The sequence below is a fragment of the Rhincodon typus genome, chromosome 4 (assembly GCF_021869965.1).
Source record: "Rhincodon typus isolate 14 chromosome 4, sRhiTyp1.1, whole genome shotgun sequence".
NCBI lineage: Eukaryota > Metazoa > Chordata > Chondrichthyes > Orectolobiformes > Rhincodontidae > Rhincodon > Rhincodon typus.
The window spans coordinates 61,150,949-61,283,226 of record NC_063335.1 but is presented as its reverse complement, the minus strand read 5'-3'; the positions used below and the strand labels follow the sequence as shown (position 1 = coordinate 61,283,226).

Genomic DNA, 132,278 nt, shown 5'->3' with positions numbered 1-132,278 from the left:
TTTCTGAAGAAGGGTCAAGGCCCGAAATGTCAGCTTTCCTGCTCCTCTGATGATGCTTGGCCTGCTGTGTTCATCCAGCTCTACACCTTGTTATCTCAGATTCTCCAGCATCTGCAGTTCCTACTATCTCTGAAACTCATTCAATGAGGCTGTACTCACAGGCAAAAAGTTTGTGCACCTTTAAACAGCTTTGCAGTGTTCCCAGGAATGTCAAATCTGCATCTCTCCTTCACAGTCACCATGTTCAAAGGAAAACCTGTGCCAGGAGGTGAACCAAATTTTGGACAAACAGAAAACATAACTTATAGGACAACAAGTACATTGAACATTTTTTATTCTCTCATTGAATGTGGGCATGGACATTAACCTGAGGTACCAGACAAGTTAACTGAGCATCCACAACTGCTGTATAATTCCAAATTCTTTGTCATCTGAGTGAAGAAATTTTTCTTCAATTCAATCCTAAAATATTAACCCCTTATCCTTAAATTCGGTCTCATGTTATAGATTCTCCAACCAAGGACAACAGCCAAATAAAAGCAAGGTACCGAAGTAAAAACAAAGTGCTAGAGAAAGTCAGCAGGCATGGCAGAGAGAAAAAGCAAGAATATTAAGTCTGATCTGACTGTTTTTCTTCAGGGAAAGAACAGATATTAGTCTCAAATCAGACTGAAACATTAACTTTCCATAGATGCTGCCAGATCTGCTGAGTTTCTCCAGGACATCTGTTGTTATTTCGGGGAGCACAACCTCTTGGTATCTACTGTGTCGTGCCTCTCAGACCTTTATGTACGGCAATGAAATTACCTTATGTACCTCTAATCTCCAGAGATCGTAGTCCCATTCTACTCACTTCCTCCTCAGTGAACAACCCTCCTTGTACAGGAGTCTAATGAACCTTCATTGCAAATCCTAAAGCAAATATATCTTTCCTTAGGCATGGAGATCAAACTGTACACAGAACTCTAGTTGTGATATCACCAAAGCACTGTACAATTGCAGTAAGATTCCCTTACTCTTTGTTCTAAACCCCCTGCAATAAAGGTTACTATAGCACTTGCCTTCCTAATTGCTTGCTGTACCTGCATGGAACTTTAAGTTCATGTACAAGGACACATGAATCTGTCAGAATACTATCAAAACCTTTCTAGAAATCAATAATCCACTATTTCCTCACTTTTTCCCACACTATATTCCATCTGCTACCTTCTTGCCTACTCACTTAACCTGTCTTCTGCTGCATACTGTATGTGTCCTCATAACTTACTTTTCCATCTAACTTAGTATTAATAATAAACTGGATACATCAATGTCGATAATCTAAGGAGAGGTAATCACAGTCTGATTGTCATTCTGCTCCTTTTTTTTCTGATTTAGTACCGAATTCCACATTTCTAGCAAAGCGTACTTGATATCTACTCAGTTCCCCCAAAGTGCAGACTAGTCAGGGCAGTGAATCCACTTAATGTTTGGAGCAGTCAGTGTGCTGTGTCCGAGATTTAAATATCCAACAAGACAATCAGAAGTTTGACAGCTGCTGTGAAAGAAGGTAAGTACATAAGGTAAATGTGAGGTTAAACTGTCAGTTGCTTAGGTGGTTAGGGTGCTAGATGTGTAGTGTACAAAGTGAGTAGGGTGCCAGCTAAGTGATGGAGTGGCTAAGGTGGAACAGGGGTGGGGAGGGACAGGACATATGAATGTTGAGGGTTTGTTGTCAGGGTCATCAATGACCATGTGTGAGGAATGTTGATACCGACAGTTCAGACCAGAGAAGGTTGGATCAGGTGGGAGAGGTGTGATGCGGTGTTGCAGGATGAGGTGTATTCGTGTTAGTTTCCTCTTTGGTGCGACAGAGATGGATGTCAAGGGTCAGGTAGGGTGTAGTTGGGGGTTGTGGGATCAGTTTAATCGTTATCTAAGAGTTAGACTATGTTTTAATCATCTAACTTTTCCTGGGTATGTAGTAACCTGACAGAAGCTGACCCCTCCAAGTTCTCTGTGTTTAATGGATTCTTTTAGTGGGATCCTGATACAAAAAAATTGCTAATTGAAGACTTCAAATTCTATGAAGCCTGCTGCATCTGGGATTCCACAGGGTCCTGACTTGTAACTCTAATCTATGCTATTCCAACAATCTGGTCATCAGTCTGAGTCCCTTTGTCTAAGACAACATAGATAATCTTTTCCTTCAAGGCCCCAGCACTGTTCCTACCAGTAACAGCCTGCCAAACTTAAAATTATCAGTTTACTTCTACTCTGACTTCTGTCCTTTAACCAATCATCTATTTGTGTTAACATATTTTCCACAACTCCATGAGCAATACTGTTATCAAATCTTGGAGAAATCTAATAATATTACTTCCAACAATTCCTCTGTGTACCTTGTTAGTTACAACATTAAAAAATACATTTTAGACCAATTTCCCCTTCTAAATTAGAGCCAGTTATCTTACAATCACATATTACAATTTAGTTATCAATCAAGTAGAACATGTAGCTTGATCAAGGGGATTCACTTCTGTGCCTTGAGTCCTAAATATTTTCAAAATAGTTAGATGATTTGGTCAGATTTTTGAATGAGCTAAATGAATTCTTCTATGTAAACCAAACTAAGAGACCAGAATAATTATAATTATAAAGTTCAGGAAACGTTGGCTCTCATCTCTTCACAAAACAACAAAGCCCTGTGGTTCACCATAGGTTAATGTTTAGTGGAGAATGAATCTTTGCTCTCAATTGAACCTGCAACTTTTGTGGAAAAATGACTGGATTCAAAGAATGTGATCAAACCTTAGGCAATACTGATTATTCCTAGACCTCATTGCAAAATTAATTGCAGTCTCTGGTATAAGAATAGAAGCAAAACAAAAATATCTATTCATGTTTAACACAGTTAGAAGGAAGTGCACAAAGGCTAAAATATAAAATATTGTTAAACTGGTTGTTAGTCCAACAAAATAAAGGCAAAGCTGGTTGTAAGAAAACCTTTCCATTATACCATATAATGAAAATGAAATCTTATTTATTCGTGACTCAAATTTTAAATGGATGGAAATGGAACTTCTTCCACACCAAGTATAATCCTTTCTAATGAGAATAGATTTTAACTTATTTATTCTCCTTAAATCAGTGGCCCTGAGACATTGTCATAACAATACTTCATGTAAAGAAGTTTGAGCAGAAGTATTATTTTATTGTCTTGGCCTTTACTTCTGTTCCCTTTCAGGGTTCACATCACTGCAGTTTGGAGTTTAGTAACCACAATGGAAAATCTAATAGCCTGATACACATCAGATTAAGATACCATAATCAGTCTAGTAGTCAATTACTATTGAAGAACCTGGGAACTTCTATAATACAAACTGGCCCCAACATTTTTTAAATAAGTGATTGTATAAGTTTTCTACAAAAAAGATGAGAATTAGTAATTTTGTCATTAGATTTAAATAACTTTAGTGTATTTTACCAGGTGATTGTTGACAAATTATCAAATTCTAGTTCTCCACCCATTTAAATTGATTAAAGGTGTCAGAGATCCCATCAGTTGCAAGTGAAGGATGCCTATAATGATACCCGGTCTCACATGGCAGAAATTTTAAATTAAGTTCATGAGTAGTTGCACAGGGTGAGAGATGGGAGGGCTAAGTTTTTAAATATTCTCCCTGATGATGTTCCAGGCCATTATCTGATTGAGATATATTATTTCTATTTCAATTGTAGCTTAGTGAGCCATCCCTACTTTAGCTGTGACTTTTTCTCTAATACTAAATCATCATAACATTAATTCCTTTCTGAAGTGATATAAAAAAGTGATTCAAGAAATTAGTAAGGTTGTAAAGTACAAGCAAAGTCTGATTCAACAAATGCTGTTTTGAAATCTACCAACTGTATGTCTATCAGAAGGTGTGTTTTTGTAAGTACAGTTTAGAAACAATAAATTTTTCCTAACAATTTACCTGTACTTAATAACTATTAGGTTATTTTGTTGTTGTTTCTGAGCCCTAGCAACATCAGAACAGAAGGAGGCACTTGAGTTCCTCCACTTTGTTTGTCACTAATGTGATTTGGCTGATCTGATTCATACCTGCATTTATTCACCTTTGTCCCATATTCCCTAACAATTTTGATTAACAAAATATCAATACCAGGTTTACAATTAACAATTTCCTCAACATTACAGAGAGGTTTGAAACTGCTACCACCTCTTGTGTATAGAAATGTTTCCCCACTTGTCTCCAGAAAGGCCTGGCTCTAATTTTTAAGCTGTCTTCTTGGTGAACCAGTAAAAGTAGTCTCTATTTGCATGCTCATTTGCCTACAACATCTTAAACTTTAATCAAATCACCCTTGACCTGTCTAATTTTAAGTATTAGAACCCTGATTTATGTCATTTCTGTAAACCTTTGGAGCTTCTGTATCATTCTAGTAAGTTTATGTTGTACTCCCTACAAGGCTAGTATATCCTTCATAAAACATGGTTTAACTAGCCCTTTCTTATTTGTATATGCCAGCTGATGAGAATTTTGACGAGAATAAATAATGTGAGTCATTAAATTAACCAATTATTTCCATTTTGATTTGTAGAACTTTGCAATTTTTATGACACTTATAAAGTAAAAGATTTAATGTAGGTTAAAGCTGTGGAAAACTTAATATCCTGAGTTAGTGTAGATACTTAGTAGCAAATCCCTCTTACTTGTAACTCTATAAAAGGTGATCATTTTCATAGCGTAACAAATAACAACAAACAAGGTGCTTATAAGGCATTAAAGATATAGCAAATAGATGTGATGTCAAAAAAGAAGTGTAGTAAAAAATTTAGTCAAAATGATAACATTTGAGAGAAACCTAGAGATGTGGTGGACTTGCAAGAAAGGCAGTGAGTTATCCAATGCTCCAGACACACCTTCCAGGTGAAGCAGCAATTTATCTGCATTTCACTCAATCTTAGGCTACTGTATTTGCTGCTCGCAATGTGCTTTCCTCAACATTGTAGAGATGAAATGTAGACTGGACGAATGTTTCGTGGAACACCTATGTTCCATCTGCAAAAATGACTTCAAGATTCTAGTTGCCTACCACTTCAACACACCACTGTGTTCCCTGGCCAACATTTCCATCTCAAGCTTGCTGCAGTGCTCCAATGAGATTCAATGTAAGCTGAAAGAACAGCATCTCATTTTGCTGTTGGTGACCATGCAGATTTAATTTTAGAACTTGAACACCTTCTTTCGTGTTCTTTACCCACCTCTGGCCCTGTCATGACCTGGGTTGCTTTCACCACCGCCAATCCATTTTCACATATTTATGGTGCCAATTCCCAACTTTTTTTCTCCCTGATTTACCATTATCCTTCTCTTTGTCTGCCTAATTGTTGTTCTGTCTCCACCCATTTGCTCACTCCAACACTCCAATCCCACCGCCCTCCCAACCAATATCTTCAATATACATGGCACAGTTTCCTTGCTACTAATAGTTTAAAGAAGGGTCACTGGACCTAAAACGTTAACTCTGCCTTCTCTCTACAGATGCTGCCAGACCTGTTGAACTTCTCACGCAATTTTTATTTTTGGTTCAGATTTTCAGCATGCGCAGTTCTTTGTTTTATGACAGCAGTAAAGCATCCCGCTTTCAACAGAAAAGCCTCCATACATCAGTATAATGTTCCAAACATTAATATTTTTATGTGTGAATGAAAGAAAAGCACAGCTTAAAAGTCTCTTATAATTTGTTTTATTTTCAAAGCATTTACAGTATTTCTTGGGCGATTAAAATATCGTGCCCTCCATCTCTTGGATTTGATATCATTCTATGATAAGTTAACATGTTGTACTGACCATGTTTGTTGCTCCTAACATTATTGGAATTATGATCGTTGCTGTGGACATTGTGTCACATGTTAACGATCTTAGTGTTGTCTTGTTTGTTAGTGATGTTGTTGATAACCTTTTCTGTTTAACCAACTTGTTTGTAGAAGTAACTCTGTTACTTCTCATGTGCTTATTAGTTTTACACCCAATAATGGAAACTTTGAAGTATCTACTCTAGTTTTCAGTATTGGAGGTTCCAGTTTTCAGTATTGGAGGTGGTACCTGTACAGTTTATTCTCAACAAATTGGCATGGCACGCTTAATGAACTATTGACTTTCTTCTACTTGTACATCACTGAATTATTGCTTTATTTCCTTCTGATGATTGTAGATTTTTTTTTGACAAAGTGGTCTTCTATTTTCTGCTATTGAGTAGCTTTGCAGGTGATTTTATGTTCATCTTGAGAATGGTTGAGAGTTATAATATGGCAAGATTTGGGGCTATCTTTGTCTCTTGGTGTTTTGTAAGAGTTCTCTTAACTGTCCAAATATGTCCTGTAAAATTGTGTCAAAACATTTAAAAATGGTGTTTTTCAGCAAAATCCTTCCTTCTAGAGCTGAATTGAGTCCATTATCCATTATTCTATTGAAAAAGAGTCAAATCAGTTTTGGAATGTTTCTCACCACAGTATAAGATGCTGCCAGACCTGCTGAGCTTCTTCAGCATTCTTTTTGTTTCAGCTCATGCTCTGCCTTTCTGAGAGAACGCTTAGAGAACACTGAGTCCAGCGTGGTAACTGAACTACTGCTCCAACTGTTCCCCTGAAAAAGTCTCTAAATTATTGATTCTTTGAACAAACTACATATTGAAGATTCCAATGACAACTACTATGTTTAATAACACCTGCCTGTGTGCATCAGAAAGCTGGACATTTTCATGCCTATACTTTTTTCTCCCTTGAGGAACTAACTGTTATTTGGCTATTGTTCCTTTTATCTAAAAAAAAACCTCCGCAGAGAAAATTCATTATTTTTAATTGGGGTGGGGTGGGGGGAAGAGGCGCGCGCGCGTGTGTGTGTGTGTGTGTGTGTGTGTGTGTGTGTGTCTGTGTGTGTGTGTGTGTATTTATACTTTCCTACTTCAAATTGTGCTCTTATCATCTTTACATCTTTGCTGAATAAGTCATGTTTTCACAAATCAATTTTGCTGTTAAAGAAACAAGGCTGATGGATCTTTATTCTAAACACAATGTAAAGAAATACTTTGACCATATGAGTAACTAGGCAAAATGTGTAAATTTATTTTGTGAGTAGTGCAAATAGACGGTACACTCCTCCAGCCTATCTCGTCACACTATGATCTCATGTGGTCATCCACAAGCCTTTAACATCTTTCTCTCACTCTGTTGTGCATCTTTCTGTTGCTGTTCCACTGTAACAACCCTGCTGACTCTCTTCAACTTAAACAAAGACTAATCATTTCAGTAATTAGTGTCCTAATCCATCTACTCATACTTTCATAAGCTCTGGCAGTGTCTTCGGCCTATAATATCATAAGCTTGAATTTTTTTCACTCACTTCATTTTTGCATCAGAGTGAGCAGAGTCTAAAATGTCTTCTACCAGACTTTCATCAGTTTCTTTTAAATTTACATTTCCTGACTACATATCTCAATCTTGCTTTTTCCTAGGGTGGAGGAAGCTGTTACAAGGAGGCATAGTTTTAAAGTGAGTGGAGGTAGATATAGGGGAAACGTCAGAGGTAGGTTCTTTACTCAGAGAGTGGCAGGGGGGTGGAATGCATTGCCAGAGAGGGTAGTAGAGTCAGCCTCATTAGAGGCATTTAAGCGGCTATTAGATAGGCATATGGATGATAGTATAAGGTAGGGGTGGAGGTTAGATAGACCTTAGGTTTAGGGTAAAAGTTTGGCACAACATCGTGGGCTGGAGGGCCTGTACTGTGCTGTACTTTTCTATGTTCTATCTTCTAAATTTTCAACAGGCTGGTTTCTGCCTCAGGCTCTGAAATTCCAACAGGTGGATCTGATAGTTTGGCTTGGGTGGTGAGTCTCTTTTCGAAAGTTTTTTTTTGTCTGTATATTTACTATCCTCTTAATTCTTCTTCTAGCTTTTAAAAATATTTCAGCCTTTCTCTCTTGCTCTCTACAAGATACAGCTGACCTTTTCCTCTTCGCTGATGCCTTTTTTTAGAAAACTACTGAATTATTGATCTGCATCTTTGTTGAAACTTTTCAAACATCTCTATGGCATCATCAATCTCCCAATTCATCCCGAGCTGCAGCTGTGTATTCATGCTGAGGTGGTGTTTTTGCATGATTTACTCTGGTTGTCTGTTTTACACTAATCCAGGTTAATTTTTCTCAAACTAATTCATTTTGTTTTGTTTGTCTCAAGTCTGAGCATTTATTTTGTTTTCAATGCTCAGACTTTACTCGCAGACACCTGCTGATATGATGTTCTATTGTTGGCAGAAATTTGAAACTGCAGTTTTAGATACAAATGCTGGAGTAGACATTAAACGTATTTCTCAGATCTCACCATAGACGCGGAATGATACATTGTTGGGTCGATACACATACTGTGGTGCAATTGTGCTCAATGTGGCATTTTTGATAATTGTGTGCACAGATATTTAACGACATAATAAAAAGGGAAGAAAATAGGTTATCCTTAACTGTTCTGGCCTACATGTGACTCCAGATCCACAGCAATGTGGTTGACTCTTAACTGCCTTCTGAGCAATTAGGGTGGGCAATCAATGCTGCATAAACCAGTGATACACATGTCCTCTGAACAAATTAAAAATATATTATTTGAAGAATTATTAATATTATGTAGCAATTTAACACTCCCATTCCACACATCTGTTGTGAGTGGGACCAAACCCAAGTGAGCTTGTGATTTTGGGTCTGCCCACCATCTCCTGTTACACCCATCTGTGGCTTGGAATCCAGTCATTGTGTTGCAAGTGATATTGCTATTCAATACAACCAAATAACTCAAAGTCATGGCTATCCAAAGTACTGTAGCGAGGTTTTGGGCATTTGAATCTAGCATTAAACAGGTACAGCACAGATTTAACAGGTTGATGATAAGCATTAAGTTCTGATGCCATAATTATATGTTGATGGCAGAAGTTTGAGAAGTGATTTAAAATGTTAGGGATTCAATAGAGTTTAAAAAAAATCTTGCATTTATACTATGCCTTTCATGACCTCAGGATGTCCCTAAACAGTATACAGCTAATTATCTATATTCACTTTGCAATGTAGAAATAGCAAAGTTGGATACTTTCCCCTTATTATTTTGAAATGTGGTACTTGTTCTGATGGCATGTAAAGTTGCAAGTAGAGCTATAATTGCAAAGCTGAAAACTCCCTTAAGGAGACCTCATACTATAGTGATTAGTTAAGTTTATTCATTTTAACAATGAGCTCCAATCTTTGCTGTCCATGCAGGAGCTAATGGAACAACTGATTTTGGCTCAGCTCTTTTTTGCAGGCCTTAAAGGACTGAACATAAATGGAAGCCATGTTTCTTCTTTAGAGTACTAGCATATATGGCAATCACATTTTTTTAAAAATTTGTGGAAAATTTTGTTTTACTGTTCCTGCCTTATAACAGTGACTGCAATTCGAAAGTAGTTCATTGGCTGTAATGTGGTTTGTAAAGTCTTGAGAGTACATCAAAGTATGAAGTGATCTGGGTGCAGCATGCAGGTCTAAGATCCTGACTGCTAGACTCCAAACCTGGGTGGTTTTCAAACGTTTCACATTTTCTTTCTTTATGTGACATTTCAGTAATGTTGGAAGTTCAAGAACTGTTCCAAACAACATAGGCATTTCTCACAAAACTTTAAATGCAGTCTTAGGGTTTTCTCCACTTAATTTCTCCAACAAACTTCCGGCTGTCATTGAAAATTAATGACTTCTGGAATTGACTCAATGATTTAAGAGTCATTGCTTCTCGTTCTTTCATCAAGGTGTATGAAAAAGAGAAAACATTTGCTCCAGTAATTTGACAAAAACACTTATTGCTCCAAAAATGTAATTAAATTAATGACCCATTTTTGTTAACATGGGGTCCTGAGTTTTCCTGTTAAAACTAGTCTGATTATCAAGTCATTAAACACTCTTTTGAGAAATAGTGTATAAATGGCATTACAGTATTCTGCACGTGAGAAAGTACATTCATCTTGACTGCTTTATCAATTTCATTTTGACATTAAGTTGTCATTATATACTTTGTACCAAATGTTCTACCACAACAGTTATAACTCAGTAAAATGAGATTGGAATATAAAGAACCACAATTGGAAATCCACAAGAAATCCCACAAAGAAATACTTGACTTACACTGATTTTGACATTATTATTGTTTCTTCTCATTTTGAAGGCAATGTATTGCTAATAATACTGGTTTATTGGTGCATGGAAGAAAAAAAAAATACATTTTGAATATATTTTACTCAGTCTTTCCCAAAAAATGTCAAAATATTAAAAATGTAAAATTCTTCATTGCATAGTTAGAACTATTTGACTATATTGAATCATTCAGAAGCTGTTTTTTCTTGCTTTCTGCTTATTCTTTTGTACAACAAATGTAGCTTTATCTACGAAACCTTTGTCTTTTTTTTGCTGTTTCATACATTTAGCCTTCAGGTTTTCACATTGCTACATGTTATTGAACAAAGCTGAAGTTAGTTTCTCTTTTCAATTGAATTTTAAGTTAATGAAAAGAAGTTAAAGCTAAATACACTATATACTAGACTATGAAGCAACAGGAACAGAATACTTAAATTAATAGAACATTTAGGGGCAGCATGGTGGCACAGTGGTTAGCACTGCTGCCTCACAGCACCAAGGACCTGGGCTTGATTCCAGCCTTGGGTTGCTGTCCGTGTGGAGTTTGCATCAGTTGCTCTGGTTTCTTCCATTGGCCACGATAAATTGGCCCAGAATTGTAGGATAGATGGATTAGCCATGATAAAGTTTGGTATGGGCAATGCTTTTCGGAGGGTTGATGCAGATTCAATGGGCCGAATGACCTCTATCTGCACAATAGGGATTCCACAGTTCTAAAGTTTGAGCTAGTACCCATTGTAAAGATAAGTTGCAGAATAACCAGTTCAGAATTAAATATCCCAAAACACCTGACTTTTAAAGGAGGTAGGCAAAATGGTGAAGGAGGATGGGATAAAGATAGTGAAAAGAAAGGAACTTAGCTCAGGAAATTGAAGTTAAGCTAATTTGGTTAGTGCCCAGAAACAGGGAGCAGGAAATACTGCTGGGAATAGTTTATAAACCCTCTAATAGTTGTAATGTCAGGTAAAGTTTAAATCAAGAAATTAGAAGCAAATGTGACATGGAGAATTTAAACCTTCATATTGCCTGAGCAAGCCATGTTTTTGATACTTTAGTATATATTTCCAAGACTACATGGAGATAAATATTGGGAATACTGAAGCCATTGTTATTGATTCCCACTCCAAACTTCATTTCTTACTTGCTGACTCCATTCATCTCCATAACAACAGTCAGAGATTAAGCCAGTCTGTTTTGAACTGTGGTGATGCTGAAGTGAGCTTTGTTTCTCATTTATGCCGCCATTAAGACTACTATTTCTACCTCCATAATATTGTTTGGTTTCTCCCCATCTTAGCTCATCTGCTGAAATTTTCATTCACATTTTTTTTGTTACCTTGAGGCTTAACAATTGCAGTGATGATTTTCCCACATTATATCCTGCATAAATATGATCATCCAAAACTCTGCTGACGTATTTGTACTCAATCTACATTGGCTCCCAGTGAAGCAACAACTTGATTTTAAAATTCTCCCCTATTTTTAAATACCTCTATAACTTTGTGCCCTCTTATCTCTGTAATCTCCTCCAGCCTATGACCTTTGAGAGATCTGTGCTTCTCTAATTCTGGAATCTTGTGCATCACCAATTATCATTGCTCCGCCATTGACAGCTGTGCCTTCAGTTGCCTAAGCCTCAATCTCTGGCCTACCATCCCTACCCCTGTCCACCTTTCTAACTCACTTTTCTTATGACAAATTGTAAATCTTCTTCGATATGGCTCCATGTAATTCTTTGTTTTATAATGCTATTGTGACACTTGAGTTTTCATTATCAAAGGCACTATGTATATATAAGTTGTTCTAATGGTGAGAAGGGTGAATTCATGTATCATATTGTAGTTTTTTTTTTAAGTATTTCTGGGAATCAACTTTGTCTCAGTGTATAATACCAATTCTAAAGAGTTGCTTAAAAACTGTGTAGTAAAGGAGCAACTGCTCCCCCTTGGTCCAGGAACTCCCTACCTACATCCGTGACACCACCCACGCCCTCCACCTCCTCCAGAACTTCCAATTCCCCGGTCCCCAACACCTCATCTTTACCATGGACGTCCAGTCCCTATACACCTGCATTCCCCATACAGATGGCCTAAATGCCCTCCGCTTCTTCCTGTCCCGCAGGCCCGACCATTTCCCCTCCACTGACACCCTCATCTGCTTAGCCGAACTCGTCCTCACCCTCAACAACTTCTCTTTCAATTCCTCCCACTTCCTACAGACAAAGGGGGTGGCCATGGGTACCCGCATGGGCCCAAGCTATGCCTGCCTCTTTGTAGGTTACGTGGAACAATCCCTCTTCCGTACCTACACTGGCCCTAAACCCCACCTCTTCCTCCATTACATTGATGACTATATCGGCGCCGCCTCGTGCTCCCACGAGGAGCTCGAACAGTTCATCCACTTCACCAACACCTTCCACCCCAACCTTAAGTTCACCTGGACCATCTCGAATACCTCTATCTCCTTCCTGGACCTCTCTGTCTCCATCTCGGGCAACCACCTAGAAACCAATATCCATTTCAAGCCCACCGACTCCCACAGCTACCTAGAATACACCTCCTCCCATCCACCTTCCTGCAAAAATGCCATCCCCTATTCCCAATTCCTTTGCCTCTGCCGCATCTGCTCCCAGGATGAGGCATTCCACTCCCGTACATGTCAGATATCTTCGTTTTTCAAGGACTGCAACATCTCCCCCTCAGTGGTCGAGAACGCCCTCCACTGTGTCTCCCACATTTCCCGCAACTCATCCCTCACACCCCGTCCCCGCAATAACAACCAAAAAAGAATCCCCCTCGTCCTCACGTACCACCCCACAAACCTCCAGATCCAACGCATCATCCTCCGACACTTCCGCCATCTGCAATCCGACCCCACCACCAAAGACATTTTTCCCTCCCCACCCTTATCTGCTTTCCGGAGGGACCACTCTCTCCGTGACTCCCTTGTCCGCTCCAGACTCCCCTCCAGCCCCACCACACCCAGCACTTTTCCCTGCAACCTGCCCCCATACCTCCTCCCTCACCCCCATCCCAGGCCCCAAGAAGACTTTCCACATCAAGCAGATGTTCACCTGCACATCTGCTAATGTGGTATACTGCATCCGCTGTACCCATTGTGGCCTCCTCTACATCGGGGAAACCAAACGGAGGCTCGGGGACCACTTTGCAGAACACATACGCTCGGTTCGCAATAAACAACTGCACCTCCCAGCCGCGAACCATTTCAACTCCCCCTCCCATTCCTCAGATGACATGTCCATCCTGGGCCTCCTGCTGTGCCACAACGATGCCACCCGAAGGTTGCAGGAACAGCAACTCATATTCCGCTTGGGAACCCTGCAGCCCAACGGTATCAATGTGGACTTCACAAGCTTCAAAATCTCCCCTCCCCCTACCGCATCCCAAAACCAGCCCAGCTCGTCCCCGCCTCCCTAACCTGTTCTTCCTCCCACCTATCCCCTCCTCCCACCTCAAGCCGCACCCCCATCTCCTACCTACTAACCTCATCCCGCCCCCTTGACCTGTCCGTCCTCTCTGGACTGACCTATCCCATCCCTAACTCCCCACCTACACTCACCTTTACTGGCTCTATCCCCGCCTCTTTGACCTGTCTGTCTCCTCTCCACCTATCTTCTCCTCTATCCATCTTCTATCCGCCTCCCCCTCTCTCCCTATTTCTTTCAGAACCCCCTTCCCCTCCCCCATTTCTGAAGAAGGGTCTAGGCCCGAAACGTCAGCCTTCCTGCTGCTATGATGCTGCTTGGCCTGCTGTGTTCATCCAGCTCTGTACCTTGTTGTCTCGGATTCTCCAGCATTTGCAGTTTCTACTATCTCTGATGCTATGATAGTTTATTTTATTGGTTTTAAAGTCATGGAGATCTACAGCAAAGAAAAGGCCCTTCAGCTCATTGCATCCATGCCAGTCAATAACAACCACCAAACTATTCTAATTCCATTTTCCAACACTTGGTGACCATAGCCTTGTGTCCCTTGGTGTTGCAAGTGCACGTCTAAATACTACTTAAAGCTTATGGAGTTTTCTGCCCCTATTACCTTTTGAGTTGATTTTGGTCAGTTAGGTACAAAACTAGAGTTTTAAATCTAAATAAAGCAGATGACATAAGTAGCCTATTTAGTGTCTCTGCATTGCTGAAATTCTCTGGCCTCAGCAACGTCATGGTAAATCTCATCTGCACCGATTCTAGTGCAAAGAAGTACGCTAGGAACTGCAGAACATAAGAGGGACCTTGATGTGCATGCCCATTTCTGCACAGTCTTTGCGCATGATCAACAAGAAATTGTTGGAATTTGGCATATCCTGCAGTTACAAAATCATTTAAAAAATACCCAAGACATTTTTTTCTTACATAAGACTATATTTACTTACATTTTAGGAACTGAGAGGGTCTGATAACTGAATGGACCCCCATTGTTCTTTGGCAGAAAGACCTTAAATAATAGGTTTTTTTCCCTGCTGTGCCTTGGCTACAGCTGCCCCAAGCTTTGGCGTATCTCTCAGCACATAGTCCTAGACCTTGGAGTGTGTCAGTCTGCAACGCTCAGTGGTGGAGTTTTTGCATCAATATTTTACACTGGAAGACCAACAAGTTTCAGGCAGACCAAAGAGTGACTTTCACTGAGTTGATGGTCTTCCAGGCACATTTGTTATATGTCTCAGTGTGCACCCAGGAGCAGACCGTAGAAGCGCAGAGTTCTACCTCAGAGTTGCTCAGGATGAACCTCAACAAGAACCATTGCATTTCTCTCCACACCTTTGCAAAAGCACATTCCCGAGGAGATGTGTGACTGTCTCTTCCACCTACCACCGCTTTGGGGGCAGCTTTTGCTGATGGTGAGAGTCCAGGCATACTTGAAGGATCTGCATACTGGACAAGTGATGTATTGATGCTTGTTGGAAAGCTCTGGCAATGAGACACTGTGCCAAAATTATTTTGACTTATTGCTCAGGGAACCCCCAACAGGATCAACCCTGTCCTTTTCCCACAGGGTTTCTAGGACTACATGTTGATCACTGCCTAGTAGACTTGTGGTCAGACGTGTTTTACTTTACAAATTATTCCACAAGGGACAGGTGATATGGAACAGTCCAACTATTCGTGCGTTCTACAGCAGTGAGGCCAGGCTTATCCTTTACAACACCAGGAACAGGTAGAACCTCAGTATGTAGCTTGTGTACCGAGTGTCTATGCACAGCTTGATGCAGTCGGACACAATCAGCCACCAGGATGAGGGTGGCATTGGGTATGTTTCCCCACAACCACCCCCCGCAACCTTATCCAGAGCATTGCACACGGTGTGCCTGTGGACATGGCCCATATTTGACCTCCAGCTAAAGTGGAAGATGGCTCGGGTGACTGTAGTTGCACAGGCTCGGGAATAGGCCAATTCTGCATCACATACAGCAATACCGACAGTACCTCACACCTGATGACCAAGTGTTTACCTGCAATGGAGAGGGAGAGCTCTGTGATCAGCAGCCTGAAGGAAGAAGATGTATTGACATTTCAGCCTGACATCCTGAGGATCAGCCAATCCTTTTATGTCAGACTGTATGACACGAAGCCCACAGATAACAGTCGCCAGGCCATTCCTGTCCTCTAACACTGAAGTCTTAGATGACAGTGAGCAAGATAGGCTGGACCAGTTGTTATCTCCGGATGAGCTGACCAAGACCCTCGAGTATTTTGAAAAGAATTATACACCTGGAAAGCTCTGGCAATGAGACATTGTGCCAAAATTATTTTGACTTAGTGCTCAGGGAACCCAGTTGTATTCGGCTCCATGATTAGTCAGATCTACTGGAGGTTTATGACGGTATGATCTTGGCAAATAGCATGTGCAAAGTTACCTCCTTGCAGCAGAATACCCAGGATAGAGGAACAGCAATCATTGTGCTCCATCCAGCCAATTTAGGGCCCCCTGGGCTCACAGGTTCAACTGTTTCCTGTGGCTGATGAGGTGGCGTATCCCATCCTTCTGCAGAAACAGGAGGTCCACTTTGACGCTGGCTAGGTAAGCCAACATAGTAACACATCACCTGGTAGCTTTAACACTATGCATATTAATGCTTCTGATTTTAAACCCCATTTCAGAAGTACTATAGGCTCCTCATTGTCCAATGTCCATTCACCAATGGTCTTGTTACTTGTCGAGCTCCTGTACCTCCTGTTGCGGGCAAACTGTTGCACCCACACAGACTGAAGGTAGCTGTCCTGTTCCTGTCTGGAGGGGGTGTTGCTCTAATCTGGGGGTGAGTATGAAGCTCTGGTTCTGAGTCAGACAGAGTTGCTGTCATGCTCTGCTCCTTGTTTGGAGTGTTGCTGCTCCCAGTTGCTTGGAGCTATGGTGTGGTGGCTACCTCGTGGTTCCTGACAGCTGGAGCTTTGGGTTTCACTGGGTCTGTCATGACATTTGGCATTTCTGGGCTGGGGCGTGAACCTCTCCTTCTCTCCCGTGGTGCTATGTTTCTTTTTTTTTTGGTTGGTGGCCATGCCTCTGCATGTCCTCATCGTCAGAGGAGCTGCTGGTCTTTCCTTCATGTAGCTGCCTCTTCTTGTTTTTGTGAGGACCTATGAAGCTCAATGTATTGTCCTTTGTGGTTGTTCTTCATGATTCTCACTCCTTGACTCCTTCATTTCCTCCTCCTGCATTGCCCCTGGCTTCTCAGGTGGAGTTTGAGTTGGTTGTAGTGTCACTGCACTGGCTCTCTTTTTCTCCTCACCAGCACTTTTCTCCTTCTGGGTGACCCTTGTTTCAGTGGTCTTGTTGGAGGCTGGCACCTTACTGTCCTTTAATGGCCACAGCCCACGTTACCACTTCTGGCCATCTGAGCATATGTGCTGTCCCAGGCTAAGTAGAGGTAGCCTGCTTCCCCACACAAGTTATAGCTATTGGACACTTTACAGCCCTTAGTTAGGTCCCCACCTGTTTACAGTTCCTGCAGAGGATCACCTTGCAATCTGCTGCTACGTACCCCGACCTCCTGCAAATTTCACACTCTCTCGGCTGCCCGGCATATATCAGGTAGCCTCTGCTCCCTACACTTCTGAAGCTGGATGGTGGGTGGAGGATGTTCCTGTTGATATTCATCCTCAGGGTCCACCGTGACCTGTTGCCTGCTAGTCCAGATCCCAAATGTGTCCATCACATCAGCGCTGATGCCTTCCAGCTGCATGTACTTTCACCACTGGATGAAAAAATTCTTTATTTATCTCCTCTAAATTACTTGCTTCCCACCTTAAGCTTATGCCCTCTGGTCTTAGGTATGTCTGCCATGGGGAAGAGATTGCCACAATCTACTTTGTCTATATCCCCCATAATTTTGAATACTTCAATCAGGTCTCCCTCAGCGTCCTCTGCTCCAAGGAAAACAAACCCAACCTATCCAGTCCATCCACATAACAGACTTCTCATCCCAGTCAACAGAGTGCCAGCATATGGGGATTATACATATGGATGGTTGCTACCCAGCTCTTCTGTGCAGGTAGCATGAATAATGGTGTTGTAGACAGCATGCAGAGGGGACCCTCACCACCTTTTTTCCTAGAATACCTTCAGGACATGGTCACATTGCTTCACACTCTGGAAGGTCACATCAATTTCCTGAGGGGAAATCCTGCAGACAGCAGACATCTGCCACTTGGAAACTGCAACAATCAAGGAGGATCTTCTTCATGAAGAAGGTCTGGATAACCCTGACTGTATTCCGACGCCCAGGCCTGGGGCATGTGTGCTTGCTGAGCTCTGGTTAGCTGTACACTATATTGGCGTTAGGCCAAAGTCTGCATAAAGGTCCAACCGACAATCCTCCAACATCCAGCCACAGTCCAACGATGATCTCAAAATCCTTTGATGACTCACAACTCAGAGCTTACACTTGATCCTTGTCAAAAGGCCAAGAAGGATACTTGTTTATTTGTAGAGCAGGGAGGTTATAATGGAACAGTATGAAACATTAATTATACCAAAGCTGGAGTGCTGTGTGCAATTCTGGTTACCACACAATAGGAAGGATATGACTGCATCCTCCTTTCTGAGATTCAATATAAAAAGCTCCTTAGGACGACAGTGATGACAGCATGGGGCACTTCAGGAAGAGGCAAAGTCTAATAAGCACAGTTCAACATGACAAGTCAAGGCATAGGTGGTGTGAACATGCAAATGAGTGCAGAATGAGTGAGCTCCGAGGGAGCAAAGAAGCAGCCTGGTCCATTCCATGAACTGAGTGTCTGTGCTCCACAGTTCCCTCCTGCAGTCTTAAAATGTTAGTTGTTACTGCATCCTGCTATCACATCTGTGCCCTGTGAGCAGCCTGCCAGTTATCAAAGAGATGCCATGGTTGTTGTGATGGGTTGACAGATGCTGGATGCCACTGTCTGTAGACAATGGGTGTTTACATATTGCGCCCTGAATTGTTGCTCCCAGTGTTCAAGATGGAGGTCATTTGTAGCAAGTGGTGAGCTGAATCTATTCTTGTCTCCTTGTCAAGGTTTTCCAATACCTAGTTTATTTTGTGCGTTTGGTAACAGCATAGTGAATATTATTCAGGTGAGTTGTGTTGTTTAAAAGGTGTTTAACAAGCATTAATTCTTGTCAACAAAAAACAGAAATTGCTGGAAAAACTCAGCAAGTCTGGCAGCATCTGTGGAGGGAAAGCAGAGTTAATGTTTCGAGCCCAATTAACCGTAACTCTGCTTTCTTACCACAGATGCAACCAGACCTGCAGAATTTCTGTTTTTGTTTCACATTTCCAGCATCCACAGTCCTTTGGGTTTTATTTGCTTATTCCCTATCAATTAGCATCTCGTCGTTGCCTATAGAGGATTTTGCCACACTGCTTGCCTAATTTCATAAAAGATGAAGCAGGTGATATTGATGTTGAGATGGGCCATGCTGCACTTGTCATCTAATTCAGTCCCACATATTGCCAAAATCTAAGTCGCGCAGCCCTCTAAGATTCTACCTTATGATTCTTCTATCTGCCATGATCCTTGTTGCCTGGATAGACGTGGCCCGAACAGTTTATCATTGGCTTTGAAATGACTCCTTTCTTTTCCTCCTCCTCATTTGGCTATAACAGACTTTTTAATAGATATGCTCACCAATTCAGTGAGTGTTTAGTTGATTACATGCTGCTACTTCCAAAGATACATAGATACGTTTTCTTGTGTGTTTTTAAAAAAGACAATCATCTTTTTGTTCTTAACCCACTCTAATAAAAGTAATAAAACTGAATTCTACACACCCACGCACTTACATCCACAAATCAAGGTGGCAGCTCACCACCATCTCTTCAAAGGCATGCAGGGTTGGGCAACAAATAGTGGCTCAGCCAGTGACACCCACATCTCACAAGTGAATAACAAGATTAATAAAATTAAAAATAATAAAAAATAGTGAACTAACTGCTGTATATCACAAAATAATTTGATTCTTCCGAATTGTTTAAGTTCTTTTTACTTAAAATCAAGTGACTGATACACAGTGGACTTGACGCTAATTGAAAATGCTTCTTTTTTGTAATAAATCCATTTTAACACATTTAAAAACCTAGAATGATTTAAAAATAAGAGAAAAAAAAATCTTCCTTAAAAGTTGCCTGATTCCACTTATACATGGAGATTTTACTCTGTTGACTGAGATGAGAAGTCTGTTATTTGGAGGGACTGGATAGGTTGGGTTTGTTTTCCTTGGAGCAGAGGAGGCTGAGGGAAACCTGATTGAAGTATTCAAAATTATGGGGGATATTGACAAAGTAGATTGTGAGAATCTCTTCCCCATGGCAGACATACCTAAGACCAGAGGACATAAGCTTAAGGTGAGAAGCAAATAGTTTAGAGGAGATAAATAAAGAATTTTTTTCACCCAGTGGTTGGTAGAAATGTGGAACATGCTGCCTGAGAGAGTGTTAGAGGCAGATACTCTTGCAATATTTATGAAGCATCTGGATATGTACTTAAAATGCCAGGGTATAGTAAGCTATGGACCAAGTGCAGGTAAATGGGAATAGTTAGTTTAGTGTTTGTTGGTTGGCACAGATGTGGTGGACCAAAGGGCCTGTTTCTATGCTGTAGTACTCTAATGCAAATAGGTCTGAGCAGAAACTGGAACAATAAAGTAACATAATTTTAAGAACAATTTACACCCAAAATACTAATTGCGCTCAAAACAGAAACTTTCCTAAGTATATTTTAAGAATACTATAAACTTGCATTTCCTCCTTTTGTCACTGTTTCCATGGTGGTAATGTCATCCAAATGATTTCAGAATGTTTCTCACGTATATTTTGAATCTAGAATTCCTTCATGCCCCTGACAAGGATGTGATTTTTGAATTTTGAGTTTTGGAATGACTTGATCAAAAATGTCAACATCGGCTTTTTCTTCACATACTTGGATAATCCCTGAAGGCCAAGGTTGTTGTTTTTAATGCCCTTATTCATTTCTCAAGAAGCTCTTGTTAATTTTTTTTTGTTTATCTTGTATCACAAGGGAGTGAATCTTAGCTTTAGTTCCAGACATAAAGTTTGACATTTGAACCATGTGATGACTACTATAAACAATTGCCCTTTTGTATCGTTTAATAGTGTGTTGCGACTTCACATGTGCAAGGAAAATGTATTTTTAAATTGAATGAATTCACTCTCCTTCATTGCTTTATTAGTTTCATAGCCAAGTAACAATTCAGTTGCAATCCTTTTGTTGCATCTTAGCCAATATTGTTAGTATTTGTATCACAGTAAACAGTGGGCTGGTAAATTATTGTAGATCATGCAAATTGCATGCTAGCCGGGGCTGGGAGGTTATTTGATTTTATATAAACACCAGGAAGTAACACAAAAAAAAAACTCCGAGCTAGTTCCTCAATTTTGGTAGTGCTGGTGGGGAGTGGATAAGGCAGCTGTAAATTTTTTCTGAACTGTTTACCGTTCAATGTTGCAAAAACTTCTCTGTTTGTCTTAAACATTAAGGAATCTACATGTAGAAAACTTTCTTTAGAGTTGATACAACGAAAAGACCAATTTGATCTCATTTGAACGCGGTTGAAAGGTAAGTAGTTTTCTGTCCTTGAGCTGTTTTTTGAGTGAATGAAATAGACAAACTGTTGAACTTCGAACTTTGTAAGTTGCTCCTTGTTTTTAGTTCAAAACTTTAACAGCAGCCTTTTTCATTTACCAATACCAGAGGCAAAAAAATTCTTTGGTATTTAACTGATGTGGATAAATAGTGATGGATACTAAAATCTTTAAGGTTACATGGTGTTCCCTCTGAGAGTGACCAAATTCTGTTTTCTTTAAACTGATGGGTTTTCCTTTTAAAAGGTGGAACAGTATGTAAATATTTGCCAGTCTCAAATGATCCAAACATTTTATGGAGAATGAACAAAGGTACAGAAGCTAAATTAGGCTTACAGTAAGCAACGAAAAGCCTTGCTGAACTGCTAATGAAATCCAATTTCCCTTTTCACAAGTATCTGCTTGATAGGTAATTTGAGATTGTTGAATATATTCTTGAAAAACATATGTGTACCTGTCAATCAAAACTGGATCTCCAAGTTGAGAGGTTCTGCACTAAATGTACAAGACAGCCTTTGAAACTGCTCAAATGTAGGAAGGTTGAAATAAGCAAGTTTGAGGTCCAACCTAATCAGAAGTATGAACACGTTAATTGAATTCATGCACCAACAAATTTATCTCAACTTTTACTTATAAATTTACATGCACTATTGCACCATTGAACATTTTAAATGAAAATGATTTTAAATAGGATAAATTCTACTTTTTTTTTTACAGCAAAAATTAGATTATTACTCTCATGAAAGCTGTAGTCGGCGATCTTTTGTTCAGGTCCTAAATCTAACTGTTCAGTGGATCTAATGAGTTTCTAACAGTTATTTTAGATGTTGATTCTTAGAAACTAGTAAACATTTATGTTCAGAAGTATTTTGGTGTCTTTATGTATGAAATACAATGTTAACATACAGGTACAGCAAGAAAGTAGGAAGGCAAATAATATGTTGGCAATTATTGTAAGATCATGAGAATCAAAAGCAGCTGTAGGCCTTTTGACACTTCAAATCTGCTATACCATTCAGTAAGATCAGATTGTGACTTTCCCTCAACTTCCCTGCCAGCCTTTCCAACCCACGCACAGAAAAAATCTGCTTTGACTATCTTTGAGAAATCCAAGGACATTTTTGCAGTTTACAATGGGCTGAGACTTTTGGTTTAAAAAAGTTTGTTACAGGATCGCAATGACGCAATATTGATGTGAGAAATGTGATGGTAATAGCAGTCAAAATAATCTAAATGTCAGTTACAGGAACTGAACTTCAGCCATTAAGAAAAGTTAACTATAAATATCCTAGGCAAAATGTCTCTAATGCAGTTTTATTAGTCAAGTTTAGAAGCATAGTGATAGAGATTTGCTAATATGCCAATGTTATTTGCCAGCAATTTATCCTTGTTGATGATCTTTCATCAATTTATCCTTTGAGTTGTACCTGGAAGATAAATGTAGCCATTTCCAAAGAAATGTGCAAGCCTCTTTACTTCAAACGTTACAATGGTTGTGCCTGTGATATAGGTTCATTGTAACACTGAAGAAGTGCCTCATTGTCAATGATGGATGTTTAAATGAGATGCCAAATTGAGTGCTGACCACCCTAATGAAATGTTCTTATTTGCAAAGCTGTTCCCATATCCTGACCTCGCTATTTCTGGAATATTGTGGTATACAAGTTGGCTGTTACATTTGCCTACAAACAATTTTTAACAACATAATATGACGCAGTATACAAGGAGGTTACTTGACCCATTTAATCTATGCTGTATCATTTATCACTAAGGAGCTATGTCCTGTCTTCTGCTCTCCAAGCCTTTGCGAAATATTGAATTGAACATATTTCTACAATTAAAACTGAACTAATTTTTTTATAGAGGCTTAATTTTGCATTTCTGACTTTGTATTCTGAGCTTTTAGTAATGAAGCAAAGGATCCCATAACTTATCTGCCATACTCAAGATTTGTGTATATATGTCCCGAGGTCTCTTTGCTGCTGTTCTTTGTTTCTTTATCTGCCTCTCCTCATTCTTCACACCAAAATGCATCATTTCTATTATGTTCAACCTGTCATGTGACCAAGTGTTAGAATGTAAGACTTTGGAGCATAGTAGGTTATTAGGCTCTTGGAGCTTCATCCACCAGGCACAAGGACCATAGCTGTTTTGCTTGTGGTCTAAACTCCACGTTCTTGTCTATCCTCAACCCCTCCCAATAACTCTCTTCTACCAAAATTCTACCTATCTCTGCCTTGAAAAAATTCAATAACCAAGCCTGCACTTTTTGCTGGGAAAGAGAATTCCACATACTAATATATATCAGATAAAAAAGAGTTCTCTTCATCTCCAACACGAAAGGGAGACCTCTTTATTTTTAACCTACAAGAGGAATCATCCTCTCAACATCCATCCTATTAAGTTCCATTAGGATCATGTATTTCTCAATTAGAACACATCTCATTCTTATCAATTCCAATGAGTATCTACCCAATCTGCTCAATGATTCTTTCTAAATACTTTTCCAGCAATTTCTGTTTTTGTTTCTAATTTCCAGATTTTGCAGTTCTTTTGATTTTTTTCCCCTTTATCTACTTTGCTTGTTATTAGTTTAATATATGTGCCTCTGAGTTCTGTTATTATTCTTCTTTGAGACAACTTTTGATTTCAGTTGGAGTCATTCTTAATAAGAACAACTGGACTAAGTCAATTGGTTGGTTTGCTTAACCAGAAGAAGGACCTCAATTTTAGATACAACCCAGTGAGCTATCTCCATGTTGCTGTGAACACACTTCAGTTCCGCTTAGATTTTCATTTCCTCATCTTAGCACTATTTAAAGATTGAATGCAGTGTACTTTGCTTCTCTGGAGATTAAGCTATATTATCGATTAGACAACCTTTTTATTCCATTTGATAAAACAAGTGACTCATTCTCTTAGATCTGTATGTTGTTAACAGTGAAACTCCATATCTTTAAATTGTAGTACATTTCCATGTTTTTATATTGAGCTACAAGTGGCTCTTTTAGTTTTTTTTTTGAAGAAAATCTCTTTTTCCTATATTGTAAAAGATTTCTTTCAGTATCATACAAGTTATGTTGGGCGAGGACTCATGAGCAAACTGCTCTCATGGGGGTTATATTGGGGTGGGGGTGTGATTTGATATAGATATTGGCTTTGCCTACTTCTGTCATATTGCTTTGATATTGGCTGCTATGTAGCATGAAAGATCAGCAAGGGCTAAATTATTTAATTCTCCCTAGCCTTTTCATGTAATGTAAATAGTTTGAATTGTAGAGTTATATTAGCCTTCCACCACTTTTAGAAAAGCATCCCTTAAAGGCTGGATTATTTCAGTTTCTCAATGGACGAAAGGAAATACACTTTTACTTTGAAATAAACACACAGGCCAGGAATTTCCTTGGAGTTACACTGACTCAATCATGGTAACTCCATTGACAAATTTATGGGGGTGGAGCAGGAACAACTGTTGAAATTCTGAGCCATACAATTTTGCTAAATATTGTGTGAAGAAGGCTGTTCACATCATTTGATCTCCATTATGGAATCCAATCTGACTGCCTTCCCATAGCAGTATTCCATTATTATTTAATAGATAGTGTTCTCATTAAAGCTATGAATAATACTTGTCAATGCCGAGCATAAATTAAACTGTTACAACTCTTCGACCTCATCCTGTTTTGATACAAAAAGTAAAAATAAATATACTCAGGAATAAATGTATAGCATAGATATTAAACAAACATTTTGCATTATTTCCGTATGAATACGATTGTGAATGTAAGAGGTGTACTGCAGGAGAACATAGAAAAGGCATTTTCCTAAATACACTGAACACAAAGTGGTTAAGTCTAATGGCATACATTTTGAGCAGTTGGAACAAAACAAGAGGCTCTGGTGACAATTATTGGATTTGCCTAAAATGTGCAGATTATGTAGTTGGAGGAGAACATCCATTTTAGCTCTAATGCTCTAGAAGAGACAGGAATTAAACAGACTTGCCCAAATCAATGTAAGCTATTTACCTGTCAGAAAGTTTCTGTAATTCCACCATTGTGATTTGACATCCTTTTTACATAAGCATGATGATACGTCAAAGTTATGATATACCATCAATGTCAGTACCAGTTTAACTGACACTCTGAGTGAACAAAGCACTGAAGTTTTCCTTCAAGATGCGGATTTTGCCAAGAATGTCAAGACAAAGAGAACACCAAGTAAATGCTTTAGTTAAAATTATTTTCTGTGGGGTCTGCAGCAGCTCATCTCCACTTTGAGCCCCAAAATGAAAACTTAGAATGTTCACAGATCATAGATCACAGAATCCCAACAGTGTGGAAACAGGACCTTCAGCCCAACAAGTCCACACCGACACTCAGAGCATCCCACCCAGACCATCCTCCTAATCCACACATCCCTGAACACTACGGGCAATTTAGCATGGCCAATCCACCGAGCCTGCACATCTTTGGAATGTGGGAGGAAACCGGAGCACCCAGACGAAACCCGCACAGACAAAGGGAGAATGTAGAAACTCCACACAAACAGTCACCCGAGGGTGGAATCAATCCGGGGTCACTGGCGCTGTGAGGCAGCAGTGCTAACCACTGAGCCACCGTGCTGCCCTTCCCACTACATCTCGCAAGCAAAGTGAATTTTGTGTTGATGGGTGCCCTCAATATTGGGTGATCTTGCAGCTGCTCTCCATTCATCACAGAACAGAAGTCAATTGATGGGATTTAAATGAAGCCAAGGAGTTAAAATGATATGGAGGTGCCAGTCTTGGATTGGGGTGGACAAAGTCAGAAGTCATATGACACCAGGTTATAGTCCAGGTGCACCTGATGAAGAGGCTGCTCTCCAAAAGCTTGTGTGATTCCAAATTAACCAGTTGGGCTATAACCTGGTGTCATGTGAATTCTGAAAGAGTTAAAATAGCCCAGGTGTCGTCTCTTAAGTAGTAGATGAGTTTCTAATTTGTTTTGCTACTGACCTACCTACAGTTGAGATGCTGAAATTTGAGGAAGAATGGCCTCACTGCTTGTTGGCAGGATATCTGGCTACGAATGAAAAGCCTATGTGCTGAGGACTACAAAGAATTTGACTCCTTAGCATTTTTCTTGTACTTCAGCTTGGATGTTTACCTGAGAACGAACTGGAACCATTGTTTGGGCCAACAGGCTAGAACTGAAATTAGGATGGCATGAAAACACAGGCTGATTTTTGCGGGACATATGCCTACCAATTGAGAAGTCAAAAAATTGGTGGAGGCGGTTTGAAAGGAAGGCTTTTTTTGCGTGTAATGGGTGCCAGATATCCAGAGGTGATTACAATTGAAGGAAACGTTGTCCAGGAGAAAGGTGCCCAAAGATTAGCTTGTGGCACTCAAAGGAACACTCTTTCTCTCCCTGGTCTATAAGGAAGCTTATACAGAATTAAAATTTACATTTCTGGGTCTCTTTTGAGTGGGCAGGCCACCACTGTCTCTGCTTTAGCCTCCAATTAAAATGGCAGATGGTATTATTGAAGCTCAACCTGTATATTTAAAGAGTTCACAATAAAGTTAAGGTGGCTGTGCTTGGAAAGGAGCTTCTCTTTTATTTCCTTTTATCAAGTTTCCACTCAGACAGAGTTACAATCAAGACCAGTAGTGAACATTTAGAAATACATCTACTAATCTAGATAGCTGGCATGGATTTATTGACTATTGGTTGCTATTTGCAAAGATAAGTTTTATGCAGTAGATGTTGTGTGTATTTTTTTCTGAATGAATTCAATAAAATATCTTGCCAGACTTTTATTGAAAAAATTCTAATGTCACAGTCCAAAACATGCAAATGGTTGAACAGGAAGTGAAGAGTGATGACAAGTAAATGTAGCTTGATGATTCGGACTTAGTACAAAGAAATATGTGAAAACTTTCTGATGAAATAAAAAAGTAGTTAACAGGATTATGAAAGTCTTCAGAAAAACATAAGCAGATTTGTCTTTTCTATTTAAATGCTGTGAATACGTGAGTAAGTAATGATGTTTGTAGTAAACTTTGGTTTATTGTTCTATGCGCAATTTTGGCTGCTCTAAAGGCCATTAAGGCATAGGTGTTGGAAATTGAGGCCCCCCCTAAAACTATATAAACTCACCATTCCATATCTGGTATTTCCTGTGTAGCATGAGGCCCCCTGTAACTGTGTTGTAGTAGTAATGAGCCTTCTACTGGTGAAAAGAAAAGATTTGTTGAGTGCCGCACTAACCTACTATTAGCACATGTTTTCAAAACTAAAATAAAGTTTTGTTCTTTAGAAGCAATGAAAACTAACATTCAAATGGAGGTGGGAAAGGGGACAGTGGGTTGTCACAGGCTTTCTTTGCAAAAGTAGTAGACTTGCCAACTTTAAGGGCATTTAAATGGTCATTGGATAAACATATGGATGATAATGGAATAGTGTAGGTTAGATGGGCTTCAGATTGGTTTCACAGGTCGGCGCAACATCGAGGGCCGAAGGGCCTGTACTGCACTGTAATGTTCTATGTTCTATGTTCTAACTGATGTATAATATTATCGTATCTAAACTGCTATTTAACAAACTCTATAAACTTTTGAAAAATTTCTACAAATCATTGACTGCCTACATTAGGAAACTGTGATCTCAAAGGCCCCAAGATCAAAATAGGGCAGCAACAGGTGAAAGCCAATTTGGGCACTGTACAAGCAAGCTTTAAAGGCTCAATAAAATCTGAATCAGAACATTGAATAATCACTCCTATGACTGGGTGGGTTTGCAGGTGAGTAGAGATTTACTGAGCATTTCACTCTGACCTTTGACTTGGGAAAAAAAGAGTGCAGAGCAATTTGGAATTCACCAGATGAGAGTGAAGCAGGAAGTGTTTTCAGTGAAACTGATAAGCTGAGATGCCTTCAAACAGCGAACTGAAAAGCTGCAGCCATGCCTAGGTGAAATGCTACTGCTAACAACACTTTCGCTGAGTATTTCTTGTTGCTTGGTACATGTTTAATAAATCCTTGGAAATCTGTTCACTTTTCTTATACTTCTGTCACCTTGCACTGCTTGCTTGTCAACCTTCACGGCACATGGCACGGTGGCCCAGTGGTTAGCACTGCTGTCTCACAGCACCAGGGACCCAGGTTCAATTCCAGTCTCAGGCGACTGTCTGTGTGGAGTTTGCACATTCTCTCATGTCTGCGTAGGTTTCCTCCAGGTACTCCAGTTTCCTCCCACAGTCCCAAGATGTGCAGGTTAAGTGGATTGGCCATGCTAAATCGCCCATAGTGTTCAGGGATGTGTAGATTAGGTGGGTTATAGCGGGGTTGGATCTGGGTGGGATGCTCTGAGGGTCGCTGTGGACTCGTTGGGCCGAAGGGCCTGTTTCCACACTGTTGGGATTCTATGATCTATTCTATGAATATGGGATCAGCTTATGCAAGTCTACATCAGACCTCTGATATGGAAAAAGATGAGCAATAGCAAGAACAACATCAGCTTCCTTCTCCTTAGCCACTTCTTGTTTTACATTATAGAGGATTTGAACATGGAGCTCCAACTCCAAAGAAATGAGACCCCTTAAACAGTCTACAGGTTTAGAATGTGTTTTTTTTCACTTTGTATAACACCAGTTACTCAAGAGAATCAAGCATTCATAAGCAAATCATTGCTGCCATCAGCCTCTTCAGAGTAAGTACTCAAGAATCTAAAACCATTTCTGCTGAATGAGATTTAATACGCTGTCACAACTGGGGCATTTACACCCATTCTCACTCAGAATTGCCTAGTGGGTGATCCATTTTGGCTTCTTCCTGAGGTCCTCAGCATCACAAACATAAGTCTTTAATTTGATTCACTCCACGTAAGCTCAAGAAATGGCTGAAGCTACTGGATACTGCAAAGGATATAGTCTTTAACAGTATTCTGGCAAAATACTAAAGAATTGTACTCCTGAGTTTACTGGACCCTAGCTATTTCAGTGCGGCTACAGCACTGGTATCTACCCATCAGAATGGAAAATAATCCAAATATATCCTGTCCACAAAAAGCAGGACAAATCCAACATAGCCAATTACCACCCTATCAAAGTGTTGGAAGGGAGTGTCGACAATGTTGTCAAGCAGTATTGGCTCTGCAATGATCTGCTTACTGCCATTCAGTTTGGGTTCCACCAAGCCCTTTCAGCTCCTGATCTCATTACAGTCCCATTTTAAGTGACAAATAATGACCATCTCTCTTGAAGTTCAATAGCATTAGCATTACCATCAATGAATCTGCATTTATGTGTTGATATCCACATACCTTAATTGCTAACAGAGTCTTTTGTATCATTTCCAGAAGGCCTTTTGAAGGTTTACCGTTACTATCATGTGGCACTATTATGTCATAAGACCTATTCAGGTTTAACTGAAATTTTGTTTCCTCAAAAAAAAAATCCAAGGTTAGTCAAACAACCCTTGATGTTTTATTTTACACAAAATATTAATCGGATACATTACTAAAATGCTATAGAGTCAGACCCTGTAGCTAGAAATTTTTAAAAAGCTAAATAGTCCGACCGCTGGCACCAAGAATGGGTCCCTAACCCTTTAGGCAAGAGGCAGGGATCCTGTGTGGCATTTTACCAGTGGTCAATTATGAGGCCACTGCTAGGGCAACAATCCAAATGAGGATGGCCGCCCATCTCTCAAGGCTGCCAGAGCAATCAGAGATCAATATATCTTAGATAGATATATACTATCGCTGATAGATGTAGCCACTGCTGATACTACAGGCAGAAGAGAGATTTCCACATTGAACTGCCCTCAAAGGCAAGCTGAATTTTTTTTTAAACGATTAACGTGCCGGGGTGGGACTAGTTGGGATACACTCCCTAGTAGCAGTCACATAGTCACCGGGTGTGGTCAACACATCAGGGACCTTCCATCCCTTTCATAAACCCATTAGGAGGCTCCAAAGTTTACCTGGTGGTTTTCCTATGTGCTGGTGACCCCTCCCAGTGCTGGTGAGGCAAGATGTAGCTCTCAGTTGGGGATAATAATTGTTTGCGCACCTCCAGTCACTGAGTGACTAACTGGCTGATACTCCCCCTCCTGAGAATATCCGGGTGACAGCATGATGCCCAGATGTCCTCCTAAAACCTTCCACTGCCATTTTGAGATCTTTTGTCTCTTAACCTTTTTCCAGAGAGCTGATAAAATCTAATTTGATATCTTCATTTAACATGTACATGGTTAAACAATTGAAAAAGAAGTTGATGAGATAGAGGGAATGGATATAGTTACAAAATAACTCCATCTGGAAATTCTGGTTTGTTATAAGGTGGCACGGTGGCTCAGTGGTTAGCACTGCTGCCTCACAGTGCCAGGCATATGCGTTTGCTTTCACCCTCTGGCAGCTGTCTGTGTGGAGTTTGCACATTCTCTCCATGTTTGTGTGGGTTTCCTCCGGGTGCTCCGGTTTCCTCCCACAGTCCAAAGATGTGCAGGTTAGGTAGATTAGCCATGCTAAATTGCCCACAGTGTCCAAGCCTGTGTAAATAGGTGGATTAGACATGTGAAATGCAGGGTTACAGGAAAAGGGTAGGGGGATGGGTCTGGGTGGGATGCTGTTCAGAGGGGCGGTGTGGACTTGTTGGGCCAAATGGCCTATTTGCACACTGTAGGGATCCTAAGAACTTTATCTATAACTGGTTGTTTCATTTTATTCATGTGATTTGTGATAATCCTCATGCGTTTTCAGTCCAGAGGCGCTAAATATAAACTGGTTCTACATCTTCTGAAGCCCCTATATTAGATGAGCATGTCTGGGTTGAGTCTCTCCTTTTTTTTATTGTAATTGAACTGATTAGTTTTGTTCTAAAATTATTTGGCACTATTGTCTTTATGATGATGTGTGTTTATGCAACATCTGTAACATACTAAAACTTCCCAGGCAGGAATATTATCAGACAAAATTTGGCAGTAGGTATTAGTATTAGAATTAGAATTAGTATCTTGGTATCAGAAAAGGGGACCAGAGTTTGGTTTTGAACAAAACATTAAAGGATTAGAAAACAATTGAAATGCGGACAGGTGGCGGAGAGAATTCCAATGGTTCTGGCCCGGACAACTGACAGCAATGCTACTAATGCTGGGATGAAAGAGGTTTGATGAAGAGGAAAAAAAAGCTTTTCTTTCAGATAGCCTCAATATAAATACTTGGCTGAGCTCCAAGAATGGGCTGCTCCACTTGGATCTCAGCAAGCCAACTGTTACACAGCCGCAGGGAGGGAAAACTTTGTATAATTGACATATCTATTACCTTACAGTAACATGCTATTTCTTTCAAGAATTTTTCTCCCTTCCTGCGTGTTTACTTAGACATGATTTAAGAAGTCTACAGTGGATGAAAACTCCTGACAAATAATGTGAATTGCTGTAACAAAAACAGAAATTGCTGGGAAAACTCAGCAGATCTGGCAGCATCTTTGGAGGGACAGCAGAATTAATGTTTTGGGTTCAGTGACCTTTCTTCAGAACTTATTGTAGCTAGGAAAATGTTGGTATATATGCTAAGGAAGGGGTGTGAGGAGGGGGAACAATAAGTGGAGATGGAGCCCACAATGGGTGGACAAAAGAATCGGTAAAAGTCAGCCTGGGAGAATCGATTGCTGTTAATGGGGACCATTAGTAACTGCCAATGGGTTGTTTGTGCTGCAGCCCATGTGATGACAACACCTCATATGTAGGGAGGGCGTAAGGGCATGGGACAAGGTGTTCAAGCCCTAAAATTGTTGAACTTGATATTAAGTCCAAACGACTGCATAGTTCCCCAGCAGAAAATGAGATGTTGTTCTTTCACCTTGTGCTGAGCATTATTGGACCACTGCAGGAGGAGGTGTGTTGAAATGGCAGGCAACCCAGAAGCTAAGGCTCATTTTTGCAGACAGATTGTCGGTGTTCTACAAAGTGGTTGCCCAGTTTGCAGTTTGTCTCCCCAGTATAGAGGAGACTACATTGTGAACAATGAATTGCAGACTAGATTGAGTGAATTGCAGGTAAATATTCACCTGGAAGGTGTGCCTGGAAGTAGTGAGGAGGGAGGAAGTCAATGAGCAGGTGTTACACTTTGTACGACTGCATAAGAATGCACTATGGGAGTGGAGGACGAGTGCACCAAGGTGTCCTGGAGGGAACAGTCCCTGTGGAAGGCTGACAAGGGAGGGAAGGAGAATATTTGTCTGGAGGTAGTGGAAATGGCGGTTAAATATCTTTTGGATGCGGATGCTGGTAGGGTGGTAGGTGAGGACGAGAGGTCTTTATCGCTGTTGTGGGAGTGAAGAGACTGTGAATAACTGTGATTGATTGACAGTCTTGAGAAAATAAAAGGCTAACATGTTTCAATGGGAATGTTAATTGGATGTTTTTGTTTTTGTTTCAAGCTGTCCACTTGAACTAAAGGCTCCTCTGTGGTTCTGAAAGGTTTAAACTATACTTCTTTGCAGGTGCTCAGTTCCAGTAAAATTGTGTAGAGGCTTAAATGTCCCACATCTGCAAAGCAGCAACAATGGCAGGATTGCTCTTTATGTGCTACTGTTCACACTCATTTCTCACACCAGCAAAAATTTTTGAAAACAGAAATGAGGGTGGGAATCTGGAAACAAGTTCTGTTTCCCAAATGATTGACAAAGATCCAGGCCAGGAAGTCATGAGATCAATGAAGAATTTCCACACAAGAGTTTGAACTTTGTGGGTCAGTTCTAGTTCAATGTAAGCCATGTAGACACACTAAGGTATGGGGAGAAAAGAATTTAATGCATGTTTGGATACCTAAGTATTATGAAGGGTTGCGGGTGGAAGGTCAGTTAATATGAACAAGTTGGAAGTAGACCAGACACTGTAACAGAGGATATTGTTTTATATTTGTATAAGTATGTTGGATTATCACTTTCAGTCCAATCATGTCATGTAATAATTACATTATTGGCTATTTTGGGTGGAAAATAGCTTAGTCTGACCTTGCTGCCTGCAGAGTAAATGGCACCATAATAAAGCTTCTGCTGTTTAAAATTTCAGCCTCCTGGTCCTTCTTGTAATTTAACAGATATGGGCTCAGCTCACTGTCAAATAGAAAATCAAGGTGTGAAGAGTCTGGTCCAGGAATGCTTCACACAGATGCATTTTCAGAGTTTTAGTTTCTAATTGAGATATTCCAATATCTGTTTAACTTAAGGTTTGAAACTTCCTTCCCTATGGAGATCTGTCTGCTTGGTGCATTGTCCTCTAGTACAAGTAAACTTTTGAATCTCCAGTTGCACCATAGATAATTAAAGAAATTATTCAGATCTTTAATTCTTAAACAAAAGCAAATGTCTCAATCAGCTGGTTCAAACGTCATTCCAAGACTTCAACATAAAATGTAAATTTGGTGAAAGGGTCTGTTGCATTGTTGGAAGTTCTATCATTTCGATGAAAATGTAAAACTGCACCTTTTATTTGTCTGTTCAAATTGGATGCGGAGATCTTGTGTCTTTTTTTTAAAAAGACATTCTCTTATTTTCCTACAACCTGTCCTCTCTCAATTCCACAGCCAACTCTACTATTTAACTCCTGCGATGATCCATTTGGGAAAGCACTGATGCTCAAGCTCGCTATTCCTGAGTTGTCATGCAAGTTAAAGATTTAATCAAATTGCCCCATCTGATGATCTCAGGTTAACAGAAATTACTGACCACGTTTCCAGAATGAGCAAGAAACTCAAATTTACAACAGATCAATCAGTTCTAACCACAAGCAAACAAAATATGAATTATTAAATTGTAAGTCTTCTAAAATTAAACTCTATGCCTTCTTAAGCCCTTTTTCACCCATGCAGACAGACAACAAAAATAAAACAAATGTTATGGGTGAAGAAAAAAAATAGGAGGGAATCGCAGTTTAATACCATCAGTCCACAAGATTCAATGAGACATCTTTTTGCTTCTTCCAAGTCCTTCTGATAGAGTCATAGAGATATACAACATGGGAATAGACCCTTCGGTCCACTCGTGCATGCTGACCAGATATCCTAAATAAATCTAGTCCTATTTGCCAGTATTTGGCCTATATCCCTGTAAACCCTTCCTATTCATATACCCATCCAGATGCCTTTTAAATGTTGTAATTGTACCAGCCACCACCACTTGCTCATTCCATACATGCACCACCCTCTGCGTGAAAAAGTTGCCCCTTTAGATCCCTTTGTAAATCTTTCCCCTCTCTGCTTAAACCCATGGACTCCCCCACCCTGGGGAAAAGACCTTGTCCATTTACCCTATCCATGCTCCTCAAGATTTTATAAACCTCTATAAGGTCACCACACAGCCTACAATGCTTCAGGGAAAATAGCCCTAGCCTATTCAGCCTCTCCCTATAGCTCAAACCCGCCAACCCTGGCAACATCCTTGTAAATCTTTTCTGAACTCTTTCAAGTTTCACAACATCCTTCCTAAAGCAGGGAGACCAGAATTGCTCACAGTATTCCAAAAGTGGCCTAACCAAAGTCTTACACAACCGCAACATGACTTCCAAACTCTTACATTCAATGCACTGACCACTAACGGCAACCAAAACTAAATGCCTTCTTCACTATCCTGTCTGCATCCTTGACTCCACTTTCAAGGAACTATGAACCTGCACTCCAAGGTGATTTTGTTCAGCAACACTCCCCAGGACCTTACCATTAATTATATAAATCCTGCCCTGATGTGCCTTTCCAAAATGCAGCACCTCACATTTATCTAAATTAAACTCCATCAGCCACTCCTTGGCCCATTGGCCCATCTGATCAAAATCCCATTGTACTCTGATGTAATCATCTTTGCTGTTCACTTCGCTATCTCTCGTATTCTTTCCAAGTCCTTTCTGTTTTTTACTGCAGACACATGGCAGTTGGCACAAAACTGTTCAGTGTCTGTCACTGGTTGGAGGGAGTGGCATCTAGGCAAATGGTGAGTGAGGATAGTTAATATCTTCCAAATTTTTTGTTACTTCTCTTACATGGAGGGAGAGAGAAAGGATGTTGCCTTTTTCAGAGTACTTTCCTGCCATTTTCTGTCTACCCTCTGGATCCTGGGCGTTTGGATATTTAGAGGTCCTGGTGCTTTCTTCTGAGCAGCTTAAAATCTGGACTCACTAAGAAATCAAAAGGAGTAAATGTCTGGCTTTATTTTAACCCCTCTATGCCCCAATTCTGCCAGCTAAGGGAGTTAGTCAGGGCCCCGGTCTTGTGGAATGTAATTCTTCAATCATTTTGAATGCAAATAGAAATGGTTGGTGAGCAGAGAAAAGATACAAATAACAATTTCACTGACATTTTGCTTGCTAACGGTTGAAGCAAGCATTATTCACGTTGCTCAAAAAGAAATGAACCACATGTTTATGGGCTCATTTGCTAAATTTTGGCATTAATGTCCTTTTTCAGTACTGTTAACTGTCTTGAATCATTTCTCTTTTTGTTTCCAGTCCAGGGCTGTTTGCCAGGGTCTGTTATTTAAACCATTCCATCCAAGTTGACCTTTGTGTCTCCAGCAGCAGGAGTGTGATGTTGATTTCCTCCCTATAATGATTTTCCAGTTGGTGTGTTAATAAAACTCCAACCTCTCTTCCTTCTTTGGGCTGTGATTTACAAAGTGGTAATGTTATAGGGCCTGGAATGAGACTGTTGACCATTATTGCTTCAATTTGAAGGAAGGAATGAGCTTCAACTTTTAATAAGTTGGAATATATCTCATTTCAATAGACATCTTCAAAGCTTGCTGCCTGTGACTTCCCCATTTTAAAAGTGTGCAAATTCAAGACATTGTGTTTAGGCACTTATATTTTCCAGCATTCATTCTGTGCAAAAGAAAAATCAAGCTCCAGATGTACAAACATACAAAAAAGACAGACAGGAAATAACCTACTGAATGATCTATCAGAGTGAACATTCTGAGGAACGGTCACCAGACCCAAAACATTAACTCTGATTTTTCTTCACAGATGCTGCCAGACCTGCTGAGCTTTTCCAGCAACTTCTGTTTTTGTTCCTGATTTACAGCATCAATAGTTCTTTCTTGGTTTTTACTGGTTGATCTAACCTGTTCTGTATAGTTATGATAAGTTTTGCTGCAAAATGTACACATTCTCCTCTCACCCTACCGTGCTCCTTTCAAAAAGTCGTCTTTGGGGAAAAAATATATAAGCAATCGATATTTATACAGAAGAGAATATTGGACATGATTTATGTTATTTACATGTTTTATGAGCTGATCTGCATTCCTCCAGGTAGAAATAGGTCCAGCACTTGCTTAAAGGAATGCAACAGCACAACATTGACTCCAATTATGAAGAACAGTCATATTGGACTTGAAACTTTAACTCTTTTTTTCCTCTCGACAGATGCTACCAAACCTATGAGTTTCTGCAGCATTCTCTGTGTTGTTTCAGATTTTCAGTATCCACAGAATTTTGTTTTTATTATAGCACCAACTTTAAGCTGTCACATTTTTCCATGAGATCACTATCCTCCGGGACAGGAGTAAGGCTGTCCATTGATTTTACAGCTATATGGTGCTATTCCCTTTGCAGCACATACCAACTTTGGCCGCATCAATGGGAAGCGCGAATGTTTTTAATTAATGTCAATTCAGAAGCATCAAGGCCGAGAATGGGAAAATAATTATCCCGAATATATCTTATAATTTAAGTACTGACTTCTTCATTTGCAAATATACTTTAAATTTGATTAATGTGCAACGAATTACAACTGAAACGTTGAACAGGGAAGTGCTAGATTTTATGGAGTCTGCAAAAGTGGGAGAAGGGTGAGTTCATAAAATCATAGAATCCCTACAGTGTTGAAACAAGCCCTTCGACCTAACCGGTTTGCAGCGACCCTCTGAAGAGCATCCCACCCAGACCCATCCCCCTACCTTCTTTCCATGTAACCTACCTAATCTACACATCCCTGAATACTATGGGCAACTTAGCCCGGCCAATCCACCTAACCCGAATGTCTTTGGACTGTGGGAGGAAACCGGAGCAAATGGCAGAAACCCACAGAGATGCGGGGAGAATGTGCAAACGCCATACAGAGTTGCCCGAGGTGGGAATCAACCCAGGCCCCTAAGCACTGTGAGGCAGCAGTGCTAACCACTGAGCCACCATGCTGTCCTGAGTTAACTTGGTGGGATGCAAAAAGTTGATTTCCTGACAACAAGAGATGAAATACAAAGATAAATCCAGCATCATGTTGTAGGGTCGAGCATTATACAGTCTGCCGTAGGTTCATACTTATGCATTGTGTATGTCGTGAATATTCTTCATGTGAAATAGTTTTTAATAAAGTCCTATCCAGAAGATAATGTCAGCAGTGTAGGAGAATCGCGTGGCACCCAATTCATGACCATGTAAAAGTGATCTGCACCAGCCGACTTTATGCAATTGTGTGTAAAGTCAGTGGTTTTCCTTGTTTAATTCCGAAGGACAGAGGAGGTGATCAAGAGAATTAAGTCTTTGTTGGAGGCTTGGGGTCAGCAAGGATAAATCAGTGGTGAGAAGAGATTCTGGAGTGGGTATAGAGGACTGACAGAAGGATCCAGAGAATGGCAGACAGTGCAGTCAAAGGCCTGAAAGAATGAGGTGAGAATGGCATAGCATTGTGGGTGTGGTGTGGGGGAGAGGGGCGTGCGACGTAGGAGTGGGGAATATCAGTGAAGGTTAGAAAATTAAATGCTTAAAAGGTGGAGGTCAAGCTGTCCACGTGTGTCCATGTAATGTTCCTTATAGGGATTTGAATTCACCTATGACATTTCAGTTATGCTAGCATTTAAAATGGACAGTACCATTTAAAATGCATATTTGGGAGGGTTAGCTGAGCCAGAAAGTTCAGCATTGTCCCATAGAGTGGCAAATACCACACCAGACACTATGAAAATTTAGTGTTCCTAAAAAGCACAACATTGTTTCATTTGAGGGGCATGGATAGGGTGAATAACCTAAGTCAATAAATGTGAAGCTGGAAAAGCACAGCGGGTCAGACAGCATCCGAGGAGCAGGGAAGTCAACGTTTCGAGCTGAAACCCTTCGTTAGGACTGGTCCTGATTAATTTAGGATATCTAGTTGGCATGGACGAGTTGGACCGAAGGGTCTGTTTCCAGGCTCTACAACTCTATGACTGTGACTCTATCTACAATAAAGCAAATGTCCTAACTTTCTTGTAAATATTAATATGTGCCAAATATGAGACATGCCAGTATGTCCAACACTCTGACTAAGCTGGTCTCAATAAATGAATGATGCACACATGAAATTAAACCAATGCAATGTGAAATATTTACAGGTAAATTTAATTTTGAAAGTCAACCACACCACTTTAAGCCTCTCAGGAGTAGGCCATTCAACCCTGCGTGCTTGCTCTGCCATTTGATAAGATTATTATCGATCTGATTGTGGCCTCAACTCCACTTTCCTGTCCACCTCCTAAAACAAGCTTGTCTCACAGGTGGCTCTCGGGTGGTTTAAATTTCTATCCAGCCTACAACCTGTGGTGTAAGTACATGTGGAAGATTTTAATTGCTCCTGCAATTAGGTCATTTCTCTCCCACCCTTGCTGCTGATAGACTCAGACTCAGGAAAAGCTTTTGAATAATTGTAGCTGGTAAACCTTTGGTTCCCCACATTTTAAGTAAAGTGTCTTTAAGATAGAAACACAGGTAAAATTGATCTTTGGGCATTCGTGGCCTAGTAACTTATTTAACTTCAATTTAATTTCATTTTCCCTTGGAGTTCCATGACTGACCAAAGCAAATATCATCTGCAAAGTGTTCTTGGAAGAGTGATAATAAACCTTTTTAGAATCATTGTTGAGTACATAGCAATTTTGTAATAAGCACAAGAATTAGTTTTATAGAATTTTAACAATACGTTGTTTTTTACAGAAAATATGGGATGTATAAAGTCAAAGAACTCCACTGAAGAGCCAAAGGAATTGAAGGAAAAACCAGTACGTAAATCTGAACCAACTATTTATGTGCGAGATCCCACATCCAATACACAAGTGCCAGTAAGTAGTGAAATGAAGGGAAATCCTCATGGCACAAAGCTGGATACATGCATGATATCTATTACAAAAGCATGTCCTGATTACAATTCTATGATCTAAAACTCCTGATTGTCAGATTTATTTTATTTACCAATCAATTTTTTATCACCAATAGCGGCCATTGTATTTTATTTTAAATAAATGTTGTGAACATCAAATTAAACAGTCATTTTACATCTTAAAATATTCCTCTCCTCAAAGCTCAATGCCCTCAGCTCAAATTTGTTTCCTTCTCTGTTTCCTTTCATTCCTTAATTTAAGTCCATCACATCCATAACACTTTGTTCCTTTGTCCCCTTGCTAACTGTTACTCAGAGATGATTCCCATCCTTGGATTTTGAAACTACCATTGTCCCTCCTTCTTATTAAGTAATCAATCTCAATCCATCTGCTTTTACAAATTAACTTCCACTACTGACGTCCATTCTTGTCTACCAAATAATTTTGATAAATTGTCATCTTATTCTGTTCATATGACTCCATGTTTAAAATGTTCCAATCTGGTTTCTATTTCTGCCTCAACAGTGATACTGCCTAAGCTCAGTTATAAATTACATCCCCGTGACCTTTCTGCAGCCTTTGGAATAATTGACTACATCATTCTCCTCCAGCATTTGGATTGGGGACCTTTTTTCTTTGTGGCTTGGCATCTCGTTTCCCTAAATAACTATAAAACAGAAGTAGGTTTTCAATCTCTTGAACTTGTTCTAAAATTTAGTTCAATCATGGTTGATCTATTCATTCAACTCTATTTAACTGCCTCGAATCCGTGTCCTTGAAGTCTCCATGAAACTGAAGTTCATTGCTCTTTGTCTTAAAGTGCTCCAGCATCCGCAGTCTTTTGCTGGGCAATTGTAGATTTCCACTATCCTTAATATAAAAATATCTTCCTGATTTTCCGACAGAAAGAAATAGTCTAATTTCAAGATTATGTTACTGTGTTTTTGATTTTTCAAACAGAAGAAATTGTTTCTCTATATTTACATCATCAAATCCTTTTTAACATTTTATTCACCTCAGTCAGATCACCCTTCAATCTTCCATAGTCAAGGAAATACAAGCCATATGTATACAACAAGGCCTGAACCTGCTAAGCCCCGTGTTATTTTATTGAATCTGTACTAGACTTTCTTCAAGGCTGAAATGTTCTTCCTGAGCTGCCTTGTCCAAAGTGAATTGCGTATTACATATGGGAAATGGCAAAGATAAAGTACAGCTGAATTACAACATGCAACATGGATAAAATGGTTAAGCCTGTGCATCTGCAGTTGTGCTCCCATATGTTTTAATGCTTCATTTTTAATGGTAACTAGGGCTTGTAGGGAGATTGTAACTTGCAATGTATTGAAATAAAGCTAATGAATATTTACTTTTTGAATCAATGTGATTCTGGATCAGGAGGATTGTTATGTAAATGAGGTTATGATGTATATTTTTGTATTTACATCATTGACTACTTAAATATGATTGTTTCAGAGTTCAAACCAGGATTCTCATCTATTACCTGGCCAGAAGTTTCAGAAATTTGAAGGTAAACTGACAAAGACCTTTGAATAATTACAAAAACACATTCATTCTGTTTTGATTTTGCACTCAAATTAACATCATGCCTTCTACATTTATGTGGCAGAGACTGATGGCAAAATAGTTATTGCTTTGTATCCTTATGATGGAAACCATATAGATGACTTGAACTTCAAAAAAGGAGAAAGGTTGAAAGTGCTTGAAGAGTAAGTACTTAATATTTCTCTATTTCACTCGCTAATTCATTAGCTACACATACACAGTTTAGGTTAGTTAGTCTTCAGTGAAGTTGTTTTGCTACTGCATTGTAGAAACATTAGAAAGTAAGCATGCAAGTGCAGCCGGCAATGAAGAAGGCAAATGGTATAACAAGGTGTAGAGCTGGATGAATACAGCAGGCCAAGCAGCATCAGAGGAGCAGGAAGGCTGACGTTTCGGGCCTAGACCGTTCTTCAGAAATGGGGGAGGGGAAGGGAGTTCTGAAATAAATAGGGAGAGAGGGGGAGGCAGATAGAAGGTGGATAGTGGAGAAGATAGGTGGAGAGGAGACAGACAGGTCAAAGAGGCGGGGATAGAGCCAGTAAAGGTGAGTGTAGGTGGGGAGTTAGGGAGGAGATAGGTCAGTCCAGGGAGGACGGACAGGTCAAGGGGGTGGGAAGAGGTGAGTAAGTAGGAGATGGAGGTGGGGCTTGAGATGGGATGAGGGAATAGGTGGGAGGAAGGAAAGGTTAGGGAGGCGGGGACAAGCTGGGCTGGTTTTGGGATGCGGTAGCGGGAGGGGAGATTTTGAAGCTTGTGAAGTCCACATTGATACCATTGGGCTGCAGGGTTCTCAAGCGGAATGTGAGGTGCTGTTCCTGCAACCTTCAGGTGGCATCGTTGTGGCACAGCAGGAGGCCCAGGATGGACATGTCGTCTGAGGAATGGGAGGGGGAGTTGAAATGGTTCGCGACTGGGAGGTGCAGTTGTTTAGTGTGAACCGAGCGTAGGTGTTCTGCGAAGCGGTCCCCAAGCCTCCGCTTGGTTTCCCCGATGTAGAGGAGGCCACAACGGGAACAGCGGATGCAGTATACCACATTAGCAGATGTGCAGGTGAACATCTGCTTGATGTGGAAAGTCTTCTTGGGGCCTGGGATGGGGGTGAGGCGGGAGGTGTAGGGGCAGCTGTAGCACTTCCTGCGGTTGCAGGGAAAAGTGCCGGGTGAGGTGGGGCTGGTGGGGAGTGTGGAGCGGACAAGGGAGTCCCGGAGAGAGCATGGGCCCAAGCTATGCCTGCCTCTTTGTAGGTTACGTGGAACAATCCGTCTTCCGTAGCTACACTGGCCCTAAACCCCACCTCTTCCTCCGTCACATTGATGACTGTATCGGCCGGAAAGCAGATAAGGGTGGGGAGGGAAAAATGTCTTTGGTGGTGGGGTCGGATTGCAGATGGCGGAAGTGTCGGAGGATGATGTGTTGGATCCGGAGGTTGGTGGGGTGGTACATGAGGATGAGGGGGATTCTGTTTTGGTTGTTATTGCGGGCAGTGGGTGTGAGGGATGAGTTGCGGGAAATGCGGGAGACACGGTCGAGGACGTTCTCGACCACTGAGGGGGGGGGAAGTTGCGGTCCTTGAAAAATGAGGACATCTGAGATGTACGAGAGTGGAATGCCTCATCCTGGGAAAAGATGCGGCGGAGGCGGAGGAATTGGGAATAGGGGATGGCATTTTTGCAGGAGGGTGGGTGGGAGGAGGTGTATTCTAGGTAGCTGTGGGAGTCGGTGGGCTTGAAATGGATATCAGTTTCCAGGTGGTTTTCAGAGATGGAAACAGAGGTCCAGGAAGGAGAGAGAGGTATTAGAGATGGTCCAGGTGAACTTAAGGTTGGGGTGGAAGGTGTTGGTGAAGTGGATGAACTGTTCGAGCTCCTTGTGGGAGAACAAGGTGGCGCCGATACAGTCATCAATGTAACGGAGGAAGAGGTGGGGTTTAGGGCCAGTGTAGCTACGGAAGAGGGATTGTTCCATGTAACCTACAAAGAGGCAGGCATAGCTTGGGACCATGTGGGTACCCATGGCCACGCCCTTTGTCTGTAGGAAGTGGGAGGAATTGAAAGAGAAGTTGTTGAGGGTGAGGATGAGTTTGGCTAAGCGGTGAGGGTGAGGACGAGATCGGCTAAGCATTTCCATCTCTGGCAACCACCTAGAAACTGATATCCATTTCAAGCCGACCGACTCCCACAGCTAGCTAGAATACATCTCCTCCCACCCACCCTCCTGCAAAAATGCCATCTCCTATTCCCAATTCCTTCGCCTCCGCCATATCTGCTCCCAGGATGAGGCATTCCGCTCCCATACATCTCAGATGTCCTCGTTTTTCAAGGGCCGCAACCTTGAGAATGCCCTCGACTGTGTCTCCCGCATTTCCCGCAACTCATCCCTAACACCCCATCCCCGCAATAACAACCAAAACAGAATCCCCCTCATCCTCACATACCACCCCACTAACCTCCGGATCCAACGCATCATCCTCCGACACTTCTGTCATCTGCAATCCGACCCCACCACCAAAGACATTTTTCCCTCCCCACCCTTATTTGCTTTCCGGAGGGACCACTCTCTCCGGGACTCCCTTGTCCGCTCCACACTCCCCTCCAGCCCCACCTCACCCAGCACTTTTCCCTGCAACCGCAGGAGGTGCTACACCTGCCCCTACACCTCCACCCTCACCCCCATCCCAGGCCCCAAGAAGACTTTCCACATCAAGCAGATGTTCACCTGCACATCTGCTATTGTGGTATACTGCATCCACTGTTCCTGTTGTGGCCTTCTCTACATCGGGGAAACCAAGCAGAGGCTTGGGGACCGCTTTGCAGAACACCTATGTTCGGTTCGCACTAAACAACTGCACCTCCCAGTCGCGAACCATTTCAACTCCTCCTCCCATTCCTCAGACGACATGTCCATCCTGGGCCTCCTGCTGTGCCACAACGATGCCACCCGAAGGTTGTAGGAACAGCACCTCATATTCCGCCTGGGAACCCTGCAGCCCAATGGTATCAATGTGGACTTCACAAGCTTCAAAATCTCCCCTCCCCCTACCGCATCCCAAAACCAGCCCAGCTTGTCCCCGCCTCCCTAACCTGTCCTTCCTCCTACCTATTCCCTCATCCCATCTCAAGCCCCACCCCCACCTCCTACCTTCTAACCTCTTCCAACCCCCTTGACCTGTCCGTCCTCCCTGGACTGACCTATCTCCTCCCTAACTCCCCACCTACACTCACATTTACTGGCTCCATCCCCGCCTCTTTGACCTGTCTGTCTCCTCTCCACCCATCTTCTCCTCTATCCATCTTCTATCAGCCTCCCCCTCTCTCCCTATTTATTTCAGAACTCCCTTCCCCTCCCCCATTTCTGAAGAAGGGTCTAGGCCCGAAACGTCAGCCTTCCTGCTCCTCTGATGCTGCTTGGCCTGCTGTGTTCATCCAGCTCTACACCTTGTTATCTCAAATTCTCCAGCATCTGCAGTTCCTACTATCTCTAAGGCAAATGGTATGTTGGCTTTCACAGTGAGAGGATGTGTTTACAGGAGCAAGGCTGCCTTGCTGCAATAGTACAGGACCTTGGTGAGAGCACAGCTGCACAATTTTTACCTCCTTATCTGAGGAAGGATGTTAGGCTAGTCCGAAATGATACAATGTCTCTTCATGTAATAGTCCTGCCATAGGATCATACAGTCAAACAACACTAGCAGACCCATCGGTCCAACTTGTCCATGCCGACCAAATTTCTCAACTAAATTAAGCCAATTTTCCTGCATTTGGCCCTTACCCCTCTAAACCTTTTCCTATTCATGTACCTGTCAAAATGTCTTCTAAATGTTATAACTGTACCTGCATCTACCACTTCCTCTAGCAGTTCATTCTGCATAAGAAAACCCTCTGTGTGAAAATGTTGCCCCTCAGGTCCCTTTCAAAATTTTCTCCTCTCACCTTAAAAATATGCCTTCTGGTTTAGAACTCCCCTACGGTAGGGAAAAGACCTTTTGCTATTCACCTTATCGGTGCCCTCATGATTTTATAAACTTCTATAAGGTTACCCCTCAACCTTCTACGCTTCAGTGAAAAAGCCCCAGTTATCCAGCATCTCTTTCTAACTCAAACCTTCCAGTCTTGGCAACATCTTGTAAATCTTTTCTGAACCCTCCCCAATTTAATAATATCCTTCCTATAACCGGGCAACTAGCACTATACACAGTACTTCAACAGTCCTACAGTAACATGGCATCCCAACTCCTATACTCAATGCTATAAGCAATGAAGACAAGTGTGCTAAACACCTTAACTCCCCTGTTCTACATGAGATGCCTCTTTCAAAGAACTATGTACCTGTACCCTTAGGTCTCTCTGTTTCAACACTACCATCTCAGGAATCAGTCTGTAAATCTTACTTATGTGCTCTCCATAGTCAGAATATCCTTCCTCAGATAAGGAGGCCAAAACTGCACAGAATATTTTAGGTGTAGTCTCACCAAGGCCCTCTACAATTGCAGCAAGGTAGCCCTGCTCCTATACACAAATCCTCTTGTGAACTTTCAGCAAATGGTGCACAATGACGCCCTGGTCTTGTTGCACATCCTCCTTTCCCAATCTATTACTATTCAGATAATAATCTGCCTGTCTGCTTTTGCTACCAACGTAGATAATCTCATATTTCCACATTATACTTCATCTGCCTTCTATTTGTCTCATTCAAATTGTCCAAATTGCACTGAAGTATTTCAGCATCCTCCTCCTCCTCACAATTCACCCTTCTACGCAGCTTTGTGTCATCTTCTATCACTAGGCAGGAGCAGTTGCGCATGTCCAATCAACATCCATTCCATTTGCTGACACACGTGTGATTTCTCCCACCACTAGTGTCTCGCAAGGGGTAGGAAGCAGGGACATGACAATGGCATCAACAGTGGGAGAAACCATGCATGCGTTGGTGGATGGCGTAGATATCAAAAGTAGTCCTGTTCATCTGCAAGAGTTGCAGTTTTAAACCATCTGTATTCTGCATACCGTCTATACAGTGACAATAGCATGGGTAAACTGTCATACAGTTGGTATGCTCTGTGTTTAATCAGGAAAAGTATGCCTCTTTTGTATGTATTGCATCATAAATAACTGGATTTTATAATTTACCATCATTCAACTTTTTACCTAGAGCAATCTCACCAGTACCAGTACCACGGTGTAAATGGAAAAAATACAACGCAAAACGAATTATTTGTGGAAAGCACAGGAGATTGCTAGTTTATTTTCATTGTTATATAGAAACAGTAGGCTTGACTTTAAGTGCTGCTGATGCTGATAAGAGCTGAGTAGATATTTTTTAAAAAGTGCCTTTTCCATGGCTTCTTGCCACTCCTCCACGGCTTTTAGCTGAGGCTAGATCTGGAAGGGCTATGACAGGTAGCCTATTAAGATTTATTTATTTGAGGCCAACTGGGATTTTCCTTTCTGCCTTCAGGTTCCTGGAGTTGACAGGGACCAGTTTATTGTTTTTCCTTAAGAAGGGTCTAGGCCCGAAACATCAGCCTTCCTGCTCCTCTGATGCTGCTTGGCCTGCTGTGTTCATCCAGCTCTACACCTTGTTATACCAGTTTATTGAATTTGAATTTCACCATTTGCCACCATGGGATTCAAATCTATGTCCCCAGAATGTCAGCCTGAACCTCTGGATTGCTAGTTCAGTGACATTAGCACTATGCCACCTCTCTGCAGTGGTGTCTGGCTGCAAAAGCCATTTTCATTTAATCTTTAAGGCTGTTATAGAGGGAGTATGTATACACCCTCTCCCTCATTTAGCTGCCACTACTGCTTTCAAACCAGAAGGTCTTTAATTGGCACCCAGATTTGAGAGCTTACCATCCTTTCGTAAGTAAATGGTGAGCTCACACTTCTAGCCATAAATGGGTCACTCTGGAGAATCCCACTTAACATTTTTCTCACAGTTCAGGCTTCCAGCCCACATTTCAGTCTGAAGACAAGGTTCAGAAGCGTATAAAGAAACTGCTGCCCACGTTTGGCAGAGATTCCTATCCTCAAATTCAGCTTTGGGCAAGGAAAACAAAAATTGATCCAAGAACAAGTAGCTCCCTCTTCTCATTCACTTCTATGGAATCTTTGATCTTAGAGCAAAGTCTCACCAGGTAATCAACTCTGCTAACTATAAACAATACCTCATCAGTTATAACTCAACGTCATAGCAGATTTTTACTTGCTTGAGCATGCTTATTTCGTTTACAATTCCCTTTAGTTGTGCAATCTTTTGTGTCAATAAATTCTTAGTAGCTTTCCTGTTATTTATTTTTTGCTCTGGTATAACTTTTTTTAACAACTCAGCTCATTAAACCACATGAGCCAGAGAGTTCCCAGGTTTGATTATCCTTTTCAGATTTTCTTCCCTTCATTCACACATTTTATTCATACAGGAGGGCAATATTGGCCTAGGCAATGGGAAATCTTCTATGGGACTGCTTAGAGTCAGTGGACTGGCCCATATTGAAGAACTTAGCAACCAACCTAAATGGATATGGCACCACTGTTACAGACTTCATTAGTAAGTGTGTAGCAGACTGCATGCCGAAGAAGTTAACACGAATGTTCCCCAACCGGGAACCATGGATGAACGGAGAGATCCACTCCCTACTGAAATCCAGGTCTGAGGCATTCAAGTCAGGCAACCCTGACATATACAGGAAATCCAGGTACAACTTTCACAAGGCCATCAGAGATGCCAAAGCACAGTACCAAACTAAGCTTGAGACCCAGACTAACCACATTTACACTTATCGGCTGTGGCAAGACTTAACCTATATAATGGGTTACAAAGCTAATTTGACCAGAATTGTGGGTGATAGTATATCCCTACCTGAGGAGCTCAGTGCATTCTATGCTCGCTTTGAACAGAAGGTCAGTGAAATGATGTCACCTGTCCCAACTGCCTCAGATGCATCCACACCCATGGTCACCGCTGCAGACATTAAATCAGCCTTGACAGAAAGCGACTGGCCTGGCTGTGCACTCAGATCCTTTGCAGACCAGTTGATGATAGTATCACTGACATCTTTAACCTCTCCTTACTTCGATCTGAAGTCCCCATCTACTTCATGAAGACGACCATCATCCCAGTGCCAAAGAAAAATCATGTAGTATGCCTCAATGACTACTGCCTAGTGGCTCTGACATCCGTAATTATGAAGTGCTTCAAGAGGTTACTCATGGCTCCCATCAACTCCAACCTATCAGACTGCTTTGATTGTTTGTGATTTGACTACTGACATAACAGGTCCACAGCAGAAGCCATTTCCCTGGCCCTACACTGATCCCTGGATTGTCTGGATAGCAAGGATACCTATGTCAGGCTCCTACTTATTAACTACAACTTCGCCTTCAACGCCATAATTCCAAACAAATTCATTTCCAGACTCTGAGATATAGGTCTCAACTCCGCCCTCTGTTACTATATCCTCAACTTCCTGACCTGTAGATGGCAACCACTAAGAATAGGTGACCACACCTCCTCCATGATAATTCTCAACACAAGTGCCCTGCAAGGCTGCATACTCAGCTGCCTGTTGTATTCCTTATACACTCACTACTGTGTGACCAAATTCCTCTCCAACTCCATTTACAAGTTTGTTAATGACACCACCATTGTAGGTTGGATTTCAAACAACTATGAGACAGAATACAGGAAAGGGATTGAGTACTTAGTGGCATGGTGTAAAGAAGACAATCTCTCCATCAACGTTAACAAAACACAGAAGCTGGTCATTGACTTCAGGAAGTGGAGTGGAGGTCACACCCCTGGCTGCATCAATGATACTGAGGTAGAGATGATCCAGAGTATCAAGTTCCTGGGAGTGATGATCACCAACAATCTGTTCTGGTCCACCCACTTCAAAAGTATAACAACACCTCTACTTCCTTAAGAGGCTAAGGAAATTCAGCATGTCCACAAAGATTCTTACCAATTTTTATAGATGCACCATAGAAAGCATCCTAACTGGGTGCATTACAGCATGGTATGGCAACTGCTATTTCCAAGACCACAGGAAACTACAGAGAGTCATGAACACAGACCAGTCCATCACGTAAACCAACCTTCCATCCATTGACTCCATCTATACTTTCTGTCACCTCAGGAAAACAACTGACATAATCAAAGACCCCTCCCACCCCTGTTATACGGTCTTCCACCTTCTTCCATCAGGCAGAAGATATAGAAGTTTGAATACATGTACGAACAGATTCAGGAACAGCTTCTTCCCCACTTTTATCAGACTTTTAAACGAATCTCTCAAACGTTAATGTTAATCTCTCTTTACATCTTCTCTGTGGCTGTAACACTGTATTCTGCACTCTATTCTGCTACCTGATTTACTTTGCATGGTATGATCTGTCCATAGAGCATGCAAAACAACACTTTTCACTGTATCTCGGTACATGTGATGATACATCAAATCAAATTGTACATTTTCTGGGGCAAATAGAGGTGATGTACCCAAAACTTAGTTCTGAGGTTGTTGAATTGCTCGCCAAGCTGACATGTTCTCGTTCATTTTGTTGTCTGCTGGAAAGGTTTTTTTTAATCCATGTGTCAGGTTTGTTATTGCCGTTGTCTTTATGGTGGATTAGTTTGGTGTGTTTCTCCTGTAGCTTGTGTCTTCTTAGTTTTGTTTTTGTGTTGATTGATGGTGATGGCCTGTTTTAGTGTTGTAGTCCACTGCTGGTCTGTAGTGTTTAGATACTGTGATTTTTGGCGCAAAATTTCCCATTCATACCTGTGGAGTCGGTTATGGGCATCATTAATCATTGCTCATAGCATTCTGCATCCGTTCTGTTCAGCTATTTTATGTACCTGTGGGTTGTTGAGTGGAAGTTTGTACTTCACACTGCGGGGAAGTACCTGGTTCCTGACGCATTCATGGAGAAAGTGAAGTTGTTCGTGGATAGAGCGCTGTTGTTAGGCAAAGGTTTCCCATCGTTGGGCAATATTTAACATGCTATGCCTGTAGATGTTTAAAGTTTTGGCAAAGGTCTGTAGCTTGGGTTGTGGGTGAGGTTGTTGAATTGCATGCCGAGCTGGCTTGTTCTTGTTCATGTCAAGAATGCTACGAGTAATGATTAATAATGCCCATAGCTGACTCCACAGGTACGAACGGGAAATTTTGTACCAAAAATCACATTATCTAAACACTATAGACCAGCAGTGGACTACAACACTAGAACAGGCCATCACCATCAATCAACACAAGACCAAAACTAAGATGAATGAGAACAAGCCAGCTCGGCGAGCAATTCAACAACCTCACCCACAAACTGAGCTACGGATCTTTGCCAAAACTTTAAACACTTAGTTCTGCTTTCAGAAAAGCATTTCTTAGTACCACCCTGCCCCCAAAAGACAGGCAGATAAGACTTTCATCTCATCTGTCTGTGCTGTACAATAACCATTTAAAACAATCTTATTTCAGTGCTCGAGAGGAAATGCAAAAGGAAATGACCCCTTTCATTGTGCAAGTGCGTCTGTTCTCTGACATGCACAGCTAATTCTGCCAATGACAGTAGGCTTGAGTGCAAACTGGTTTGACGCATGTAGACGATGTTAAAGTTAATTAGATTTTCACCCTCTCACCTAGGCTTAAAAGTACTGCTGCTAATCAACCATCTTTTTTCTTTAACTAGTTTCATTTCATAGAATCTGGGAAGGAAGATGAGAAAATTTTCAATCCAATGTTTTAAGTACAATGACAGAATTAAAGTTGGGTTTTCTACTGCCCTTTCGCTTTTTGTCACTCATCATTTTTGTCACCATTTGCTTTTGTCACTTCTCCTAACTTTCCGGATATCATTTGATCTATACTCTCCAATATAGTATGCTCTTGGACATTGTATCATATTAAAAATTCTATACAAATAGAAACTCTGCTTCATCTTCATTGTTTGTGATATACATAAATGATCTGGAGGAAGGTATAGATGGTCAGATTAGCAAGTTTGCAGATGACGCTAAGATTGGTGGAGTAGCAGATAGTGAAGGGGACTTTCAGAGAATGCAGCAGAATATAGATAGATTGGAGAGTTGGGCAGAGAAATGGCAAATGGAGTTCAATCCAGGCAAATGCGAGGTGATGCATTTTGGAAGATCCAATTCAAGAGCGAACTATACGGTAAATGGAAAAGCCCTGGGGAAAATTGATGCACAGAGAGATCTGGGTGTTCAGGTCCATTGTACCCTGAAGGTGGCAATGCAGGTCAATAGAGTGGTCAAGAAGGCATACAGCATGCTTTCATTCATTGGACGGGCTATTGAATACAAGAGTTGGCAGGTCATGTTGCAGTTGTATAGGACTTTAGTTCAACACATTTGGAATACTGCGTACAGTTCTGGTCGCCACATTACCAAATGGATGTGGATGCTTTGGAGATGGTGCAGAGGAGGTTCACCAGGATGTTGCCTGGTATGGAGGGCGCTAGCTATGAAGAGAGGTTGAGTAGATTAGGATTATTTACATTAAAAAGACAGAGGTTGAGGGGGGACCTGATTGATGTCTACAAAATCATGAGAGGTATAGACAGGGTGGATAGCATGAAGCTTTTTCCCAGAGTGGGGGACTCCATTACTAGGGGTCACGATTTCAAGGTGAGAGGGGAAGAGTTTAAGGGAGATATGCGTGGAAAGTTCTTTACGCAGAGTGGTGGGTGCCTGGAACGCGTTGCCAGCGGAGGTGGTAGAGGCGTGCACTATAGCGTCATTTAAGGTGTATCTAGACAGATACATGAATGGGCATGGAGCAGAGGGATACAGATCCTTGGAAAATAGGCGACAGGTTTAGATAGAGGATCTGGATCGGCGCAGGCTTGGAGGGCCGAAGGGCTTATTCCTGTGCTGTAATTTTCTTTGTTCTTTGTTCTTTGTTCTTAAACTGAGAACTGTATGTGAAAATGCTAATTAGTTGCCTCACTCATTTCAATGTTGAAATGTATGCCCATGTACACATCACTGTTATTTCCTGAGAAGTCAAAAACGTCCTGATTAACAACGAGTTTCTTTGGGCATCAACTGACTTTAGCATAAGTCAGGGCACGATCAGAATTTCATACGCTAGCCCATCTGAATTCTATGCTGATACCTGTACAAGCATCTTCCTAAGACTAGTAATCAATGTTAGATATTGCACCTTGGCCAAATATCATTGTGGAGATATTATGGCATCTGACTATTTGACTGCATCTGAGCATGCAGAATCTTGCTTTTAAATACCACTCAATGACTTGCCACTCAATGATTTCAAGTAATTATAACCAGTGTATTTTCCAAATCATCCTTGGCTTTGTAGGGTTTGCCTTTCCCCAGGTTATAAATCTATTCACAAAATGGATGATTGTTATGAGGATATATCTCTATGATTTTTAAAACTTTCAACTTTTTGGAACTGTTGAAACTGAATAGAAATGAGGCAAAATGCTTAAAACGCAATGTCACTTCAAGGTGTAAAAGAACGAACAAAGCAACCTTGGCAGAAATAATTGCAAATAACGTGGCTCCCTACAATCTAGATACTTATCTAAACTTGTCATGATCTTGGAAAAACATTGAAAAATGTAAAGTAAAAGACATTGATGTCAGTTACCACCTGAATGGATTAACTGACAGTATGAGCATAAGACATAGGGGCCTAAATGAACATTCAGCCCATCAAGTCCACTTCGTCATTCAATGAGATCATGGCTGATCTGATAATCCTCAACTCCACTTTTCTGACTTTTCCCATAACCCTTGATTCACTTACTGATTGAAAAGTTTATCTATCACTGCATTAAATATACTTAATGACCAAGCATAACAGCCCTCTAAAGAATTCCACAGATTCACTACTCTCAGAGAAGATGTTCCTCCTCATTACTATCTCAAGTGGGCTACCCCTTACCCTTAGGTTATGTCCTATGTCCTCTCCTATAAGAGGAAACAACCTCTCCACATCTATTCTGTCAACCCTGCTAAGAATTTTGTATGTTTCAATAAGGTAGCCTCTCAGACATCTAGACAAATGAATACAAGTCCATCCTACTAAACTTCTCCTCAAAAGAAAATCCTTTGATACCTGGAATCAATCTAGCGAACCTTCTCTAAATTGCTTCTAAGATCAGTATATCTATCCTTGGATAAGGGATCAAAACTGTTTCCAGTATTCCAGGTGTGATCTGACTAGTGCCTTGTATAGATTTAGCAACACCCCCATATTCTTATGTTCCATTCCCTTTGAAATAAAAGACTTACATTACATTTGCCTCTCCTATTACCCACTGAAGTTGAATGCTAGCTTTTTGTGATTTGTGCACAAGTACCACCAAATCCCTCTGTGCTGCAGCTTGTTCTAGATTTTCACCATTTAAGTAATATTCAGTTCTTCTATTCTTCCTGCCAAAGTGCATAATCCTACATGTTCTCAGATTATTTTCCATCTGCCATGTTTTTGCTCACTCGTTTAACCTGTGTTTAACCAGAATCCCTCTGTAGATTCATCTGTTGTCATCACTACATACCTTCCCATCTATTTTTGTGTCATCCACAAACTTGACTATAGTACTTTCACTTCTATCATCCAAATCATCAATATATATTGTAAATAATTGTAGTCCTAACACTGATCCCTGTGGCACTTCACTGACTAATTACAGGTTGTCTTTCTGAAAACACCACTTTATCCCAGCTTTCTATCTTCAATTAGCCAATCGTCTATCCATGCTCATACACTGCCCCCAACACTATGGACTATTCTCTTATTAAATAGTTCATTGTGTGGTACATTCTCAAATGCCTTTTGGAAATCCAAATATATTTCATCCACTGGTTCCCCTTTATTTGTCCAACTTGTTACCTCCTCAAGAAACTCTAATAAATTAGTCAGATACGATTTCCCTTTCATGAAATAAGTCTGGCATTGCTTGACTTTACTATGTGTTTCTAAATGTTCAGTTATTACATCCTTTATAATAGACTGAAGCATTTTTCCAGTGACCTGTGCTAAGCGAAGTAACCTATATTTACCTTTCTTTTGTCTCCCTCCCTTTTTGATTAAGGGTGTTACAATGGCAGTCTTCCAATCATCTGGGACTTTTCCTGAATCTAAGGATTCTTGGAAAATTACTGCTAGTACATCAACTATCTCTGTAGCTGCATTTTATTTAAATGTTAGGATGCAACCCATCAGGCCCAGGGGACATATCAGGCTTTAGACCAAATAGTTTCCCTAGTACATATTATCTAGTGATAGCTATGTTTCTTTGCTGTGCGTAGAAATAGCAGCCTAATTAGGAACTGACTGAAGCCATATCCTCATACTTGACTCAGCTAGGCCCTTTGTGTTGGGTGCATATAAATTCAGCTAGTAATTTCAGTTGACTTGAAACAGGAGCATGCATTTTCTGGAAAAGAAATGTCTCAAAACAAAAATTACTGTTTATTCAAAACAGGTTTTTTAAAATCAAATTCAAATTTCACCCTCTGCTGTGATGGGACTTGAACCCATACCACCAGAGTAATAGCTTGAGCCTCTGGATTACTAGCCCAGTGACAATATCATTTGACCAACACCACTAGGAAAGGGATCGGTATATAACGCAGGGCAAGAGTTATAGCTGGGGGAAAGGCAATTATGAGGCGATGAGGCAAGATTTAGGATGCATAGGATGGAGAAGGAAACTGCAGGGGCTGGGCACAATTGAAATGTGGAGCTTGTTCAAGGAACAGCTACTGCATGTCCTTGAGAAGTATGTACCTGTCAGGCAGGGAGGAAGTGGTCGAGCGAGGGAACCGTGATTTACTAAAGAAGTTGAATCTCTTGTCAAGAGGAAGAAGGAGGCTTATGTAGAGATGCGGTGTGAAGGCTCAGTTAGGGCACTTGAGAGTTACAAGTTAGCCAGGAAGGACCTAAAGAGAGAGCTAAGAAGAGCCAGGAGGGGACATGAGGAGTCTTTAGCAGGTAGGATCAAGGAAAACCCTAAAGCTTTCTATAGGTATGTCAGGAATAAAAGAATGACTAGAGTAAGATTGGGGCCGGTCAAGGACAGTAGTGGGAAGTTGTGCGTGGAGTCCGAAGAGATAGGAGAGGTGCTAAATGAATATTTTTCGTCAGTATTCACACAGGAAAAAGACAATGTAGTCGAGGAGAATACTGAGATACAGTCTATTAGACTAGACGGGATTGAGGTTCATAAGGAGGAGGTGTTAGCAATTCTGGAAGGTGTGAAAATAGATAAGTCCCTGGGCCGGATGGGATTTATCCTAGGATTCTCTGGGAAGCTAGAGAGGAGATTGCAGAGCCTTTGGCTTTGATCTTTATGTCGTCATTGTCTTCAGGAATAGTGCCAGAAGACTGGAGACTAGCAAATGTTGTCCCCTTGTTCAAGAAGGGGAGTAGAGACAACCCTGGTAATTATAGACCAGTGAGCCTTACTTCGGTTGTGGGTAAAGTGTTGGAAAGGATTATAAGAGGATTTATAATCATCTAGAAAGGAATAATTTGATTAGGGATAGTCAACACGGTTTTGTGAAGGGTAGGTCATGCCTCACAAACCTTATTGAGTTCTTCGAGAAGGTGACCAAACAGGTGGATGAGGGTAAAGCGGTTGATGTGGTGTATATGGATTTCAGTAAAGCGTTTGATAAGGTTCCCCATGGTAGGCTATTGCAGAAAATACAGAGGCATGGGATTGAGGGTGATTTAGCGGTTTGGATCAGAAATTGGCTAGCTGTAAGAAGACAGAGGGTGGTGGTTGATGGGAAATGTTCATCCTGGAGTTCAGTTACTAGTGGTGTACCTCAAGGATCTGTTTTGGGGCCACTGCTGTTTGTCATTTTTATAAATGACCTGGATGAGGGCGTAGAAGGATGGGTTAGTAAATTTGCGGATGACACCAAAGTCGGTGGAGTTGTGGATAGTGCGGAAGGATGTTGCAGGTTACAGAGGGACATAGATAAGCTGCAGAGCTGGGCTGAGAGGTGGCAAATGGAGTTTAATGCGGAAAAGTGTGAGGTGATTCACTTTGGAAGGAGTAACAGGAATACAGAGTACTGGGCTAATGGTAAGATTCTTGGTAGTGTGGATGAGCAGAGAGATCTCGGTGTCCATGCGCATAGATCACTGAAAGTTGCCACCCAGGTTGATAGCGTTGTTAAGAAGGCGTACGGTATGTTAGGTTTTATTGGTAGAGGGATTGAGTTTCGGAGCCATGAGGTCATGTTGCAGCTGTACAAAACTCTGGTGCGGCCGCACTTGGAGTATTGAGTACAGTTCTGGTCACCGCATTATAGGAAGGATGTGGAAGCATTGGAAAGGGTGCAGAGGAGATTTACCAAGATGTTGCCTGGTATGGAGGGAAGGTCTTATGAGGAAAGGCTGAGGGTCTTGAGGCTGTTTTCGTTAGAGGGAAGAAGGTTAAGAGGTGACTTGATAGAGACATACAAGATGATCAGAGGATTAGATAGGGTGGACAGTGGGAGCCTTTTTCCTCGGATGGTGATGGCTAGCACGAGGGGACATAGCTTTAAATTGAGGGGTGATAGATATAGGACAGATGTCAGAGGTAGGTTCTTTACTCAGAGAGTAGTAAGGGCGTGGAATGCCCTGCCTGCAAAAATAGTAGACTCGCCCACTTTAAGGGCATTTAAATGGTCATTGGATAAACATATGGATGATAATGGAATAGTTTAGGTTAGATGGGCTTCAGATTGGTTTCACAGGTCGGCGCAACATCGAGGGCTGAAGGGCCTGTACTGCGCTGTAATGTTCTATGTCCTAGGTTCTATGTTCTATGTTCTAGGTTTTTTGGAGGAGGAGTGACAGCATGATGCAAATTCAAGGGCCTAGAAATTTTAACAGTTTTGATGGTGACATATAAATTTTAAATGAGTTGTCAATTGTCTGAACAATTGTTGTTTAGATTTTCAATTGTTTCATCTTAGAACTCCACCATTTATATGTAATGTTTTTTTCTTCCAGGCATGGTGAATGGTGGAAAGCCAAATCTCTTGTAACTAGAAAAGAAGGATACATTCCCAGCAATTATGTGGCAAACATCAACACACTGGAAACAGAGGAGTACGTTGCTTCTATTTTGATACTTAAGTGCAGTTTGGTTTTTGCTTACTGGACACCAAATTAATAAACAAACATTTGATGTTTTTGAGGTGGTTCTTTAAAGATATCAGCCGCAAAGATTCAGAGAGACTCCTATTATCACCTGGAAATAAATCTGGTGCTTTCCTTATTAGGGAGAGTGAAACATCAAAAGGTAGGACTTTATAACTGCTTTCCTTCATTTTACATCTTATGACTGATCTGACTCTGCAGGATTATGGAGTTATTACTATTTACTTAGATGTATGCTGTTTTACATAAACACATTTTAGGTATACAAAATCATGAGATGTAGGGACAGAGGAGATTATGAGAATCTCTTCCCCATGGCAGATGTGTCTGAAGGCAGAGGACACAAGTTTAAGATGGGGAGCAAGTGGTTTGGAGGAGATAATAGAAGGAATCCTTTCACCCAGAGGGTGATTGATTTATTGTCATATGTACCAAAATACAGTGAAAAGATTTGTTTACAAGTGGTGCAGGCAGATCACAGCAAGTAAAGGATGTACAGATCAAAAAAGAACTTAGAGGCATATAGGTTATATTATTTGAGGCTAGAGTCCATTCAACAGTCTGATAATGACCAGAAAGAAGCTGTTCCTGAACCTGCTCGTGCGTGTGTTTGGGCTTCTGTATCTTCTGCCTGATGGAAGAGTTTGCAGGAGGTCATTACCAGGGTGTAATGGATCTTTGATGACATTGGCCACCTTTCCGCAGCAGTGAGCTTTGTAATTAGAGTCCATGGATGGAAGGTGGGCTTCTATGATGGCCTGGGCTGTGAGTGCCACCTTCTGTAGTTTCTCATGGTCTTGGGCAGAGCAGTTGCTATACCAGGCCCGTAATGCACCTGAACAGTGTGGTTTCAATGGTGGATATACCTACTTTGACAACTATTCAAAAGCATCTGGATTATTACTTGAAATGCAAGGGCATAGCGGGCTATGGACCAAGTGTAGGCAAATGGGATTAGCATAGTCGGGTGCTCGTTTGTTAGTGTAGACACAATGGGCTGAAGGGCCTGTTTCTATGCTGTTTGACTTTTGGACTCCTGTTTTATTTTATGGAGTTATGTTTAACTCCAAATTTCCATATTTTTCAGGTAGAAGTTTGCACATGGTTCTCAACAAAAAAAATCTTTAGCTCCGTAGGATATTGTGAACGTTGAGCTGAGCAAATTACTATAATTTTGTGTAGAAGAAAAGCAAGAATTAAAATGTACATCAAAATAACTGAAGCTTTTTATAAAGTAAGGATTCTTTTAAGCAAATATCTTTTGAGAGGTGTGTTCCTAGAATGCTGTGGAAAGGAATTATCTCTTCAGATTTTTCACATAATGTCATCATTTGAACAATTCCAGCTTTGGTGTTAAGAAGATCATTTGTATCTGTTCTATTCCCAACACCACAAAGCCTCATTCCAACTTCTGAGCTTTCTTTACTGTACCATTATGAAATTGAGTGCTCCCCACAGGGGCTAAGTAATGAGTTTCTATATGTAAAATGGGTGGTATTTAATGGAGGAAGTCCAAGGACTTGCCCAGCTACAGGAGACCTGACGATAACTCCATGTTCTTTCTTTTCTCGAAGATCTGTTGAGACAATGTGGGCCCTCCCCAGGATCCAGGGTTAGAAGTTCCATGCATTTTAAAGGCTAGCAGATTTTCATTGCTCAACAGTGCCACCAGGGAAGCAGTAGCTCATGTTGATAGCACACTTACACAAGGCCTAGGATTTCCTATCAATTTAGGCATAGGCGACTGATGGTAAATGGGGATCAGCCATATGGGCTTTGGGTAGCTCTCAATTTTCCTGATACTGGGCCCTTCAATTGGGCACTGAATACCTTTTGAACAGGAAATACCCCATCACAAGAGCCTGCAAGCAATCCCAATCACGTTCATTTTCAGGGTCCCCACATGCTACATTGCCTGCTGCCAGATAAATACCATTGGTGGTGGGATGAGGCTTTAAGTGGGTTTTAATTGCCCTGTTAAGGGCTTCAATTTAACACTTCATGGGCCTCCTATCAAAGACTTAATTGGGGCAATGGTAAAAGTGACAATTCCTTATCTGCCAATCATATGCCTGATTAAATGTCCCCACCACCAAACCTGTAATGGCAAAAATAGATTTGTCACAATGGATGCTGTTAAGTCTGAGATCCTACATTTTCAATGAATAAACACTATATCATTTTTTTCCAAGTGAAAAACTGAAGCAATGTAGACGCAATAATTTAATGTAAAATATTATCAAAATAACTGTTGAATTTTTTGCATTTATTATTAGTTAGCTGCAATGTAAATGAGTGGAGGTTTTGCTAAAGCTATGCAAAGCTTTGGTTGGGCATAGGTATCTTAGGATATATTGGTCCTGGAGGGGGTTCTGTGTAGAGGTATCAGTATATTACCAGAACTCAAAGGATTACATTTTGAGGGGTATTTATATAAATTTGTCATGTATGCTCTGGAATAATACAAAGTTTAGCAAGATTTGATAGAACTTTTCAAGATTTGAAAGAAATTATTAGAAAAGTTAGAAGCTTTTTCTGCTAGTGAGAAAGTGTGGGACAAGGAAACATAAATTCAGAAGTAGACTTTGTGAAGGGAAGTTAAAAGACACTTCTTCACCAATTGGGTGGTAAAAATGTGGAGTTGAAAGACAGATTAGCCATGATCTCACTGAATCATGGAACAGATTTGAGCAATTGAATGACCCAATCTTTGCACTTCCCAGTAATTGGGTCGAATTAGAGGCAGTCAACAAAAATAACAAACTTGTCTATACTTTTATACTTAGATACCAAATGTAAAAATTAACACAGCGCATATTTATTTTGACAAAAGTCATGTTTTTACTTACAGAGCTCATTTTTGAACCCTATTCTATTTCTCAGGTAGTTACTCACTGTCAATGAGAGATTATGATCTTCAGATTGGTGATGTAGTTAAACACTACAAGATTCGATGCCTGGACAGTGGCGGATTTTACATCTCTCCTAGAATTACATTTCTTGACCTAAATCAGCTAATTAAACATTACCAAAGTAAGTACTTGCATTTTGTTTTACAACATATCTGAAATGTAGCTTGATGCACAAGCGTCACAGTGAAACATAGTAATTTTACTGTAGCTGGACAAAAACCCAAATGCAGTCATTAAAGTCATCGTGTCATGGAGATATACAACACAGAAACAGACCCTTCGATCCAACTCATCCATGCTGACCAGATATCCTATATAAATCCAGTCCCATTTGCCAGCATTTGGCCTATATCCCTCTAAACCCTTCCTATTCATATACCCATCCAGATGACTTTTAAATGTCGTAATCATAACAGCCTCCATCATTTCCTCTGGCAACTTATTCCATACTTGTGCCACCTTCTGCATGAAAAAGTTGCCCCTTAGGTCCCTTTTAAATCTTTTTCCTCTCACCTTAAACCCTCTTTTGGACTAACCCACCCTAGGGGAAAAGACCATGCCTATTTACCCTATCCATGCCTCTCATGATTTAATAAACCTCTATAAGGTCACCCCCTCAGCCTACGATGCTCCAATGAAAATATACCCAGCCTATTCAGCCTCTCCCTATAGCTCAAACCCTCCAACCCTGGCAACATCCTCATAAATCCTTTCTGAACCCATTTCAAGTTTCACAACATTTCCCCTATAAGAGGGAGATCAGAATTGAACGCAATACTTTAAAAGTGGCCGAACCAATGTCCTGTACAGCCACAACATGACCTCCCAACTCCTGTACTCAATGCATTGACCAATAAAGGCAAGCGTACCTACTTCCTCTCGTAGCTCATTCCATACATGCACCAACTCTTGTGAAAAAGTTGCCCCGTGGGTCCCTTCTAAATCTTTCCCCTCTCAGCTTAAACTTATGCCTTCTAGTTTTGGACTCCGCCACACTGGGGAACTGTTTACCCTATCCATGCCCCTCATGATTTTATAAACCTCACTATCCTTCCTCACTATCCTTTCTACCTGCGACTCCACTTTCAAGGAACTATGAACCTGAATTCCAAGGTCTCTTTATTCAGCAACACTCCCCAGGACCTTACCATTAATTATATAAGTCCTGCACAGATTTGTCTTTCCAAAATGCAGCACCTCACATTTATCTAAACTAAACTCCATCGCCACTCCTCGGCCCATTGGCCCCTCCAATCAAGATCCCGTTGTACTCTGAGGTAACCTTCTTTGCTGTCCACTACATCTCCAATTTTAGTGTCATCTGCGGACTTACTGACGATACTTCTATGTTCACATCCAAATCATTTATATAAATAACGAAAAGCAGTGGACCCAGCAATCCTTGTGACACACTGCCGATCTCAGGTCTCCAGTCTGAAAAGCAACCCTCCACCACCACCCTTTGTCCTCTACCTTTGAGGCAGTTCTGCATCCAAATAGCTAGTTCTCCCTGTATTCCATGTGATCTAATCTTGCTAAGCAGTCTACCATGAGGAACCTTGTCGAACACCTCACTGAAGTCCAATAAGATCACATCCTCTGCTCTGCCCTCATCAATCTTCTTCATTACTTCTTCAAAAAACTCTAGTTAATGAGATATGATTTCCCATGCACAAAGCCATGTTGACTATCCCTAATCAGTCCTTCCCTTTCCAAATACTTGTAAATCCTGTCCGTCATGACTCCTTCCAACAACTTGCCCACCACCGATGTCAGGCTTATTGGTCTAAAGTTTTCCTTACCACCTTTCTTAAATAGTGGCACAAAGTCAGCCAACCTCCAGTCTTCTGGCACCTCACCTGTGGCTATCGATGATAAAAGTATCTCAGCAATCCCTCCCTCGCTTCCGACCAAGCTCTAGGGTACACCTGATCATGTCCCAGGGTATTATCCACCTTCATGCATTTTAAGGCAGCCAGCACCACCTCCTCTGTAATATGGACACTTTTTAAGATGTCACTATTTATTTCCCTATGTTTTCTATCTTCCATATCCTTCTCCACAGTAAACACCAATACAAAATACTTGTTTAATATCTCACCCATTTCCACACATAGGCAGCCTTGCTGATCCCTAAGGGGCCCTATTCTCTCCCCAGTTACTCTTTTGTCCTTAATGTATTTGTAGAATCCCTTTGTATTCTCCTTAACCCTATTTGCCAAAGCTATTTCATGTCCACTTTTTGCCCTCCTGATCTCTTTTATATGTATACTCCTACTGTCTTTATATTCTTCCAGGGATTCACTCGATCCCTGCTGCCTATGCCTGATGTATGCTTTCTTCTTTTTCTAGACCAAAACCTCAATTTCTCTAGTCAGCCAGCATTAGCTTGTCAATATCATGACTTTTAGCTTTAAAATAAATTGTTCAGTTTAAATTAGCCAATGTTAATCTTGGTTTGAAATCTATCAATAAGACAGCTATTGTTCTCAAATGAGTGGTGACAACTGGAAAAGAACCTTTGGTTCAACCAAACTGTCCTGTAGAGGTGTAATATCATTTTATTTTAACATTCTCCACCCCTCCCAAAAACTCTGACTTATTGGAAGAAATGAGCAATCAGTTAAAATCTTGGTTTATTTGGGGGAAAAATATCAAGGAAATTTATTTTCAAACACCAGCCCCAACCCCATTCCTTGTCCCCCTCAAGAAGTCAAAACTAGCCATGGAAATCATTCTGTCTCTGAAGTTCTTGCAGTTACTCCTTTCTGAGAAAGAAATATCTACCTCCACCTCTTATTGCCAATTCCCCACCTTCCAAACAAGCCAGAAACTGTCTAAACGTCACTTGAGCTAATTCAGCAAGTCATGAATTCATTGTATGAGATGGTAGCCTATTCGAAAGATCTATTATTCTCTAAGCAAAGAGCCATCACCTGATATATATAATCTAGCTATAATCTTATGTGACTTAGTCATGACTTTTTGTCCCCCCCTAACCTATTTATTTGAGGCAAACTATGAACTCGAATGATTCCTTTCATCATCAAATTAAACTTGATCAGATCACCCCTATATCTGGGCTTCTTGAATATCAGAACTTTTGATTTGTCTGACTACAAAAATGCTCCTAACTGGAAGTGAATTTCATGGAACCTTTCTAAAGCCTCTATCACCCACCATGTGAAGAAACCAAAGGTGAGCTCAATATTCTGGGTGAGGCATTATGACCAAACTATAGTGCAAAAACAAAATAATGTCTTGTCCAACAAATACACACTAACACTCTGCTTTTCAGTTATTGCTCATTAAACTTTAGAGATCGAAACTGGCAGTTTTGTCCAATATAATTGCTATATGTGGTGAATAGGCCACTGATATCTGGTGAATTGTAATGTTGTTCATTTTTAGAGCCAGCAGGTTTAAGTATGTTTAAGGTTTAAGGTGTTTGGTATGCTTGCCTTTATTGGTCAATGCATTGAGTACAGGAGTTGGGAGGTCATGTTGTGGCCGTACAGGACATTGGTTCTGCCACTTTAGAGTTGGATTAAAGTTGCAGTAGTGAATGAATATTGATATTGCCCAACAGATCTCAATTTGCTGTTCATTCCTAATTAAGCAAAGAAGAATTGACCACTATACTATTAGACAAGAGTCAAATGTCAGTTAGGTAGCACAGTGGCTCTGTGGTTAGCACTGCTGCCTCGCAGCACCAGGAACCTGGGTTCAATTCCATCTTTGGGCAACTGTCTGTGTGGAGTTTGCACATTCTCCCCATGTCTGCGTGGATTTCCTCCGGGTGATCTGATTTTCTCCCACAGTCTGAAGATGTGCATGTTAGATGAATTGGCCGTGCTAAATTGTCCGTAGTGTTCAGGGATGTGTAGATTAGGAGGGTTATAGGGGGATGGGTCTGGGTGGGATGCTCTGAGGGTTGGTGTGGACTTGTTGGCCCAAAGGGCCTGTTTCCACACTGTAGGGATTCTATGATCTATGATATAGTTCAATTGCTGAATTCTCTGATTTTCACCATGCCTTGAGAATGGTATACCAGGCTTATTTTGTTTAACAGTTGGTTTGAAAAACCCTTTTCAAAGCTGTCCTGGCTTTGAAAGTGACTGTATTGATCTCCAACAGCTGATTGTGTAAACATCAAAGCTCTTTTCAAAAAAATTAGACATTTGTTTTATTATTGTGTTCATTTTGTAACGTATGATGAATATTGTAATCTGACTGCCCAAGTTTAGCAAGCATAAAAAATCTAATTGGACCATACTACACTAGAATGCTCGGGCAACTTCCTTTCTTCATCTTTAATTGTTTCACTGAGGACCCTTATATGTTGAGCATTGTCACTATCACCTTCCAAAAATACAATATTCCACATTAAATCTCAACATTAACATCATTTGCTAGTTATGTGCCAAATCGCCCAGAGCATCAAGATTTGTCTGAAGTAGAGGAGAATCATCTAATTTCTTAACACTTAGAGATTTTAGTAATGTGAGCAAATTTAATGATTATGACTGACGTCCTACATTTCAGTCCATAATAAAAATAATTTCAAAAGAGGTACTTATGGCAACGCTGGTGACTAGTCTTCAACAGATCCAGATCTATCTATTATAATTTGTTTGTCAGAATATGGGCATTTATTGTCCATTCCTTTTTTTAATTCACTCATGGGGCATTGGCATGGCTGTCTGGCTCGACTTGTATTGCCCATTCCTACTTCCCATTGAGAAGGTGATAGTAAGCTGCTTCTTGAACCACTTTGTCCATGTGCTGTAGATAGACTACAAAGTTGTTGGGGAAGGATTTTGACCCAGTGACACTGATGCAATATATTTCCAAGTAAGGATGGCAAGTGGCTTGGAGGGGAATTTGGAATTGGTGTTGTTCATATGTATCTACTGCCCTTGTGCTTCTAGATATAAGTGAATTTCTGCAGTATATCTTGCAGATAGTACACACTGCTACTATTCAGTGTCATTGGTGAAGTGATTCAATGTTTGTGGATGTGGTGCCAACCTTGACTTTTAGGAGGTGATAGTGAGCTGTTGCCTTGAACAACTGCAACTCATTTGGTGTAGGTAAACCATAATGCCATTAAAGAAAGAGCTCAAGGATTTTGAACCAGCAGTACTGAAGGAACAGTGACACTCCAATTCAAAGTGTTGAGTGACTTGGAGTGGAACTTATGGGTGGTGGTATTCCATCCATCTGCTACCCTTCACCTTTTAGGTGGTAGATGTTGTGGGTTTGGAAGGTGCTTTCAGAGGAGCCTTGGCAAATTACAGTGGTGCATCTTGTAGATGGTACAACTATCTCCACCAAGAAGAAAAATCAATCACTTCCCATTGACATTCAAAGTCACTGTCATCGTAGAATCTGGAAAAATTCGGTGTATCTACAACAGTTTCCTGAGGGGAAAAAAACATATATGTGAGCAGGCTATCTTGGATCTGGTAATCCGTAATCTAAGTAAAAGATTCCCCCACCCCACCCGAGAAACAGTGAATATAATATGATAAAATTTAGCATTCAGTTTGAGATGAGAAACCTGGGTGAGAAACAACTGTGCAAAACTTAAATAAGGGTAATTTCAAGGGAATGAGGCCACAGTTTGCTGGAGTGGGCGGGAAAAGGAGTTTCGCAAAAAAGATGATTGATGAAAAATGGCAAACATTTAAGAGAGTTCATAGCAAAGATAAATCCCAGTGAGAAAGAAGAACTCTAGAAAGCGCATAAGCCAACCATGGTTAACCAAGGAGGTTAAGGATTGCATCAAATTAAAAGAGATGCAATGTGGCAAAGATTAATGGTAAACAAGATGATTGGGAAATTTTTAAATGCCAACAAAAGATGACCTTTTAAAAAAAATGGAGGAAACAAACTACGATGGTAACCTAGCACGTAATGTAAGAGCTGCTTTAAATATATCAAAGGAAGAGAGATTATGGGGACACAACAAATTATAGAGTTCAATAAATATTTCATGGTTGAAGATACTAATAGCATTCCAAAAATACTAAATAATTAAAGGGCAAAAGTGGCAAGAAAATAAATATAACTACCATGCAAGAAAAAGTACTAGGGAAACTAAGCGGGCTAAATATTGCTAAGTCAGGACTTAGCAGCAGGTCAGATACTAGGTGTTCTGCCCCTAGTTATTTCCCAAATCTTTTCCACCATTTACAAGGAACCAGTCAAGGTTGTGAACTCACCTGCTTAAGTCCAGTTCCAGAACAATCATAACCTTGATACCATCCAATGCAAAGCAACCCACTTTATTGGTGCCTCACTCACTATCTTTAAAGATTCATTCCCTCTCTCACTGGTGAGAAGGAGTGGGTGTGGTTTGTAAATCTATAATCTGGCCATTCAGCACCTGAGTGCAAACTTTATAAACTGCCAAAACCACCAGCCCATTGTTAATTTATGAGAGCTTTAATAAGTCATTAAATAGCAAATATATTCTTTGTACTTTAATTTGCTCAATATTTTGCTTGATCTCCATTCAAAGCATCTGTTCAAACTAAATCTACCAGTACTGGAGAAAATTGCTATTTGTGTAGCATTATGTTTCCCTTGTATAAAAAATTATCAGCTGTTATTCTCAGCCCCTTCCCAAGAAAAATATGACCTACTGTGGTCATATTACGGGACACAGAATCCCTACAGTGTGAAGACAGGCCGTTTGGCCCAACAAGCCCACACCGACCCTCTGAAGAGTATCCACCCAGACCCATCTCCCTATCGTTTCCCATGGCCAATGCACCTAACTGATACATCCCTGAACACTACGAGCAATTTAGCATGGCCAATCCACCTAACCTGCACATCCTTCCTTGGGCTATGGGAGAAAACTGGAGCACCAGATGGAAACCCACGCAGACATGGGGAAAATGTGCATTCTCCGCACAGATAGTTGCCTGAGGGTGGAATTGAACCTTGGTTCTTGGCACTATGAAGCAGCAGTGCTAACCACTGAGCCAATGTGCCACCCACCCCCAAGCCACCATGCTGCCCCCACGAAGTGTGACTAATATGATTGAATGTGTCCAACAAATTTACTGCATTAGTGACTGGACCTACAAATGATGCTGAAGTGAAACATTAATAACTATCCCACTGACAAAAAATGTGTCAAGGTGCTTACAGGAGAATAATTTTTTTGAAAAATCTGTGACACTGAGCTACATAAGGAGATATTGTGACCAATATCCAAATGCATGGGTTAAAGACGTAAATTCTAAGGAGTATTTTAATAGAGAAAAGTGAGACAAAGTATAGCAATGTAAAGAAGGAATTCTTGAGCTTGGGGCCCAGGCAGCTGAAAACGTGGCCATGGGTGATGGAGCAATTAATTCTCCCGATGCAGGACAGGCCAGAATTAGAGGGATATCGATATTTCAGAGGTTTAAGAAGCTGGAGAAGATTACAGAGGTACACATGTTAGTAAAATTCTAGAAAAAGAAAATAATTACTTAATATGTTGGATTGCATTAACTTCAATGAACCTGCCTACTAGAGAATTTTTATTTTCAAGAAAATGTATCCATTGTGCACAATATTTAAGCTCAAACTCTAATTTTTCTAACCCACAGAACAGCCTGATGGCCTGTGTCGAAAGCTTGGATCCCCCTGTGTCAGCCCCCAGCCACAAAAACCATGGGATAAAGATGCATGGGAAATTCCACGAGAGTCTGTGAAATTGGTGAAGAAACTTGGTGCTGGACAGTTTGGAGAAGTGTGGATGGGTATGTGACTGTGGTTACTTGGTTAACGTAATAAATGCACGAAAAGTAGAGTCATATCTGACTGAAATTATATATTGTGTGGGACTAAGAAGTAAGATAGAGGGCTAGATTCCTCCATTAGTGGTCAAGAGTCATAGCATGCGCCCTGTTATAAGTAGTCTTCTTTAAAAGATTTTTCAGAAATTTCTTCAGGTTGGGAGTTATGTCAGCAAGTGAAAAAATGTGCACTTTAATAATTCTGGTGCAATTCATGTTATTCTGTTATGTGGTTGAATTACTTTATCTTGAAGATAGATAGATATTATTCATGAATAGAACGATCATCTTAAATGTGCTAATTGAACATTAAAATCCCATTTAGTTATTACTGCACTGAGGAGAGGCTTGGATTGTTGATTACAGCTTGTTTTCGTGATCTCTTGTGGAATATACATGTTATCAAGACACGATCTTTAGTGAAATTTTTCAAGTTGCCCAAGAGATGGACACCAGCTTTATTTCTATGGGAATTACTTCAGAATCTACTCTAATTTGGACTGAAGATTACTAGATTTCTAATAGTGGTTTCCACATTATATCTTGTTATCACTATATATGTGGCTTTGTTGTCAATTGACATGTTTGGAAGTTTGAAAGAAGGAGTATAAAAGCAGGTGAATGACGTTAAAGTATAGCAGCTTTATCTTTTGATGAAGGTGTCCATAAGCGTTAGTGTTGTTGGACCTGGATATGGCTTGCAATAATACCTTTTATTGTTGCAGTTCTGTAAAATCAGTGCTTCAAGTTTTTGTATTATTGAAGGTGTTTCAGCACATTACATGATTAATCCAAATGCTTTGTGTAAAAACCTGCTGTGTTTTAAATCTAATGAGATATCAATGTGCATGGAGTAACATATTTTTAGAGGCAGCTCTTGGTGATGGCACTGGTGATGTTATAAAATTCATAATGCAGAAATAATACAGACACCGCATTGAAAAGTTGGTATAATTCTGACTCATTTATTGTACCTACTGACCTCATGAATAGAAAAAAATCATCCTATTTGAGAGAGACACTGGACATTATCAGGGTGCAATGGTTTTTATAGAAATAAGAATTGTTTGAGTTTGTTGCAGACAATTGCAAGTGGTTATTGAAAGTGGAGGGATTGAGTAGTTTCATGATCTGTTGTTTTTCTGTTTGTGGTGCTCAGTCTCAAAAGTCGTTTGGTATACACGTGAGCTATGCACTAGTTGATTCTAAAATAAACAGCAGGTAAAGCCTTTGGTAACTATTATGTAACTGTGTTAAATGCTGTCATTTGACAGTGTGTGAAATTCCTAGGTAAAAAATGATAATTTAGCTTTCATATTAAAAGAGCAAATATAATGGTGAAACAGACTTTCAATTAATATTTAAAACTAGATAAGTTTAATCACTTATAAGGTTAATAAGATTAAGGTAAATACTAGAGATCATAAACATGCTGTGAAGTGGAATGGATAGAATGGGCCAGGTCATGAGTTGTAAGTTTCATGCACCAGTAACTTTACATAATCAGCATCTAGTAATACAAACCACATATAATTTGTTGTACTGTTTGTTCTTGTGCATTTCATTATTGACATGAAATCATTCAAAGTACAAAGTATAGACTTCATCACTTTTCAGACAATTAAATGTTTCATGTTTTTTTCTAGATGGTGAAAAATCAGATATCAATTCCAGGAAGTATGTAGGTTCTTCAGACATAAGCTATTTAGGGTGGCCCGAAGTGCAAGATGTTTCCTCTCATTTGCGCAGCTCGGTTGACATGCACATTCTTCCTTTGTGATTGTTCTTACAACTGGCACAACACATAAGTCAGCAGTGCACATTTCCTCTGCTTCTGTCAACTATTCCTTTACAGTAAGGTTTCTTACAATGACTTGCACAGGACAAGGAAAAATTAGCAGCTCTGATGGTTTAAGTTTGGGGTCATCATTTATAGAATGCTTTACAGAAATGTACTTGTTTTATGCTTGGCAGAAAATGCTCTTCGGACCATTTGCAGCAAATTACAATGTATAGTTGGCTTTGAAATCATGAAATGATTTAATTTTTTTAAAAGAGAATTATCTGGTAAAAACAGCAGTTTGAGAATGTAATAAATGAAACAAGGGCTAGGTGGATCTCATTGATGATGAGATCCTTGATTGGGTTTGTTAACCTGGGCCAATAAGGGACCCCAGGCTGACAGATATTAACAGCAGATTCAGAGTGGTTCCTCATCTAGGGACAGGCTCTAAGCTGGCTGATCAGGGCCCAGATACTGTGTACATGTAAGTGAAGGGTGACTTGGTGATGGGATACTTGCCTCCTTGGAGTTATTACAGAGAACATGGAGAATTGGGGTGGGGAGGGCAGATTTTGTTCTGTTAACTATATTTATTGAAATGATGAATATACTTAGAGTAAGTTTGATTTTGCTATCAATAAAAGGAAGTTATTTCTTCAAAGATGAATAAATGTCTTACAAATTGATTTCTGTAATGTTGGAACTCTCATCTGTGGAGTATTAGTAAGGACTGATAGTAGTGTTAGGTTTTGGTTTACCTCTTGGAACATTGAGAAGTATGTCAGATTTATAAATTCAATGTGGCAAACAAAATCTTACAGGAGATAAAGGCCTAACTCTGCCTTATTTATGTAATAGATTGTACATAGCTTGTCAAAAGAGGATACATTTGTTCATCAATTCTTTAAAAACAGCTTTTAAAATACTATGATAGGGAGCCTATTGGTAGTTTTGCAATGAGGCTCAAGACAAATTAAACTTGAGCTAAACCAACCTTTAGCCTTTGTGGCTTTAATCTGCAAAGTATACGTTCAGTGTTTCATTTTACGTTATCGCAGAATTTGAGCTTTTTCTTGCAGAGAAGTATGAAGTGGTAAATTCCTCCTGGTACAAAAAGGAGAAGCAATATAATATGAAAGGCATAATTATAGCATCAAGGAACAGAGAGATCTAACGTTATATACACAAATTGTAAAAAGTGGCAGAACAGATTGACAAATTGGTTAAAATATATAGGTCCCTGGGTTTTCTAAACGGTGACAGAGATTACAAAAACAATTAGGTTATGATTATATTAGTAAAACTCTGGTTGGTTTCAACTGGAGTACTGTGCCAAATTCTGAGTACCACACTTTAAAAAGAATGTGAAGATTTCACAATGCAGAAAATAATTATGAAGATGATTTCAGGATGGTGGGATTGTTCTATTTGAATAAATTACAGAAAATTACCTTGCTCTCCTTAGAGAAGAGAGGCTGAGAAGATTTGATAGAAATGATCAGAATTGTGAGGGTAGATGGAAAGAGACTTGTTCCCATGGGTGGAAGTGATGAGGACCAGATAACTCTGATTTTAAGATGATTGGCAAAAGAATCAAGGATAACATGAGGTCAAGATTTTCAGTGCAGGTGTTAGAATCTAGAATAACTTGCTGAATGCAAGGTGTGGTGGAAACAGTTACAATTGGGGTTTTCAAAAGGAAATTGGATAAGAACCTGAAGAAAGAAATATACTTGGCTACAAGGTAGCAGAGTGGAATTGACTGAGTTACTGTTAACAGAGCCAGGCCTCTAACTTTGGGCCAGGAGGCCCCAGGTTCAAGTCCCACCTACTGCAGAGGAGTGTAATGACATCTCTGAACAGATTGATTAGAAAATATCTTTAAATGAGTCAGCATGGATCTGATTGACCAAATGATTTTCTCCTCCTGTGGTGTAACTATTCTATCATTCTTAGTTAGATAGGATTTGCCTTTAATAAATCTATGCTGGCTCTCCTTAACTGACATATGCTTTTCCAAATTTACATTTATTTTGTCCTTGGTTGCTTTTGATTACTTACCAATCAGCAATATGACTATAGTTTCCTATTTACACCTATCTCCTTTCTTGAATAGTGATTTAACATAACAAATTCCCGGTCCTGTAATGTCAATCCTGTACTCAATGAGGATGGAATGTCTCTGCAGCTTTTTATTTTTGATTCTTTCAAAGATCTACGATGCTTTCCATTAACAGGTTACTTAACCATTTTCAGCAATGTTAATCTTTTCAAGTTTTGTCTGCCCATTATTGTCCTGGTCATAAATCCATTCTGCTGTTTTAGCGTAGCCTTCATATCATCCACTTCCTTTGAAGAAAGATATGAACTAGTTTCATAGTTTTGTCTTCTCATGAGAAGTTTCTTGAGACCTTGGCTTCAAAACTTTAAATGTCACCCTAGCAAACTGCTTCAAAATTCAGTGATAATTTCAATTGTGTAGCTTCATGTGGGATCATGCCGACATACAGCCAATCAAGGACAAGAATGCTGTGTGCCATTGCTTGCATGAATTACATGCTGTCAGATCAATGATATGGAAAAAGGGAACTCTGTCCTAACATGTGAATGTGACATTACATGATGTCTCATAGTCTAAATGGTTGCCGTGATGTCATGATACCAAAATTGGACAACACAGCTCAGGCAACCCAGGAGAAGAAGAGGTCACCTACTTCTAAACAGACTGTCACAAAAATTGGGGCCGCATTGGAAGTGCCTCTGCTCTGCAGCATCAAAAGAAGATGCAGGAGAGGGCAAGCTCAGTGTGAGACCCTGCTCGAAATCAGATCCAAATTCCCCAATCCTCCTTGATGGTGACTGGAGGCTATTGGGCAGCTAGCCAATGCATCCATTGCATAGTCCATTTCCTTTAAGTACTGCCTGTGCTGCTCCATTAAAGTCCTCAAGTAGGTCCTTTATAGAAACATTAGAACAACAGAATAGCAGAACTCATCTGAAACCTCAACTTCAGATAGCTGGCAAGTCTAGCATCCCTGCCCCCTGACCTGACTGCAGCCCACTTATGCCCAGTTGATTTACCCAATTATGCCCAGTTGATTTACCGCAATTGATTCCATCTCTGTACTAACCTCCAATGTACGTGCAGTGACTGAGGTAATGGCTGCAACTGACCCAGGCTGCTTCTTCACTCCTGAGTTGTTGCTTCCCTCTTTTTGGTCTTGGTTTTGTTCACATGGTCAGTGTGTCTATCTTGTGTGAATGCTTACAACTCAAGAATCTGAAATGCTCCCTTTTGTGCCACTTTTCCAGCTACACATTTATCTATACTATATTTCTATATTTATATTTACCAATGTGTGAATCCAGGATTAATCATGAAATTGCTAACTTTGAAGTGTTGTTTTAAAATCTTTTTCCTTCCTAAAACTGTCTAAAGAACTTCAACATCATTTCCACCTGTTTCATTGATTCCCCTTCTCCACTCAGATTATCCTGCTCCCATTCAGTGATATTCCTTACTCTGGCTCCAAGGAGGTAGTGTACCATCTAGGAATCAGGTTTATGGTTATGGAAGTGCCTATTCAAGCCCCTAACTATCAAATCTGATGTAACTACTGAATTTTCAATCTTTTGTTTCCCCTGTGTGCAATCAAATTTCTTGTAGTAGAATTCTCATCATATTTCTCCATGGAATAGGCACCCCTGCTGAGTATTCAAAACTGGACACTGCTCATGAATGGCCATGGTTTGGAGATTTCCTGCAATACTTGTGTCTTTCACTTACTCTGGTGATCTCACCTATTCACTAACCACCACTACCTTCCATATCTGTTGCTGCAGGGTTACTGTGCCCTGTAACATGAGAGATTTGGAGCTTGAATGCAGAGGACTGGTGGCATTTCCTGCATACAAGATTATCCAGAATACATGAAGAGTACAGAAATCGCCACACAGAACACATTGCATGTGTAATTGGCCCCGGTTGGCTTGTCATGGTGGTTAAATCACTGACTTTTAAATTTGAGACTCTGACTATGAAATCAGTTATCACTGAACTCTGAATGTTGAAGAAAAACTGAAAGAACTGCGGTTGCTGTAAATCAGGAACAAAAGCAGAAGTTGCTGGAAAAGCTCAGCAGGTCTGGCAGCATCTGTGAATTAAAAATCAGAGTTAACGTTTCCACCCGCACAGTGCATATACAGGTGTGGGGAGGTGATGGCCTGGTGGTATTATCACCAGACTGTTAATCCAGAGACCCAGGTAATATTCTGGCGACCCAGGTTCAAATCCCGTCACAGCAGATTGTGGAATTTGAATTTGATAAAAAGCTAAAATTAAGAGTCTCATGGTGATCATGAATCCATTGGTGACTGTTGGGGAAAAAAACCATCAAATTCACTAAAGCCATTTAGGGAAGGAAACTACCTTACCTGGTCTGGACTACATATGATTCCAGATCCACAGCAGTGTCGTTGACTCTTAACTGCCCTCTGGAATGAGCAATAAATGCTGGCCTGGTCAGTGGTGGCCTCATTTCCGTGAATGAATTAAAAAGAAAAATTCTTCCTGGCTTTTAATTGCTGTCTTTTGACAAAGGGCATGTTGTGGGGGACTTAATTTGTTCATGCTCCTTCAGTTAGCCATCCTGGACAGCAGTCCTGAAGATCAAAATGATTTGGAAACTAGTAATAACTTTTGTTGCTTGGAAATGAGAAGTTGCAATTCCACGATATGAAGTGCAGCTCTCCCTACAATAAATGTGTCTCTACAACAATAGGCTAATTTCTTTGTCTTGTCTAACTGAACAGCACTGTCTCCAACTCCTCAATCACTGTCCTCGACACCAAAAGCAACTTTACAAAATCATAATACATTGTAGCAAGTGCCATGGATGTGAAGTACAGGAATATAATCTAAACAATAAAATATAAGAAGACTTCAAGTGGATTTTAGCATGGATTAGAGTTCATTGTCTTCCCCAGTTGAATTTTTTAAAATTTTATTTACAAATTTAATAACGTTTATACAAAATTTGTAAACTACTTAAACAGATTGTGTATTTCCCAGAAGCATAATTCAATAAAACCTGTAATAACTGATTTGTCTTACATCCCTCAAAATAGAGCTCCAATATGACCAGGATGTTCCTATCCAAGTATTACTCAGTTTTTTTTTCAAATTCTTTTCCCTCTGAGTTTTTTTTTAAATTCACTTCTGGGATGTGGGTGTTGGTGGCTGGTCTAACATTTATTACTCATCTCTAGTTGCCCTTGAAAAGACGGTGGTGAGCTGCCACCTTGAACTACTGCAGTCCATGTGCTGTAGATAGACCGGCAATGCTGTTGAGGAAGAAATTCCAGAATTTAGTCCAGCAACACTGAAGGAATGGCCACATGTTTTCAAGTCAGGATGGTGAGTGACTTGGAGGAGAACTTCAGAGTGGTGGTTTTTCCATGAATCTGCTACCCTTGTCCTTCTAGATGGTAGTGGTCCTGGGTTTGGACGGTGTTATCTAAGGAGCCAAGTTGAATTTCTGCAGTGCACCTTGTAAATAGTACACGCTGCTGCTAATGTGTTCGTGATTGAGTAACAGAATGTTTGTAGATGTGGTACCAATAAATTGGGTTGCTTTGTCTTGGATGGTCTCGAGCTTCTTGGTTGCTGTTGGAATTGCGCTCATCCAGGTAAGTCGGGGAGTGTTCCATTACACTCTTGACTTGTGCTTTGTGGACAGGCTTTGGGAAGTCAGGAGGTAAGCTTCTTACTACAGCATTCCTAGCGTCTGAACTACTCTTGTAGCCATTGTATTTATATGGTGAGTCCAGTTGAATTTCTAGTCAACCTCCAGGATGTTGATAGTGAGGGACAATGATAGTGCAGTTCCTGCGATTTGTGTGATGTAGCTTATTATTTACATAGATTTGCCTGACAAATCTGAGACCTAATGCTTGCCTTGCCTCCTTGAATTCATATTTGTAAACTACTGCATATTCACAAAGGCTTGTTTCCTTTACATAGTTGCTTATGAAGCATTGAAAGTACTTACGTTACATGTTTGATGAAGTTTCAACAGTAAGACTTTGTTTCCATAGTTTTAGAGATCTGAATATGTGTACAATTCTCAAAGTGAGGATGTGTTGTTGGAGTAATAATGCAGTATTCATGTTACAAGACTCACCTCAAAAGTACGTGTAGTTTGAGTTCTGAGCTGGTGCCGGCATTGACTGTACGATGGTTTGTCTTCAAAGGCGTGATGTTGCTTTCCTCCTCATTCCTGGGCCTGATTGTTACTGGGGAATTGGAAATTCTTGGATGTCTGAAAGCAGGAACTCAGAAGGGGCAGTTGAAGTGAGGGCAAGGGATGGATTGGGAGGCAAGATGCATTTTTCTATATTTTCTCATGGAGCGTGGGCATCACTGGCTGGTCAGTATTTATTACCCATCCCTAGTTGCCCTTGTGAAGATGGTGGTGAGCTGCCTTTTTGAACTGCTGCAGTCCACGTGCTGTAGGTACACCCACAATGCTGTTAGGGAGGAAATTTCAAGATTTTGACCAACAGTGAAGGAATGCCAGTATATTTGCAGGTCAGAATGATGAGTGGCTCTGAGGGAAACTTGCACTCAGTGTTCCCATGTATCTGCTTCCCTTGTCCTTCTAGATGGAAGCATTCATGGATTTGGTAGGTGCTACCTAAGGATCTTTAGAGTAAGAGGGAGGTAGAGCCATGGGTGGGAGATATCATGTGAAGGTGCATTCACTGACTTGATCATCCATATGAGTTTGCTAGACATCATACGGCATGCAGCCAGGTCTTCAGGTCTAGTTTTTAGGAGTTGACCTCCTTGGGCAACTGTTCCAAGTCCCTCCTGAGGATAATCCTTGAGGGCATCTAGGCTCCTGGTGGAAGGATGGTTTCTCTTGTACTGTCCATATCGTTACATAAGATTTCCAGTACTGAATCTGAGACCCCAAGAGTCCCTTCTCTGCAGTGGTCCCATGTGCTGAAGTTTCATGACTAGTACTCAGCAGTGTTTTCCTATCATGCAATGTTGTGTCTCCTTAAGAAGGGCAGACTTTCACTAAAAACACAAGGCTGGCTGCATCATGTGCAACAGCACAATGCCACTGGGTGCCCTGCTGAGCTCAGAGATAGGGCCAAATGGATACACTACAACCATGAAATGTGGGTGGCAGCATCAAATTTGTGTATATCACATCTTCATCGGAATAGGTGCAGACATGTCCCAAATCTCAATCCCTATGCCCATTTTAACTGCTATTTAATTTTTAACTGACTACCAAGTTTTTGAGTCACGAGTAATTGACAGGCTATGGTAATTTTAATCAGTATGTGACTTTGTACAACAATCACAAGTTATAATGTTAATTATACTTGGCTAATGTACAAAAGTTTTATACTCCAATCAACAGTGAAAGCGTGTGTAAAGAACTAAAATACATTGACAGCAGCGAGTTGCTTATTCTTGATTCAGCAGAAAGCAGGTTGAATTTAAAAGTTTGAAACAATCAAACTTGCAGGGGAATTGTATATCCAAGAGTAAAGGACAAAGGGAAATAAAATTTAGTATAGTTTGAAATGTAGAGATCAACTGCGAGAAAATCCTTTCACTGTCAGCAAATATGGGTCAAAGAAGAGTGAGAAATATCAAAGGAAACTTGGGTTGAAATTGAAGACAAACTGAAAATGGAAAAAGATTTATGGTACAAAAGGAGACCATTGAACCAATTATATCTTTGTGACCTCAAAAGCTAGCCAGTCTAAACACACAGTTTAGTTCTTGATCTACACGTTCTAGCTCATCAAACAGCATATCACTTTCTTTGTGAGAGTTTCTGCATCCACCAACTTTTCAGGAAAAGATTTCCAGATTCTTAAATGCCACTTATGTGAAAAGCTTGCTTCTTTATCTCCCTCTAATTTTTCTACCGTTTCCTTTAAATCTATGCCCATTGGTTATTAACCTCTCTGCTAACCGAATTAGGTTTTTTCTATCTTCTCTATTTAGGACCCTCATTTTATAATACTTAAATTAAACCTCCCTCAACCTTCAGAGGATAAAAACCTTTCAGGAAAAACTATTCCAGTCTATTCAGTCTTTGCCAGTTAAATTCTTCAATCCTGGTAATATCCTTGTAAATCTCTTCCATACCCTTAATGATGCAATCCTGTCCCCCTTATAGTGGCAGACAGCACCTAACTATTTCTTTATCAATAATTAGGAGCAAATTTTGAATTATATGTCTACATGAGTAATTTATTGAATATAGGGTAATATAATTTTAGTTGGATTGGATCATCTGTTTCGACATTCCTTGACTTTTCTCATGGTAGAGACACCTTACATGGATATTGGAAAACCATCTAGCGTTGTGTTAGCAGATTTCAAAACTGTCTTTGATAAAATTCCTTAGAAAAGGATGTTACCAATTTTAAATATGCAGAGATTCTAAATAAAACTTGGTCAAGGGTAGAAATAAGCTGAAGGAAAGAAGTTAATGGAAAAATGTTATGGTGTTCTCAATGGACTTCCACAGGTTGTGTTATTTACTGTTCCTGATCTATAATCAATAATTTTACCACTGAATTACAATCCAAACTCTGATTCACAGATGAAATTTAATTTGGAGAAGGGGTCGTCAAAATAAATGGAATAACCAGGTACCTACAAAAGAACTCCCCCTCAATAACTTCTCTTTCAATTCCTCCGGCTTCCTACAGACAAAGGGCATGGCCATGGGTACCCGCATGGGCCCAAGCTATGCCTGCCTCTTTGTGGGTTACATGGAACAATCCCTCTTCAGTAGCTACACTGGCCCTACACCCCACCTCTTCCTCCGTTACATTGATGACTATATCAGCGCCGCCTCGTGCTCCCATGAGGAGCTCGAACAGTTCATCCACTTCACCAACACCTTCCACCCCAACCTTAAGTTCACCTGGACCATCTCTGATACCTCTCTCTCCTTCCTGGACCTCTCTGTTTCCATCTCTGGCAACCACCTGGAAACCGATATCCATTTCAAGCCCACCGACTCCCACAGCTACCTAGAATACACCTCCTCCCACTCACCTTCCTGCAAAAATGCCATCCCCTATTCCCAATTCCTTCGCCTCCGCCGCATCTGCTCCCAGGATGAGGCATTCCACTCCCGTACATCTCAGATGTCCCGTTTTTCAAGGACCGCAACATCACCCCCCTCAGTGGTCGAGAACGCCCTCAACCGTGTCTCCCGCATTTCCCGCAACTCATCCCTCACACCCCCTCCCCGCAATAACAACCAAAACAGAATCCCCTTCATCCTCACGTACCACCCCACCAACCTCCGGATCCAACGCATCATCCTCCGACACTTCCGCCATCTGCAATCCGACCCCACCACCAAAGACATTTTTCCCTCCCCACCCTTATCTGCTTTCTGGAGGGACCACTCTCTCAGTGACACCCTTGTCGGCTCCACACTCCCCTCCAGCCCCACCACACCTGGCACTTTTCCCTGCAACCACAAGAAGTGCTACACCTGCCCCTACACCCCGCCCCGACCCCCATCCCAGGCCCCAAGAAGACTTTCCACATCAAGCAGATGTTCACCTGCACATCTGCTAATGTGATACTGTATCCGCTGTTCCCGTTGTGGCCTCCTCTACATCGGGGAAACCAAGCGGAGGCTTGGGGACCGCTTTGCAGAACACCTATGCTCGGTTCGCACTAAACAACTGCACCTCCCAGTTGCGAACCATTTCAACTCCCCCTCCCATTCCTCAGACAACATGTCCATCCTGGGCCTCCTGCAGTGCCACAACGATGCCACTCGAAAGTTGTAGGAACAGCACCTCATATTCTGCTTGGGAATCCTGCAGCCCAATAGTATCAATGTGGACTTCACAAGCTTCAAAATCTCCCCTCCCCCTACCGCATCCCAAAACCAGCCCAGCTCGTCCCCGCCTCCCTAACCTGTTCTTCCTCCCACCTCAAGCCCTACCCCCATCTCCTACCTACTAACCTCATCCCGCCCCCTTGACCTGTCCATCCTCACTGGACGGACCTATCCCCTCCCTAACTCCCCACCTACACTCACCTTTACTGGCTCCATCCCCGCCTCTTCGACCTGTCTGTCTCCTCTCCACCTATCTTCTCCTCTATCCATCTTCTATCCGCCTCCCCCTCTCTTCCTATTTAATTCAGAAGTCCCTTCCCCTCCCCCATTTCTGAAGAAGGGTCTAGGCCCAAAACATCAGCCTTCCTGCTCCTCTGATGCTGCTTGGCCTGCTGTGTTCATCCAGCTCTACACATTGTTACCTACAAAAGAAGTTGGATATAATCTGCAATAAGCCTGTCACATGTATAATGTAATGAATTAGTAGGAAACTGGATGTCCCAAATATATTTCATAGATGGTAGTAATAACTGAGACAGGAAGAGGCTTGGGCATGATGGTTGATTTGACACGCATTTAATCACAGTGCGATGGTAATAAAACAAAATAAACACGATGCTAAACAAATGAGGAGGGCACCCAGTAGAGTGCACATCTCCACCACATTGTTTTAAGTCAATGTGATTATAATTGAATAGCTCTTCATTGCAACTTTTTTTTCTATCTGGTTGAAACTCTACCTACAAACCTGAAAAAATGAATCTTTTCATTGAGTTTTTGTTCTCCTGAAGAGGCTTCAGGTCAAACTACATCCAACTGCCTGCTCTGAAAACACTGCTCTCATTTTCAGCTGTGACAAATTCTACCACAGCAGCTAAGATAATCCACAGGTAATATTTCTATTTGTTTTTGAGGTATTATTTATATTCATAGAAACTCGGAGCTGGGATAGGCCATTTTGCCCTTCGCCATGCACTATGATTATGGCTGATCCTTTGTCTCAATGCCATATTCCCACTTTCTCTCCTTATCCCTTGATGACGTTAAAATCTAAAAATGTATCTATCTGTCGGATATATTTGGTGACTTGACCTCCATAGCCTTCTGTAGCAGAGAATTCCACAGGTTCACTACTCTTTTCATCATCTCAGTCCTATACGGCTCTAGACTCAGAATAACAAACAGGCAAAAGCAGTCACTGGTGAAGGTAATCAAAAACAACAAAGTTCTCAATACTTAACAGGTCAGGCAGTGATCATGGAGAGAAAATGTAGAAAGACATTCAATCTCTAACCTTTTCATCAGAACTGGAAAACATTGGAGACGGAACAGCTTTTGAAATATAAGAATGGGGGAAGAGGAAAGGTTTGTGATGGGGCAGAAGGTAGCAGAAGTTAAATCCTATTAGGAATGATGCTGCAAGAGAGATGATAGTGGAACAAGGAAAGAAACAAATGATGAATTTGGAAGAGCTGTACATAATATCAGCATCATTACGAGCGCTTAATGTCCAAGGACAAAGGGACACAGATTATCATCCAAAATTATTAAGGTTAATATTGAGTCTAATGCATTACAGTGTTGTTATTGCTGCAATAGGGTTAGGGTTATTTCTATTGCTAAGTTGATTGAGTAAAAGTAAGAAAATGTCATGTAAAAGTGTAAAGAATTGGAACCAAACTAGATCTTGAACACCACTGTGTTTTGGTTATCAACAACTAAAGAAATCATACCACCAATAGATATGGTATAAAAGCAAATTTATAAAAAGAATCAAGATGAGATGCCATTGTCTACAGGCAGAGAGGCTGGTTAAAGATGGCATTTGGATACTTACCTTTCTTATATGTGGTATGGAATACAAGAGCAAGGATGATATACTAGAACTGCATCAAATTTTATCCAGACCACAACTGGAGTACTGCATGCAGTTCTGGTTGCCTGCATACTGATTTTGTGTAAGGAAAGTAAAGCAAAATTCTGGTATTCAACTAACAGTCTTGTGATGTAAAAGGGGAGTTGAAATGTAAGACTATCATTTGAATGGATGGGATAAATTGGTTTGACATGGTCTTCTTTATGTCTGTTGTCTACTCATGTTGCCATCACCACAATTAAAGAAAGGGTGCAGGGGCGATTTACCAGGCTACTGCCTGGCTGGGTGGATTTTGAGCTATGAGGAAGGATTGAGTAGGCTGGGATTGTTTTCCTTGGAGCAGTGAAGGTTTGGAGGGGACCTGATAAAGGCAAATAAGATTAAGAGGCATAGGCAGATGGGTAGGAAAATACTCTTTCCATTCATAAAATAGTCAATAACTAGGGTGCATGGATTTAGGGTGCTAAGAGGGGAGTCGAGCAAACAGTTTTCATCCAGAGAGTGTTAGGAGTCTGGAGCTCACTGCTTGAAAGGATGGTCGAGTAAGAAATTCGCAACAACATTTAAGCAGCATTCCGATATTCACTTACATTGCTAAAGCCTCCAGAACTGTGTGCGAAGAGCTTGAAACTGGGTTACTGTAGTCAGATCGTTGTTGACCAGTACAAACATGATGGGTCAAATGGCCGCCTTCTGTGCTGTAAATATCTGCGTCAGTGATGTCAGGAAGAATTAGATGTAATGCATACTGATCAACATTTTGAAGAGCCAAGTGATGCAAGGGGCAGTTAGAATGAAAGACTGTCATTTAGATGGATGAATTAAACATGGTCTCCCTTATCTCTGTTGTCTACTAACCATGTTGACTTCAATTTGTACATTTTATGCTGAAATAGCTTAAAATGATTTGTGGTACCTCTATCAAACTAATAAATCATAATTTCTTTATCAACATCTTTCATTTATTATATCTGTTCTATTTTATTTAGGTTACTATAAAAATTCTACAAAAGTAGCTGTTAAAACTTTGAAACCAGGCAGCATGTCTGTGGAAGCTTTCCTTGAAGAAGCCAACCTCATGAAGAAACTCTTACATGACCGATTAGTGCGACTCTATGCAGTAGTTACTAAAGGAGATCCGATTTACATTATTGCGGAATTTATGGCCAATGGTCAGTCTGAACACTAGGATCAAGTACAATCTTTTAATTTGGGGATGATAAGTAACCCATTAATCTCAAGTGTACATCAAACCTGGTTACAAATCTTCAGGTTTAGAAGAAGGCTTACTGTGGAACAATCCAGTAGGTTCGGTAGATCTGTTGTTTGTTTTTTGAAATACAGGATTAAACTTTTCTACCCATTCTACCTTCCATTAATCTTCACCTTTTCTGTTTCAAAAATTTACAAAGAGCACTGAGTGTGTTTTGAGCGCATATGAATAATAAGTAGTCAAACTGAATTTAAATAATCCATTTCAGAAAATTTTCCTCCTATAATTCATTACCAAATATGTACGATAACAAAGTACAATACGTTGTATTTGCCAGCAATTTCTGTTTTTGTTATAATTTATGGCATCTTAAGAGTCTGTAAACAGATGCAACTCATTTGTAAAAATATTGAAAGCAACAAGAAAATCTTTGTGGAAAACTGTATTCCCTAATTTGCATCTTATCACAATATTTAGCAGAATAAAGTCTTCAACCATAGTATGATCTGTAATGTAGTAAAGTGGTTGCAGAATTCAAAGTTATTGTAGGTGTCCAGTGATGCTGTGTGGGTCAGATTGTGAGAGTCACTAAGTGCAATAGGGCTCAACTAATGTTGTGTGACCGCTCTATTTTACCTTATTATTCACTCTCTGCTCCCCCACCAACTCTAGAGAGCCTAAAGTAGCTTCTTACAAAAAGTTTTTAATTGACTTTTCTATTGCTTTTCTTTACCTAAAGAATCTGTATTTCACTCTTCACCTGGCTATACAAAATGGAACAGAAATTATAACTGCTTAGTGTTGCCTAGTCATTGTCAAATTGTCATTGGAAGCATGATTTTTCTTCTCCTCAAAGACAGCTGCATTTAAATGCCCTCAAATGTGCTGTTATTTTAGGATTTACTTCTTTTAAAACATCAATGTTTATAGATATCATTGAACTACATTATTGTTGCAAATGAAAGAAATACTTTGAATTTTATCTAAAATAGTTTTTGTGTTACTTTAAAATGTATAATTTGCCTAAATACTTTTTATTACAATCACAGGTAGTTTGCTAGATTTCCTGAAGACAGATGAAGGGAGAAGACTTGTATTGCCTAAAATGATTGATTTCTCAGCACAGGTATGTAACCAAGAAAATACATTTGTCATTGTGAATAGAAGAAACTGTATTCAAGGTCAATTCTAAGTACCACATAAAATTTCCATACAAAATATTCAAATTCATTTCCTACATTTATTACATATTTCAAAAACAAAAGTACTTAATTGATGAAAAGTGTTTTGGAATGCCTGAAAATCATAGAATCCTTATGGTATGGAAACAGGCCCTTTGGCCCAACAAGTCCACACCAACACTCAGAGCATCACACCCAGACTCATTCCCCTATAACCTACCTAATAACCTACTGTCCCTGAACACTATGGGCAATTTAGCTTGGCCAATCCACCTAACCTGCACATCTTTGGACTGTGGGAGGAAACCGGAGCACCCGGAGGAAACCCACAGAAACACGGGGAGAATTTGCAAACTCCACACAGTCACCCGAGAGTGGAATTGAGCCCAGGCCCCTGGCGCTGTGAGGCAGCAGTGCTAACCACTGAGCCCACCATGCCGCCCTGTAAAATCATGAAAGAGAGCAAATAAATGCCTTTTTTCTTTTCCTTTCAACATCTAATTTATTGGATCAGAATTTGCATTTGTTGCCATTTCTTGTTCTTTCCAAAACAGTGGGATCATTATTGAAACAAACCTGGACCCCCAAATCTAACTTCATGGCAGGAAGCTAAAGATTGTAAGAAGGCTGAGAGTGTAGAATTATGAAATTCAACCTAAATGAGCTTCTTATACATTTATCACAATTTTTACACTGGCAGGTTGTGAGGTGTATCTGTGTCATGTCTTGTTTATATATTTATGTATATTATTTATATTATGCTACTCAAATCCAACTCCTACTTTGCAACCTGCTTAAAATTTAACAGCTGCTGGTAAGGCACCAGGCTGAGGAGATCTGTTATAGGTACATACAGATGGGAACTTAGTGTTCTTAAGATGCTATTTGAGAGTCAGGAAAACAGAAGTGCTTCCCCCATCACTTGAGAAACCTTTCATTGATTGCAGCCTTCTGCACTACAATCTGGCAACATCTTTTTTCCTCTTCTCGTCGCCTCCTCTGAACGTGTGACCTTTCAATGTTTTTCCATCCTTTCAATTGCTGACTCAGCTCAGGAATTATGTTTTTAAAATGATGAGATCCTTCTGATAACATTAGCATGACTTTCATGCTGATGGGATTTCCTGGCTCCTCCCATGCTACCATGCTCCACTTCACCTCTCATTTAAATATCAGGGCCAATGACCTGTTTAAATTATATTGTATTTGTTGCTATAATCCAGGCTACATGGACCATCATAATTCATTCATCCAAAAAAGTCTAACAATATCCATTCTCTTCAACATCAAATGTCCTATCCCTCAAATCACCTTGCTACGCCTAAACATTTCAATGTTTGCATTGCTGCCATTCTACCGAACACCCCACTGATTTGTGAGGATTAATCTTCGACTTACCTTCCAAATTTTAACTTAACATTTGATAGTTTTTAAATCTTTTAAACGCTAATGATAATATCTCATCATTACTGAAGTTTTCTTGGTTTTGAAAATAACCTCATTTTCTTGCAAATTGTCAATGTATCGCAGTAACCCTTCCCATTTTCAGACTTCTGTAATTGCTTTTTAAAAAACAAAAGGAAACATTGCACTAACATTGACAGATTTGTGATGTGTGAAGTGGCATTCATTTCAAATTAGGCCAACACCTTTACTGGAAACTGTTTAAATTTTAATTTTCTTTTACATGTTTTTCCTGTTATTTTTGTACATTATAACTTAACAACAAAATTCTGCTTGCCAAGTGAAATGTTTGTGGCTGAATGTGTGTTAATTTATCAATGATTAATCAATTAATGGATCAACGGATGTTTGTAAAATTATTGTGCATGCAAACTCTTGCACATTTTTTGGTTTTGATATTGACTTTTTTTATGAATTCATGTTTCCCAAAATGATAACGTGTGTAGTAATTGCCAATAATGTTTCAATTGGTCCTTTGGACCTTTTAGACTTGGATAATTGCAGGGAAGATTTTCCTTTGCGTTGCACTTGTTCCACTGCGTTTTGGCTTCATTTTGTTTGTTCTTTCAAAGAACATGTGTGTCATTGGCTTAGCCACAATTTCTTGCCCATCACTAATTACTGTTGAGAAGCCAGTGGTGAACTAATTTCTTGAACCATTGCAATCCATGTGGTGTCAGCACATCTGTAGTGCTGTCAGGGAGGGAATTTTGAGATTGTGTGATTATGTTCCCAAGTCAGGATGGTGTGGGGCTTGGAAGGAAATTTGCAGTTGGAGGTGTTCCTGTGCGTCTGTTGCCCTCATCCTTCTGAGTGGTAGAGATCGTGGGTTTAGAAGTTGCTGTCAAAGGAGTCTTTGAGTTGCTGCAGTGCATCTTGTAGATGGTGCACACTGCTGTTCCCATGTGTCAGTAGTGGAAGGATAGAATTTTGAAGGTCTAAGATGGGATGCCAAACAAACTGACTACTTTGTGCTGGAATGTGCGAAGCTGGTTGAGTGTTATTGAAACCGCATTCATCGACACAAATGGAGAATATTCCATTATATTTCTGACTTGTGCTTTTGTAGAAAGTTTTTAGGAGAGTCAGGAGGTAAAAGATTCTCCAGAGTTTCCAGTCTCTCACTGATTCATATTCTGATATCAATTCAATCAAATACCAGAATGGAAGAGAAAGGGAATAACAAATCTTGTATCTTGGAGATGCCATCGCATTCCCCCTCCTAATTTTTCTTTTCTGCATGTTGTATCTGGTGGGAATCAAATGCATTATGTTGGCTTTAAGTTTTTATTGACTTTGAATTTTACAGTGATTTCCATAACCTTCCATGCTCCTGGCATGTTCGGCATTGTAAGTGATCCACTTAAAATGCTAGCCTAAGCCCTTGTTGGGCTGCATTTGGAGTATTGTGTGTAGTTTTGGTTGCCACACTACCAGAATGATGTGGAAGCATTGGAAAGAGTACAGAGAAGGTTCACCAGGATGTTGCCTAATCTTGAGGGCGTTGGCTTTGACCAGAATTGTTTTCACTGGAAAGACAGAGGCTGAAAGGAGACCTGACAGAGGTCTACAAAATTATGAGAGGCATAGATAGGGTGGATAATCAGAGGCTTTTTCCCAGGGTTGAAGTTTCAATTACAGTGGTCACAAGTTCAAGGTTAGGGGTAAAGTTTAAGGGAGATTTGCAAAGCAATATTCATTTTCTGAAGAAGAGTCCCAACCCGAAACATCAACTTTCATCCTCCTCTGATGCTTGGTCTGCTGTGATCCTCCAGCTCCACACTGTGTTATCTCTGACTCCAGCTTCGGCAGTTCTTACTATCTCTGATGATCCCAGAATGTTTCTTAAACAATTAGGCAGGCAAGATTCTCTCCCACCCACACTTAGTTGCAAAGCTGCTGAAAAATATTTCATGTTCCAAGTGAAGCATTTGCTACGTCTTGATTATCAAAACTCTTTCAGTAAAACTGAGGGTTGGATCAAATGGGAAACATTTCTCTGGTCTGTCAGATCTGATATAAGCTGCTATAAGGGGAATTCAAATCAATCTGTTTCTCGCTCCTTAACTGACTTTTAAAAGACTAGATCTTGGTCCTTGAAGATATTGTCTATTAACATATTGTGCAAATGAGATGTGCTGATTTAATGTGCTGAATTAAGAAGTTGATAACTCTCAATTCTTTCTTTGCCATCTACCTGATCTGTTGTGGATCCTGTATAACTCTGCTTTAGCTATTTTACAGGGTACTGTCACCTATGCCCTCAGATTGGCTCCAAAATGCTTCAAGTTTAAATTTTTATCTCTTTTGTTTATGTTCCATGATGGCCTGACCGCTCCCCCCCAATCTCTTTTACCTGCCTTCAAGCACATTGCCATCTTTTTGCCCCATTATTGCCAGTTATACCTTTAGCCTTCTGGCCCCACAGTCTGGAATCTCTCTCCACCTCCATGTTTGGATCAAGATTTTGTTTATTATTATTATTATTATTATTATTATTATTATTATTATTATTATTATTATACTCATATGAAGCGTTGAGATGATTTCCTGTGATAATTATTCTTAGTTTGCATTAAGACAATACAAGTGACAAGCTTAAAAGGTGTAATAGCCAAAGTGTAACAGAGCCTGCAGAAGCCGCATCAGTCTGTACAGGCTCACCCTGACTGTGGAAGAGAGTTGTCCTTGTCTGCGAAGGACCGCCAATGACAGCCAAACAAAAGATTTAGAAACAAAAACAAAGTTGCTGGAAAAGCTCAGCAGGTCTGGCAGCATCTGTGGAGGAGAAAACAGAGTTAACGTTTCGGGTCCGGTGACCCTTCCTCAGAAAAAGATTTAGAAACATCAGGCTGAATTTTAACAAAACTTTAGGAGTGTTAATTTTAGGGAGTTTCATGGAGGACTTTTCTCTATGACATCATTTGTGTTTTTTTGTGTCCATCTGTCGCAGAAATACTATCCGTTATGAGGATTTTGCAGAATTTCACTGTCAGTCCCATGTTTAAAGCATACCGTGTACCATGTCAATGGTGCCACAAATAATCATTTATGATGAAACTAGTGGGAGGGAAATGAAAAAGAATAGCTTTGAGGGCACTTGGGTGGCACAGGTGGCATTTCGTTGCAAATAACTACAACTATGAGAATCTAGCTGCACAGGCTGTCCATCCTTTGTGACATACCATGTTAGAACCCTGTCTAAGGAAATGCTACTCTTTCCCTAATGCTCAGATCAGCATAAAATCTTGTCATTGTTTAATGTGGGAAACATCTATGCTGGGTGCCTTTAAACAGTTGAAAAAGTTAACTTTTATTGAATTAAAACAAAAGTGAAGGATAAACAAAGGAAAAGAGCTGCATTTGCTTTTGGGACCAAACAAGGGGTGACTTGTCTTTTGAGCAACAACAAACTTGTCAATGAATGATAACTTCACCCAAGTCATATTTACTGGGAGAAGTTGCCAATTAGGTCCTGTCTGGCTTATTCTATCCAATGTTGCAGCACTCTGTCATTCTGAAGTTGATGTTCCTCCTCTTCAATGTTCTAATCTTTCTCTTGGAAACATTACTGCTGCTCTCCCAGCTCTTCAGAGTCTATCACATCCCCTGTTTGCCAGCTCCAGTTGCACAGAACACAGTATGCTAGGATTATGCAACAAGCTTTGTCTGGACTGGACTGCAAGGATCTACCCCAGCACTGACCCAAGCATCAGAATCTCATTTTCAGGAGGTCTATTATCTGTTCCATAAGGGCCTTGATGGAACAATGGGACGCAATGTATCTGCACTCAGTGTCATTTGGATATAATGAAGGCATCACCCATGTCTCCAGTAAGCATCTTTGTGAGACATTCAGACTTGAAACATTCTCAATGATCTGGACATCATAACAGCTTCCAGGCTACCAGCACATACTGTGGTACCTGATGATCACTGTTGAATTGTATGTCAATAGGATGGAACCAGTTTCTTTGATAAAGTCTGCTGCATTATGAAATAGCACTCTCAATGCAATGCGTGTACAGTCTGTAGCACCCTGCACTCAGATGGAAATCAACTGTTGACACAAAGTCTATTACCCGGGCTGTAGCACCCAGCTTTTCATGCCTAAACAAGATGAAGCAGTGATCTATCAAACACTACATTGGTAGCAGCTTTGATATATTTGTGGTTGAGAGATCCCATGTATGTCTTCAGTGGATCCTTGAAAGCACCTGTTGCCATAAGAAATTGTGTGGTAGGATCACATGAAACAATGTCCTCCACCCCTTCCACATCACCCAAGAAAGGCAGTATTTATGAAGAGCATGTCAGTGAATACTTCGTTTAAGTGAAAGAAAATCAGCTCCATGCTCTCAAACAGTCTGTGATCCACAAGTGACTAAATTATTATTTTTTGTATGTTTCCACGAAAGTGAAGACAATGCAGAAATGTTAGTCAAAGACTGTGAAATATTGGATGAGACAAACCAGTGTAGCATGAAATATTATGATGTTTAGAATTTTTGAAGTCAATAAATTGACAGGGCTGCATAAAATGTGTTCTATTTCCTGTGGGAGTTGGTGGCATAATGGTAATGTTACTGGCTAATGCTCTGGGAGCACTGGTTCAGATCCTGCTGAGGCAACTTATGGAATTTGATTTTATGTATTTATTATCACGTGTATTTTGTTACAAAATACAATGAAAAGTGTTGTATAGTGTCGTCACTCTCCAGCGCCATCTTAAGACACAGAAGAATAAAACAAAATACAGAATATAAAGGCAGAAGAATAAAGAAATAAAGACAAAGTGGTTAAATTTACAGTTCTTCTTGTTAAGTGCTCTGCCACGGGCCTAGTGGCCAGGCAGCAGTAACTTCACTGCACCGCTGCTACTGGAATGAAAGTCACCATTCTTTGGTGCTATCTCACCTCTACTATAAATTCTCGCCAGACCTTGCCAATGCAGGTGCCACCGATACCGTTAGGTACCGCACCAGCCCAAATTCAATTCTGCCACCTCCATGAATCTCTGCTGGATGCAGATGCCACTGGGAATCCAAACACTCCTCCAATGCAGCAGCCATGAGTTGGCACTGGGCCCACTCAAGTCCAAGTTGGGCCCATTTGCCCACCGCCACAAGTCCACGCTGTGTCCACTCAAGTCCACTCTGGGCCCATTTGCTGACTGTGTGTCTGCACAGGGCCCACTTGCCACTGCCAACGCCATTGCCAATGACCAGGCTCTTCAACGAAAGGTAAGTAAAAAAAAAAAGAAAAAAAACATGAGCAAAGAGAAGAAAAAGTGAAAAGAAACAAAAAGAAAAGGGGACGGAGCTCAGAAGCCCTACCCACTGCCATATTACCTGAATTTAAATTCAGATTTATTAATTGAAATATAATTGAACTAACTGAAATATAAACGTAGCCCCAATAATGGTGACCGTGACAGCTAACAATGTTGTAAAACTAAGTCACCAATATCCTTCATAGAAGGAAATCTGCCATCCTTACGCAGTCTGATGACTGTCAACTGCCCTCATAAGTTTAGCAAGCCCCTTAGTTCAAAGAAATTAGGGATGGGCAACAAATGGTCTTGTCGGTGAAGCAACAATCCTTGAAACCACTTTAAAAAATCTATAGAAATTGCAGAAGTAGGTTTTTAGAAGTTCAGAGCAATTCTGTTTCAGTTAGCTTGCTAGTTTTTGCATAATTTAGGATGATCCTGTCCTCTCAAAATGCCATGCACATGAACAAGGATGAAGGTGCCCAAGATAAAGCAGCTCCAAGTCCTCCTCCAGCATGAATGGGACATATGTCACTGTTTTATTACTGTTTTGGGGTCAAAATCGAGCCATATTATGGGAGTGCTTTCACTATGTGAACTACACAATGTGGAACTACCTTCTCAAGGAAAAGAAATGGGCAACAAATGCAAATCTTACCCACAACACCGTGGCAGAACTTTTTTTTAAAAAAAGTAGTTTCTGGAATTCTTTAATATTTTTAGAAAGATTTGTGGCCATTACAGTACTGAATTTTAAGTTTCATTTGGTCAAACACACCCACTTTAAAGACAAAAGTAACAATGTGGTCAAACTTCCCGCTACCATAACATGAAAAGGGAACTGAGAAAATGAACATTTGCAAATCTAAATATCAGTGGAGCATAATGTACATGCTTTGCAAACAGATGCGCTGCCCTCCTGTGCAGCAGAGCCAACCGTAGTGCCACAAACTTGGCTGTTGCTGCTTTCCTCTGAAAGGCCACTCCCACCCAAAAAAAAGCTGCTTCCAGATGGTATACCTTTTGCTAGGGGAATGGCCACAGGGGACTCCTGTGCTACCTGTCCACACCTACTTGTCTTTCTAGTGGTCACATAAGTCTTTTCTGACTGTGTGGCCCTTACTTGTAGTGTGACCAGCTCGCTAAATGTGCTATCCGTGATATTCCCGGCATCATGATTGCTCCACAGTAAGTCCATCTGCAGCTCCAGCTGAACGCACTTCCTGCATGTGTGGTCACCATGGACAGTGAAAGTGACCCTGATTTCCCACATATTGCAGGAGGAGTATTCTAAGAGGTCAAGTTCTCCTGCCAATGATATTGCCAGCTGCATGTGAACCCATATTGGCCGGGGCACTTAATAATTCCCGAAAATTGGTATTTTTTTTCTGTTGTGCCACATACGTTGTTATGATCAGCATTGGAGGAGACTGGCAGACATGATTCCATTATAACTCCCTGATTGAAGCAAGGACTTCTTGCATTCATACTTTTTCATTTATTAATGTTATTGAAAATTTGCACTGGGGTTACATTTTATTCAGTTTCCAGAAATTGCATATTATGCAAATTATCATTATCAGATATTTGTATTATTTGTTGCTGCAACATGCAACAACCAATCTTTCTAAAATATTCTATCATATTCTATTAAAATGTTGTATTCTATGCGGTTATTGACTTGCTTACCAAGCTGGTAAGTTTGTTTGCAGACATTTTGTCACCATACCAGGTAACATTATCAGCACGCCTCTGGTGAAGCATCGGTGTTCTGTCCCACTTGCTTTATATGTATTTCGGTTTGCTGGGGTGGGTGGCATCACTTCTGGATATGTTTCTTAGTGGTTGGTATATGGAGTCCAGCTCTACATGTTACTTAATGGAGTTCTGGTTTGAGTGCCAGGCCTCCAGGAATTCTCGTGCATGTCTTTGGTTGGCTTGTCCTGGGATGGCTATGTTGTCCCAGTCGAATTGGTGTCCTTCTTTGTTCATATGTATTGAAATGAGTGATAGTTGGTCATGTCTCTGGTAGCTAGTTGGTGTTCATGAATCCTGATGGCTAGTTTCCTTCCAGTTTGTCCTAAGTAATGTTTTTGGCAGTCTTTGCATGGTATCTTGTAAATAAAGTTGGTTTTGTTGGTTGTGGTTGTCAGATCCTTTATTCGTGTCAGTGTTGTAGTGTTGCTGTTGGTTTGTTTGTTGGTATGCAAACAAACGTGATAGCGCGGCGAGTAAGTCAACAACCACATCAACAAGCTGAGCTGCAAATCTACAAAGCGACAGCTACACCGCGACAGCTACTGATGAGAATAAAGGATCCGACAACCACAAATAACAGAACCAAAATTGTTTACAAAATACCATGCAGAGACTGCCAAAAACATTACATAGGGCAAATCGGAAGGAAACTAGCCATCAGGATTCACGCACACCAACTAGTTACCAAGAGACATGACTAACTATCACTTATTTCAATACACGTGGACAAGGAGGGACCCCAATTCAGCTGGGATAACATAGCCATCCTAGGACAAGCCAACCAAAGACGCGAATGAAAATTCCTGAAGCCTGGCACTCAAACCGGAACTCCATTAGCAAACATGTAGAGCTGGACCCCATACACCAACCATTAAGAAACAAGTCTGGAAGTGATGCCACCCACCCCAGCAAATGAAGACACATAAATAGCAAGCTGGGCAGAACACTGACGCTTCACTGGAGGCCTGCTGATGATGTTACCTAGTATGGTGATGAAATGTCTGCAAACAAACTTACCAGCTTGGCTAGCAAGTCGACAACTGTATCAACAACCCGAGCTACAAATCTACTAAAAAACATTGTATTCTATCGTAGATTGCAGAGGGAATGGCATTTATTGAAAGAAAAAATTACATCCATCGAGACCTTAGAGCAGCTAACGTTTTGGTATCCGAAAACCTGATGTGTAAAATTGCTGATTTTGGCCTTGCTCGAATAATTGAAGATAATGAATACACAGCCAAAGAAGGTACATTTCAAAAGTCCGTGCTGGAAACTGGATGGGAATTTTTCAAATGCTTAATTAAATAAAATAGCTACAAACTTAAAAATAACGACATTTAGTAATAAATGAGGTATAATTAAAATTAAAAGTTCAATTATAAAATGAAACTGAAAGGTAACTGACATTTTTACTTGCCCTTCAGGAATTTGAATCAGAATTTCCTTAATGTCCCTCTCTCTTTAATTGTAATTTTGACAGAACTGGCATAAGCAATGTTTATATTATTTTCGGAGGGTTTAATTAGGCTAGTGCTTCATTTAAATTTTTCCAGACTCCGTGGATTCTAATGGCAATCTAGGGGCTTATTTTCAGTTTACGTGCAGTATCCAAGCTGCCTTAATGTCCTGTAACCATTGTTTCCAGACTCTGTTGAATTGACTATTTTAAAATTTTAAATAATCAAACAAGTGACAAATTCATTAATTTTGTGCATTATTTATCAAATAAATGCAGAAGCTAAGTGATAGAATTTGTTATATTTTAATATTTGATGTCAGGTTAAAAACAGTTACCAATTATTCAAGCATTAATTCGTGATTTTTGATGTAGGAAAAATGGTTAAAAATTGAGTTTTAAACATTGTATGAGAAGAATATCTGAGTTTTCAAGTATTCACATATATTTCAGTCACCTTAGGAGGATTAATAGTGGTGTACTGGTAGAGGTCTGTATCAGCACACTGACGATCATGGCTTGCTTTGTCAGAGAAAGCATGTAGAGTTGTTGCAGATGCCAATGGATTGAAAGTCAGTAAACTTACACAACTTTGTTTCAAGCTTTTAAATCAGAATTCTCACTTGCACTTTGAAAATTTAGCACATTTTTGAGTGTTTTTGCTTGTTAAACAATGGCAAACATTTGCTAACAAATTTTAGTCAATATCTCTGAATTTCACTGGAAGCCATGATGACATGAGCATCAAACTGTCTTAAGTGATCTTCTGGTGCAGTGGTAGTATCCCTGCAAGTCCCACCTGCCATGGAGGTATGTCTTAACATGCCTGAACAAGTTGATTCAAAATGATTATAATTGTTTCTAACAGCTTAAGTATGAGTTTAGATTGCAAGATTGCAAACACAGGTAAATACAATTCTACCCGAACTCTCTGGTTGTGATCACTTTGTGATCATGGGGCCTTTCATCTAATGAGTTTTTATCTTTGTTTTTTAACTAGTACTTAGCTGAGAAAGCTTTTCTTATAGATAATTTAAAGCTGCCCTGTTACTGAAGCTGATTCACATGTGGGACAATTTGAATACATTTTCCAAAGTTTTGATTGATTCTTAGTGATGAAAATGCTGGGTAAAGTATTCTTCAGATATTGGAAAAAAATTACATTAATATCTTCTGTACCCTGTCACTGTTTAAACATTTTAATTCAAACATTTACTCTGTAGACAGTCATTAATAAACAATAAATTTCACTTAAATGGAATAGCACATAACAAAAAAAGAAAATGATCAAAGATAGGTAAAATTGTCCCCTGTTCAAGAGGTTACCTCTGGTGTTAATAACGACCATGCTCCTTGTCATAAAGATCACCATGGAATATAGAAATAATTTAGAACAAAGCCATGATATGATGAAAAGTTGTGACAACAATTGAGTGGAAAAATTTAGTTTCTATTTAGCTTTTATATAACTTGTTTGATTCTAAGACCTTTTGACTATTGTCCAGATTTTTTTCTTACTTTTATTTTGTCAATCTCTGTTCCTCGGTTTCTTTTCTAAATGGTAAAAGGGTGGGGTGGAAGAAAGGATATGTGCTAAGTTATCATATTTACACATATTTATGTTATCCTTGTACTATGACATTCTTCAGTGTTCTAACTATTCCTCACTTTACAGCAAGTTGCGTCTCAAACTAAAATATAATATATAAACAAAATATATTTTTTGATTCAGGGGCTAAATTTCCAATCAAATGGACAGCACCTGAAGCTATAAGCTATGGATCGTTCACAATTAAGTCAGATGTTTGGTCCTTTGGGGTTCTCCTATATGAAATAGTCACATATGGAAAGATTCCATATCCAGGTAAGAGCACCCACATGAAACATTTTCTGACCACTGGGATAATGTTACAGTAGGCATAATTTGACTTCCAGAGGGTATCATTCATTATTACACAACTACTGATGTTGTAAGAAATGCAAGATAAAGGAGAATTATACACATACCAAAAGAATAGCTTCAGATTTATTTAGCAATTGTCATCTTTCTGTCAAGGAACTAAAGAGACAGATTTCTACTGTGAATCTAAACATTTATCTTTTACTTGAGACAAAAAACAGAAAAGGCATTTATTTTGTTCATCTATTCCTTCAAACGTTTACGTATTAGTTTTAAGTCTAAATGATCTAATGGTGTAATTAAAAGGTGAAAATGACTGACCTGTTTTTATTTTATTGTAACTCTTTTCCAACTTTGATTAGACCACCTTTTGTTCTTCATATTAATAATACAAGTTTACTTCCGTATTACCTTTAGCTGCAACCATTAATACCTGATGACATCCTAGTGAAGTTTTTTTCTTGAATGCATACGTCTTTCTGTTATGAAATGCCCAAAACAGTTGTACAATACTCCAATGACTTTCTAAGATCAGGTTCAATTTCAGCATGATTTTCTTTTGTATCCAATATCTTATGATACAAAGCCAATAACTAAGTATGTTTAGATTTGGAATTGGCCACATGAAAGTGTACACAAAACATGATAGTAGCTACTTTTTTGGGAGCTGTAAATTTGCAACTTGTACATTTACTCCTCACTCAAATGCAAGTGTTAACAGGATGAATATTTTGTGCTTTTTATGTTCATAACTGGAGTTTACTTTTGTGATAAAGAGACAATTCATTCAATCACTTTATCTAATATATTATGAGCATAATCCTCAAACAACTGGAAACAGGTGCAAAAAAAGAACACTGCAACTGGAACTGTCTTACTCTCTTGCAGTATATTTTAGCTATTGCCTCAAAATATTTCACGATTTTGGCTTTAGGAGGCTATAAAGACAGACTTTTAAGTGTCGTTTAATTTTGTGCTTTTTTAAAAAAACAGGGATTCGCAAGTTGTGTATGTTTTGAAAAGTAAGTAACCTGACACTCATGGCAGGCATCATATCAGTAGCTGCTTGAACAATCCGTAATCAAAGTTTGGTAGCAAACAAGTTAATGTTGATGGGCTATACCCATTACAGCTGGGAACAAGTTACAGAGAGAAAGAGAAAACTGTCAGATTTCCCCTGCTCAGGAGAACTCTGTTCTCTGCAGTCAAAAACTCATTATACCTGAAAAGAAACAGTTTATCCTTCTGGTAATGGTTGCGTTAAGCTGTGACTTTTTAAATGATAAATCAGAGATTTTTTTAAATAGGGGAACCAGACATCTTGTGTCTCTTAGCAACCAGTGAAAGGATGTGGAGAAAGATGACGCAAGCAACACCAGGCCCAGCAGAACAGTAATAAGGACCATCTCAACAGCAGTAACTGGGAACAAAAACTAGTGAATTGTCTGTACAGTTTTTTTCCCATATTGCACAATAGCCTAATTTCCCTGTTTGCTTATTTGTCTTTCTGTCTGTCTGTCATGTAAGGGGGATTTTAGAGTTCTAATTAGTAATGTTAAATACAGTGGTTTATAACTCTTTATCTATAGCCAAAGTCTGATTACTTGTAATAGGTAATTATTCGTGTTTGGCACAGAAACCTGATCTGAGTGTTCATTCAACCTGAGCCTGAAAGTCAGGTAAATTGAGGAGCTTTGCATACTTTATAAAATCTTTGGCTTTTGTCATGACTCCAGAAATAGCAGGACTCAACTAATCAGTGCACAAACCCAGTGCACCGTAACAAGGCTATGTTCAGAAGTATATTTGTATATTAGAAAGTTTATGTTGTGTTGCTATCCCAGTGGAGACCAATAACATTTTTTAAAATTTGAATTTCTAGTAACTAACTCATGAAGGGTCACATGACAAGATAATGTTTTAAGACTTTTACTGTTATAAACACAAAAATCAAGATTGGCTGAACAGAATTTATTAAGCAACTAATATACCAAGCTACAGAATAGTTTTGTTTTAGTTCCTTCCCACTGAAAACCCCACATTGTGGTTATACATTGTTACAGCTCAATGGAGTAGTGCACTGGAAATCGAGTTCTACTGTTCCTTGAGTTGTTATGAAAATTAGAGATTTTAAAAATAAGTGCACAAAATTCACCAATTTACCTAATTTTCAAATCCAGGTTGATAGAAAGCATGAATCATCTTTCTGTACCAAGTAATCACAAGTAATTATGTTCTAGCTAGAAGTAAACAGTTAGAAACTGTCTGCAAACAACAGTATACATTAAAACACTAATCCCCTTATAAACTCTCTCCTTACAGACACGCAGACAGGCTATGGGTGAAGGAAAGTTAGAAGACAGTTCAGGTTTCTATTCATGGGTTTCTGAAATGCTTCTCGTGATTCTTACATTGGTCAGAATGTTGTTGTTGTCTAGTTGCCTTTCTCTGGGTGCTTCTGCTGGTATGCAAGAGACACAAAGGTGGGTTGATTGTTGATAAAAGTTATAGATAAAACTTATCGGTTAAAAGTTACAGCTTACATCAACTGCTGAAGGAAAGATTAACTGATTTTCTTCAGGTTTAAATGGGTTTTGACCTCAACATACAGGACAGCTTCTGTGCTGTTGGAAATCAAAACACTTATCCTCTATCTTGTTTAAGCTCTTCAGTTACCTGAGAACTGGTCATATGGTTGCTGACAAGGAAAAGGCTATAATCATCGATAAATGGCCACTAGTCCGTTGACCAATTATCTTTGTGCTACCCAGCTGTGTCTGTACACAGAATCCCTCAGTTCCACTTGATTGCTGCTTGTTCAAATGGCTACTTATACAAAAACAGGAGTTGCTGGAAAAACTCAGCAGGCCTGGCAACATCTGTGAACAAAAATCAATTAACATTTTAGGCCTGGTGACCCTTTTAATTTCATAGAATCCCGACACTGTGGAAATAGGCCCTTTGGCCCAACAAGTCCACACCGACCCTCAGAGCATCCAACCCAGACCCATCCCCTATAACCCTCCTAATCTACACATCCCTGAACACTATGGGCAATTTAGCATGGCCAATCCGCCTAGCCTGCACATCTTTGGACTGTGGAAGGAAACCAGAGCACCTGGAGGAAACCCATGCAGACAAAGGGAGAATGTGCAAACTCCACACAGACAGCTGCCCGAGAGTGGGATTGAACCTGGGTCCCTGGAATTGTGAGGCAGCTGTGCTAACCACTGAGCCACCGTGCCACCCATTATATGATGCTTGCCAGAAGTGTCAGGTTGCCTGCTTCTCAAAACACAGTTCTTCAGACAGTTGTTCCCCAATTCAGCCCATAATTTTTAAAATCACAAAAATAAAAAATGGTCTTTACAAGATTATATAATACTCTTCTTGTACATGTTGTGTTCAGTTTAAGCTGTGACTCATCCAGGAATTTCCATGGGCTTTCTTGTCGCTGCTTCATCAACATGAATCTTTTGGTACTGTCTTAATTCAAGTCCTTAATACAAGCAATGCTTCTGGACCATTCTTGATAGCTGCTACAAGCTACAAATTAATCTGAAACATAAATAAGAATTGCTGGAAAATCTCAGTAGGTCTGGCAGCATCTGTGGAAAGAAATCAGAGTTAATGTTTTGGGTCCAGTGGCCCTTCTTCAGAACTGATGGTAGCTAGGAAAAGGATGTTTCTTATACAGAAGATGGGGTGGGGGAAGAGTAAACGATAGGTGGAGATAGAGCTCAAAAAGAGAGAAAAACAGTTGGACAGACAAATAGTGGTTAAAGGTCAGTTTGGGGGGATGAATAGCTGCTAATGGGGACAATTAGTGGCTGACAATGGGTAGTGTGTGTGGTAGCAGCCCATGTGATGATAAGGGTCTTCATTTGCAGACAAAATGTAGGTGTTCCGCAAAGCAGTCACCCAGTTTGCGCTTTGCTTCCCCAATGCAGACACCACATTGTGCTTAGTGAGTACAGTAGACTAGACTGAGTGAAGTGCATTTAAAGCACTGCTTCATCTGGAAGGTGTGTTTGGATCTTGGATAGCTGGAAAGATGCTGAGCTTCTAGTTGCTTGCCACTTCAACACACTACCGTGTTCTCTGACCAATATCTCTCTCTCCGGGTTGCTGTAGTGCTCCAGCAAAGCTCAACACAAGCTGGAAGACCAGCATGTCATTTTCCTCTTGGGAACCCTGCAGCCTTCTGGACTTAATATCACGTTCAATAATTTTAGGGCTTGAGCATCTTTCTCCATGCTTTCCAACTTAACTCTGATTTCTCTCCACAGATGTTGCCAGACCTGCTGAGATTTTCCAGCAACTTCTGTTTTTGTTTTAGATTTCCATATCCGCAGTTCTTTTGTTTTTTTTTCTACAAATTAATCTCCCTGTCTAAAGCTTGGTCTCCCAGAATTGTATAGCTCCAGAACAAGTCGAAAGTAGTTTGCATTCCTGCTATGCAGCCATTTTGAGATGTTGCTTGTTGATGATTTCAGTGGAGTACCATACCAATAAGAAAAGTCTGATTTTGGCGTGTGTGTGTGTGTGTGACATTATTTCTACAAAGGAAAAGAGGACAAAATACATTTACATGGAATTTAGTTTTTCAGTAGAGGTGCAGTGTCATATGGTATGATTTATTTCCTTTCCAAAATGAAATTAAAAGCTTAATTAATTGTAGTTCCATGTTACCTTGACAAAATGGGTGTTGTGTAAATTCAAATCAAACACCATCTTTTAAAAATGATGAAATAATTCATAGGGATCAAGATGGAGCCAAGGCAGTGATTAAGAGCAAACAGTAAGTTTGAGGGAGTTTCTATCAGCAACTTAACTAAAGTTCAAAAGGAGAATTGCTTAGACATACCATTTTAATTTAGTTTCTTTCTTAATCACTTATAGTTGAACTTAAAAAAGGGGAAATAACAGTAAAGTTTAGAGTTGAGAAGAATGTAGATTAGTTCCTTTATTGCATTTTTGCAATTCAGCAGCAGTTTCAGTGATCTAATAGACCAGCCTTTCATTCCAGCTTGGAGCTACTGTAAATTTAAAATCTGTCTATGTCCAATGTTAATCTGTTTATTTTTGTCTTCATGGGACTTGCTGCTGTTTCTCATATCCACTGTCTAATTTCAAGGGTATATTTAACAAATATGTAGGGGGATTGTGAAGACTTGCAGGAGAAATAGAGTTGTCATAGCGGGATTGCTATGGTGTTAAGGGCTTAGATGGGATGGAATTTGTTAAACGTGTTCAGGAAAGTTTCCTCAAGCAGTATATAGAGGGCCCTACTCAGGATGGGGCAAAACTTGACCTACTCTTGGGAAATAGGGCAGGACAGGTGACTGAGGTGACAGTGGGAGAACACTTTGGGACCAGTGACCATAGTTCTATTAATTATAAAATAGTTATGGAGAAGGACAAAACTGGTCCACAGGTTCAAGTTCTAATCTGGGACAATGCAAATTTTGCTGGATTTAGATAGGAACTTACAGAGATTGATTGGAGGAGTTTGTTTGCAGGTAAAGGGACATCTGGCAAGTGGGAGGCCTTTTAAAAGTGTGATAGCTAGAGTTCAAGGTCTATATGTTCCTGTGAGGGTGAAGGGCAAGGTTGGCAGGAGTAGGGAACCAGGATGACAAGAGACATTGAGGCTTTCACCAGAGAAAGGGAGGAGGCATGGCTTAGGTACAGGCAGCTGGGATGAAAGGAATCCCTGGAGGTATATTGGGGATACAGGAGTTTACTGAAGAAGGAAATCAGGAGGGCAAAAAGGAGGCACCAGATTGCTTTGGCTGAAAAGATTAGGATGTATCCAAAGAGATTCTTTAAGTATATTAAAGGAAAAAGAATAACTAGAGAGAGAAAAGGACCCCTCAAGGATCAAACTGGCCATGTACATGTGGAACCACAACAGAGGGGTGAGGTCCTCGATGAATATTTCTCCTCTGTGTTTACCATGGAGAAAGAGATGAAGACTTGGGAACTTGGAGAAGTTAATGGTGCTATTTTTGTGGACAGTCCATATTACAGTAGAGCAAGTGTTGGAAATATTAGAATGTATGAAGGCGGATAAATCTCCTGGTCTTGACCAGGTATATCCAAGAACCCTGCAAGATGCTAGAAAAGAAAGTGCAGGGGCCCTTGCTAATATATTTGCATCATCTTTGGACATGGGTGAGGTCCCAGAAGACAGGAGGGTAGCGAATGTTGTGCCCTTATTCAAGAAGGGCTGCAAAGGAAAATTGGGAATTATAGACCAGTAGGCTTAACATCTGTGGTAAGTAAGTTAATTGAGAAGATCCTGAGTGAAACGATATACAGTATTTGGAACAACAGGGTTGGTTTAGGGGTAGCCAGCATGGCTTTGTGCGTGGGAGATCATGCCTCACAAATTTGTTAGAGTAATTTGATGAAGTGACCAGGTAGGTTGATGAGGGCAGGGTGGTAGATGTCGTCTATATGGATTTCGGTAATGCCTTTGATAAGGTTCCACTTGATAGGCTGCTCTGGAAGGGTAGATCGTATGCAGTCCAGGGAAAGCTGGCAACTTGGCTCTGCACCTTGTTGACTTGGATACACAACTGGCTGGATGGTAGGAAGCAGAGAGTAATAATGGAAGGATGCTTGTCAGGCTAGAGGCCTGTGACTAGTGGTGTGCATCAGGGATTGGTGCTGAGCCCATGCTGTTTGTTATCTATATTAGTGATTTGGATGAGAATGTACAAGGCATGATTAGTCAGTTTATGGATGACACTATATAGGCAGTATCATGGACAGTGAAGAAGGTTATGAGAAATTGCAGCAGGATCTTGATCAGCTGGGGAAGTGGGCCAAGAAATGGTAGGTGGAGTTTAATATAGGTAAGTGTGAGGTGTTGTATTTTGGAAAGTCAAATCAAGGCAGGAGTTTTGTGGTGAATGGTAGGTCCTTAAGGAGTGTAGTGGAATAGAGGGGCCTTGGAGTTCAGGCGCATGCTTCTTTGAAAGTGGAGTCACAGGTAGACAGGGCAGTGAAGAAGGCTTTTGGCACACTGGCTTTCATCAGTCAGAACATTGATTAAAGAAGTTGAGAAGTTATGTTGCAGTTGTACAGGATGTTAGTGAGGCTGCAACTGGAGTATTGTGTTCAGTTTTGGTCACCTTGCTATAGGAAGGATGTTATTAAACTTGAAAGAGTGCAGAAGAAATTTACAAGGATGTTGCTAGGACTCGAGGGATTGAGTTATAGGGAAAAGTTGGCCAAGCTAATACATTTTTCTTTACAGAGTAAGAGACTGAGGGGGGGATCTTATAGAAGTGTATAAGATCATGAGAGACATGGATAGAGTGAATGCATTCATTCTTTTTCCCAGGGTTGGGAAATTGAGGACTAGATGGCATCAGTTTAAGGTAAGAGGGGAAAGAACACATGGGAACCTGAGGGGCAACTTCTTTACACAAAGGGTTGTACGCATATGGAATAAGCTACCAGCGGAAGTGGTTGAGGCAGGTACATTAAGAACATTTAAAAGGTATTTGGATGAATACATGGATAAGAAAGGTTTAGAAGGATAGGGGCCAAGTGGAGGGAAATGGGGTTAGCATGGATGGACATTTTGGTCAGCATGGACCAGTTTGGGCCAAAGGACCTGTCTCTGTGCTGTGGGACTCCGAATCTAATTACATCATCTAATTCCTTTGAACAAAGTAGTAGTACTGTAGCAGTTTCAGAAATGCCATTTTCAAACATACATAAAATTTAGCAATAATTATTTATTAAGGACTAGCTTTTCTTGGGAGTGACAATTTCACACAGATTGCCACTCCTGCCAATTTTTAAATGAAAGTCGAAGCTCTGCATTCCTGAGAGGAGGTTCTGGTCAAGAGTCCCTCAGAAATGTGCAGCCTTACTTACATTCTGACAATTCTTTCATAGCATAGAACTGCCAGACGAAGGCAAGCTATGCCCTTTTTTTACAGCGGCCAGCTGCCATATTCTCAAATAGAAAGGTCCTGACAGCCACTTTGACAGCTGCTGTCAAACAGTGAGTATGTAAGGTAGTATGAGGGACTATTGTGGCAGAAAGACCAATCTGAACATGTTTTCTGAAATTATGGTGCCAAGTGACTAGGTGCCAGCTGGTTAGGGTTCAAGCTGGGGTGAATATAAAGTGTCAGATGGATAGGCTGCTGCTGAAAGGGAATAGAGTGACAGGTATAAGCTGGCAAGGAGGCACAGGTAAATAATGCAGTGTTTAGCGTAGGTCAGTGGGGCAGGTGAAGAGTGGGTCTGGGGAAGAGGGAGGCATGGTCATGGTCGGGTCTGGCAATATGGGTGCTAGTTTTGGTCCTGGAGGATTGTAAGGAGTCTGTAAAATATGTAACTAGGGTGTTTGAAGTAAGTATGGGGTCTGTTTAATATTTCCTCAGGAACTAGACTGTGTGTTTAATAGTCTAACTTTTTCCGAGTAACTAATTAATTTCGTTGGAAACATCCAAAGTCCCTGATTTAAATGAAAATTTTTGGAGGAATCCTAATGCAGAGGAATTACCCAGCAGAAAATTCATTTTCCTGGACAATTCCTTTGGAGTGTGCTTTAACAGGAATTCCGCAAGTCCTCATGTACCACTCATATTTACACTGGAATAACAACTGTCTGGCCAATTGAAAATCAAGAAGGTTGTCTTTATGAGCCATGAAATTATTTGTTGCTCTCAAACTTCCAGCAACATGATTTGATCCATATCATGATTAGGTACTGATCATTAAAGTGACAAGAAAAATTCACAGGAATCTGAGTTGAATTTATCTTTCCTCAACTTCCTGAAAACATCACTGAGAAGCGAAGTACCTGTGAAACCACTATCGAAGATTCAAATATGAAATATGGCACATGCCACCATAATGAGAAGTATTTTCTTCCCTTTTCGATTTATTTTCTCCACCATCCAGTACTTTGCTCATAGTTTGTTGCAAACGAAGGCACTGTTGGTGAGTAACTGGTAAGCTATTATACTTCTAATAAACAGTCAGTATAAATAAAATATGGCAAGGCGTTTCAGCCAAGTGGAACATACAGCCTGTGGAACATGAGAATAATGTTTAAAAAAGGCTGAATTAAAGTTACTCTGTATGAATGCACACAGCATTTATAAAATAGTTGACGATTTGAATGCACAAATTATGTACATGATTTAATTGCCATCAAGAGATATGGTTGCAACGTGACCGAGATTAGAAACTGAATATCCAAGGATTTTCTAAATTCTAAAAGAATAGGGGAAAAAAAGAGGATGGGGTAGCGTTCCTCATAAAGGATGACAGTACTATATCAGTAAGAGTTGATCATCAATTGAAAGATCAAGATGTAGAAGCATTTTGTATAGATCTTAAAATAAACAGCAAGGGAAAGCAAACAGCAATGGAAGTTGGTTGTAGAACACCAAACTTTAGTACTAATATTGGGCCTACTATTAATCAGTTAATAAGAGTTGCATGTAACATTAGAATCCTTACAGTGTGGAAACGAGCCCTTCGGCCCAACAAGTCCACACTGGCCCTCGGAGCATCCCACCCAGACCCATCTCCCCATTAACCCTCTTAATCTACACATCCCTGAACACTACGGGCAATTTAGCACAGCCAATCCACCTAATCTGCACATCTTTGTGATGTGGGAGGAAACCGGAGTACCCAGAAGAAACCCACGCAGACACAGGGAGAATGTGCAAACTCCACACAGTTGCTCGAGACTGGAATTAAACCCTGGTCCCTGGCACTGTGAGGCAGCAGTGCTAACCACTGAGCCATCGTGCCACTGTTTACATGGGTAATATAGTAATAATAGGTGGCTTTAATTTTCATATAGACTGGGATAACCAAGTCGGCTGTGGAGGATGCATTCTTGGAGAATGCAAGAGATAGGTTTCTGGAACAATATGTTGAGGAGTTAACTAGGCATTGAGAAATAGTGGATTCAGTGTATAATGAGAAAGGGCTAACCAACTGCTGCAAAGTTAACTTTGAAAATAGTGACCATAATATCATAACATTTTACATAATAATTTGTTGTAATCAAACTTTATTATACCATGACCTTAAATCAGAGCAAAGGAAACTAAGGATCTGAGGGACAAGTTGGTTAGAGTGGATTGAGAAAATACACTGAATCGCTGCCTTTCTATTGGCAATTTTTTCAAGGAAGTATTTTTCTGTAATGCATGAACACCCAAAGGGAAAGGCAAACTAACCATTGTTCAAGAAAATAGATAAAGATTCTCAAAGGAAGTAGTTTACGAGAATGCCAGAAATATTCTTGAGGATTCAAAAGAATTTAGGACCCAGCAATGGAGGCAACCCAGCAACTCAAAAGGAAAGGGAAAAGAGAATAAAAATGCATGCTAGTGAGAAACATAAAGGCAGACTTTAAAACTTCTATCAATATGTGTAAGTTAAAATATTAGAATAAATGTATGCACCGTAAAAGTGGGAACATTTTGAATTTATCATGCAGAACAGGGAAATAGACGAGAAGCTAAACAGTTACCTTGCATCTGTCTTCATGGAAGACTGAAAAGAAAATCTCCCAGATATACTAGCTGACCAAGCGACGTGGGTAACTGAAGAGCTTAAAGAAATTTGTTTTAGTGCTGAGGTAATTAGTGCTGAGAAATTAGGTGGATTGAGGTTGATAAATCTCCTGTACCAGAGGAGTTTCACTGGTGTTGAAGAAAATAGCAATAGAGATCTTGGAAATTCTCTTCTGTAATTCTATTGATTCTGGAAAGGATTTACTGACTGAAAGGTAGCAACTATAACCTGAGTATTTAAGAACAGAGGAAGATGAAGAATGGTGGACATGTTAGCTTGACATCCATTTAGGAATCAATAACTAACATTTTGAAAAGAATGGCAAAATTGAGTGGGGTTAACATAGATTTTTGAAAGGGAAGTCATATTTGACAAACTTGTTGAAGTTTAGTACAGATACTAGTATGGATTGAGAATTAGTTAATCCACAGCATCTAGTAGAAATAAATGGATCATTTTCAGGATGGCTGGCTATTACTAGTGGGAATCCGTGATGGTTCCACAACTGTTCAGAATCAATATAAGTGATTTGGGTGTGAGAAGCAATTGTAATGTTGTGCGCAAATTACCACAAGTCATGAATCTTTGGGCTGTGGAAGCTCAATCATTGAGCAAGTTCAAAACAGAAGTTGATTGGTTTCTGGAAATTAATGACATTAAGGCATTGGGAGTAGTATGGGTAAATTGCATTGAGGACATGACCAGGCATGATCTAAAGTGGCGGACTGGGCTCATTGGTCTGGTTGGCCTACTCCTGTTCATATGTTTGCAGGGTTTTGTTGTTGGTTGTATCTGCTGACAACAAAACTAAAATTTGGGGTTAAGGGATCAAATTTGAGGAAATGTAAATCGAAGAATAGAGACAAGGCAAGAGAGAAAAGTATTATAATGAAAAATGATAGAGGGTGACAGCAAGGGCCAGACTATATGAATCAATGGGTAAATCAATAGAGAGTGATGGAGCCTGCAGGTTGCAAATATAATTAAAGAACAAACCAAAGGTTCTGTTTGCTTGCATACAGCATTGTAAACAAATGAACTGATAACGCAAATGGAAATAAATAACTGAAGTGACAAGCTATTAGAATAAGTCATTAAGGCAGTTAAAATTTGGCATTTAGAAAATTTGGAGGTAACTGGAAGAGTCAGTATAGTTTTGTGAAAGGGAAATCATGTTTAACAAATTTATTGGAGTTCCTTGAAGAAGTAACACGCGCTGTGGATGAGGGCAAATCTGTTGACATACTGCACTTGGATTTCCAGGAGACATTTGACAAGGTGCCACATGAAAGGTTATTATGCAAAGTGGCAACACGTGTTGTTGGTTGTAACATACCAACATGGCAGAATGTGAAGAATGAAATTCCATAAGGGAGGGTGCTGCAGACTCAGCTTCTTACATTTTCTAAGAATGGTTTTGATTGGGGGTGGGGGGAGTGGAGGCATAGTAGTTAAATTTGCATATTACACAAAGATGGATAAGACGTATATGGTGAAGAGGACAGAAGGAACTTGCTGACCAGTGGGCTAAAATCTGGAAAATGGAATATAACATGAAAAAGTGTGAAATTATTCACTTTGGCAGGAAGAATTAAAATACATAGAACTGTTGCAGCACAGAAGGAGGTCATTTGGCCCGTCATAAGCTTGCTAATTTTCTGCTAATCGTGCTGCTAATCTTCTGCCTTTTCCCAATGCCCCCGAACATCATTCCTATCCAAATTATCACCCAGCGTCCCCTTGAATGCCTAAAATAAACATACCTCCACCCATATTTCCACATAGTGTATTCCACAGTAAACAGACAGAAGTCATTGTCCATATTGGCACAAGTAACATACTTAGGAAGAGTGACAAGGTCCTGCAACAACAATTCAGGGAGTTAGGCAGGAAACTAAAAAGCAGGACCTCTAGGGTAGTAATCTCAGGATTATTCCCCATGCCATGTGGCTCGAAACAGGGACAGCATACAATTGAACACATGGCTAAAGAGATGGTTTTGGGGGGGTAGGCTTCAGATATATGGATCATTCGGATATCTTCTAGGGAAGGTGGGGACTGTCCAAGAAGGACGGGTTGCACCCAAGCTGGAGGGGTGCTAATATCCTGCCAGGAAGGTTTGTTAGTGCAACTCTGGATGGTTTAAACTAGTGTGGCAGGCAGATGGGAACTGCAGCAGCAGGTCAGTAAGTATAGAGACTGGGGAAGAGCTTGAGGCAAATATAGCTAAGAGGAAGAGCAGTTAGGGAAAGGTTGCTGAGATCAGCAGAACTGGAGGTTTGGACTGTATTTGTTTCAATGCAAGAAGTTTAACAGGTAGGACAGATCAACTTAGAGCTTAGATTAATCATGTAATTATGAAATAGTTGTTATCACAGAGACTTGGTTGAAAGGGGGACAGGATTTGCAGCTTAACATTCCAGGATATTCGATGTTTTAGATGAATCAGAGGAGGATGCAAAAGATGTGGGGGAGTTGCATTACTGATTAGAGAACATGTCACAGCTGTATCGAGGGAGGACACGCTGAAGGGATCTTGCAGTGAAGCATTGTGAGTAGAACTTAAGAATAAAAAGGGTGTAATCACAATGGTGAGATTGTACTGTCGACCTCCCAGCTGCCAACAGGAGATAGAGGAAGAGATATGTCGTCAGAATCTGGAAAGGGTTGTTATGGTGAGTAATTTTAACTTCCCCCATATTGACTAGGAGTCCCTTAGTGCCTGGCATTTGGATGGGGAGCAATTTGTTCGGTGTGTCCTGAAGGGTTTTTTGAAATAGTATGTGGATGGCCCAACAAGGGAGGGAGCCATACTGAACCTGGTATTGGGAAATAAGCCCGGCCAAGTGATCAAAGTGGGGGAGCATTTTGGGAATAATAACCATAATTCTGTAAGTTTTTGGATACTTATGGATAAGGACAAGAATTGACCTTGGATGAAGGTGTTAAATTGGAGGAAGGCCAACTATAACTGAATTAGGCAAAAATTGGAGAATATGGATTGGGAGTGCCTGTTTGATGGTAAATCCACATCTGACATGAGGGAGTCTTTTAAAGACCAGCTGATTCAAGTGCAAGACAGTCACCTTACTGTGAAAATGAAGGACAGGAAAGGCAGGGTTTACAACCCTTGGATGACAGGGGAAATTATCAACTTGGTCAAAAAAGGAAACATATCTAAGGTCGAGGTAGCTAAAAACAGACAAAGCCCTTGAAGAATATAGAGGAATTATAGAAAGTATACAGCCACAGTGGCTCAGTGGTTAACACTGCTTCCTCACACAGCCAGGGACCTGGGTTCAATTCCAGCCTTGGGGGACTGTCTGTGTGAAATTTGCACATTCTCCCTGTATCTATATGTTTTCTCCGGGTGCTTCGGTTTCCTCCCACAGTCCAAAGATGAGCAGGCTAGGTAGATTGGCCAACCTAAAATTGGTCTTAGTGTCCAGGGATAGGGATGTGTAGGTTAGGTGCATTAGCCATGGGAAGTACAGTGTTACGGGATGGGTGGGGGGTGTTGAGTCTGGGTGGGTTGCTCTTCAGAGAGTCTGTGTGGACTTGTTGGGCTGAATGGCCTGTTTCCACACTGTAGGGATCCTATGGAAGTAGAAAGAAGCTCAAACAGGGGATTAGAAGGGCTAAATGAAACTGAGATATCCTTGGCCAGCAGGGTTAAGGACAATCCCAAGGCATTTTGTACATATATTAGGAGCAAGAGAGTAGCTAGGGAAAGAGTAGGTCCATTCAAGGATAAAGGAGAGAGGTTATGTGTGGAGCCAGAGGAAATGGATGATATTCTTAATAAGTACTATACATCAGTATTCCACAAAGAGAGGGACATGAGGGATTATGAGGTTAGGGCAAGGTGTGTGAATACTCTCGACAGTTCAACATAATGAAGGAGGGAGTTTTGGGGGTCTTGAAATATATTAAGGTAGACAAGTCCCCAGGGCCAAATGGAATCTATCCCAGAATATTGTGGAGGGCAACGGAGAAAATAACGGAGGTTTTAACGGATATCTTTGGCCTCAGGGGAGGTTCCAGAGGACTGGAGAATGGCCAGTGTTGTTCCATTGCTTAAGAAGGGAACCAGAGATAACCGAGATAATTACATTCCAGTGAGCTTGACGTCAGTGGTGGGGAAGCTGTTGGACAAAATAATAGCATTTAGTCACATTGGAAGTGAATGGACTTGTTAGTGATAGGCAGCATGGATTTATGTGGGGAAGGTCATGTCTCACCAACTTGATTGCGATTTTTGAGGAGGTGACAAGAATGATTGATGAGGGAAAGGCAGAGGATGTTGTCTACGTTGACTTTAGTAAAGCATTTGATAAGATTCCTTGTGGCAGGCTTGTATAAAAGGTAGAGCCTTGTGAGATGCAGGATAAGCTGGCATGATGAATACAAAACTGACTTGGTCTTAGAAAATAGAGAGCAGCAGTGGAAGAGTGCTTTTCAGAATGGAGATCAGTAACTAGTGGTGTTCCACAGGGATCAGTGTTAGGGCTTCTGATTATGATTCCAAATATAGGTGAACTCAGAACTAGGAGGCACTGTTTTAAAAAGAGGACAGAGATGAGGAGAAATTTCTGCGAGGAATGAGAGACTTCGGAATTCTCTGCCTCAGAATGCAGTGGAGGCAGAGCCATTGAAAATGCTCTCAGGCTGGGGTACATTAATTCCTTTCCCTAACAAAAAGCTAAGGTTTATCGGGAGGGCGCGGGGGAAGCGGTAAATGGGGAAACATCAGATCTGTCACGAACTTATTGAATGGGGCAGTAGGCTCAAGGAACCAAATAGTCTACTCAATTCCTAATTCTGATGGCCTTACATTGGGAAGAGGATATAAGAATGTTATAGAAAGCTATAGATAGGCTGAGTGACTGGAAAAATATCTGGCAAATGGAGTATAATGTGGGAAAACTTGAAATTGTCAATTTTACAATGTTTTTTTAAGATGTTCATAAGTAAACAGTGAAAGGTTGCAGAGCTCAGATATAGAGGGATAAATAGAAACAAAGAACTGTATTTTTGTTTCCTATTTCCAGTGTTCAAAATGCTGGAGAAATTTGACAGGTCTGGTAGCATCTATAGAGAAAAGAAAAGTGGTTCTGATGATGGGTCACTGGGCTTGCAACATCCTGTTATTCTCCTTTGCAACTCCTCCAGTGCAATTACATCCTTCCTACACTGTGGTGACCAAAACAGTGGACAGTACTTCAGCTGTGACCTATTCAATGTTCCATACTGCTCCAAAATGACATCTGCTCTCATTATCTATGCATTACTGATACAGGCAAGTGTCTTGTACGCTTTCTTAACTGCCCTATCAACCTATCCTGCCACCTTCCGAGATCTGGAGGCAAGCACCCCAAGATTCAACTATTCCTCTGAGCTTCCTAGTGTCTTTTCATTCATTGGGTCCTCCCCTTGTCTTGTTCCTTCTTCCAAAGTGCATCACCTCACATTTATCAGTGATAAATTTCACCTCCACTGATTTGCCCATCCAACCAATTTGAATATTTCCAGATTAGTAACCTAACTTCTTTGTCTTCACTGTAAACAACTGGGAAAATCTTTGTGTCATCCACAACTTACTTATCATCAACCCCACCACCACATTCTTAGCTACATCATTAATGAATATCACAAACAATAAGGGACCCACACTGATCCCTACAGTAAGCTACTGCACACCAGATTCCAGTCTTTTCTAATTTATTCCAGTGATCTGCGATGTTGGACTTTTTATTTTTTTCTTTTTCTAATTTTGTTTTCTTAAGAATTTGTACTTAAGCATCTGTACCTATGTACCTTTTGTATCTAAGATGGCATTGTAAGTGGTAACTTGTAAACTTTTCACTGAACTCCTTTTGAGTACATGTGACAATAAAGCTAGTTCTAAGATTCTAAACCTCTCAAAACAGCCTTCCATCACCATGCTGCCTCTTGTCACTAAGCCAATTTTGGATCCAATTTCTCAAGTTACCCTGGATCCCCTGTCCTTCATTATCCTGGACCCTGTGGACCCTGTCAAAGGCCTTGCTGAAATCTATACAAACCATATCAACTGCCCTACTCTCATCCAAATCAGGTCATCTCTCAAAATTCCACTAGATGTATTAAGCATGATCTCCTATGCTGACTATCCCTGATCAAACCTTGCCTCTCTAAATAGATATTAACTTACTTCTTCCCTATTTTCTCCAACAGTTTCCCTACCACTGAAGTTTGACTTACTGGTCTGTAGTTCCCTGGCCTACGTCTACCAAACTTCTTGTAAAATGGAACCACACTAGCTGTCCCCTCCAGTCCAGTCTGGCATCTCCCCTGTGGCTACAGACAATTCCAAAATTTGAGTCAGGGCTCATGTGATTTCCTCCCTCATCTCCCACAACGACCTGGGATGCAACTCATCCGGAACTGGGAATTTGTACACTTTTAAATCCACCGCAACCTCAAATACCTCCTCACTGCTTATATCAATCTGCTCAAGAACTTCACAGTTCATCTTCTGTAATTCTATATACTTGCATCCTCCTTCTCCTGAGTAAATACAGATGTAAAGTACTCATTGGTAGAGTGTTAAATGTTCCCCAGCTTCATGCAACCATTACCTTTCTGATCCCTAATAGGCTCTACTCTTTCCCTAGTTATTCTCTTATCCTTGACAGATTTGTATAATGTTTTAGGATTCTCCCTAACTGTGCCCACCAGCATTTTCTCATGCCCTGTCTTTCTCTTCTAAATGCTTTCTTGCACTTCCAATACTCCTCCAGGGACTCTAATGTTTTGTTCCACTTGTATTCAATTTCTTCTCCTTTTCATCCAGTCCTGAATATTCCGAGACATTTATGGTTCCCTGGGCCTGTTCCTACAATTCACCCTAAAGGGAACATGTCAGGTCTGTATGCTCAACGGCCATACCTTTTTTGAACATCTCCCACTTGAGCTTTATCCTCAAGTAGCTGTTGACGGTCTATTTTGGCTAGATTCTACCTTATTTTAATTAAATCTGCTGTACCCCTATCCAGAACCCTTTTTTGCAGACCATCTTTCTCCTTTTCCATTACAAACTTAAAACATAGTGTTCTGGTCACTATCACTAAAATGCACCCCCACTGCCATCTCAAACACCTGTGTGGTTTTATTCCCCAGAATTAGGTCCAACACTGCACCATCCCATGTAGGACCATCTACAAGTTGACATAAAAAGCTATTCATAGAACATAGAACATAGAACATTACAGCGCAGTACAGCGCAGTACAGGCCCTTCGGCCCTCGATGTTGCGCCGTCCTGTGAAACCAATCTGAAGCCTATCTAACCTAAACTATTCCATTATCATCCATATGTTTATCCAATGACCATTTAAATGCCCTTAAAGTTGGCGAGTCTACTACTTTTGCAGGCAGGGCATTCCACGTCCTTACTACTCTCTGAGTAAAGAACCTACCTCTGACATCTGTCCTATATCTATCACCCCTCAATTTAAAGCTATGTCCCCTCGTGCTAGCCATCACCATCTGAGGAAAAAGGCTCCCACTGTCCACCCTATCTAATCCTCTGATCATCTTGTATGTCTCTATCAAGTCACCTCTTAACCTTCTTACCTCTAACGAAAACAGCCTCAAGACCCTCAGCCTTTCCTCATAAGACCTTCCCTCCATACCAGGCAACATCCTGGTAAATCTCCTCTGCAACCTTTCCAATGCTTCCACATCCTTCCTATAATGCGGTGACCAGAACTGTACGCAATACTCCAAGTGCGGCCGCACCAGAGTTTTGTACAGCTGCAACATGACCTCATGGCTCCGAAACTCAATCCCTCTACCAATAAAACCTAACATACCGTACGCCTTCTTAACAACGCTATCAACCTGGGTGGCAACTTTCAGTGATCTATGCACATGGACACCGAGATCTCTCTGCTCATCCACACTACCAAGAATCTTACCATTAGCCCAGTACTCTGTATTCCTGTTACTCCTTCCAAAGTGAATCACCTCACACTTTTCCACATTAAACTCCATTTGCCACCTCTCAGCCCAGCTCTGCAGCTTATCTATGTCCCTCTGTAACCTGCAACATCCTTCTGCACTATCCACAACTCCACCGACTTTGGTGTCATCCGCAAATTTACTAACCCATCCTTCTACGCCCTCATCCAGGTCATTTATAAAAATGACAAACAGCAGTGGCCCCAAAACAGATCCTTGAGGTACACCACTAGTAACTGAACTCCAGGATGAACATTTCCCATCAACCACCACCCTCTGTCTTCTTACAGCTAGCCAATTTCTGATCCAAACCGTTAAATCACCCTCAATCCCATGCCTCCGTATTTTCTGCAATAGCCTACCATGGGGAACCTTATCAAACGCTTTACTGAAATCCATATACACCACATCAACCGCTTTACCCTCATCCACCTGTTTGGTCACCTTCTCAAAGAACTCAATAATGTTTGTGAGGCACGACCTACCCTTCACAAAACCGTGTTGACTATCCCTAATCAAATTATTCCTTTCTAGATGATTATAAATCCTATCTCTTATAATCCTTTCCAACACTTTACCCACAACCGAAGTAAGTAAGGCTCACTGGTCTTATACAATTCTGTATACATTTCTCAATCTGCCCCCTCAACACTTTATACTATGATTATCCCAATTAATAATGTTATATATAAGCTGAAATCCTCCAATGTAATTGATATGTAATCAATTCACCGAAGGCATGTAAGAATAATAATTACCCTATCATTATTCTTATACACTTTAGGTAAATCGATTATATATCTGCTCCTCAATTGCCTGCTAACTGTTTGGAGGCCTATGATACATTCCTAACAGTGTGACTGCCACAATTTTATTCCTAAGTTCTCCCCACAAAGCCTCATTTGATGACTCTTCCAAGATATGGGTTTAAGGTGCAAGGGGCAAGGTTTAAAGGTGATGTATGAGGCAAGATTTTTACACAGAGTGTGGAGTGGTGGGAGAGCCTGGAACTCACTGCCGGGGAATGTAGTGGAAGCAAATACGATAGTGACTTTTAAAGGGAGTCTTGACATATACATGAATAGGATGGAATAGAGAAATACAGTCCCCTGAAGGGTAGGAGGTTTTAGTTGTGACTGGCACCATGTTGGTGCAGGCTTGCAGGGCCGAAGGGCCTGTTCCTGTGTTGAAATTTTCTTTGTTCTCTTTGTTCTTCTATCACCCCTCCTTACTGCAGCAACTAGTTTCCTAAATTAATAATGCAACTGCAATACATTTTTGCACTCTCCCTGTCCTGCCTGAAGATGCTATAGCCCAGAATGTTAGGTTGCTAGTCTTGATCCTCCCTCAACCATGTCTTTGTGATGGCAACAACATGGCAGTTTCATGTGTCACATTAACTCATCTGACTTACCACCTCGCCTTACTCCCTTGAGACACCACATGGCTGAACTCACTCTGCCTTGGTTCCTTTTCTAAGATAATCAGTGTCACTATTGAACTAATGCACTATGTCCCGTGCCTCTGCTGAATTAGTTTAAACTCCTGCCAACAGCACTTGCAAATCCTCCCACAAGGATGTCACTCCCATTCTGGTTCAGGTGCAGACTGTCCCATTTGTACAGGTCCCACCTTCCCCAGAAACAATCCCAGTGATCCAGGAATCTAAAACCCTCCTTCATTCACTAACTGCTAAGCCAATCATTTGCTCTGTTCTCCTATTTCTGTGCTTGCTAGTCCATGGTACCAACTGTATTCCTGAGATTACAATGTTTGAGGTCCTGCTTCTTAATCAACTGCCTAGCTCCCTGAGCTCTTGATGCAAGACCCCATTCCTTGTTCTGCTTATATAGTTGGTACCAATGTGTGCCACAATCTTTGCCTTATCACCATCCCATTCAGGACAGCCTGCAGCCATTCAGTGATATCCTAGACAAGAGAGGCCACACACCAACCTGGAGTCACATCTGCAGCCAGCTTTACATTACAGTTTCCATTGTAATCAATATCGAGAGTTGGATCTCGTCTAAAAGGTTGAAAATGGGAATTTGGAAATTTTCCAAATTCTGGCTTTTTAAAATTTGTTCATGGGATATAGGTGTCACTAACTACTTCAGTATTTATTGCCTTTCCCTAATTATCCAAAAGTCATTTAAAGGTCAACCCATCAGACCATCTGGAGTCACATTTGGGCCAAATCAGGTAACAATGGCAGATATCCATCCCTTACGGTCATCAGTGAACCCAAAGGCTTTCATAACAATAGATAGTGTTAAATGGTTGTCATAGACCTAGGTTTTTATCCCAAATTTTTGTTGAAAACAAATTTCACCATCTGCCATGGTGGAATTTGACCCCAAGTCCCCTGAATACTAACCTGGGAGTTCTGAATTTACTAATCTAATTGCATTACAATTATGCCACTCGGCAGCGCCTGCTGATTTTTATTAACATTTAAATTTAAAATTACCATAATACAGCTCCGAGTCTGAAAGGACAGTAGTGTAAGATATTTCTGTGGTATTGACACAGACATGCATCTACCAGAGTAAGATGCTGAAATCAAACTCTCACAATTTAAACAGATTCCAAATTTAGTATTTTATCTCCATTACTAAATAAAGTGGAGTAAACATTATCTAATAGGTTCCATATTTGCTTCAATGGTACAGCTATTGTTAGCTAAGATCATAAGAAGAAGGAGCAGAAGTAGGCCATTGAGTCTGCTCTGCCATTCAATGAGATCATGGCTGATCTGGTCATCCTCAACTCCACTTTCCTACCTTTTCTCCATAACCCTCAATTCCTTTACTAATTAAAAATCTATCTTATACTTGAATATACTTGATGACCATCCTCCTAGCCTTCTATAGTAAAGAATTCCACAAATTCACTACCCTCAGAAGAAAATTCCTCCTCATTTAGGTCTTAAATGGGTAACCCTTTATTCTAAGCTTATGTCCTCTTGTCTTGGCTTCTCCCATAAGGAGAGACAACTTTTCCATATTCACTAAGAATCTTGTTTCAATAAGGTCACCTTTTATTCTTATAAACCTCAGTGAACACAAGTCCAACCTACTAAACATCCTCTCACATGACAATCCCTCCATACACTGGATCAGCTCTGGACTAAACCCAATGCCGATATATCTTTCCTTCGAAAAGGGGGTAAGCACTGTTCACAGCTGTGGTCTGACTAGTGCTTTGTATAGAGTCATACAGCACGGAAACAGACCTTCCAGTCCAACTCATCCATGCCAAGCAGGTGTCCCAAACTTAACTAGTCCCATTTGCCTGCATTCACCTTGGCCATTTATCTTATCTACGCCCCTCATGATTTTATAAACCTCTGTGAGGTCACCCCTCAGCCTCTCCTTACTAACTCAAACTCTCTAGTGATTGTAGCAAAATCTCCTTACTTTTATTCTTACATTCCCTTTGAAATAAAAACTGCATTCCATTTATCTTCACTAATACGTGCTAAATACTAGCCTTTTGTGATTTATTCATCCCAATAAATGTGCTTCATGCTCAAACTGTCCCCATGAATAACTGTAACATTTTATTTATTCTTTACAACAGGTTTCCTGTGATCTATCTGTGATTGCTATATCTGATTTTGACGTAAATGCTGTTTCATTGGTTGGTGAGGTTACAATCATTGCAGACATGTATGAGACCAGTGAAGATTGTAATTATTTTCATTGCAGTATTTTTAAATCTGAGTGTAACATAAAAAATTCACTTTCCTAGGAATGTCTAACACAGAGGTTGTAAATGCTATTGGACGAGGTTATCGCATGCCACGTCCTGAAGAATGCCCACAAGAGCTGTATGATGTCATGAAGGATTGTTGGAAAAGTAAAGCTGAAGATCGGCCAACCTTTGAATATCTCAAAGGGTTGCTTGAAGACTTTTATACAGCCACAGAAGGTCAATACCAACAGCAGCCATAGAACATAAAATGAAACGTCAATCAAATCGATAGCTAGTGCAAACTGTTAAATGGCATGAAGGTATATATGTATACACCAAATGTATTTTGTCACAATTGCATGTAACAAAGTCACTAACCGATGCTTAATTACCTAGATAACCGGAACATTCAATTGTACCAAACACTCAGCATCACCACAACCATATTGTAAAAGGTTGTATGTTCAGTGTCTAAATTAATAGAGTCAAAATAGAGAAAATAGTCCAGCTATTTTTATTCACATCAAATCTAACTAGAATAGAATGTTAGTGGCAAATCATTTTCTAATCTGGGAGTGTGGGGGTCCAGGTGGCATGTAAGAGAGTGTGGTGAGATGGACATTCTTGTCCTGAATCACTACATAGCATTTTTATCTCAATTTGGTGCTTTATGAATACAGTTAAGATGCCTGTGGTGGTGTCTCAAAGCTGGCCTTGCTTGACAGTGATATACAGTAATCAATAATCTGGTTGAAGACTACTCAGTACTGCTGCATTGGCAAACTATTCACATTGCTGCAAACAAAAATTTAATCCAAGCAACTTCGGTCAGTGAATCCATACATGTGAACATGAATGGATTTTCTGTAAATTAATAAATACATTCCAAGCAAAAAACAGAAGTGGGACCACCGCTTGAAACTGTTTACATATACAACACGTTAAACTACCATTAGCAGTTTCACTGTTGTTTAACTGTCATTATCACCATTAACTATATTGTTTAAGGATTTGGGGAGTTGACATCTGTAAAAGTATTCATTTGAATTACATCTGACAAAAGTTAAATGCAATTTTTTTTCTTATGAGACTGAGATTATATTCCACAGCAAATCAGTGCCTTGATCATTAACTAACCAGGCATGTGGAAGAGTTATGTAGACCATTTGTTATTACTATATTCCTGATTTTTCTTCAATTTTTGTAACATTTAATTTCTTTTAAAACAAATCAATTCAGTGCCATTGCTTTTACTGAAATTTGAATCCAGTGCCATTTCTTCAAAATGTAGTTCATTTAGATCCTAACTCAAAAGAGAAAGTTTGAACTAAAACTCCATGAACCAGTATTCCGTCACAGGAAATATTACCTATGACACAGAGTGCTCGAACAAATCATGATTATTCAAATTTCAATTCACGGGGAGTTTCCAGAAGTAACTTTGAACTAACTTTGACCAGAAAATGTTCCCACTTTGTCTATCAATGTGTAAGTGGTATTTTATTCCATATATTTTGTATAGTAAAATTTGACTAGCTGTTTTAACAGAACACTTAGCAGATGTGTATGCTACTTGTAAAATGTGCAATAATTTGCTTGATAGTTTTCTGTTCTCCCATTGTGTGGGAAGAAATATACATTAAGTTATGAATTTGTAACATGAATGTTTTGAATAAAAGTGAGTATTTACAATATTTCCTTTGCAAAGTACAATTTTCCAAAATTCTTTGGTAAGTTAAATTTGGGAAGTCTCATTTAAAGGCAGAACAAAGGTCCATTTTTTTTTGAAGATGAAGAATAAGGAGGCTCAAATCTAAAAATAATCATTTGTTCCAGAAGCAAACCTCAATGAGTCAACCCAGTGATTTGAAACAAAATTCTGACTGGAATTTTTGAGACAATGCAGTAATTGTAGGATCAACTCATGACTACCTTGCATCATCATAATCGGACCAACTATTGAAGTAAAAAGGCAGAACTGATCAATATACATATATATTTCAAAATATTTCAGTATGCAAGATTAATGTAACAGATCAGCAGACAAAGATATAACACAGTGTGAAGCTGAAGGAACACAGCAGGCCAGGCAGCATCAGAGGAGCAGGAAAGCTGACGTTTTGGGTCGGGACCCTTCTTCAGAAATGGGGGAGGGGAAGGGGGCTCTGAAATAGAGTGGGGGGGGTGTTGATCTGGGAAAGGTAGGTGGGATGGTGATAGCAGGTAGGTAGTGGTGGGGATTGGTCAGTGAGGTGGGAGGAGCGTATAGGTGGGGGAGAAGACAAATAGATCAAGGAGGTGGGGATGAGAGGGAGGGTTGGTCTTGGGATGAGGCCGGGGCTGGGGAAATTTTGAAGCTAGTAAAGTCCACATTGAGACCATTGGGCTGTAGGCTTCCAAGATGGAATGTGAAGTGCTGTTCCTCCAGTTTCCGGGTGGCATCGTTGTGACACTGGAGGTGGCCCAGGATGGACATGTCGTCCAGGGAGTGGGAGAGGGAGTTGAAGTGGTTTGCGACTGGGAGGTGTTGTCGTTTCTTGCGAACCAAAGTGGTTTCCGAGCCTCCGCTTGGTCTCGCCGATGTAGAGGAGGCCGTATCAGGAGCAGCGGATACAATAGACCACATTAGCGGATGAGCAGGTGAACATCTGTCTGATGTGGAAGGTTTTTTTGGGGCCTGGGATGGGGGTGAGGGGGAGGTGTAGGGGCAGGTGGAGCACCTCATGTGGTTGCAGGGAAAGGTGGTGGGGCTAGTGGAGAGTATGGAGCGGACGAGGGAGTCGCGGAGAGAGCGGTCCCCCCGGAAGGCAGATAAGGTGGGGAGGGAAATATATCCTTCGTAATGGGGTCAGATTGCAGGTGGCAGAGAATGATGCATTGAGTCCGGAGGTTAATGGGGTGTTACATGAGGACAAGGGGAATTCTGTCTTTGTTTTTATTGCGGGGAGGGGGTGTGAGTGCTGAGGTGCGGGAAACGCAAGAGATGCGGTCGAGGGCGTTTTCGACCACTGAAGCGGGGAAGTTGCAATCCTTGAAATACGAGGAAATCTGGGATGTGCGGGAGTGGAATGCCTCATCTTGGGAGCAGATGCGGTGGAGGCAGAGGAATTGGAAGTAGGGGATTGCATTCTTGCAGGAAGGTGGGTGAGAGGAGGTGTAGTCTAGGTAGCTGTGGGAGTTGGTGGGCTTGAAATAGATATCAATTTCAAGGTGGTCACTAGAGTTGGAGACAGAGAGGTCCAGGAAGGAGAGAGAGGTATCAGAGATGGTCCAAGTGATCTTGAAGTTGGGGTGGAAGGTGTTAGTAATGTTGATGAACTATTCAAGCTCCTCATGGGAGCACGAGGCAGCGTCGATACAATCATTGATGTAGCGGAGGAAGAGGTGGGGGATAGTACCAGTGTAGCTGCAGAAGGGGGACTGCTCCACGTATCCTACAAAGAGGCAGGCATAGCTTGGGCCTATGCGGGTTCCCGTGGCCACCCCCTTAGTCTGTAAGAAGTGGGAGGAGTTGAAGGAGAAGTTGTTAAGGGTAAGGGCGAGTTTAGTTAAGCTGATAAGGGTGTCGGTGGAGGGGGAATGGTTGGGCCTGCAGGAGAGGAAGAAGTGGAGGGTTTTTAGGATATCTGCATGGGGAATGCAAGTATATAGGGATTGGATGTCCATAGTGAAGATGAGGTGTTGGGGCCCAGGGAATTGGATGTTTTGGAGGAGGTGGAGGGCGTGGGTGGTATCCCGGATATAGGTGGGGAGTTCCTGGACCAGGGGGCGAAAATAGAGTTAAGATAAGTGGAGATAAGTTCAATGGGGCAGGAGCAGGCAGAGACAATGGGTCGGCCAGGGCAGTCGGGTTTGTGGATTTTGAGAAGGGGATAGAAACAGGCGGTGTCAGGTTGGGGAACGATGAGGTTGGAGGATGTGGGTGGGAGATCACCTGAAGTGTTGAGCTTATGGATGGTATGGGGGATGATGTTTTGGTGGTCAGGTGGTCATCCCACCTACCTTTCCCAGCCCAACTCCCCCCCCCCCCCCCTATTTATTTCAGAGCCCCCTTCCCCTTCCCCTTCCCGATTTCTGAAGAAGGGTCCCGACCCGAAACACTAGCTTTCCTGCTCCTCTGATGTTGCCTGGCCTGTTGTGTTCCTCCAGCTCCACACTGATCTCAGACTCCAGCATCGGCAGTTCTTACTACCTCTGAGCAAACAAAGATATAGCTTTTAAACACTACCATTTTTCTTAGACCAGAGATGGTAAACACAAATTTTGTACAGCTTATATTCCTGAATAAAGCAAAGCAAAACTCTTGTTGAGGTTGTTGTCTTGCTCACCGAGCTGGCCAGAGGTCACACTGATGATGTTACCTGTCATGGTGATGAATCATCTGCACGATAACCTGCCAGCTTGGCAAGCAAGCCAACAACCTCATCCACAACCCGAGCTACAAATCTTCGCAAGAACCCAAACCCTTGTTCTCTTACCACATTTGCTTTGTTTCTCCAAAGCAAACTAATGGAGGAATTTCTCAACTGAAACAGCTGAACCTGGTCAGTAGAGTTTCACTAATGATATCCAGCACTTTTCATGACTCCTTAGATTCTAAAGCAGTCCATGTATATATGTGAGTCGTGGGCAAACTTCAGACTTAGGCTGATTTTTGGTATGGAAGTAACTTGCCACTTAATTGCCAGGCAATGACCATCTCCAAAAGGGAGCGTCCAACCGTCTTCGCTTGACATAAAATGGAATTACAATGGGCTACTGTTGATCATAAATTAAACTGCAGTAGCCATATAAATACTGTAGCTGCAAGAGCCAGTTAGAGAATAGGAATTCTGAGTGAATAACTCCCCTCCTGATTGGCCAACGATTGCCTACCATCTAGAAATCAGGACAACAAGGTGCAGGGCTGGATGAACACAGCAGGCCAAGCAGCATCATAGGAGCAGAAAGGCTAGAGTTTGATAGAATACATTCTACTTGCTTGGAAGAGTATACTTTGAACAACATTCATGTTTGACACCATCCAGGACAAAACAAATCACTTGCTACATGCTCCAGAGTTCACCTTGAACAGTCACACACAGTGGCAGCAGCATTTACTACATTTAAAATACTCTACAGCAATTGATAAAGGCTCCTTTGACAGCATTTTCCATCTTCAATCATCTAAAAAGGCAAGGGCAGCAGAAACCCAGGAAACCACCTGCAAGTTCCCCTCCAAGTCATACACCATCCTGACTTGGAACTATGTTGCCATTCCTTCACTGTTAATTGGCTGAATGCTGTTGTCAGCTGGACAAGTAAACCAGCAAACTAATGCTCTGGGGCATAACTTTATATCTCACCACAATGTAGATGGAGTTTAAAAATTCAATTCCAAAATCAGATTTGAAATCTAATCTTTGTTTCAAAGGAGCCAGCTCCATATTCCTCTGTGAATTCCAGCAGATTCCGGATCCTTACAACATTTACATCAAACCCTCCTCAGAACTGGGCATTTTGTTTTAAAAAATTCATTTTTCACTCTTCCAAACTTCCAGGAGTGTATCACATCTGGTTTAAATGTGGCTCTAGTTCCACAGCTATATGGTTGACTTGGCCCTCTGAAATGGCCTATTTAAAATACTCTACAGCAAATGATCAAGGCTCCTTGGATTACTGTGAACATTGCAGTCTCTAGTGGTGCAACATAAATGCCTCCTCAGAGAATAAGTCAGTTCTCAATTGAAATGAATATCTGCCCTCTGATGGCAGGGAGTGATATTGTTATATAAGGAAATAGGGGACAAAAGAAATGAACATCAGGGATGTCACATAATTAACTGTACATTGTTGACTAACAATGGGCTTACGATAAAGGAGGGCTTCTCTCCTCAAGGCCTTTACAGGCTTTTTTTGTGTTACCCTCCCAAACTCACTTCATTACTTGTGCACCATGCTCTTTATGGCATGTTGCTCATCCTATTCTCCAACCATAGACAGACATACTTGGCACTGGCAGGATACCTGGCATTTGTGCCATATTTGAAGTCCAGGCATGCACCTGGTCTAGGGTTGGCAGTCTGGAGTCATCTTTCACTATTCACGCAGTGAAAGATCAATCACCACCACTTCTCAAGGTGCCAGTGACATGGCTGATATGTCATTGCACATTCAAGTTCTGAGTCTTACATCTATTGCTGCTTAAGAACCAAGAAAAACAGCTTTCCAGCCTTTAGCCTCATTGTTCTAACAATTTTGTCTAAGTCAGCACCACTCTTTCCCCAATGTCTACAGGTTCGCAAAATCTTACTGTTCAGTGTGTGACCATCAAATACAGGAAAACCTTCAAATCTCACCACCAACCACCTTATGTAAGGGCCCTACTCATGGCATCTATCAGTAAAGACGACTCCCCACCACAGCAATAGCCCATGTCGTCCAATGTATTATTGTTTCCCACCACCTTATATGTCAATTTCTGCCCCCTTCACAATTATTGTCTCTCTGCATTTAAGTTTCCCAACTTCCCTAACACATCTCTGTTCCCCAGTGATCTCCTTTACTTTCATTTTGCTCACCCCAAGGACTGACTGTTTGTCCACCCTTTGATTGGTTTGGACGGATAGCCCCAAACTAATGAGTGATTAATGTGCAGTTCCCTTACTGGCTTAAAGCGTATCCCCTGATTGTATGCATTTACCTAAAGAAGTATCTGTTGCCCTCTTGGAATATGATGATACAGAACCCCTTACACTGATCGCCCCAGCAGCAAACTGAACATGACAAAGCACTTGGACTGAGATCAGGCAATGCTTCTGACCTATTCTACTGGGACACCTGAATGATGGAGAATCCCCTTTTGAAATCACCGAGGGACTATTTCTCTTAGTCTTTGAGACACGGCCATTTGCTTGAGCATATCTCATGTGTTTGCCAGGTACACAGCTGGCATATGCTGCAGGTGTGATATTGATACAGCAGAGTGACATACAGCAACATGTCCACCTCTTGACTGATGACTGCCAACAACCATGGCAAGCTGCTTGGTTTTGGAACTAGGCTAAGCTGCAAGACAACACCAAAGTATTGTGAACCTTTAAGCTCTGGATGAGAGAGTAACGTACAAAAGGCAAGGCAAGGATGCTATGTAGCATCAAAGTAGATACAAAGGGACTGAGTACTAAAGGAGCAAGCAAGCACACATGAAATGCACCCTGGTCGAATCAATGTGATGGGTGCCCAACACCTCATGCAAGTCACCCTTGCAGCAGCATTGCAATGATGAGACACTGGTGCATTCCAAACGTAGTATTGAAGTGTAGAGTGGTGTTCCAACTGTATTCGAGATGTGTCATGAGAGTGGAGTAAGGCTGGCACGTGTGCGATGCCATGGCCCATGGATGGGATTCGAGTACAGTAGCTATCCATGGATTGTGTCCTGAGCCATTGATGACTACTATCTGGGATGGAGGGCCAGAGGGAAAAACTGCAAGCTGGAATCACCAAATGCCAGCTCTGACTTTCATGTCTAGTTTCTATCCAGTGGGTGGGAGAATGGGATACTGCATATAAAAAAGCAAGGTTAGATAATAATGAGATGGTAATGCACACTGATGCTTGTAAATAGGCCTCTTGCTTCTTACTAGCAAGCATTTCATCTCACTGTTAAAGACTTGGCTGGAAAATGAGACTTTTTGCACTCAGTGTCAAGAAGCTCCTTGCTGGTCATCTCATGATTTCCCAGCTTTCTCATTATTGCCTATGGTGTTCAGGGGCTGGGAAAATTCCACCCAATATATCGGTCCACTCGTCAAGGCTGTAAGAAGTACATTCAAATAAAGGTTCAGCAATCAGAGTCTAAAGTGGCATTACACATATATGCAAATTTTGAAAAATGTTTCTCAGAATCATTGAAATGTTGTGATTCAAAAGAGGTGTTTCAACCAGGTGTGCCTGTAACAACTCTTCAAACGTCCAACATTACCTATTCTCAATCATCTGCCTTTTCTTCACACTCTTGCATACTATTTCAATCTAAACAATCATCCTGTATCCTCTTGAATGCCTCAATTGAACAGCCTCTATCTCAGTTTCAAGCAGTGTGTTCTATATCCTAAAGTCACTATAGTTCCAGAGGATCATAGGGCTGCCCTCTCAGAGAGACGACTGTTGCTGAGTTTAACTTGAGGGTCACCGCGCCTCATGGGAGAGATGAGTTGAAAAGGTAGGACCTTCATCGTGACCTTAGCCAGTACAGGAATTGAACCTGGGCTGGTGTCAATTCCTGTACAACTGAAGTCATGATGAATGTCCCACATTTTCAACCCCAACCCTCGCATAAGATGTGGTGACCCTAAAGTTAAATTCACCACCAGTCCTTTCTCTCTCTCTCCCTCTCTGTCTCTCTCTCTCTCCCGACTCAGCTTTCTTCTCTCCAAGCAGAATTCCAACTTCTTCAATTTATCCTCATTCTTGGAACCATTCTTGTAAATTGCTTCTGCATTCTCTCCAACGCATTCCCATCTTTCCCATCGAGAACAAAAACAATGTTGCTGGAAAAGCTCAGCAGGTCTGGCAGCATCTGTGAAGGAGAAAACAGAGTTAATGTTTCGAGTCCGGTGACCCTTCCTCAGAACATCTTTCCTATAGTGTGCTTCCCACAACTCTATGCTCTGTGCACATAAACATTCAGGTCCCTCTCCTCCAGCACCCCCTTTAGATTGCACCCCTATTTTATAATGTCCCTTAATGTTCTTCCTACCAAAATGCATTATCTCACGCTTCTCTGCATTGAACCTCATCAATCGCCTATTCACTCACTCTACCAACTTGTCAATGTCATTCTGGATTTCCACACCGTCCTCCTCAGACTTTATAATTCTTTCAAGTTTTTGTCATGTGCAAACTTTGAAATTTGTCAGAACAAAGGACAAAGAACAGTATAGCACAGGAACAGGCCTTTTAGCACTAAACCTGCACTGACACATGACGCCTTTCAAAACTAAAAAACCTTTTGCGTCTACGCAGTCCATATCCCTATTTTCCCTGCCTATTCATGTATCTGTCAAGATGTCTCTTAATTATTACCGTTGTATTTACTTCTACCACCTCCTTTAGTGGCACAATCCAGATACTTACCACCCTCTGTGCAAAATACTTGCCTTTCACATCTCGTTTAAACTTGCCCCTTTTACCTTAAACCTATGTCCCCAAGTAATTGACGTTTCTACACTGGGGAAAAGACTTTGACAATCAATTCTATCCATGTTTCTCATAATTTTGCAAACTTCTATCTGGACACCCCTTAGTCTCCAACGTTCAAGTGAAAACAAACCATGTTTGTCCAATCTGTCCTCACAGCTAATAACCTTCAAACCAGGCAAAATCCTGCCAAACCTTTTCTGTACCATTTCCAAAGCCTCCACATCCTTCTGGTAGCAATGATTCACAATATTTGAAATATGGCTTAACTAAAGTTCTTTACTGCTACAATATGACTTGCCAATTTTTATATTCTGAGCCCCAAATGATGAAAGCAAGCATGTCAAATGCCTTCTTGACCACTTTATCCACTTGTGTTGCCACTTTCAGCGAACTATGGACCTGTACGCCTAGATCCCTTGGTATGTTAATGCTTCTAAGGGTCAGCCATTTACTGTATACTTCTCTCCTGTATTAGACCTTCCAAAATGCATCATCCCACATTTGTCTGGGTTAAGTTCCTTCTTCCATTTCTCCACCTAAGTCTCCAGCCTATCTAAATCCTGGTCTGACTTCTGGCAACTGTCCTCATTACACCCCAACTTTGTTTCTTTTGCAAACTTACTAAACGGACCACCTACATTCTCTTTCAAATCATTATTTATATATATTATATATATATAGTGTGTATATACACACAAATAACAGGGGTCCCATCACGGATCCTTGCAGAACACCACTGGTCACAGATTTCCAGTCAGAAAAAACCCTTGCACTACTACTGTCTGTCTTCTATGACCAAGCTAATTCTGTATCCATCTTACCAGCTCACCACTGATCCCACCTTCTGTATCAGCCTGCTGAGGGACATTTTCAAAAATCTTGCTGAAGTCCATGTAGACAACATCCACCACCCTGCCCTCAATCATCTTTGTCACTTCCTTAATAAACATAATTAAGTTTGAGAGGAATGACTTCCTCCTCAAAGCTATAATACTATACACCAGGAAAAGCAACATTCCCAATGGCAATTCCTGAGGAATGACACTACAAACCTTCCTCCTGCCTGAAAAATATCCATTGATAAGAAACAGAGTAAACCAATTTTGTATCCATGTTGCTATTGACTCCTTTTTACCATGGCCTATAATGCTTCTCACTAGTCTGTTGTGTGCTACTGTATTAAATGTTTTCTGAAAATTTCAGTACGTGTTGCTGAACAGAAAAACAAAACTGAAAATGTTGACAATTCACAAAAGTAGCTGCTCTCGATGTGGCCTCCTCTACATCAGTGAGGCCTAGCAGAGACTCAGAGATCGTTTTGTAGAACATCTGCGCTCTGTACATGACAAACAACACCTTCCAGTTGCAAATCATTTTAATTCCCCTCCCATTCCCTGGGTGACATGCCCATCCCGGGCCGCCTCCAGTGTCACAATGACGCCACCTGCAAACTGGAGGAGGAGCACCTCATATTCTGCCTCAGGAGCCTACAGCCCAATGGCCTAAACATGGAATTCACCAGCTTTTAAAATCTCCCCACCCCTGGCCTCATCCCATGTCCAACCCTCCCTCTCATCCCCGCCTCCTTGACCTGACACAACCTGCCTATCTTCTCTCCCACGTATCCGCCCCTGCCTCCTCACTGACCAATCCCCACCATTCCCTACATCCACTCACCTATCACCTTCCCACCTCCCTTCTCCAGCCCCACCCCTCTTCTCTCTATTTATTTCTGAGCTCCCTTCCCCCTCCCTATTTCTGAAGAAGGGTCTCAACACAAAACATCAACTTTCCTGCTCCTTTGATGCTGCCTGGCCTGCTGTGTTCTTCCAACTCCACACTTTGTTATCTCTGACTCCAGCATCTGCAGTTCTTGCGATCTCTCAGTGTTATCTAACTTGATGTTTTCACCTTCAATAAATGTCCCATTGTCAATTATCCAGGTTTTTGTGAGAATTACCCAAAAGGCAGACTGAAAGTTGAGTTGGTAAACATAAGTTTATTAAACATGGAGTGATAGGAATATTACAATTGAAATTGACAGCAGATATATTTCCAAGTAACACTTAAGAAGCCTTAAAAATTAAATAGGCTTCTTTGAGGTAATGAAGTGAAACATGTCAGGATCCTTTCCCTAGCACTGGACAACAGATTAACAGACTGGCTTTTGTATCCTCATTCATATTTTCTTAACTCAAATCAGCCTGTTAAACACTAATTGGTTAACTTAACTATCTGTTTAATTACAATTGGTTTCTGGCACCTATGAACAACTTCCTATCTTTGTGAGTTCTTTCCCATAAGGTAATACAATGACTCTACTCAGTGAGCTGAATCTCGTTCTTTTGGACATGTCAGTTTTATCAAGTTTCACTGCGACTATCTCGCTAATAGGTTGAGAGAGTTCTCTCACCACATCTTGCCAAACTTGCATCATTAACTACTTATCATGCCCAATGACACCCTTCTTGACTGACTCTAACCCCATTCTACTATTTGACGTGTTTAGAACAACTATCTACTGCTGGAATGGATCAATATCCCTGACACCAATGCCAAAAATGATGTTATGCACCCAGACAAGCACTGTTAATCCTTAGCTGCCGTGCAAAGCTCCTGATATTTGCCCCAGACATGGTACAGAAGAGGAAATTGGTGCTTTGCATTGCAGGCTCAGACCTGGAGGTCCTGCTGGATGGATGCCGCAAAGATGGGACTTCATCTTCTTCCATGAGCAGCAGTGAAGGCTACATACCAGAATCATGCCAACCTGGTCAGATATTGCCACCCAGATTAAAACAGTCTGAACCTTCTGGAGAAATGCCCAGCACTGTGGGAAGTCAATGAATTTCTCCACTCCAATATAAAACAAAGAACTGCAGGTACTAAAGATTTGAAACAAAACAGAATGCACCGAACAAACTCAGCAGATCTAGTAGAATCGTAGAAGAATCGTCATAGATGATAGGGTGACACAGTGGCTCAGTGGTTAGCACTGCAGCCTCACAATGCGATGGACCCAGGCACGATTCCACCCTTAGGTGACTGTCTGTGTGGAGTTTGCACATTCTCACTGTGTTTCCTCCGGGTGCCCTAGTCTCCTCCCACTGTCCAAAGATGTACAAATTAGGTGGATTGGCTATACTAAATTGCCCATTGTGTGCGGGGATTTGCATGCTAGGTGGATTGGCCATGGGAAATGTCAGGTTATAGAGTAATGGGGTGGGTCTGGGTGGGATGTTCTTTGGAGGGTCAGTGTGGACTCAATAGGGCGAACGGCCTGCTTCCACACTGTAGGGTACTATGATTCTATGGCAAAATCTGTCAAAACAAAAACAGAGCAAACGTTTTGAGCCCAGTCACCCTTCGTCAGAATTTTCTCCACTTCACTCCAATGTAAGTGCTGCCACCTTCTTCCCAATTCCTTTCACTCAATACTTGCTATTGTATTCAATTCCTGCCAAGGCTCACATTCTAACACTCTCACTACTATTTGCAATGTCTTCCCTCACTTGCTGTAATTCATCAAACTCCTACTCACTCACACAGGGCACTTACCCACCTGCTCCAAAAGTAACAGCTGTGCCACCCACTTTCATCTCCCTTAATGCTTTCCTTGTATTTCATTCAAGGAGGATACAGCTTACATTAGGGCAGAAAGAATAGAAACAGTGGTGGGCTCCCTGGCATCTTTGACCCTTATGAGCAAGGGATCTGGACTCTGACTGCCCCACGTAGAGCCTGGTTACGTTTTAGAGGCTGCAATTTACTTACTGTGCCGGGAGCCTCTGAATAAAGCCAATCTCCCTTAACTTTATGGAGGCCTGCTGGCAAACATAACAAGCTTTGTAGTTGTGCTAAAGAGAAAGGCAATACAACAGTAACGCGAGCCTGGTATCTCTAGCTAACGGTCCAGGTATAAAACACTAAGGTATGGCAATGTGAGGGAAGGATGCTGTGAGCATCCAAGTAATGCTCACTCTTTCAGCCTAATAGAGAAGCAAAGGCCTCAGAATTGCAGACTGGTCCAGTCCATGGGCTGGGTCATGACCTTGAGCTCAGCATCCTTGCTGCAGCAACATAATATACTGCCGTTGCACACTCAGGTGCAGCTTTAAAGTACAGAAGTGGTAACTGGATTGGATCTGTGCCATGAGGCTTCTTAGAGGCTGGCACATCAGATACCAATGTATATGGATGTGAGCTGTGCATTGTCACTGCCAAAGGAGCATGCTCTGAGATGTTGTTGCATGGTGATCAATATGGAGGCTATTCACAGCCAGAGGTGATCTGAAATCATCAAGTGCTGCTCTGACTTCCACGTCAAAAATTCACCGTATAGTTTACTTGCAGGGATCGCAAGATAAAAAGAAGCATATTAATGAGGTGAAATCTGTTGTTAAGAAGGTTGTTAAGAAATTATATACGTAAAAGGCTTCAAAAAAAGGCCTGTGGTATGCTTGCCTTTATTGGAAGAGGCATTGAGTATAAGGATAGGCAAGATATGCTGCAGCTTTATAGAACTTTAGTTAAGCCACACTACCAGAAGGATGTGGATGCTTTGGAGAAGGTACAGAAAAGGTTTACCAGGAATGTTGCTTGGTATGGGGGATTTTAGCTATGAAGAAAGGTTGGATAATCTGTGTTTGTTTTCACTGGAACAAAGGAGGTTGAGGGGTGACCTGATAGAAATTTATAAGATTGTGAATGGTATAGATAGAGTGGAAATTAAGAGGCTTTTACACAGGATGGAGAGGTCAAAAACTGGAGGACACAGGTTCAAGGTGTGGGCAGGAAAGTTTAAAAAAGATGTGTGAGGCAAGTTTTTCACAAAGGGTGGTGTGTGCTTGGAATGCACTGCCAGAGGTGGTGGTGGAAGTAGACACAATTGCAGCATTCATGAAGTATCTGGATGAATACACAAAGAGGAAGGGAATAGAAGGATATGGATTCTGTAAGTGAAGACAGATTTAGTATGGAAGGCAAGATGTGGTGGCGCAGCCCTGGAGGGCTGTTTGGCCTGTTCCTGTGCTGTATTGTTCTTTATTCTATATGCAGTTAGTAGCACCTACAACAGATTTTAAGATGTACAGATAATAGGAATTGCCAATGCTGGAGTCTGAGGTAACAAGGTGTGGAGCTGGATGAACACAGCAGGCCAGGCAGCATCAGAGGAACAGGAAAGCTGAAG

General features: G+C 40.7%; 1 protein-coding gene across 2 annotated transcripts; it reads left to right on the top strand.

The window, feature by feature from the left end:
* Positions 1 to 21,069: 21,069 nt before the first annotated feature.
* lyn (LYN proto-oncogene, Src family tyrosine kinase) lies at positions 21,070 to 119,595 on the top strand. Of its 2 annotated transcripts, none has more exons than XM_048595688.1 (13): positions 21,070 to 21,265; positions 39,236 to 39,300; positions 40,876 to 40,930; positions 41,030 to 41,129; positions 56,963 to 57,061; positions 57,151 to 57,254; positions 59,996 to 60,145; positions 67,635 to 67,787; positions 82,374 to 82,556; positions 83,647 to 83,723; positions 93,368 to 93,521; positions 95,464 to 95,595; positions 117,959 to 119,595. In XM_048595688.1, exons 2-13 carry the CDS (start codon positions 39,241 to 39,243, stop codon positions 118,159 to 118,161), a joined length of 1,470 nt encoding a protein of 489 aa, XP_048451645.1. In that variant the 5' UTR covers positions 21,070 to 21,265; positions 39,236 to 39,240; the 3' UTR covers positions 118,162 to 119,595. The 2 variants fall into 2 exon arrangements, with proteins under 2 accessions (XP_048451645.1, XP_048451644.1); XM_048595687.1 differs by having other exon boundaries at positions 39,236 to 39,360.
* The last annotated feature ends 12,683 nt before the right edge of the window (positions 119,596 to 132,278 follow it).

Bases quoted from the DNA above. Each gene is read 5' to 3' on its own strand.
- lyn (XM_048595687.1), top strand. From the start codon at position 39,241: ATGGGATGTATAAAGTCAAAGAACTCCACTGAAGAGCCAAAGGAATTG. The intron at 82,557-83,646 runs GTCAGTCTGAAC...TTACAATCACAG, and splicing joins TGCGGAATTTATGGCCAATG to GTAGTTTGCTAGATTTCCTG. The intron at 95,596-117,958 runs GTAAGAGCACCC...TCACTTTCCTAG, and splicing joins TGGAAAGATTCCATATCCAG to GAATGTCTAACACAGAGGTT.